Here is a 144179-nt window from a genome sequence, read left to right on the forward strand (position 1 = left end):
TCTCCCCCACCCTGAGCCTTTTTTCTAAACTAAGCTCCCAGACTCTCTTTTTAATTTTTTAAATTATTTTAATGAAACATAAACATGAACAACTTAACATACATCACACACTCTTCATACTTCATATCTGCAACAAGATCCTCCTCCAATATACAATAAAGGTAAGGTAAAGGTCCCCTGTGCAAGCACCAGGTCATTCCTGACCCATGGGGTGACATCACATCCTGACATTTACTAGGCAGATTTTGTTTATGGGATGGTTTGCCAGTGCCTTCCCCAGTCATCTTCCCTTTGCCCCCAGCAAGCTGGGCACTCATTTTACCGACCTGGGAAGGATGGAAGGCTGAGTCAACCTTGAGCCGGCTACCTGAAACTGACTCCCGTCGGGATCAAACTCAGGTTGTGAGCAGAGCTTGGACTGCAGTACTGCAGCATTACCACTCTGCGCCACGGGGCTCTCCAATATACAATAGAGCAGTTTTAATATATTTTATATCATCTAATATTATTCTTTCAGTCTACACAACCACTTGCTTCTGTAATTAAATGGATATATAAGCAATTATTCTCCAGACTTTATTTTCTCTAAATTGTTTATCTGAATTACAATTATGATAACCTTAAAATATTGATACTACAATTTACAATTTTATGCTATCACTCACCCTTAAAAACTCCTAGACTCTTTAGCCTGTCCTCAAACAAAAGGTGGCTTGACCGTCTTAGGTTGCAATCTTCTGTATTTTTTTCTTGATCTGCAGTATCTTTTTGAAGATAACAGTGGCCTGAACTGTACACAGCATTACAAAGGTGGGCTTACAATTGCTCTATAAAGGACACTACGATATTGGCTTCTTTACTCTCAGTTCCTTTCCTAATAACCCCCAGTATGGAGTTTGCCTTTTTCACCACTGTGGGAAAGAAACAGCAACAGCACAAATTATCAATGCAGTTATATATATTGGGTGCAAAAAATATATACAGTGACTACATAAATAACAAACAATACATAAAAGACAAAAATTCACTTAATAAAGGTAAGTACTAAACGTTATAACTACAGTATCACTGATATGTCAATTTTCTTTTACAGAATTCAAGCTTCCAAGTAAGTGCAAATGTCCCAAAGTATATTGCAGACAAGTAAACAGCTGGAAAGAAGATGTCTAGATCATTGTCCACGTTTCGCCAAGGCTTCATCAGCTGATCACTCTCTATGTACAATAAAAATTATCATAATATAAAAAATACATATGTTGCTTTTTTATTAATAACAATATCACAAATATATTTCTTATATATGTTAAATACAGTATCAAACCTGGAGAACAAGAAGTTATGCCATCACTAGTGCCATATATATATATATGCTATAAGTGAGGCTTACCTCAATAAGAATTCTTGTACATATACATGACCATAATAGGTACAAATCCAACTGCCAAAGGGCTTCGTGATGAATCAATGTGAGAATGTATGAGCCTGTGTAATTAGTATGGAGAATATATTACGAAAACCAGGTGGAAATAATGTTCAAGCTCAAGCAAGAAGGCAGGTGGAGTAAGGGATCAGGTAAAAATAACTATCTATGAAAGACATGAAAAATCTGCCAAATCGGCCCTTTTCTCCAGGGGAACTGATCTCTATCGTCTGGAGATCAGTTCTAATAGCAGAAGATCTCCAACTGGGCCGTGGCTCAGTGGGAGAGCATCTGCTTGGCATGCAGAAGGTCCCAGGCTCAATCCCCGGCATCTCCAGTTAAACTGGGACTAGGCAAGCAGGTGATGTGAAAGACTTCTGCCTGAGACCCTGAAGAGCCGCTGCCGGTCTGAGTAGACAGTACTGACTTTGATGGACCAAGGGTCTGATTCAGTATAAGGCAGCTTCATGTGTTCATGTGTAGTACCTGGAGGTTGTCCTAGATTAAACCAGGTAGCTGAAAGGGAATCCTGTGAGGTTGGTGGGTGTGCTGTACACTGTAGTCAACCACTCTTATGGAATTGTGGTTGATGGCCAATGTAGTTGGAGATGCTTGGCCAATGAGTCTTGCCCATGGTACAGTCAGCACAAACTATAGTGCTTTGTCAGAGTTAACACTATGGGTAGGGTTGCCAGGTCCCTCTTTGCCACTGGCAGGAGGTTTTTGGGGTGGAGCCTGAGGAGAGTGGGGTTTGGGGAGGGGAGGGGCTTCAATGCCATGGAGTCCAATGGCCAAAGCGGCCCTTTTCTCCAGGGGAACTGATCTCTATCGGCTGGAGATCAGTTCTAATAGCAGGAGATCTCTAACTGGGCCGTGGCTCAGTGGTAGAGCATCTGCTTGGCATGCAGAAAGTCCCAGGTTCAATCCCCGGCATCTCCAGATAAAGGGACTAGGCAAGCAGGTGATGTGAAAGACCCCTGCCTGAGACCCTGGAGAGCCGCTGCTGGTCTGCGTAGACAGTACTGACTTTGATGGACCCAGGGTCTGATTCAGTATAAGGCAGCTTCATATGTTCATGTGTAGTACCTGGAGGTTGGCAACCCCATAGGCTGAGAAAGTGTTACTTGCCCAAGATTTCCCAGTGAATTTCATGACGAGTGGGGACTGAAACTGGGTCTCTCAGGTCTTCTTTCAGTTCATTGCATGAGAAAGACTATAAGCTTGTAACTGATCCTTATTTGGAATGAATGAAGGACAACATGACCATCTCAGATAAGGCCTCCATGAATCCCAAACTTAATTGGCCTAACCGGCCCACTGCTGCCATCTGGTGGTTCGACACTGGAACTGCACATAATAGTGTGTGAGCTTTTGAGTACTCCAGAATCCTTCCTCAGACTAGAATTTACCCAAACAACAAACAAACAAACAAACAAAGAAGAGTTTTTTCCCCCGTTTTGCTGGGGCAGGGAGAATGCTCCTCAGCCATCATGGTGTAGTGGTTAAGAGCGGTGATTTGGAGCGGTGAACTCTAAGCTGGTTAACCACGTTGGTTTCCCCACTCCTCCACACAAAGCCAGCTGGGAGACCTTGGGCTAGTTACAGCTCTTTAGAGCTCTCTCAGCCCCATCTACCTCACAGGGTGTCTGTTGTAGGTTAAACGGGGTTAAGCAATCCCTAGTTTCTAGCGATCTTTTCAGTGCTAAACCGCTACTTTTTTTTTTATTTCGCAACATTACCAGAACGCCGACATGCGTGTAATTACTCGACTAGCTCGCTACTAACTTCCTTTCGTTTAGGGACACGCCCCTTACCGGTCTCCCCCGTCCCGCCCCCTTTCCTGCGAGAGCAATTGCCGCTTTCCCCACCATTTCCCGTCATTCCCCATTCCGTCACTGTATTGGTCGTGTGAGGGCTTGTGTGGGGATTTATTTGACTATTTTTTGACAAATAACATGTCTCCATCGGGACGTTCACAAGGGGCCTGTGGGATGTCGTGGCGAGAGAAAGAGACCTTGGATCTCATCGCTATAAGGGGAGACTGTGAAGGGAGACTCCAGTGAGGTGTCAACTAGCCGCTCAACTCACACTGATCAATTCTCCCGCCTTTTTTTAATTGACGGGTTGAGACGATGGTATACCGGAACGCTGGTGTCCCAAGAAAAAAAAGGGGGAGAATCACTCTTTGATTGGTTAGCCCCTCAGCCAATCCTTGGGCGATGTCACTCCCCTGCTATCCCACACTGCAAACTATCCCACATTATATGGTTGGTTCAAACGCACAGTGAGCCTCCAGCAGCTACTTGTTTCAGACTTATAGTGGGATGGGCTAGCGTCATGCGTTTGATTATCCAGTCTTAAATATTGTGGGATTAAAATATTGTGAGACGACAGAGGAGCGAACCAGGAACATTCTGCCCATGTGTTAATCCCCCATATCTGGAAGTGAAAAGTGTACAAAACTCCACAGCCTTGAGAAGAAGACAAGAACACTGGCCGATATTTTGTGTTCTGCTGACAGTGGAACTGTCTACCAGCGTAGAGTGGTGGCAGAAAGCTTCCGTCAGCAAAAAGGAGTCATAGGATACAGCCCCCCCTTCCAGGTTCTCTATCCCAGTGGAGAGTGGCATTTTAACACAGAGCACTAACTCCAGATTGCAAAAAGCATGCACATTCAGCTACTACAAAGAAAGCCAAACATATAACAGACACCATGGGCACTTACGGAGCTTTTATGCCCCTTACAGGGTATCTTCCAAAGCATCGCCACTATATCTAACAGTCTGGCACACGTGGTGATTACAAAAGGAGCCAAATCAGGCCATGCGCAAAACAAACAATTAGCACTATGCTCAGTACAAATACTTGGGTCCTCCTCTAATTTCTTCCCACATATGTGAAAACTACCATAGAAACCCTTCTCGCAACTGCTAGAATGGTAACCCATCTCCAGTCTATGAGAGATCTACTCTTATCTTCTTTCCCTACAATTAAGACATTTATAACCTTGGAGAACTAGGGGAGAACTGAGACCTGAGGTGTCAGAGTCAGTCTCTTCCGGAAAGGTCATACTCCTGCGGAAGGAGGGCCCCCACTTGGGGGCACTGATAGACTGGGGACAGCGAATGGAGACATGTAGCTTTTCCTGCCCTGTGCAGTATCTTTAAACAGCTTCAGCTGATCCACCAGCCACAACCCTTCTTGGAGAGGCAGGATGTGGCCAAGGTTACCACTGGAACTGTCACATCCAGATTAGATTATTGTAGGGTTGCCAGCCTCCAGGTACTAGCTGGAGAACTCCTGCTATTACAACTGATCTCCACCTGATAGAGATCAGTTCACCTGGAGATAATGGCCGCTTTGGCAATTGGGCTCTATGGCATTGAAGTCCTTCCCCTCCCCAAACCCTGCCCTCCTCAGGTTCCACCTTAAAAACCTCCCGCTGGTGGTGAACAGGGACCTGGCAACCCTAGATTACTGCAATGTCCTCTCCATGGCTATGAAGATTGCTTGGAAGGTACAGTTGGTACAGAATGCCACAGCAAGATCGAGACATCGATACAAGAAGAGGAAGATTGAACACCACATTGGATGTTTTCCTTTTGCATCTGATCTTCTTGTATTGATTCTCAGTAGTATAATCAACCTTCTGATCTGGTACAGACACCAATGTCTCTCTGGATAGATAGATAGATAGATAGATAGATAGATAGATAGATAGATAGATAGATAGATAGATAGATAGATAGATAGATAGATAGATAGATAGATAGTTTATTTGCGGCCCTTGGCCAGATAAAGTCTCTCTGTATAGTTCTTTGTACAAGGGATGAATCATATCGGTATTCTGGGCTCTCCTAACTTTTACAGTGCCATCCGAAGCAGAGTTACACCCTTCTAGTCTATGGAAGGCAATGGGTTTTAATGAATGTAACTCTGCTGAGGATTGCATTGTTAGTTCAAAGGCAGCATGGTAACCAAAATACTGTTTACTGAGTGGTTTGTGAGAGCATAGGATTGTGAGAACTGCCAGATTTTGAGTGGTGCACAGCCAAACACAAGTGGCAGCGTTTTGAAGGTTGCCCTGGAATGGAAATATGAATTATCCAAAGGCATCCATTACTCATAAGGTTGCCAGCTCCAGGTTGTGAAATACCTGGAGATTTTGTGGGTGGAGCCTGAGGAGGGCAGGGTTCGGAGAGGGGAGGGACTTCAATGCCATAGAGTCCAATTGCCAAAGCAGCCATTTTCTCCAGGTGAACTGATCTCTATCGGCTGGAGATCAGTTGTAATAGCAGGAGATCTCCAGCTAGTACCTGGAGGTTAATATATATACACAAAGTGCAAATTTTATGAGCTACTTAGATGAAACAAGGACCATGTACATAACACATACAAAGCACAAATATATACAATATATACAATGCGCATAAAGCAGAAATGATTCCAAAGGTCTCAACAGAGTACCAGGTAAGTATTAGTATTGTAATCTTTGTGTATAAAGTCCATATAAAGCCACAATCATCAATGGATATGGCCGTTTCAGATCCACAGCAGTGGAAATCTTTCTTCAGTCCTTCAAGAAAGTGCTGTTATACATTCATAATTCCTTCCCATGCAGGGTAAGTACAATTTGTTTCAATCAGACGTCAGCAAAGTACATCACATAGTGCAACAAAGGTCTGTTGAGACCTTTGGAATCATTTCTGCTTTATGCGGATTGTATATATTGTATATATTTGTGCTTTGTATGTGTTATGTACATGGTCCTTGTTTCATCTCAGTAGCTCATAAAATTTGCACTTTGTGTATATATATATTATTCTGTACTGTTTTCCTAACCTCGTGGTATTAGTACAGAGGTGCCTTTTTTCTCCCCAGTACCTGGAGGTTGGCAACCCTATTAGAGTGGAATGAAACACAGTGATATCAATCACAGGGGCTCTTATTCCACTCTGGAGGCTGTCACTCCAGCAGCCATTTTCTCAGGTGAACTGATCTGGTTCGGTTGGAGATCATTTGTAATAGCAGGAGATCTCCAGCCACCGCCTGGAGGTTGGCAACCCTAATTACTCAGAAAACCTGGGAGGGTGGAGTAGGGGCAGGGTATTGTCCCACTCTGTGACACCCTTCAGAACTCTACCGCTCCCATCCGGTTGGGCAAGATGGCGGAGTGACCGCACCTTCAGGAGCGGGAGAGAAAATTACCTGTTCTGTGGCTAAAAACTCAACACTTTAGCCCTGAGTTGGAAGATTTCTTCTGGAACTCAACTCTCAATGAGAGGAGGAACGTCGCTACCCCAAAAAGAGGGGTTTTGGACGCACCAGCAGGCAAAATTCAGGCAAGTCCTTTAAAGCTCCGACCTCCCAACCGACTTCCCCCCCCCCAGCCTTCCCCCTTCCTCCCCTTCGCTTCCCGATAATATTACCCCCCTGGCCTTTTTGTAAATAAGAAAACTGCAGTTAAACTAATATAAATAAGATATTAAAAGGATAAGAACTTCACTAACTTTCTTTTTGTTTTTCCCTCGGTGGAGTGAGAGCGGCGGTAGAAGTCCCTGGGAAGGGCGAAGGCTCCGGACTTTGGCGGCGAACCAGCGGCGGCGGCAGCGGCGGGGCGGCGGCGCGGACTGGCAGGGGAAGATTGGTGGCTGAAGACGGCGGGAACAGAGTTGCGAGGAGGAGACAAGAGCCCCGGCGTCTGGTGTGTGGAAGCGGTGGAGTCGTTGCATAAAGAGGAGGCAACCCCCCCCACGAGATTGGTGGTGTAAGAAAGGAGCCCCCGAAGGCTAATTGCGTGAGCGGGGCGGTGTTGACTCGTGAGGAGCGGGCACGGGACTTCAAAGTGTAAGAGGCACTGGGGCTGACTCTTGAGGAGGCGGCACCTAGCGGTGACGGACAGGATTAGCCTCGAATAGTGCCGGTGACATCAATCTGCCCAAAACTACAACTCCCAGGATCCTGTGTGACTAACCCCAATAAACCTAACTTGGAGGGAAAGAAGAACCTTAACTATTACTAATTGGGGATACTTTTGGGAGATATTATATAGATTACTGTCATAGAGGAGATGTTACAAATAACTAAATGCTTCTAGAATAACAAAGGATATTTACCTAATTTATTTAAATAAGCCAAAAATTATTTATTTACTTATTTATTTATTCTTTGTGTAAAAACTAACTTTATGAGTGCTATACTTAATATGAGTGATCTGATTTAAATACTTAAATAAGACTCTACGGAATTGATTGCTATATCTAATATATGTTCAATAATTGTGCATGTCTGGCACCTATACAGAATTACAAACAAGAAGGAAAATATACAGGTATAATTTAATGAAAAAAAATAGAAAAACAGATAAAGCTAGCAACCTAACTGCAGGGAAAAACCTGGAAGAAGAGGAGAAGGAGGAAGAGATAGACAGCGCAGAAGAAACTGCAAGCCATCAATTTCAACAAAAGAGATCTAGTAAAGTACAGGCCAATATGGAGAAGGCACTGGATAAATTGGCTGCCCAATTGACTGCATTAACAACTCAATTAACAGGAACAGAACAAAGATTAGAGGCAAAAGTAGACCAAATAAACAATAAGATGGATAAGGTAAACAAAGAACTAGAAAGGCTGACCAAAGAATGCAATTCAGTCAGAACAGATGTACTTACGGTACAGATGGAAATGAAAACAGTCAAACAGGAATTGGTGACAGGACTCCAGGACATTAAACAAAAAATAGAGGAGAACGCCAAGGATATATTGGACAACAGAGAAGATATTAAGAAACTCAAAATAAGACAAACAAAGATAGAGAGAACACAATTTGAACATAAAGACTGGACAGAAGAAACGGAAAACAGACTTGCCACAACGGAAATGCAAGTAAGAGAAAATAACCTACGTTTCCAAAAAGTGTCAGAAGATATGCCTCAAGATAGCCTAGAAGAAAACATGACACAGCTGCTCGCTACCTACCTCGAGATTGATGAAGAAGCGGTTGATATTAGGGAAATTTACAGAGTTAATTCCAAATACTCGACTTTAAAAAAACTGCCAAGAGAAATTTTAATAAAATTTGCAGATAAACGAATAAAAGAGGACATACTGAGCAAACAAAGAGATGACCCATTAATATATAAAGGAAAAGAAATACAGATCTTTCCGGACCTGCCCTTCTCAGTAAGGAAAAAAAGGCGTGAATTTGACTCTCTACGTAAGTTATTACGTGAACAAGAGATAAGATATAGGTGGGTGGGACCGTATTTCTTAAGTGTTCAACTCTCCTCCGGCAGAATCCTAATACGAACGAAAGAAGAAGCGTATGATCTGGAAGAAGAACTAAAAATGACAACTAAAGAAAAAGCTAAAACGGATAGATCAGGCTCACCACGGAACAAAAATAAGAACTCGACTACAGAGCAAGAAGGTCTAATGGATGAGGCGGCAGCATTCAAATAAAAAACAACATGACAGATGGCCTAGAAATATTATCCATCAATATAAATGGCTTGAACACACCACAAAAAAGAAATAAAATATTTCACGCACTGTCCAAATACAAAGCAAATATAATATGCTTGCAAGAAACGCATATAAAAAGAAAATACAATTATTTACTAAATAATAAACGACTTGGCACAGTATATACATCTTCAGCGTTGGAAAAAAAAAGGGGCATAGCAATCTATATTAGAGATCCTGCTATTAAAGTCCTGGAAATTATAAAAGATGCCAAAGGCAGGCAGTTAACACTCAAATTACAACTTGCAACAGGAGAAATAAAAATATTAACTTCTATCTATGCACCACTGACATCAAAGGAAAAATTCTTCACAGAACTCTTTACAACACTGGAAGAACAATTGGAACACGAGATTATTGTCATCGGGGACATGAATGGAGTCCTGGATGCCAAATTGGATAGATCCAAAAATCAAAAAAGCGGTAAACTTCCAAAAAATGTAAAAGTAGATATGCAGCGTCTTAACCTGTTAGACATCTGGAGAATGAAAAATCCTAACTCCAAAGACTATACATTTTACTCAGGTAGACATAGGACATTTTCAAGAATTGATATGTGTTGGATCTCTACTACCTTGGTGAAAAATCTAGAACACATTAAAATACTACCTCGGATTTTATCAGATCACAATCCAATTGTTATAAAATGGCAAAATCAGAAGAAGAAAATATTCAGATGGAGACTAAATGATGCCTTACTCAACAAAGAGAAAGACCTCAATACAGGTCGTGAAGAACTTAAGGAGTTCTTGCAGAGAAATGAAACACAAGGAATGAGTCAAGCAACAATCTGGGACTGTTCGAAGGCATACATGAGAGGTATCTTTATTTCACTAAACTCAAAAAATAAAAAAGATCGGGAAAAACGCTTGATAGATCTTCAAACCAACCTTGCACAGTTAGAAAAAATTCATCAACGAACAAATAGTAAAAAAGCTTTGAAAGACCTCAAAAAGATCAGACACGAAATCGATTTACTTTATGCAGATGAGATGGCAAAAAAATTAAAATTCATAAAACAGAGACACTTTGCATATGCAAATAAGCCAGGTAAATATCTGGCATCTATGATAAAAACAGAAAAACAAAAAAGAACAATACTCGCAGCAAAAATAAAAGGGCAGATAACACATAAAGAAGATGAAATAACACAGTGTTTCCTAGAATATTTTGATGATCTGTATAAAAAGAAAAATCAAGATGAACAAACGGAGGAGATAAAAACTTACATTCAACAGAATCATCTGAATTGCCTTTCCAAGGAAGATATTATCTTTTTAAACCAAGAAATCACTATTGAGGAAGTAAAACAGGCAATCAAGAAATTAAAGAGCGGGAAGACCCCAGGGCCAGATGGTTTTACAGCCATATATTATAAAATATTTAAAGAAGAAGTGGCCCCAACGTTAACGAAAGTGATGAATGAAATATATAAGAAAAAGAAGGTGCCAGACTCCTGGAAAGAAGCATATATAACGCTTATACCCAAAGAAAGAACGGATTTAACATCAGCTTCTTCGTACAGGCCAATATCATTGCTTAATACAGATTATAAAATATTCACAACAATAATCGCCCAAAGATTGTTAGCTCACGTAGAAACACTGATTAATCCAGATCAGACTGGCTTTATACCTAAACGTCACATGGCAGACAATATTAGGTTTCTGATCAATGCACGAGAGCTTGTAAAACACAGGAAAGAAAAAATGGCCTTTATTTTCGTGGATGCAGAGAAAGCTTTTGATAATATCTCATGGAATTTTATAAGACAGGTGGTCTATAGTATAAGTAAGGACGGCAATTTCTTTGACTGGATATCTAGTATATACACGAATCAACAAGCGAAACTTATAATAAACGGTACCTTGACCAAAGACATTAACATCGAAAAAGGAACTAGGCAAGGATGTCCTTTATCACCTTTGTTATTCAACTTAACACTAGAAGTATTGGCAAATAAAATCAGAACAAACCACAGAATAACTGGCCTAAGTGTACAAGGAGAAGAATTTAAAATCAGAGCATATGCCGATGATGTTTTGTTAACAATTTCACAACCAGAAACTAGTATTAAAGAACTCATGAATGACATTCAGGCCTATGGGCGGTTGGCGGGCTATAAACTCAATAAAACCAAAACAAAAATTTTTTTAGAACATCTAACAAACGACGAGGAGTCAGAAATAACAAATATCTCAGGATTCACAACATCAACTAAAACAATAAAATATTTGGGAATAACTTTTCCAAAAAAAACCCAAGATCTATACAATTATAACTATCAAATGGTCTGGAATAAGATTGAATGTGACCTCCAAATTTGGACTAAGTTGAAGATTTCCTGGTTGGGCAGAATATCGTTAATTAAAATGAACATTCTTCCAAGACTGAATTTTTTATTTCAATCAATCCCCATTAAAATTCCAGATAAGGTCTTAAAATCTTGGCAACAGAAAATTAACAGATTTGTTTGGGACAAAAAACGCCCGCGAATAAAATTTAAAATTATGACGGATGAGAAGAAAAGAGGGGGCCTATCTCTTCCAAATCTAAAAATATATCACCAAGCTGCTACCTTAGTATGGATTAAAGATTGGATCATGCAAACTAACGAAAGGGCTATCAAACTAGAGCTGGCAAGTTTGCAAGGTGGAGTACACCATCTATTATGGGGAAAGAACTGGAAGAAGAGTGTAGAAGAAATCGGAGACCATCCAACTGTAGAAAATATGGTGGCAGTGTGGCGAAAATTGAAACCCAGATTGAGCTTTGAAAGATCACTATTGATGGCGCCCTTTAATGCCTATGGTTCAGTAACTGATAGGAAATTATATGGGACAATGCAATATCAGGACCTGGTAAAAACAGATGGTTCTCTCAAGACGTTAATAGAGTTACAAATCAATTATCCGCAGATGTCTTGGCTGACATATCATCAATTGATCTCAAGATTTAAAGAGGACTGCTGTACTCGGGGAGTTTTACAAGGTAAAACAGATTTTGAACAGCTGATAAGCAAGCCAACAGAGCATCTTTTAGGTAAAATCTATCGGTTACTCTTGACATACGATACAGAAGATGAACAAATAAAATCATGTCAAATTAAATGGATGGAAAACCTTAACGAGATCATAACAACGGACGAATGGGAGCAGCTATTTCGTGGAAACCTTAAATTTACGCTCTGTCAAGGGATTCAAGAAAACTGGCTGAAAATGTTGCACAGGTGGTACATTACGCCGAGTGACATCCAGAACATGAACACCTCGACATCTGGCTTATGTTGGAAGTGCCGTAAAACTAGAGGTACTTTCTATCACTGTTGGTGGACGTGTATGTCAGTCCAAAAATTTTGGAAGAAAATTCATAAAAACATAGAAATTATAATTGGTCAGCCTATCACATATGACCCTAAACTCTTCCTCTTGAGTAAAACACCAGATGAATGCAGTAAAGATCAACAAATCATACTAAAGTATCTGATAACAGCGGCAAGAATAGTCCTAGCCTCTTTGTGGAAAACAGAAAAAATACCAAAAATTGAACTGTGGATCGATAAAGCATATGAATTTATAACAATGGCACACTTAACAGAACTATTACAAATAGGCACTCAAAAAGCAAATAAAGACAAATGGCACATCTTCTATGAATATATTAAAACCAAAAAACAATAAAAAATTTTACAAACGTTATAAAAGTGAAGTTGACAATTAAATATATTATGTTAATAATGACGACAATTCGAACCTTGTTAAGGGGGTAAAAATATGTATTTTCTTGTTAAGGTTTTCCCCTACCCTTTTTTTTTTCCTTTCCTGTATGCCTACTCAATATTAGAAACTAATAAAAATATTTATAAAAGAACTCTACCGCTCCTGTTTGGAAATGTCCCCCTGAGTATAATACTCATATTAAAAGCAAACCAATTTTCCGATCTCATTAAGCAACTAATTTGGGCCTGACAGAAATATCTCTCGTAGCAGAAAGAGCCAGTCTGGTGTAGTGGATAAAAGTATTGGACTAGGATCTGGGAGACCCAGGTTTAAATCCCTACTCTGTCACAGAAGCTTGCTGGGTGACCTGGGGCCAGTCACACATTCTCGGCCTGACCTGCCTCATAAGGTTGTTGTGAGGATAAAATGAAGGAAGGCAGAATTTTGTGAGCCTCTTCAGGTCCTCATTGAGGAGGAAAGTGAGATATAAATAAAGTAGATAAGCAAGCACGCAAGTAAATAAATAAATTTCAGTCTCTTTCTGACGGCTTTTGAACTAACCTGCTGAGCCCACACATGAAAGCATTGTGAGCACAACAGGATCTGTTTGATGTGGCAGTTTCCTTTCGACGAGGGGGCATGAAGAGGTGTCGAAAACCACAGAGCGCTCCCTCCAGATTCTGCCGTGCTTCACAGCCATGCCTCAGCAGCCAAGGGTGTAAGACTCATTTCCTACATGAGCTACATCACCCTTGCGGCTGCTGATACAGCTCCCCCAGGATACTGACGGTGCTCTGGGTGCCCCTTTTCCTCTCTGCTCAAGTTCAGAGGGTTTCCTGGGCCCAGAAGAAGGTAAGGGGCAAATTTCTCTCAAGCGAGTTATGACGATTCTCCACTCCCTACAGATGTATGAAACGTATATAGTTGTGTTCTGGCCCAGCCTAGGAAGCTGAGGAAATGGAAAGAAAAAAAAAACCTCTTCATTAGTATATTTTTAATATGGCACACGAGAGGCAGATAGGAATTCTCAACACATAAGCTGTTTTATTTTTCTCTTATGGGGAAATGGTCACGTCAGGCTGTAAGGGAGGTTTCAAGTTTAAACTGGACAGGTGAAAAGGCAACAGGAATCAGGGAAACTGTATACAATAGATAGTTTGTCACAAGAATGTAGCTGCTTTGTTCTACAGACAGGTGTTTGTAACTGCTGAGAGAGATCACTTGGCTGTCTTTGCTTAGATAAATGGGCATAAGCTTATTTGGCAAAAATTTCTAAAGTTAGTGGAGGCAGAAACATACAAACAGCTTCAAATTTTCCTTCTTTAACACTTGAAGGAGACCACCCCCTTTCCCTTGCTATTTCCCTCAGGGAAGGACTACTGGTTTCACTTCCCTATCTCAGGATTCTCCTCAATCCTACACTACTCTCCTTCTTTCACTCTTGAGGCCAACCTCTAACCGCCACTCTCAATTGCCACTCTCCCAAGTCAAAAGCAGAATCCTTTTTGTTTTGTTTTGAGCCCCCTCTCAGTCAGGGTTCTCAGACCGGTAAAAGGCATCGGCAGTTAGCTGTCTATCACACAAGTAATGGCATCCTTTGCTTGTCACCAAGTGTATGAGGCCCCAAACTCTCAGCAGATGCTCCTTACTCACCATACAAATCAGGAGTAGTGGAGTCACGCGTGAATGGGTAGCCACACAGGATCAGTTTGGGAAGTTTCTAGAGTGGTAGCTTGTTAAGAATGTGCTGTTGAGTTGCGACCAACTCATGGTGACCCCATCAGGAAGGGGAAAAAGGAATCTCATGGCACCTAAAAGACTGACACATTTGTTGTGGCATAAGCTTCTGGATCTGTGAAATTATTAGGGTTGCCAAGTCCCTCTTTGCCACCGGCGGGAGGTTTTGAGGCAGAGCCTGAGGAGGGTGGGGTTTGTGGCAGGAAGGGACATCAATGCCATAGAGTCCAATTGCCAACGCAGCCATTTTCTCCAGGGGAACTGATCTCTATTGGCTGGAGATCAGTTGTAATAGCAGGAGACCTCCAGCCAGTACCTGGAAATTGGCAACCCTATAATTTGACCATAGAGTTTCTGTCAGTATCAGGCGCTGTCCCTAGCATCCCATAAGCAAACTCATCCAGGCAGGTAGCTCTGAAGCAGTAATACTTTATTAGGAGCAAAAAGACAGATTAAAGGACTGACTGCCTACAGGCAGGTGAGGCTAGTAATGGTGAACACAGGCAGGTTACATGCTTAAGACACTATGGACTGAAAAGGTAAACATTGCTAGGCCACCAGGAAGACAGACTAAACATTACCACAGCTGCAGAAAAACAGGATGAGCAAAACTGTACACAGACGTTCATAGGCATGAGAACCAAGGACTTGACGTGTGGCCAGAACCTGGCCTGACTCATGTCAAGTGCCTTTGCTCTGGCAAAAAAAGGCAAAGGCCTGACATTTGGCTCCCCCTAAGGCCCCCCTCCCTCCCAACAAATGGGCAAGGTTTTGGGGGGTAAGCATTGTGAAACTGGTGAACTAGACGGGGGGCAATCACATGGTGCTCAGCTACCCATTCATCATAACCAGGCCCTAAGTGTCTCCAGCGCACCAGGTAGTAGAGCACCTTATTGCGGACCCGGGAGTCTAGGATCTAGGAAATGTCCCCCCCCACACCAACACCGGGGGCTCGGGAGCAGGATCAGGATGCCATTTTGGCGTGTGCTCGTATCTTTTTAGCAAACTGATATGAAACACCGGATAGATGCCCCTCAGGGACTGTGAGTAAGTCTGCTGATATGTTTCTTTCCATCAGGCTGTCAGCAGCTTTGAAGCTGCAGTGTATCCATGCTTACTAGATGCTCTCAATAAACGTTTACCTGCTTCTGACATGCCTCTCTGAGCGAGTGACTTTTTGAGACGACCTAGGTTGGCTGGAGGACCTGACATTAAGCTGCCAATACAGAGCTGGGCTACAAGGCCTAACTTAAAGCATGGTTACATGATTACATCACAGGTGCAAGATCAAACGGCCTGGGAAACAGCGAGATAGCAGAGCACAGGGGAAAGGAGGGAAGAAGGAGTGAAGCAGGAATCAAAACACGGCCTGGCCGTTAGCTACTCAAGGTCGGGACTCGTGAGGGGCGAGGAACAGGAAGTGGGAATCACAGAGCAACTGAACAGCAAACACAGGCCTAAAACATGTCAAGAGCCTGAACCAGGACCTGGCCGCTTGTACGGGCCAGACCTGACAGCCTGATGGAAAGAAACATATCAGCAGACTTCCTCACAGGGATATTGGAAGACTGAGTTCTACTATGAGCCGTGAGACTGGAAAGGGTCCCACATACTTCTCACTGAGTTTTTTACACAGGCGTAGGGAGCAAAGGTTTTTTGTGGACAGATATACTTGGTCCCCCACTTTGATGTCCCACCCCGGAGAACGGTGTTTGTCCGCTTGTGCTTTGTACTTGCGCTTGGCCCGTTCCAAATTTTTCTGTAACCAGGGCCAAGTATTTTGCACCACATTCACCCAATCAGCCACTTCGGCGGCATCACCCGCCCCTGAACGATTCACACTCCCAAACGGCCTGAAGTCTTCCATACACTACCTGAAACTGGCTAAAACCAGTGGACTGATGGGAGGCATTATTATAAGCATACTCAGCAAAAGGCAAGAGATCCATCCAATCATCTTGATGGTAGTTTACATAGCAACACAAATAACATTCTAGTACAGAGTTGACACGTTCAGGCTGACCATCAGTCTGGGGATGATAGGCACTGGACAACCCTTGTTCCACCCCCACCAACTCAAGAAAAGCTTTCCAAAACTTTGCCATGAATTGTGGGCCCCGATCCGAGATCACCTTGCGCGGAAAACTGTGATATTTGAAGACATGTGATACAAACATTTGAGTGAGTTTTTGAGCCCTGGGAAGTCCCATGCAAGGAACTAAATGAATCTGTTTAGAAAAAAAGTCTGTGACCACCCATAGTATGGTCTTCCCCCAGCTGGGAGGAAGATCCGTGACAAAGTCCATGGCAATAACTTCCCAAGGAGCCGAAGGTGTTTCCAAAGGTTTCAAAAGTCTGGGTGGCTTCCCCACCACCCTTTTGGCTGTAGAGAAAGTGGGGCAACTGCGAATAAAAGAATCCAACTCTGTTCCCATCCCTGGCCACCAGAACTGTCTGCGTAAAAGATGCAGGGTTTTAACAAAACCAAAATGCCCCGCCACCTTGGAACCATGGCCCCGATCCATCACCTCCCGCCGAAGAGAAACAGGAACATACAGTTTATTTTCTTTAAACCAGAACTCTCCCCACTGTCTCATTTTGTCAGGCAGACTATTTGCGGCTCCCTCTGCCTGGCAGGCTTGAGTCAAGGCAGTTTTGAATGAGTCCGGCAGCCCTTCCAAGGGAGGGGACTCTCGTGCTTGGGAGCGAGTAAGAATGGCCAGGCTAGGCAAAGTTCCCCACTGCTTGGAAGTAAATAGCGAGTCTGTGGGACGATTCACCTTGTTCTGATACTGGGGGAGTCGAGAAAGTGCATCTGCCAATTGATTCTGCTTGCCGGGCACATGTTTAACACAAAACAGAACTTAGAGAAGAATGCGGCCCACCGCACCTGCTTTGCCGTAAGTTTGCACGTTCCTTTTAAAGCCTCTAAATTTTTATGATCCGTCCACACTTATGATCCGATCCCTCTAGGAAAAGTCTCCACACCGTGAGAGCACATTTGACGGCGGCTGCCTCTTTTTCCCAAATGGGCCAGTTCAATTCAGACTGCGAAAACCTTTTAGAAAAGTATGCACAGGGTTGAAGCTGCCCCGCTTCCCCCACTTGCAGTAATTCTCCACCCATCGGAAACATCCACTTGAACAATAAAAGGTTTTTCAAAGTCAGGGTTTTTGAGTATAGGTTCTGAAGTGAACAGTTTTTTCAGAGTGTCAAAAGCCCGCTGACATTCTGGCGTCCAACTTAACCGGGAGGAAGGCAGAGTGGCCGAACCCCCTTTCCCCTTCATTTTTAACAAATTCGTTATGGGTAACGCCACCTGCACAAAATTGTTGAGAAACCCTCTGTAAAAATTAGCGAACCCAAGGAACTGCTGCAATTGTTTGCCTGTAGCAAGCGGATCCCACTCCAACACCGCCCTTACTTTCTCAGGATCCATGGCCAGACCCTTGTGTGAAATCACATTCCCCAAAAAGGTCAGTTTATCCTGATGAAACTCACATTTGGACAACTTTGCACACAACTGATTGTCCCGGAGGAGTCTCAGTACCTCTTTGACTAACTTCACATGCTCCTCGTAAGTTTTTGAATAAATCAAAATGTCATCCAGATACACAATCACCCCTTTGAAAAGTAAGTCATGTAACACCTCGTTAATCCTTTGCATGAAGACACAAGGAGCCCCACTATGACCGAAGGGCATGACCGGGTATTTAAACAATCCAAAGCAACTTGAGAAAGCTGTTTTCCACTCGTCCCCATTCCGTATTCTAATGCGATAATATGCCTCGACCAGGTCCAATTTGGTAAAGATGTGACCTTCCTTCAGTTGGCTGAGCAGATCTGGGATCAATGGAAGGGGGTAGGCATTAGTCTGGGTGACTGCATTGAGTTTGTGAAAATCAATACATAAGAGAAGATCCCCCGTTTTCTTACGCACAAAAAAGGAGGGAGCAGAGAAAGGTGCTGATGAGGGTCGAATGAACCCACAGGGTATATTTTTATCCAAAATTTTCCCCCAACACTGATTTCTCCTTTGGACTCATGGGATAAACCTTCCCCTTCAGTAGTTTGCCCTCTCCCACCAGCTCAATGGCACAGTCTGTCTTGCGGTGGGGAGGTAGAACATCTGGCGATTGCTAAAGCTACTCTTTTTACTTCCAGGTAGCTCTAGGAATCATCAGGGAGAATAAGGTCAGAACTTTCGGTAAGTAGATCTCCAGAGATCTCCAGCAGTACCTAGAGGTTGGCAACCCTAGAAATTATGCTGAAGATTCTCTTTGTGTGTGTCTCTTGCTCCCTCCTTTGGGGGAACTAACTCTTTCCTGAACCTTCCCAGCATCCTTTGAAGCTTGAAATAAGGGTTGGAGCCAGCTCAGTGACATTAGCACCCAACTAAGATCGCTGTTTTATGATGTGTGTGTGACGAACCTTACACTTTCTGGTGGCGGCAGTTTATGACATCCACATCTTCCCCTTTTAACCTATCCATTTCCTTTCCCCTTGGCCTCTTGGGGCTTGTTTTTCGCATTCATGGAACCCACCCCCACCCTCTTTCTCCATCTAGTAAAATTCATCCCTGTTCATTCCCCGCCTCTTTTCTCTTGCTTCTATTGTTATTGCTGCAAAAAAAAGAAATCTATCCCTCTGTCCAATCCTTCGGCTTCTTCTGCTCACCAAACCCTGCCTCTCCTACCCTGACCTTGGTGCCAACCCTGTCATTTGGAGCTCTCCCTTTCCCCCATACTCCACACCCTGAAGACTGGGAAGGTAATGTTGTCTTTCTTCTTTTTCTGAAGAAGTCTCAGATGCTGCCCACTTTCTGTCCACACACACACTGCCTGGAGCTCTGTTTTGATACTGTCTTCACCCAGATTTCATCTGTCTGCTATGGACAGGGTTGTCAGGCAGTGTCTAGCAACCATCAGGAGGATTTGGGGTGGGGATAATGTCCTGGGTGAAAAATAAGGTGATCATAGCATTCCTGGTAATATGACCATAGAATTTCTGGCGATTGCTAGAGCTACTAATATTACTTCCAGGGAGCTCTAGGAATCATCAGGAAGAATAAAGTCAGAACTTCTGGTTAGTAGATGAGGACTTCCTTTTCTTTTAATTTTTTTAAACATTTTTATTATTTTCCATAATATTATATTCAGACATTTCAACAATTGATAACAATCATCAGCAAAAAGAAAAAAAGAAAATATAATATTGTTGAAAATACACTTTATCTTAAAATAAAAATTGAAACTTCCCCTTCACCCCCTCCATCTTATTATAAATTTATGTACTATTTTGTATAAAAATTCTAATCCTAATAGTATTTTATGTAATTAAGTATAGTTTCTTGTTTACTATCGATTAAATTGTAATTAGGTACGATTTCAAAACATAGATTTCATTCTTTCAGATTAACCATAATATAGTAATTGTAACTATTAATTATTAGGCATTATTTATAATAGTAAAAAATTGATTAGATCAATGAATAACCTTTGAGCGTCCCCATTTGAAATTCATTTTCACAGTAAACCCTCCACGCCTCCCATTCACCCATAAATTGTACATTGTCTTTTTGGTTTATCAGTGCAGTACGTTTTGCCATTTCCATCAATTCTAGCATCTTTTGTATCCAGTCTTTTTTGTCTGGAATTTCCATCATCTTCCATCAGCTGGTCTTTAACTGTGTCTTCTTGGGAGTGTATTGCATCTAGTTGTCTGTCATAACTTTCCACCTTCTTCTTTACCTCCTTCTGTTCTTCAATCACCTTTTTGACTGATGAATCCATTGTCTTCATATCAGCTTTCATTGTTGTAACTTGAGTTTTCATGTCTTTAATCTCATCTGTCACTGTGTCTAGTTTTTGGTTAATAGATTGGGTTAAAGTGTTCAGCATAGTAGTCAATTGTTCCATTTGCTTTGATAACTGATCTTGTTGCTTGGACATCTGGTCATATTGTTTTGTAAACACATCATTTTGTTTGGCTAACATTTCTTGCATTTTCTTATCCATAGTAGCTTCTTGTGAGGGCTCTTTTAGTTTTGATAATGATGGGGAAGCACTGTGTAAAGATCCTGATCTTTGGTGGGATCCAGACATTTTCACTGAAGAAAATATGTGTAAACAACTTGGCAGGTTCCCAAAGGACTGATCTTGTAGTATGGGTAGTTTAATCCAGTCTATTTTACATGTTCGCCAAAGTAAGAATGTTCAATTTCATCTAATTAGTATAGAAACAGGCTTTTTAGTTTTAAAATACCATCGAGTGTTTAGGACGCTCTAGCTCGGCAATGAGGCAGGAAGCAGGAAATGCACTACTGATCTTGTAGTATGGGTAGTTTAATCCAGTCTATTTTACATGTTCGCCAAAGTAAGAATGTTCAATTTCGTCTAATTAGTATAGAAACAGGCTTTTTAGTTTTAAAATACCATCGAGTGTTTAGGACGTTCTAGCTCGGCAATGAGGCAGGAAGCAGGAAATGCACCGGAAATTGCAAAGTCACAGACCTTCCGTCATCTCCTCTCAATGGTCCAGGAATGTAGGAGTTATTTAGCAGCTGCACAAGGGAGACGCACTTCTGGTCCTACGATGTGCCTATCCACTCCGTTCTCGATGGTACTATTGCTTCGTGATTGGTTACCTTAAAGAGTGATGAGTTATTTTTCCTGCTGTCTTCCGGTTCTCCAAGACAGGTCGCTTCCAGTGAAAATGTGGCTGGCGGACCTACTTAAGCCGGAAGAGCATCACAGCCGGGGATTTCATTCCCTCCCTCCCCTTCCAGCGTCACTGTATCCGATTGGTAGTTACAGTGTCTTTCAAAAGTCCCGTTTGTTTTGTCTACCCACTGATCAAATTGATAGAGTTCCTGCCGGTTTATCTGATGGTTTTTCTGTTAAGAAAGTTACTTGTACGATGGGTGGAGAGACGCAGATTTCATAGATAGTTTTATCGATCCTTGAAAGCTTCTAAATCAAGGTAAGACCAAAAGAGTTCTTGTAACTTACTCAGATTTTGGAGGATGAGGTTTCCTTCCCTTTATTATGGTTCTTTATTTGGTAATAGATAGAGGAGATCAGCGCCTGATGCCAAAGAAGCGTTGGTGGCAATGTAATGTCCCCTCGATACCCGCGGGACAGCATCCACATCTCCGAGGGACTTAAAAAAGCTCCCTCGGAGGATATGGGAGTCAACACAGCTCTTCAGGGTTGCAGGGGTTTTCCTGCTTCCCAGTCCACTAGTTAGGAACTGGGGTGGAGTGCTTTAGTGCACCCCAAATTGCAACGTTTCTTGGATTCCCTCGGGAGTTCCTGAGGAACGTGGCACTGAGCTCAGCTCTCTACCAGAAGGCCTTCTTTTAATTTTTTTTTAACCAGGAGGATTGTGCCTCCCCCCCCACATTGGCCTCAGTTTCTGCCTGTCAATCAACTGAGCATGAGCAGGCAAGGGCTGCAATTGGCTGGAGGTCTCCCACCAGAAGCGGGCAAATGGGAACCCTAGCTATGGAATAACCAACTGTCTAACCAGTGGTGGCCAACATATTCTATCAGCTTTACAGATGTTTTGGGCAAAAATCGCAGCCCAACTTTTATATGGGGTCCCTATATGGATCCAAGCTTTTGATTCCAACATGGAAGACATTCAATCATCTTTCCTCCATGCATTGTTTGGCACTCCCAGATGTGTGGCTTCTTCAGTCATATGCCTTGAAGCTGGCATGAAACAGCTTGCCACCTCTGCTTGGTTATCTGCCTTAAAGGTCAGACTGTTCTGACACTTTTCTCAGCCCTCTCCCTTTTGCTTTGGGCAGGTTCTAATCCCTTTGCCAGTCCACGGTGCCAATTACTGGATTCTAAAATAACAGGATTAGGGTTTTCCCTCTCTGGCTTGAGCTAGGCTTTGATAGAGCTTGTACTCTGATTTCAAAACATCTGAAACTATTGGACTGGAGTCATCTTCTCTCAAATGCCAAATGAATTTGCTCTTGATTGTATTTGGGTTTTACTCCTTTGAGACCATAGGTTGGCAATAAATATCTATATTCTCTCACGGTTCCCTCCTATCGCCGTCTCTTCTCCCTGGCTTGTTTCAACGCATTTCCTATTGCTGATCTTTTTGGGAGATTCTCTAGCATACCACGTGGCCAAAGGATTTGCTCCTGTGGTCTTGTGGTTCCTGAAACCCTGTCACATTTTTTCTTCTCATGCAAATTCTATGGTAGTTTAAGAGCTTCTCTGATAACCCCCCTTCTGGCAACTTCTTTCGGCTGTTCAAACAATTATCACCTGCTGAATCTTCTGTCTGGAAACAAATGTCACATTTCTCTGGCAGTTGCCAAGAATATCTTGGGTCCAAGCTACTGCCATTAACTCAGTGTCTAGTTAAATATTCTGTGATTCTGTGGCTATTTTAACTGCAGTTACTGCACTTTGGGATTCTCCCAGGAAGAGGTAGACTGTCAAACTACTTCTTCTCCTTCATTCTTTGGACTCAAAGACGCCAGTTTATGCTGGCGCATTTAAATCTCCTACCGTAGTTTGGCAGTAACAAGAGGCAGATTCACCAATACCCCTTATGAGAAGAGACTGCTCCTGTTCCCAAAAAACAACCTGAATTGGTAATCCACATCCTTCTGCATTGTGAATTACATTCTTTAGCAAGAGAGAAATATATAAAACCCCTCCTAAAAGACAGTCGAGCTCAAACTGATGTGAGGCTTGTACGTTACTTACTGAATGACTGTAATAATCATGTGACTTGTATTATTTTGTCTAAAAGCCTATGTGCTATATCGACTTCCTTGAATAAGTGAATGATAACCAACTGTCTGACCATCAATGGCCTTCCTTCTGTACTCTACACAGACTACTTTCCCTATGTTTTTGCTCAGGTTTCCTTCCATGACCTGCAGTCGGTTGATCCAGTGGCTTGCTTGAAAGATAGTCACTTTTTAGACTGTAATTTCTGCATCCAATTTATCACTAATTCTTGCTGTATTTGTGTCGTGTTGCAGGAAAGGAGTGAGGGCTGGAGGTTGGAAGTGTAGTCTGGGAAGTAGTCCAAGGTCATTCAAAGTTCAGAGTCCAAGATATCAACACCGGCAAGGCAGTCCAAGGTGGTGGTCAGGGTCAGTCCAAGAAGTCAAGATACCAGGAATCCAAAGTATAGCAGGGAGACAAGACTGATATACAAGGGGGTTGGTGACAAGTTGTTTGCGCAACAGCCAAGTCTACTTGATGACCTAAGTAGGCCTGGGGGAGGGATCCAGCTGTTGCTTGTTATCCCATTTCAATACATCCTGCCTGGTCAAGCTCATTAATTTTATCACTGTCAGCAGGGAGTGCTCACTGGGCCTGCAATCTAGCACTCCTTCTTCTCTCATGTAGCTGTGGCCTGAGTCTTCGTTCTGCACCTCTGTTCCAGTGGCTTTGGGGGGTTCTCTGGTGGCACTGCCTGTGGCTGAACCTCTAACACAGATGAGTCTTCTGTGCTGGGTAGCTGCAGACCTGGGGGGGCCTCATCTGCCTGAGGCTGCTCTGCCTGCTGCTGCTCCTCTCTTTCATAGCCTTCAGTTTCAAGGTCTTCCTCATCTGAGGAAGCTTCAGCAGGCTGACCCATGACAATTTGCCTCCTCCTGTACCACTTGCCATTCTAGCCCCCAGCCCTGGATCACTTCCTCTGTTGGTTGAGATAATTCATGACTTTGTGCAGCTCAATGCCTCTGAAGGAGAACAAAACGGTTGGCTGATTTTGTCCATTATAAATTTATCTTTGCCTTCTCATCTGAGATATGTCTGGCTAAGCACACCTGCTTCACAACCTTTCTAGGTGTGGAAGGATCGGGGCTCCTCCCGGTTACACCCCCGGTCCTCCCTTCTCGCACCCCTCGCAGGAAAGGGGCTTCCTCGGCCTCAGACCACTCCGTCGGGGACTCTGAGCTGTCTTCCCCTCCGGAATCCGCCAGCGTTCTGAGCTTTCCTCAGCCCAGCCGCGGCTTCCTCATTGGCCTCCGCCCGCCTCCTATTTAGGGGCCTGTCTCCCGGCCGAACCCCGCCCCCGAGCCCATAAGGGTGAGTCATCCGGGCCCGCCTCCCGGCCGAACACCGTTCCTTGGCCGCCGGGCCGGCCCCGCCCTCTCCCGGCTCGTGCCCGGCCGCCGCTCAGCTGTCTTTTGGGCGAGCCCGGCCCTGTCGGCTCCCCGGCTTGCCCGCCGCAGTCTCCGCGGTCACCCAGCTCTGCCCGATCACCTCCGCCGGCCTCTCCCCTGGTCTGTCTTCCTGAGGGGACAGGAGGGGAATCAGGTAAGCCCGCGTTGCTTCCCTCGAGCCGCCTCCCTTCCCTGGCCCCGATAACCCCCTTTCCGTTGCCCCTCGCGCCGCTTGGGTCGGTGCCGCCGCCTAAAGAGGGGGGCCAGGCGGCCGCATCAAGTCTTGCGACTCCAGCCTGGGGCCCCGTCGCGGGACACAAGGAATCCAGGATAGTCCTGGGTGAAAACTCTTAAATGAGCAGGCAGTCATATAATTAAAATGGGTTTTATTATAGAATAAAAATAGTAAAACAAGAAATATATTTTAAGCAATGAACATATGCACACAAAACATACAAGAGCTGACTAAGAGAAAAGGGAGGTAGTTGGGTAGGGTTTCAGGGATGGGTAATAGTTACCAGTCTTGAAGGGACGTTCAGGGAAAGCAGCGTTGAAGAGGAAAACAACCAGTTTTTTCAGGAGCAAAAGGAAAAGTCCACACGCAAGTGGGGTGCTTACACGGATCCATAACACACACACACTATAAATGGCCAAAGGACCATTTATACCTCAAAATGGGTCATGAAGCAGTATGAGGTAAGCTGGCAGGAAAGCCAGAGGCAAAGAATTGATTGCTTTTCCAGGGTTCCAACTAAAATATAGGAGACGCTTGATGAGTCGTCAGGACCCAAAAAATGCCTAGACTATTCTCCTTAATACTGATTGATTGCTGGGATGGGTGCAGATAAGGTAAGTAATGGCCTGCTCAGAGCACTGATTAAATCACCTTAGGGTGACACAATGGAGACTGTCCAGCCAGGCACACCTTAGGGCCAGGGGAACAGTTCAGTGGCCAACTGCCTTCCTGCCCAGCCTTGACACACAAGATGGATCCCAAAACTCTCTGAGAGGCAACTATTTTGTGGCGAGCGATGTCTTGCTTTGATGCCAGTCTTTGGCCCCTGTGCCTTCATGGCACCTCTTAGCAGGAGGAGGGATCCAATTGCTTACAACCCTTCCTCTCTGCCCTCCCTCAATACATATTCGTGGTTCACACTTTATCTTTCATGACTGCAACTTCCTCCTCTGCAGCATAAACTCATTGTCTGTGCTTCAAAGCCTTCCAGGGCTCTGCTCTAGGGTTTCCAGCTCTGGGTTGGGAAATACCTGGGGATTTTGGGGGTGGAGCCTGAGGAGGGTGGGTTTTGGGGAGAGGAGGGACTTCAATGGGGTATAGTGTCATACAGTGCACTTTCCAAAACAGCCATTCCCTCCAGGGGAACTGATCTTGGTCATCTGGAGATCAATTGAAATTGTGGGAGATCTTCAGGGGCCACCCAGAGGTTGGCAACCCTACTCTGTTCTCATATCCCAATATGTCCCTCCCTGCCTTTTCTCCTCCAGCTCTACTCAACTTTCCAGCACTTTCTACTGCTCCTTTTCACACCTCAGCTGCCACTTTCCTTGTCTTATTCTGATAAGTTAGCCTTATTTAGTTCTTAACAGATGATCCTTTCTCCACCAGATCTTACAAGCAAGGTCTACTAACCTGCATGCTGTGTGACTCTGATATTTGGGTAAGGTACTTTTCTGAGTGGGGATGTGGGATGGTACGGTATAGCCCAATCTTGTCAGATCTTGGAAACTAAGAAGGACCAGTACTTGGAAGGGAGACCACCAAGGCAGACTCTGCAGAGGAAAGCAATGGCCAACCACCTCTGTTTCTCACTTGCCTTGAAAGCTCCTTGCTGGGGTCACCATGAGTCAGTTGTGATTGGACAGAACATACATACATACATACATACATACATACATACATACATACGTGTGTGTGTGTGTGTAAAGTGCCATCAAGTCGCAGCTGACTTATGGCGACCCCTTTTGGGGTTTTCATGGCAAGAGACTAACAGAGGTGGTTGCCAGTGCCTTCCTCTGTATAATAACCCTGGACTTCCCTGGTGGTCTCCAATCCAAATACTAAACAGGGCCGACCCTGCTTAGCTTCTGAGATCTGATGAGATCAGGCTAGCTTGGGCCATCCAGGTCAGGGCACATACATACATACATACATACATACATACATACATACATACATACATACATACTTCTCTGAGTTGTCTAACAAGTCAAAACTAGGACAGAACTATTTAATCTAGGCCAATAGTTTAACCATCTCATATTCCTGGCAGTCAGCATTACAGTGAAGAATGCACCTTGGCCTTGGCCTTTCTGGGGTAGGCTAGCAAGAGGGTCTTTATTTCCCATTTGAGCTTAATGCTGTTAAACCACAAAGACCCATCCAGTCAGATACAGATGATTCTGCAGAGCTGCATCAGCAGATGAAGCATTCTGCAACTGAAGCCAAGTTCTCCTGACTGTGAGGCCCCCCCGCTTATCAAGAAACCACGTTTGGTTTTCCATCCCCTCAGCTAAAGCTGAGCACGACAGGGTTTTGTTGTTTTTCAAAAAAAGTTGTGGTCACAAACGGGTCCATCTCTGCTTCTCTTTCAAGAGAAATACATTTCCTAGAAACAAAGAGCAGGCAGCTTGCACATGGGGGACACTTGCTGCCCGTTTGTGGGCCAAGGCTGTCATGCTCACTGGGCTGACTTGTCCATCCTTTCCCATTTATCAAACCAAATCAAAGAAAGCCAGCATGGTGTAGAGAACCAGCGTGGTGTAGTGGTTAAGAGCGGTGGTTTGGAGCGGTGGACTCTGATCTGGAGAACCGGGTTTGATTCCCCACTCCTCCACATGAACGGCGGTGGCTAATCTGGAGAACCAGGTTGGTTTCCCAACTCCTCCACATGAAGCCAACTGGGTGACCTTGGGCTAGTCACAGTTCTCTCAGCCCCACCTGCCTCACAGGGTGTCTGTTGTGGGAAGGGGAGGGGAAGGTGATTGTAAGCCATTTTGAGTCTCCCTTAAGTGGTAGAGAAAGTTGGCATATATAAACCAAAGCTTTTTCTTCTTCTTCATTATCAAGTGTGAGGAGTTAAGAGGTGCGTCAGTCTCACTCGAGGGAAAACAGAAGATTTTCATGGCTGGTCTGTTTATTGTTGTGGAGGAAATTGCCATCAAGCTGCAGCTGATTTATGGTGACCCCATAGGGTATGCAAGAGCCCCGTGGTGCAGAGCGGTAAGCTGCAGTACTGCAGTCAAAAGCTCTGCTCATGACCTGAGTTCGATCCTGATGGAAGTCGGTTTCAGGTAGCTGGCTCAAGCTTGACTCAGCCTTCCATCCTCCCGAGGTTGGTCAAATGAGTACCCAGCTTGCTGAGGGTAAAGTGTAGATGACCGGGGAAGGCAACGGCAAACCACCCCGTAAACATAGCCTGCCTAGTAAACATCAGGATGTGACATCACTCCATGGGTCAGTAATGACCCGGTGCTTGCACAGGGGACTACCTTTACCATAGGGGTTTCAAGGAAAGCAATCAACCGAGGTGGTTTTTGCCATTGCCTGACTCTGTGTAGCAACCATGGACTTCGTTGGTGGTCTCCCATCCAACGTTTGCCATTGCCTGCCTCTGCATAGCAACCCTGGACTTGCTCGGTGGTCTCCTGTCCAAGTACTAACCAGGGCCGATCCTGCTTAACTTCTGACATCTGATGAGACTGGGCTAGCCTGGACCATCCAGGTCAGGGCTTCCCATCTTATGGTGATGTAAAGTGCTGTCAAGTTGCAGTTGATTTGCGGCAACCATGTACGGTTTTTAAGGCAACAGACAAACAGAGGTGGCCTGACCCTGGACTTCCTTGCTGGTCTCTATGGTTGCCAACCTCCAGGTACTAGCTGGAGATCTCCTGCTATTACAACATCTCCAGCCGATAGAGATCAGTTCGCCTGGAGAAAATGGCTGCTTTGGCAATTGGACTTTATGGCATTGAAGTCCCTCCCCAAACCCCGTCCTCCTCAGGCTCCGCCCCAAAACCCTTCCGCCGGTGGCAAAGAGGGACCTGGCAACCCTAGTGGTCTCCCTTCCAAGTACCAATCAGGGCCAACCCTGCTTAACTTCTGAGATTGGGCTAGCTTGGCCCTCTCTATTCTAGCCAGCCAATTTTACCTAACTCAATCTTCATTGGGTCCAGATCTACCCCCTGTTCACCCAATGTGCCTGACAGGAACAAATCTCAATTTACAAAAGAGTTGCTTTGTTTTCTCGCTCATCTCAATCCTGCAGTGATGGAGAGGTGGGGGAAGTTTGTCTCTTTACAGGGCAGTGATTCCCAACCCATTTTTCTGGACTCACTAATTATTTCCGGGGCATCACGACATTCTCAAAATATTCTCAAAACAAATGAATTTTAATTCACTTTAATTTTAAAAAAGAATAAATTGCCAGTCGGATTTTTCTGGGCACCTTTTAAATGCCTGGCCTCAAACTTCTCTGCCTATGTCTCTTCCCCCTTAAAAAAAAAAAAAGTACCATTGTGTATCGGCTCAACACCTCAACAGCTGCTTTTAGCGCCTCTCATACTGTATGCACAGTGCATAAAGTGGAACTCCCCTTGGAGATATGCAGACAGAACACCACCACAGGTGTAGGCATGATGGTATGTTGGTTTAATCCCACATACGGGGCTGGGGGAAAGCACAATCACCTTTCGAGGGGCGACTAGCTGCAACCATTGCTATTGCTGGCAAAACTTTCATGACACCTTTTGGTTTGGCAGATCACGACCCCTCCATGGAGCAGCAGCAGCGGAAAGTCCAGACAGAGTCGCAGCACACTCCCTACAAGGTCTAGCACTGGCCCAGTGACCCTGCTACTGGAAGAACCCCCCCACCGTACCATTCTCAGAGCTGTCACTCACACGCTGTCTGTTGCTACCGCTGAACGTTGCTCCTTATTCTCCGTGGCTCCCTATTTTCCTTTTGGTCATCCCTTCAACAGGGTAGACCCCATTCACAGGAGGAGGAGGAGGAGGAGGAAGAAGCAGCAGCAGCGTTGGTTTTAATGTGTTGATTTTCTCTACCTTTTAAGGAGAATCAAACCGGTTTACAATCTCCTTCCCTTTCTCTCCCCACAACAGACACCTTGTGAGGTAGGCAAGGCTGAGAGAGCTCAAAGAGAACTGTGACTAGCCCAAGGCCACCCAGCGAGCTTCATGTGGAGGAGTGGGGAAACCAACCTGGTTCACCAGATTAGAGTCCGCCACTCATGTGGAGGAGTGGGGAATCAAACCCGGTTCTCCAGATCAGTGCCCACTTGAAGCCTGCTGATTCTCCTTAAAAAGGTAGAGAAAGTTGGCCTATAAAAACCAAGTCTTCTTCTGCTTCCTGCTCCTCTCTTGACTCCACACTAGCCCTTGCCCCTGAGGGTCCCACTTGCCTCAAAGTCTATTACATACATGAGAGGGAGAACTTTCCAGCCAAGTGGACAGTTCTTCATTAACCCCTTTAAAACTTCCCTCTCATCTGTGGGGGGGAGTTACTAGAATTAGATGGTCTCCGCTTTGGTTGGGGGAATTTGCACGGAGACTGAGCTTTGTGAGAGATTGGGTAACCATGATCTTTGCAGCCTTTGTATACAGGGATAAGCCCTTATGGAAAACTCCCAATAAAGAAGCAGATTTGTTCCAAATGAAATGGAGTTTTATTACAAATGATTTCAAGCGCACAAAAATAGCACAAACGCACACAATTCATACAAGAGCTCAGAAGTAAAAGGGTGGAGGGGTTGGATTCTAGAGTTAAGGTTCAGGTGATAATCACTGATCTTGAAGAGCGACGTCCAATGAAAGCAGCCGCGCAAAACAAACCAGCATTTGTGGGAGCAAAAGAGAGTAACCCTACACCAAATCAGGGGGTGAGTGTTACATCCAAGACACACACACACACTATGAATGCCACAAGGGCTAAACTTTATACCCAGAAATGGGTCCTGGGGCAATAAGAGGTAACTGGTAGTGAAAAGCTTTTCCAGGGACAAACAACTTGATTGCTCCTCTGGTAGCCCTGACAATAGGATGTGATTGGGTATGAGGTCATGTCAGGAAACTACAGAATACCTGTGATAACTTGAAAGTCAGCATGGTGTAGTGGTTAAGAGTGGTGGTTGGAGCAGTGGTTGGAGCAGGGTTGGTTTCCCCACTCCGACACATGAAGCCAGCTGGGTGACCTTGAGCTAGTCACAGCTCTCTTAGAGCTCTCTCAGCCCTACCTACCTCACAGGGTGTCTGTTGTGAGGAGAGGAAGGGAAGGTGATTGTAAGCTGGTTTGATTCTCCCTTAAGTGGTAGAGAAACTCAGCCTATAAAAACCAACTCTTCTTCTTGACCGGTCATTGCTAGGTTATAAATATTGGAGAGGAGGGGAGGAGAGGAACACATCATAGGACTACAAGAATTTGGCTATGAAGAGCCATGAATGGTAGGGAAGCACAGGTTGCTGGACTGGTTCAAGAAGCAAAGCTGAAGGGAGAGCAATTTAAAAACCCCTCCCCCACCACTTTATTTATTTAGACATTTCTTTCCCTCAACTCTTAGGCGTCCAGAAAGCAGCTTACAATAAACACCATTAAAAACAAAAAACATAATAATCTCAGTTATTTTTTTTAATCTGATTTCAACTAACCCAATAATAAAAGTTAAAACAGTTAGGCTGTCATAAATAGAATGAAGTCAGCAGTATAAATTATGAGTAAAATCAGGAACTGGGGAGGACAGGACAGGACTCAACTAAAAACCTGGGGAACGGGTTCTTTTCACCCAGGGCCTCCATCCCCAAACTCTCCAGGTATTTCCCAACCTGGAGCTGGCAACCCTACTCCCTGTGCATGGCGAATCATTCATCATGCGAGGTTGTTTGGCCAGTTTCACCCTGCGAAGGCAAATCTCAGATCCGCTTTGACGGTTTCTGTATCAGATGTTCCGGTGGTCCCTGCTGGACTTCCTGCAGAAGTAGCCATTGCCAGTCTAGCTTATCCTACATTCATGACTCTCAGCACTTCCACATTGCCCGCGTGACGACGGCTAATTTCTAAAGCATATATAAGCCAAAGAAAGTTTTTGATTCCTCGTAATTCACCAGGCTGGGGTGAGAGACATTCACATACAGGCTGTCCTGCCTGGAAAGGTTGAACAAGGCGCCCAGGTAGCTGCCGCTGCTCCACATGAGCGTGGTCCGGCAATAGTTCATTTTCCTGTCCCACATCAGCACCTGGGAACCAGAGTAAACCGGGTTTCGTTTGAAGACCATGTGGTCAAGGGGCTGGTTGGTGCAGAGCTGACCTCGGAAGAACACTCTCGCGTACACGAAGTAGAGGCCGGCTTCTTCAATCACCAGCCCCCTGTTTTCGTATCGGACCCCAGAGACAAAAGCGTGTCCGTAGGTATTGTCCCATTCGAGCAGCAGAGATTTCTGGATGGCTTTACCTGGGAAGAGTAAATGCCACTGTGAAAATAATCTGACCAAACCGAGCTTCGATTCATGAAAGATAATACATGAAAGATAATTAGGGGAGGGGCTGTGGCTCAGTGGTAGAGCATCTGCTTGGCATGCAGAAGGTCCCAGGTTCAATCCCCGGCATCTCCAGTTAAAGGGACCATGCAAGTAGGTGATGTGAAAGACCTCCGCCTGAGACCCTGGAGAGCTGCTGCTAGTCTCAGTAGACAGTACTGACTTTGATGGACCAAGGGTCTGATTCAGTAGAAGGCAGCTTCATGTACACCATGCCTACTACCCCCTGCCTATCACACCTAATCCAATCATGCCTGCTAATGTCATTTACTTGTTTTTTTACACACATTGCCATTGTGTGTCTAATTCACACGTCTCTACTTAAGAATAGATGGAATGACATTCTAGCTGTATCTGAAGAAGTGAGCTGTGGCTCAGGAAAGCTCATACCCTGCCATAAATTTTGTTAGTCTTTAAGGTACTACTGGACTCCTGCTCTTTTTTACTGCTAGTGACCGACTGACACAGCTACCCATCGTGATCTATCTCCATGGAAACTTTGTTGGCCTTTAAGATGTTACTGGATTCGAATTGTGTTCTGCTACTCCAGACTAACACAACTATCCACCGGAACCTGTGAAAATAAACTTCAGAAAGGAGTTTGTTCAAACCCTACTGTATTTCAAGAGGTCTGAATATTTCCAGGGCAACAGATTTTTTTAAAAAAATCTAATCTGTGAAATACCAAAGGTTGCCAATATCATTTGCTGGTTCCCTCTTGGCAGTGAGCCCACCCAGATGGTTGCAGCTGAACTGAGGAACATAAGAACCATCCTGAAGGACCAGATCCATGGTCCATCTAGTCCAGCATCCTTTTTCACACATTGGCCAATGAGTAGCTCTGGAGAACAAACAGGCTACAGAGGCCGAGGCATCCCCCTGATGTTGCCTCCAAGAACTGGTATTCAGAGGCTGACCGGCTGTTGAGATGCAGGGACCCTTTGCTCACCATGGCTATTAGCCATTATTGGACCTCTCCTCTCCACAAATATGTCTAAACCCCTCTTAAAGCCATCTATGCCATTCTCTCCAGGGAAACTAACCTCGGTTACCTGGAGATCAATTGTAATCTCCTGCCACCACCTGGAGGTTGTTGTACAAAGCCAGTATAGGAAGAATGTGTCACTTATTAACAAAATGACACATTCTTCCTATACTGACTTTGTACAGCATTATTAGGTACAGAGGTGTGATTTTTGCTTCAATATTATTTACCACCTGGAGGTTGGCAACTCTATTTTAGATAGCTAGCTAGAATGCTCATTCCTTCTTTCCTATCATAGTATCGTGTTCTTTGACAAGGGTTGCAAATGAGTTGGGAAATTCCGGAGGCACCCTCCTAGGGTATGGCTCCACAGCTGCTGAGGCATGTGTCCATGGAAGTGGCTACAAAAGGCCTTAGATCCAGATTTGACAAAGGACCTTACTTGGTTTTGCTCCCAACCAGCGCAATTTCGAGGCTTCAACCACAGCTTGAAACCTCTCTAGGAATCCACATGGCTTCATTTTAATGCTTGACTTGAAATCAAAGCACTGTCCTGCGGCAACAGAGCCTCTGCTCCTGTTGTGACATCCTGACAGCCCTACACTACCCTGGTACACCAGGCACGGGGTTCATGACTGGAGCAAGTGTGCATGGATGAAACACTGTTGTATAGCCAGAGACAAAATGGCTCTCCTGGCATCCATCTTGCGTGCCAAGCTATAGAGCCGACTGGGCAGATGTCCTCCAGGCTTGTTTACCTGTTTCCCCTTGGGAGGACATCTGGTGTAACTTGGAAACAAAAGGACAAAAGACAGACTTCTTCAGCATTTGTTTAGCTCTCTCCTGCTACAAATAAGGCACACCTCCATAATCTCATCAGAGATGGAACTCCATTCAGAGAAATGGGATGGACACAAATAAACCCATCAAGTTGCTAGCCAAACCCTCTGACTCCCCTAGCAGATAGTTTCCCAGACCTCGCCATCTAAAAATCTATTGCCAGGGCTCAGGGGTACTTAGCCCAAAGTACCTAGGCATTGTTTCTGATCTACCTCCCCTCCTGTTCTTTTCTCCCTCTTACTCCTAAACTCATCAAGAGCAATCAGACCTTTTGTCCGCTGGCAATGACAGGCTATTACCAGACATTGCCAGGTGCAGTGAAACCACACCTCCAACTCCTTTTTGGGATATAAATATGTCCCTGTTTGCCATGGCAAATTGCTAGCATTCTCCCTTGGATCCCAAAACGTGACCCCTGTACATGTATGTACAGTTTTCCTTTGTTTTCCTTACGAGAAAGGCTGGTCATTACTTGCTCCATGCAACTGCATCTATCTGGACCTTGCTCATGGGATCGGTAAATATACTTCCCCCTGGGAACCTCTAATCCTTGGGTCCACCCCCTCCTACCTTTATTTCCTTAGTTCTGTATGTATCGGGATTTGTGTGTTTTTCTGTGAATGTGCATCGAATTTGATAATTTTCAATACAACCCTTAAAATTTGTCAGAGCTTCTTCATTGGGAACATTTTCCACTGATGTCCTCATCCACGTAAAATTTGGTTCAAAGATTCCCCCTTGCCAACATCTTGCAAAGCTCTACCAGTCTCCTAGCTAACTTCCCCCAATAAAAGGAGACCCCTCCATTTGGCGTAACACGACGTTTTCCTGTTAAGCAAAGTGTAAAAGTGAGAGATTCTGGATTTCTAGACAGGCTTTTTGTTCTAAGAATGACTACATTCTCTTCCTTCGGTGTGTGTGTTTGCCTTTCATCGAATCTTTTTCCAGAGGCCCAAGGTGACTCCCCAAAAGCCCTGTACGGACCCAGCTGGAAGTGATGGGCAGAAGACAGCTGCAGAGGAACAGCAGAGCGAGGATGGGGGTGGGGTGAGAGCTGCTCCCTCCCTTTCTGCCACATGTTCAGAGGAAACAGCAAAGCATTGGCCTTTTCTACATACCCACATCAAGCCAGTCCTAGGGTTGCCAACCTCTAGGTATTGGAAAAAAGTAACGTGGCAGGCAGCCAACTGCGTAGTAGGCACACAAAAAAATACACTACCTCCAGGAAATAGCTGGAGATCTCCTGCTATTACAACTGATCTCCAGCTGATAGAGATCAGTTCACCTGGAGAAAATGGCCACTTTGACAATTGGACTCTATGGCACTGAAGTCCCTAGAATCATAAAGTTGGAAGGGACCACCAGGGGCATCTTGTCCAACCCCCTGCACAATGCAGGAAATTCACAACTACCTCCCCCCCACACCCCCAGTGACCCCTACTCCATGCCCAGAAGATGGCCAAGTTGCCCTCCCTCTCATGATCTGCCTAAGGTCATAGAAGTAGTCCACTGTGAACTAAGGTCATAGAATCAGCTTTGCTGATAGATGGCCATCTAGCCTCTTCTTTAAAAACCTCCAGGGAAGGAGAGCTCACCACCTCCCGAGGAAGCCTGTTCTCCTGAGGAACCGCTCTGTTAGAAAATTCTCCCTAATGTCTAGACTGAAACTCTTTTGATTTAATTCTGACCCCGCCCTCCTCAGGCTCTGCTCCCAAAACCTCCCACCAATGGTGAAGAGTGACCTGGCAACCCTAGCCAGTCCCCGCAATATTTCCCCCCATCTCCATCCTCTTTCTTATGCCATCTCTGATCCCAGGATGATTTGGCATCTCTTCTGCTACACACCTGTTAAGTGTGCGCTCCTCTTGACCATCTTTTCTGTTGTTCTGTACAGGAGACCTGTTGTTCTGTTCGGGAGACCTACATTGTAGTAAAGAAGGGGTGGTGGCATTAGAGATAATTCAGTTACACATTCCAAGCTGACTCTGTCAGTAGGGTTACCAGGTCCCTCTTCGCTATCGGCAGGAGATTTTGGGGGTGGATCCTAAGGAGGGCGGGGTTTGGGAGGGGAGGGACTTAAATGTCATAGAGTCCAATTGCCAAAGCGGCCATTTTCTCCAGGTGAACTGATCTCTATCAGCTGGAGATCAGTTGTAATAGCAGGAGGTCTTCTGCTATTACCTGGAGGTTGGCAACCTTATCTGCCAGGGATTGGACTATAGAACTGGCTGCAGTCCATCTTAGAAGAAAGGTTTGAAATAGTGGTGGAAATAAACTGAAAGCATAAGGGTGGGACATGAACGAGCCCACTTTGGGTGGATCCTAGATATTACTGACAGATGCCTGTGACATCTGTTAATTGAAGTTTTTTACTTGGTCATAATATGTCAGATTGCATATCCTTGTGAAAAAGCGGCTGTGACTTGGATGGACCAGGCTAGCTCAATCTCAGATCTTAGAAGCAAGGAACTCCAGGTTGCAACATAGAGACAGGCAATGGGAAACCATCTCTGTTTGTCTCTTGACTTGAAAAGCCTACAGGGTCGAAATTAAGTACCTAGAAGGTCAAGCAAATAAACAACAACTAACAAGGCCAAAAATATAATTAAAAGCTAAACCATTAAAAAGTTGTCTAAGTACACCTAAGTTGAATGCAAGTTAAAACCAAATAATGCTAATGACTCCTAAATGGCCTTCCAAGAAACCTTCCAAACACATATATTAAAATAACACCATTGGCATGATATACAATTAGACATACCATCATACGCAAACCGTAGACATACAATCACAAAGTCCATATGTGTTTTAGACCATATGGTCTAAAAGAAACTAGCACAACAGACTGCAAATTATGTATCAAATTTCTACAAATCTTTGGGGCTTTGGGGCCTAATACTAGCAAGGTCTCAATAAATATAGAACTGCAAAGCTTGTCTGTTAAAGGCATCCTTACAAATGAAACTTACACCCTATCTTTAACAAAATGCCCAAATCCCACAGGCACAACGTGATATGAAAGTCTAGAGTGATTATTATGTCGATATAACATCTGCCAGAGAGGAAAAGAAATTATAATCTAGCTAATTATCGTGGGCAAAGATTTTTTTTTAAATTGGTGCTGATACCAAGAGATTAAATCTTTTCTCAGCCCCTTGCATTTCTGCAAAAAATTGCACAAGATTAGGGCTTCAATTAAGAGGAGACAGAAAGAGAAAAGTAGAAGTTTAAAGTATTATCATTGTTGTTGATTAAGCTGGACAATGAAGAAAGCTGACAGGAAGACAATAGACTCCTTTGAAGTGTGGTGTTGGAGGAGAGTGTTACGGATACCCTGGACCGCCAAAAAACACTCAACACAAATCAGTGGGTTCTAGATCAAATCAAGCCTGAACTGACCCTAGAAGCTAAAATGACTAAACTGAGGCTGTCGTATTTTGGTCACATTATGAGAAGGCAAGAGTCACTAGAAAAGACAGTCATGCTAGGAAAAGTTGAGGGCAGCAGGAAAAGAGGAAGACCCAACAAGAGATGGATTGACTCCATAAAGGAAGCCACAGCCCTCAGTTTGCAAGGCCTGAGCAAGGCTGTCAAAGATAGGACATTTTGGAGGACATTGATTCATAGGGTCGCCATGAGTCGGAAGCTACTTGACAGCACTTAACACACACACACACAAGCATTGCCTAACAGTTAGGGTTGCCAGCTCCCTCTTTGCCACCAGCAGGAGGTTTTGGGGGTGGAGTCTGAGGAGGGCGGGGTTTGGGGAGGGGACGGACTTCAATGCCATAGAGTCCAATTGCCAAAGCGGCCATTTTCTCCAGGGGAACTGATCTCTATCGGCTGGAGATCAGTTGAAACAGCAGGAGATCTCCTGCTACTACCTGGAGGTTGGCAACCCTACTAACAGTTAGATCTGGCTGTTCATTTGGGATTTCACTCAACAGATGGTCCATGATCTTGGTTCTGTTAGTCAGAGGTCAGGAGGACCAGAAGTCTGGGAAACCTACTATTTCGAGGGGCGGGGGGATGAAGCAGCACATTTGCATTCGGTAGAATTCCAGCATGCCCCCTTCCCCAGACAAGAACTTCTCACCTTTGAGCATCTCTGGAGGTTGAGGCATGTGTCCATTCCGGGAAAGCTGTTGAGGTAAGAGGCATACATTCACGTGTGGGAAAACACAGCATCACCCCCATGCCATTTTTAATGAAAGCCCTTGTCTTCAAGAGATGCAAATTCAGGAAGGCTTCAGGGGCTCTGGATACTCTGACCCCCCCCCCTCCCCCAGACGAGGATGCATCCAAAGGACCTCCTGCTGGACTTTCCAGCGCCTGTATTAAGGGAACAGTTACCTCCAACTCCTTCTGCAGACGGAAGATCTGAAACATTGCTAGGCCAACCCCCGCGAGGGCCAACAAGACCAGCAGAAAAACCACCAGGAAACAGAGGCATGTGCCATCCTTAGAATGCAGTCTCTGCCTGTTCCTCTCTGGCCCAAGCCAAGGGGGGCAAGTCTCTCGACGGGGCCCAGCCCCAGAGGGGTACAATCCCAGTGGGGCACAGTTGGGGCTCAAAACTGCACTGTTGTTTGTCCAGAAGACCTGGGAGTAAGGAGGCGGAGGATTTTGCTGCATGGCAGGAAAACACCAACCGGTCCCGGGAGTCTCTCGACACTCTGCTGCTGGGCTCGGCCGAGACGCTGCGTTCGAGCAGCGTTCGCTCCTTGTGCTGCGTCCCCCACACTGCACCTGCACCCACCGCTATAAAGTGTTTCTGGTTGACAGCAGAAAACCTCAGAGAACTTCCACCCACTGCTCTGATGCAAGATAACTTAGCCCAGCCTGCACAGAGCAGCCCGAACGAGGCTCATGAGAAGTCTTACAAGTGGAATGGAAAAATTATCCAAGCAAGCCTAGGCGGAGAGAGCCAAGTGTTGCCAACTGAGCAAAGACGCTGAATGGCGTATGGACTGAAGGGGCTTCTCTTTCTCTCACCAGAGTCAAGCTTTGTTTTCTGGTTTCCCACCTTGAAGCTGGAAAGTCTGTTCTAAACCCTGTTAGCCTAGTACTTCTATCTGGCTGCTGCTCCAAAATATTGTTCGAGACTCGTTTAAATGGCTCTTCTAGCCCTTTCCCACTCTCATGTTTTTAACAATTGCTTCTCTTCCAGAAGCCTCCTGTCCAATTCCTTGCTTCACCCCTCTGTTCTCTCCTCCACTGTGTGGGTGTGGAAGGATGTGGATTATTATAGGAGTGGCACCCCTAAACCTACTAAGAACCCTCTAAATACATCTTTTGCTTTTTTCTCTTGCTTCTTAGTATATACTAAAATATGACGTTGTCTTCTACTGAATGCGACCCTTAATCTATCGAAGTCAGTACAGTGGCCCTCCAGGGTCTTTGACCTGTTATCTTATCCTTTTAACTCAGGGGTGGGGAACCTTTTTTCCGCCAAGGGCCAGGATATTTATAACATCATTCGCAGGCCATACAACATTGTCAACTTAAAAATTAGCCAACCAAGCCCCAAGCAGGCAGTTGCCCCAATGACCCCCCCCCCCCCCGGGCGTGGGTACGCAGGCAGGCATCCAACCGGTGGCACACTCACCCACCTGGTGGCACAGGATGGTCCGTTGCACCAGCCGGACACCCCCCCACGCATTCTCCCCCCTCCCCGCACATTCTGGCCCTGCCCTCTTTAACCCCTCCATTGTCACCACTTCCACACCCAGACCTCTTGTAGTACAGAAGGAATACATTTCTCCACGGCCCGGGTGGGAAAGGATTAGCACAGTTTCTTGGGCGGTCCTAGCAACTCCATAGCTAACAACTCTTCTGCAAGGGGAAAAAGGGTTCCTTTTCTCAGCAAAACACACTCACATCCGGGAGGGGGCGGATCGCCAGTCTTAGATCCTTTTGAGCTAGAGATCTGCCAGGACCCACAAAGGGACAGACAAAATGATTTTGCAGGCCTTAAACGGCCCCTGGGCCTGACGTTCCCCACCCGTTTTAACTGGAGATGCCAAAAACTAAACCTGAGATTTTCTGTATGCAAAACAGAAGTTCTACCACTATGGCAGGGTTGCTTTCTAAAGTAGCAGCATCCTATGATATGCGTATGGCATTATTTTCATATTCACTTTTATTATGTTGTTTTATAATAATTCATATTATTTTGTTTTCTTCCCTCTACTGTCTTGACTCTCTGGATGCTTTTTATTTTAAACTTGGGGGGGTTAGTTTAACATTTTATATTCTATAGAATAGAGGTGTCAAACATAAGGCCTGTAGGCCGGATGCGGGTCTTATCTGGCCCGCGAGCCAGCCGAGGCAGCCACCCCCCCTCCCACTCTTGATCTGGGCTCGCGAAGTATGGCCCGGCTCGACCAAGTGACATTTGTGTCATATCCACCCCACGTAACAATTGAGTTTGATGCCCCTGCTATAGAAAAAGAGCACTTTCCCCGTTTTTCACGAAGGCTGAAGGGAGACCATAACTTTTGAGAGGTTTGAAAGTGGTTTGGAAAAGTGGTCATTTCTCTTGGAACACGTAAACACTTTTTCATTCTGAAGGTCACTGTTGGCCAAAGAACTTTTGCAGAATTTTCAAAAGATTACAGAACCTTGTACACATGATGCTGTCTTATACTGAATCAGAGCCTTGGTCCATCAAGGTCAGTGTTGTCTACTCAGACTCGCAGTGACGCCCCCAGGTCTCAGGTGGAGGTCTTTCACATTACTCGATCCTTTTCACTGGAGATGCTGGGGCTTGAACTTGGGACCTTTGGCATGCCAAGCAGATGCTTTGTCACTGAGCTACCATGCCTCCCCAATTTGTTTTAGCAGGAGGGGAAAAGAGGATGGAGCAGCAATTCTTTTGTTCAAACTTCCTCCAACTCTCTGAAAAAGCTCTCTCAAGCCAAACATGGCAGGGGGACACCTTCACTACAGAGGGATTTACCCCCCCCCCACACACACACACACAATAAGAACATAAGAAAAGCCATGGTGGATCAGACCAAGGCCCATCAAGTCCAGCAGTCTGTTCATACAGTGGCCAACCAGGGGCCTCTAGGAAGCCCACAAGCAGGGCAACTGCAGCAGCATTCTCCTGCCTGGGTTCCACAGCACCCTAATATAATAGGCATGCTCCTCTGATACTGTAGAGAATAGGGATGCATCAATGATGATGCCAACCCTCTCAAGCCAAGCAAGAAGGCTTCCTATCTGGAAACACTGATTCACCTGCCCACAGCAGCTTGTGGTCTCGCTTGTTTGCTTCAAGGGTTCCATAAGCTCTGGAACAATTTGACCATTGACATTTATTCAGTTGTTCCATACCGCTCTGCTTTGCATCTTCTCTTTACCACCAGGACTTCATGGTACTGTGTAATTGAAACCAACACACACATGGAGATGTTCCATTTCACAGCAAAAGATGATGGTTTTCAGACCCCGCTTTTCTCTACCTTTTAAGGAGTCTCAAAGTGGCTTACAATCGCCTTCCCTTCCCCTCCCCACAACAGACACCTTGTGAGGCAGGTGAGGCTGAGAGAGTTCTGACAGAACTGTGACCGGCCCAGGGTCACCCAGCAGGTTACACGTGGAGGAGTGGGGGAAATGAACCCGGTTCACCAGACTAAACTCTGCAACTCTTAACCACTATGCCACACTGGTTCCCTTTATTATTTATTACTTCTGAAGTTTTTAAAACTGACTACAAATCAGAGATGAAAAGAGACTGAAAAAATGCATAATAAAAGTGAATAAATAGTCACAGTTCTGGATGAAGTGACCTGTCCAGATGTATGGCAGGACAGAGACCATCTATATATCAGTACTGTCAGATAAGATGTTTACTATAATGCTTTAACGGAAAACAATTTGAAATTGAGCATGACTAGAGGATTATTAAACAAAATGCATGAGATAATTATGGGACTTTGACATCAGCCCTTTGGAAAAAGATGGAAGGGTATTTGGTATTTCAGAACTGACATTTTGACTTCATCATGGCAATGCATCCCACAAGGAACTTAGGAGGAAGTTTCTATATGATTCAGCAAAACAAAAATACAGACTCTTGGCCATACCAATTACTGAAGATCAGAAGGACTTTCTTACCATACATTGTTAACCTCTGAACAGATAGGAGGGCATTTATTAGCTCTTGGGTGACCCATCCCACCCAGTTAAGAGGCAGTACCAACACTAAATTGCCTTCTCAGAGGAGAGGTGGGTCCACTTCTACTCCCCAACTGAACTAGAACAAGCTGGGAACCTTAAACACAGAAATGATATAAAAGGAAATTCTCAACCTACGTAAAACTGAAACTTTGGGTCACCAAAAGGTTAAAAAACCGTCTGTGCGACCAGAGAACTGAATCCAGGTTGAGACTTTTGATGTTAGACTATTCCAGAAAGAAGAGACTGACATAGCCACTGCTCATAGTTAAATTGTGGAACTCCCTGCCCCAGGACGTGGTGATGGCTGCCAACTTGAAAGGCTTTAAGAGGGGAGTGGACATGTTCATGGAAGATCAGGTTATCCATGGCTACTAGTCAAAATTAATACTGGTCATGATGCATTCCTAGTCTCTCCAGTATCAGAGGAGCGTGCCTATTATATTAGGTGCTGTGGAACGCAGACAGCAGTCGTCTAGTTTGTGGGCTTCCTAGAGAGGCATCTGGTTGGCCACTGTGTGAACAGACTGCTGGACTTGATGGGCCTTGGTCTGATCTAGCATGGCCTTCCTTATCACATCTTCGGAGTCCTTTTCTTCTCCTGCTTGTACCTAGCATCCAGAAAGATAGTGCCACACTCACCTGAGAAGAGCAACAGGGCAAGAGCCATCTTTCCTACCAGGAGAACAAAAATTTATTGTATAGAAAATCCCCTATTTTCTTCTGAGTATAAAGGAGGTAATTCATTAACCTCTGGAATAAAAAAGCAGCGTCTAATGGTTACCAGACCTCCTCGGGTTGGTTTGCTTTGTCATCAAGTCACAGCTGACTTATGGTTACCCTTTAGGGTTTCAAGGCAAGAGACATTCAGAGGTGGTTTGCCATTGCCTGCCTCCGCATCTCAACCCTGGTACTCCTTGGAGGTCTCCCACCCAAATACTAGCAAGGGTCGCCCAGGCTTATCTTCTGCGATCTCACGAGACCAGGCTAGCCTGGGCCACCCAGTGTTGCTTATGTGTTTTAATTGAATTATTTCATAATTTTGACCATCTTTTTAATTGCTGAAATGCTGTTATGTTCTCTGCCTTGTGAACCCTGATTGGGTGGAAAGGCAACATAAAAATGTTGTACTAATAATAATTTGGGGGGGAAGAACTCCAGTGAGGGAAGTCTGTCCAAATGCAGCAAGCCCCCTCCCCCTGGAAGACATGCTTCTGAAAGGCACCATTTCTTGAAACACGAGAATCTACTCTATAGTGAGAGGTTGCAAGGAATTGTGTTGGTCCAAAGCAAACTCTGAACACAAAAGTCATGCAATAATCAATCACCAAAAACACCAAACAATGCACAATCTTTCAGTTTCTTCAGGACTCTTCACTGTGCTAGACTTTTTCTTTTCTTTTTTAAGAGGGAGAGTGAACATGTTCCAGGCCTTCATCTTAAGGGTGTTTTTTGCGTGTGGGGGGTGTAAGAATGCTGTGTAAAATGCCAAGCAGGTTTTCTCAGAGTGGGTGTCAGGTCCGACCTTTACTCTAGGAAGAAGCTACAAAAACTGCACTGACAACGGTAGCTAAATTGGGTAATATTACATAGTGGTTGGATTATGAACTGGTCTCAAATAGGAAGACGTTCTCTCTGGTGGTCTCATGGGAAGGTATGCCTCCTGTCATGAGCGTGCCCAGGCGAGTTTATAATTCCGTGATCACTTGACAGGTTCTTTGAATATGGCATATTGGAGCCAGGATCTGCCCTACCCTTACCTGCTTGATACTTGGTGGGAGTCAGCAATCTTCACATTAACACACAAGAAGCTAACATATTGAAACCAGTCCATCAAGGTCGATATTGTCTTCTCAGACAGGCAGCAACTCTCCAGGGCTCTCAAGCAGAGGTCTTTCGCATCACCTACTGCCAGGTTCTCAAACAGGAGCCTCCTTACAAGTTTCTCCAAGTGTATGACAGAGCCATGCCAAGGCAGACAATCCTATGGTGGTCTGAATGTCATTGAAGGCCTAACTTTGCATCTTGGAGCAAGTCACGATGTTAAGTAAAGGGTACAGAAATGCTCTCTAAGGTGGGCTACCGAGGAAACCAGGAACTCGGTAAAGAGCTTGTGCTGTGGTGAGATCAAAAGGGATTGCGCTGCACTGGAAACATCTGTCAGGGTAGGCAAACCACAGGTATTTCCTGCGTGCTACCCTCATAGGAACATAAAGATAAGTCTCGCATAGATCAGCAGGCAACATAAAATCCTTCCTGGAGCCGAAACAATTGTTCAGTCAGCGTCCATCTTGACCGGTTTCTTTAATGTGGTATCTTTTCAGTCTCTTCAAATCCAGGATTGCACTCATACCCCTATTTTTCTTGGGGGCCGGGAGAAAAGAGAGAATAATCCTACTTTGGGAGTTCAGGAGGGTTTTGATCATAATCAGATGAAGATTTGCTTTTCCTGCTATCTTTGTGAAGTCCTTTGGAGCCGGAGATTTCTGTTCTACCCAGTTGGGGCTCCCTGTTGCAGGACAACACCTGCCCCAAGTCTGCCCCAAAGAAACTTTGCTCAGTCTCCTGTGGGCTCTTGATTGGTTTTTCAGCTGGACTATCTATAGGGTTGGGAAATACCTGGAGATTTTGGGGGTGAAGACTGAGGAGGGAGGGGTTTGGAGAGGGGAGGGACTTCAATGCCATAGAGTCCAATGGCCAAAGTGGCCATTTTCTCCAGCGGAACTGTTCTGTTGCTTGGAGATCTATTGTAATAGCAGGAGACCTCCAGCCACCACCTGGTGGTTAATTAAATGATACGTATGCTGATTTAACACAGTTGAAAGAACCCACAGCACCAGCTCAATATTTATACAAAAATTAATAAATGGTCAAAGTCAATTTCAAGTCTCGTATTATTTCATATATAAAGGTAAATCACCGAATACATGTAAATGACAACACCACAATTTGAATGGTAAACAAACAAAACAAAACTGGTTGCTTCACCACTGAACAATCAATCAAGGGTCGTGAAATGCACTGGGTGGTAAGATATTCACCAGGTTCAAAACTGAAAGTCCAAACACAACTGTTGAAATTAACAAAAATTTCTATTCAAGGTATAAAGTTCATTCTTATATTCCAAGAAAAATCATATTCAAAGGGAAAAAGTCCAATTGCAAGTACAACAACAAAACGTTACTTCCGGATCAGTAAGCGTTTCGCAATAGTGATTGCTTCATCAGTTGTAAATGTCGTTTCCTTTCCCAAACGTGGGCTGAGAAGCGTTGATCCGGGTACAAAGACCTCTACGCGGGTACAACGACCTCTGCAACAATATGGACCAAAATAGTGCGCTAAGAACTGTACCATTCTTATACATAAAATAACATGTCAAAATGTAGTAAATTCAGTTTTAACAATTCTCAGATTTAAAAATGCCCATATGTCTTACCCAAACGGACCAGTAGACCCTCACGGTTCCTCAAGCATTTGCTATTACTGGTCCCGAATGCTAACCCTAATCGTCCTATATTCGTGTAAATGATGTCAGCTGTGTTCACAAGTTAATTAAATCAAAGATGGAAAAGCCCTTAGAGAAAACAACTTAAGTCGAATTCATTGTTGAGACCCAATGGGGTCATCGTTTTGAAGAGATGGATGAATTTCATTTCATTTCTATGAAGAATTTTTGAAACATCCTCAGAGCAGTAAGGGCGTGGTTTGTACTGCCACAGCACAAAAAATAATAAATCTTTGTCGGAATGCCCCTTCTCCAAATAGTGCCCCGTGAGCGGAGCCTCCAAAGTCTTCATCCGGATCCTCGTTCTATGCTCCCCAATACGGATCTTTAGGGATCTCAATGTTGAACAGATGTACATCTGAAAACATGGACATAAAATTCCTCCACATTGGAGGAAGCGCAGTTTGTGAATTTATTAAGCTTGAATTTAAAATTTGATCCGGAGGAACCTACTTCCTTGATCGGAAGACTAAATGCGCACATTGCGCATGTGCCACATTTAAAGTGGCCGTGTGGTTTTATCCCAGGTCTCCCCTGCAGGAGATCCGTTCTCACTAGAAAATTGCGCAAAGACTTGGTCTTTCGCAAACCGAAAAGAGGAGGTTCTTTACAGCCTGGAACATTATATAGCACATGCCAGTGTCTTCGGACAATTTTTTGAATCTCATGCGTAAGATGATTATATTCAAGAGATGCGAATACTCTAGACTTGCCAGGCTTGCTCCTGATGGAAGGTTCCAACAGGGTCATCCTGTCCCGGCCTCTGACCTTGTTAAAGGCCGTTTGTACAACCTCTGGATCAAATCCCCTGTGTGATAATCTGTCCCGTAAGGTTGCAGCTGCTGTCAAAAAATCAGATTCAAACGTAGAATTGCGTTTCAGCCTTAGTAATTGGCTAAACGGCAGGTTCCGCCGCAAGTGTAAGGGATGGTGGGCAGCATAATGCAGACCCGCCCCCACATCGGTGGGTTTGCTATACGGCTTAACAGCTACCTTATTCTCCAGGGTCCTAAAGACCAAGATGTCAAGAAAAGCGATAGAAGAAGTATCCATGGAGCCAGTAAATTGTAGTTGGGGATTCAGCGTATTGATCCATTGTAAAAATTCATGGTAAGTGTTTGCAGAGTCCAATATACAAAAAAGATCATCAATATATCTAACATAGAACAAAGTATGCTCCTGAAAAAAAGAATTGTTGCAAAATGATTCCATTTCAAATGTGATCATGTACATATTAGCCACTGATGGGGCGCACGCAGCCCCCATCGCCACTCCTTGAATCTGCAAATAAAATTGGTCGGGGTTTGGGGGAAGGGAGGGACTTCAGTTCCATAGTTCCATAGAGGCCAATTGCCAAAGAGGTCATTTTCTCCAGGGTCATTTCCACAGAGCTTCCTTACCCTTCTTGGGATCGGCATCTGAATGTTACCCGTGGCGGGACATATATTATAACCTACAATCTGGAAATGAAAACTTGGTAGAAAATTTTGCAAAATGCCTTCTGAAGGTCTGAAGAATTGTTAAATTGCCAATAATTTGAAACGGCCGGATCCTCCATTACTATTGGCATCCGTTGTACTACATGAGACTAGCTTGTGGAAGAAGAATGTGTACCCCGTTTTGGACATTTAAAAATATGAATATTTATGAATGACTTCTTGTAGGTCTTTTTGTGTATATAATGTCTCATATTGTATGTAATTGCACGTAGCTGTTTATAAATCCATTTGCACTTTGTTTATGTAGTGTTTCGCTCCTGTACTAACCTCCTGGAGGCTGGCAACCCTAACTATCTAGGATCTCCTGAAGCATTCCGCTTCCCGAAACTGCCTCTGCTGCTTTTTATCAAAGGAATGGATTTCTCACGAGACCCTAAATTCCAGAAGGTGGCTGCTGTCCCATTGGAAGATGGGCACTACTCCATCCAACAGGCTCTCCCCAGATGTTTTGCAAGTTTTTTAAAATAAAATACAAGTCATTTCCCATCTCGATCCTTTATGTTTTCTTAACCTGTTATATCCTTTCCTTCATATAAAGATCACCCAGTAACACTTATACCCCTGTCATGGAACCAAAAGATTAATCCAAAATCTCAAAATCCCCATGCAACAGAGAACAAGGTAGAAACTGAAAGAGTTGAAACAGTTAAGATAAATGCAAGGAGTTGTAAATGAAACCAAAACAGCTTCACACATCCTATTTACACACATATGCCATCACCACTAGCTTAGACAGAACCAGGAAACCACACTGACATTAAAATCAAGGTAAAACAAAGTCTGGTTTTAAGAGAATAAATTTAACACCGTTCCTAAAACTCAAAAGGGTTTGGGGTGAATAAGCATCCTGGGGAAGGAAGCCCACAATCTTGTACCAGCAGCGAGAAAACAATCACAAGTTCCCACTCACCAAAAGTTCATACTGCAGCAGAACCAAAACAAAGCCTTTCCAGTTGACTTCAGTGCCCAAAGAGGTTCACACTGAGAATGGAGGGAGCTAAGTCACACTAGGAGGGGCGGAGGGCTAAGTCATTTGTAACTTTAAAGATGAAAACATTGAACAGAAAGAGGTGGGAAGCCCCTGGACTTGGATGAAGATTGGCCCAATGTTTTTCAAAAGGTTCATCCTACCTATCTTGTTTTCAAGTACTTCAAGAGCAACTCAAATACAGAGAAGATGACCATAGTCCAGTCTGGAAGTCATCAAGGCATGTACAGCTATGCCCCTCCTCAAATCCTGCCCTCCTCAGGCTCCACCCCAAAACCTCCAGGTATTTCCCAACACAGAGCTGGCAACCCTAGGTAGGACCAATCAAGGTGGATAAAAATCAATGCTTTTTTAAAATTAAAAAATCAGATTTTGAAAATTTTAATCGGATTTTTTAAAATAAAATGCTTTTTGGTGAAAAATCTCTCTAAAAATAGTTTTCTAAGATAAATTACAGTCCAAAGGCTATCTATCAGGAAATAAGGATTTGTTTTTAGTTATGTAGCATGCTGTATATTCATGCAGTTTACATTTTTGGTAAATGAATTCTATTAATTCATTCACAATGCCATGCTCTTCTAGAGGGTTCTGTAAGATTATTTTGGGCAATTTTTCTGTCTACAGAGATGCTCTGTGAATTTGTGTCTGCAGAGATAATGTGCCTCTTCTTCATGCTAAAGATGTTATAAAATAAGCATATAGAGTTGAGACAAAGACCTTAATCCCATCATTCCCTTGCAAATCTATGTACACAGAATCAACCCTTTACCTCTTAAGTGCTAAGTTTCAAGAAGTTCAATGAATAGACGGTTGATTGGAGTGGAATAGATCTGCACAAGGAGCTAAGTGTGAGGAGGGAGGGGCAAGCAGTAAAAATGATAGTGAAACCTTTTGAGCAGAATCCTCAACAAGTCTTGGGATCTTGTGTGTATAGCCCCGTGTTGGCGAACCTATGGCACGCGTGCCGCAGCGGCACACCGAGCCCTCTCTGTGGGCATGCGTGGACCCGTTGTGGCTGCCTAGAGCTGTGCCGTGTTGCCGTGGTGAGGGCGCTGAGGGCGGTGCTCCTTCTCCTCAAGCCCATGCTCCCCAAGCCTGGGCTGGCGCCCTCCCTCTCTCTCAGCTGAGCTGTGGCTGCAGCTCAGCTGTTTGTTGGGGCCCCGCCCCTCTTCAGTTTGGACGGGGGAGGCTGTGGCCAGCACCTTGCCACACACCCCCTCTCAGCTGAGCTGCGGGGTAGCTCAGCTGTTTGTCAGGGCTCCGCCCTCTTCAGTTTGGACAGGGGAGGCTGTGGCCAGCACCTTGCCACGCCCCCCCCTCTCAGCTGAGCTGCGGGGGCCCCACCCGTCTTCAGTTTGTCTGTGGCCCGCCCCTCTAAAAAAGCATTTAGAAAATTCTACAACATTTGCAGACAATCCTACAAGCCATCAGGAAATCTACAAGGAATTTTCTAGCATCGTAGCAGCTGCAAAGGTGAATTTCAGTAAGATTTTTACAGTTCTGTAAGATGGAGACAACCCTGTGTTTTCTTACTTCTCCAGATAAAGCCAAATTTGAAGAACTTGATCTTTCCTGCCTACACTGGTTAGATTTAGAAAATCTGGAAATGGAGCTAATAGAATTTCAAGAAAGCTCTTATCTGGAAAAATAAATTCTATGACCTGCGTGAAACACTTGAGGAGATAGAAGGGATGACAAAGGACAGCACAGTTCTGAAAATGAAATCCTTAAAGTGTGGAATTCTCTGCCAAATAATTTTAAGTCAATGAAAGCACTTGGGATTGCTTTCCTTACTTTGTTTGGATCATCTTATGCTTGTGAGCAGCTGTTTTCAGCTTTGAATTATATCAAATCTGACACCAGAAACAGACTAACAGATGACCTGAGTGCTGCATGTGTTGCTCTCAAACTTACAAAGTATGAGCCAAGGGTAGACAAATTATCAGCATGCACACATGTTCAAAAAATTGTTCAAAAAATTTGACGATGTCCTCAAAGATGTCACAAAAATGGTGAATTACATCATGGCTCGTGCTCTGAATTGTTGACAGTTTCAAGCACTTTTTGAGGAGGTTCAGGCACAGTATAATTGTTTACTTATGTACAATAATGTCCGGTGGCTGAGAAGGACGAGTCCTGGAGAGATGCATGCCAAATGCAAACTTTTACCTTTCAATAAAAAGTTGTTTGTATCATTGAAAGCTCTTCATGAGTAGGAGTGGAGAAAGTCCAGTTCACCAGATTAGCCTCTGCCGCTCATGTGGAAGAGTGGAGAATCAAACCCAGTTCTCCAGATCAGAGTCCACCGCTCCAAACCACCGCTCTTAACCACTACATCACACTGGCTCTATAACAGTGTTATGTACATCTTTGGCAGGCTGCTATAGATATACATCCTACCAAACAAAACTGAGATGATGCTTTGAAAATCAGATGGTTAGAAGGCACAGTTACCCCCAAGGTAAAGGTCCCCTGTGCAAGCACCGGGTCATTCCTGACCTATGGGGTGATGTCACATCCCGATGTTTACTAGGCAGACTTTGTTTATGGGGTGGTTTGCCATTGCCTTCCCCAGTCATCTTCCCTTTACCCCCAGCAAACTGGGTACTCATTTTACCGACCTTGGAAGGATGGAGGGCTGAGTCAATCTTGAGCTGGCTACCTGACACCGACTTCCATCGGGATCGAACTCAGGTCGTGAGCAGAGCTTGGACTGCAGTACTGCAGCTTACCACTCTGTGCCATGGGGATCCAAGACAGGGGGCTAAATGGGACAGTGGGAAGGGATGGCATTGCTCTGAGAGTGAGACAACACTGTGCAGGCAAGCAAATGGGCCAACATTGCCCCAGGCAAGTGAGGCAGGAAAGCTAGCTACAGTAGTGGTATTACATGTGTTACAGAAGGAAGGGGGAAATGGTGCCTTCCCTTGCTGGGAATCTCCCTTAGACCATGGGTTCCCTTGGAAAGTAGCCTGGTAACCCACTGCCACCACTCAGGACCTCCTTGGAACCTCTAGACGGTCCCGCTGAGAAGGCCCTCTTCCAGCACAGGACAAGAACAAAGACAAAACAACTTATCACCAACCTGGTAGCACCCGTGCAATCTAGCACAGTTCTAGAGAACTACCACAGAGAAATGGATTCTACTAAGTGAAGCACACAAAAAAGTCTTGTAAAAAAAGGTTTATTGTAAAAAAAGAGAAAACTAAAGGAAAAGGGTGGCTGGATTCAAAAGGGGGTGGGAAAAGGCAAAACAAAAATACAAGGAAAAGCACACAGCAACAACAACACAGAGACTGAAAACTGAAGACAAGAGAAAATCCCAAATGTACAGGTGTTTATGTTAAATGGAGTTGGACCTAAACCAGCCTCTCTTCTAGGACTGACAAGCGGATTTCTCCAATTCCACGCCAATGCCCATCTCTGATGTCAGAGGCTCCTTTTACCAATCAGAGCCATACCCCACCTCCATCCAGCACCTAGTAATGGCTCTGAACTTCCATGACAAGTACCTAGTCTGGTCTGAAACAGCTTGTCCTGGATTAAGTCTGCCAGGATGGTCCAATGTGGGATAAACTTAAATACCTTTATTGTAATGTAGTCTAGGGTCCCAGACCCTCTAGATGGCACACCTGAGCCTTAGCAAGTTTTAGGATTTCGGTCACAACAAAGATGAAAGAGAGGATGTTATTCAAGTGTATGTCAGAAAGATAACAAGCTCAGATGAGGGCCTGGATGGATATGGCTACACAACGCAACAACGTGATTAGACCTCGGTGATCACCCCCCACCCTGTTGAAACTGCTGACCAACTCCAAAACCTACCCACTAAAGAAGTGTACCAAGTGATCTGTGAAAGAAAAACACATTTTAAAGACAAGTGTTCAGATTTATTTGGAAATTCACAGTTTCTACTGGCACTACAAATCTGTAGTCACGTATTACAAGTTCCTTGTGTCACAATTTTCTATGCGTCCACTCAAATAGTTGACACCTTCCGATTTCCGTTCTAGTTTGGACCCCACCCCGGTCAATCCATTCTTTAAAAAAACTATATTAGGTCCATATGCTTTGACTGGCTAGCTCTGCAGGCTCTAAAGTACATCACTGTAAAATGTGCTCAGAAACTAACATGAAAAGCAGCAAAACAAAATCTTTAAATAAATCACATTACGTATAATACCCAGGAAAAGGCATTAGCTGTTTTTAAAAAAAGAAAAACATGAAGTGTGACTAAAAGTGCTCAATAAGTTATATCTTATACAACATGAACCTTGAACCTCAAACAAGAACCTGTTGTCACGTTCATTCAGATATATTCATACAACCCAACTTTGTAACGAAAACCACACATGAAGAAAGTACAAAAACACATACACACAAGCACACTGCACATGTGTTAGCAAACTAAAAAAACAGCAAACATTATGGACATACCTTTGGAACAGAACAACTTGGAGCTCGACAGACTGCGCAATTCTGTTTACGGCCCACATTACAACCAGAATAGATATAAACAGTTCTTCCTCACAATTTCTTAGTACAGGAAGAGGGCCAGAGATAACAATGCTGATTAAGCAAGAGTTAATCTAGTCAGCCGAGGCAACAAAGGCATATTTGTTAACATCACATCCTGCAGCGGTATTGTACCATCAGAACGCTAGCTGCTACATCAGATGTACGCGGTATTGGCCCCAACCACCTTTGCAAAACAAAGATCGAATGAGAAAGTCTACCCTGGCAACATATTTTTACAGTATCCAAATTGCGCCACTGACTCCCACCGGAGGACTGCATATTCTCCTAAAACATGGTAGTGTTGCATTTTAAGAAGACCTAAACTTACAAAATGAAATGCCTTCCCCCTCTTCCAGTGGCATTATAAATAGACAAAAGGCACATAAATATGGGAAGGTGCTCGAAACGGGAACACCGCAAAATGGGAAAGGGTTACGCTTTAAACTCTGGGTTTCAAGATCTTAGCATCAGCATTTGTGAAAAAAACACTGTATAAAACAATTTTGTGTCTCCCCTACCCACCCTGGGCAGTCTTCCCTCCCTCCCGCTATCTGTATCATTTCTGAGAAAGTTGAAGCTTATTTAGCCAAGGTTGGTTGTTGACACGATCCTTATAGGGGGAAAGTCACCATATAACTTCCGGACGCTTTGCACTTAACCAACCTTTTCCCCTCCCTGTCACCCAAATACTACAAGATTTGTCATACAAAAAAAGGCTTCCCCGCTACGAAGAGTTCAATTCGTTTTTAAAGATGCCCAGAAACGGCTGTGACACCAAGTGTTCCCACGGTCAGATCCTTGTTTCCTTTGATGATATCATGCAGGCTCGGCAAGGACCCCGTCTTAGTCTGTATCAATGTTTTTATGAGCTTGCCCTGCTCTGGGGCTTTAGCCCGCCTTCGCTTCAGAGCCCGCTTCTCCGTTTTTGTCTTTTGGAGTTGTCCGTTGCACAGACTCGTGCAGGCGGAGATGCCGCAAAAGTAGGACTCTTCAGACTGCGAGGAGGTCTCGGAGCTCCCTTCGGACGGGGGACCCTTGTACGAAGAGTGGTACACGTCGCCGATGTTGGAGAAGTCCCTCTGATTTGTAAAGGGCTTCCTGCTTTTTATTTCCCCGTTAGCTACTGGATGCACAGGCTCCACTGCTGGTTTGACAGTTTCAATTTTTTCAGTTTTGTATTTGCAGCGTTTCTTCTGAAAAAAAGAGGAATTAGAGTCATATAAGCAAGCTTTGTTTGGAGGGTGGATTCTTTCACCACTTTCTGCAAATTCTATGCCAGCAGAGATCATAAAGAAGGAGCAGCAACACTCCTCTCCAGTCAATTAGAACAAGCCACTTTTTTTAAGCCAATGAACGAGCTAAAGAACCAGCACAAATCGACTGGCAAACATATTCGTGTTCCTGACGGAAATTTCGTTTAGAACAAAGTACCTTTTTCTCTGGCGAAAACTTCAACGGTTCTACAATGTACAGATCCTCCGGGTCCACTACAAGGAAAGATAAGAAGTTAGACTGAAGGGCGAATCAAACAGTGTGTGTGTGTCCTATCTTTGACAGCCTTGCTCAGGTCTTGCAAATTGAGGGCTGTGGCTACCTTTATTGAGTCCATCCATCTCTTGTTGGGTCTTCCTCTTTTCCTGCTGCCCTCAACTTTTCCTAGCATGACTGTCTTTTCCAGTGACTCTTGTCGCCTCATGATGTGACCAAAATACAGTTTGTACACAAACTAGCAGTAAGTACACAACTCAATTCCAAACACGTCCATAGATTAGATCTTGCTTCATCAGATGAGCTAGGCACACTTCATCTTATCTTAGAGATCCGTAGTTAAGAGGAAGCTACGTGGTAGCCTTCTCTTGTAATACCTGCACTCTAGGGACAGAATCAAGCCTGAACTCTCCCCAGAAGCTAAAGGGACTAAACAGGCTATTGTACTTTGGCCACATTCTGAGAAGACGAGATAGATCACGATGGGTAGCCACATTAGCCTGTCTGTAGCAGAAGAAAAAAGCAAGAGTCCAGTGGCACCTTAAGGACTAACAAAATTTCTGTCAGGGTATGACCTTTCTTGAGTCACAGATCACTTCTTCAGCTCACTTGCCTTTTGATCTAGCAGGATCCCCAAGGCGGCTTATGCAAAACAAAATGCAATTGAGGGGGGGTGCTTCCACCCAGTTCTGCGGTTCCGCTACAACCACCAGTTTTTGCTTCCTTGTGGTGGTTGCTGTTCTTTATCCCCTTTCACACCATCTCCCTCCTGCTCTCTGGCAGTAACTAGAGGGGGTCAGATGCCAGGCTGTGCTCTGCCAGGACAGCAGGACTTCTTAATAACAGTAAAGCTGCCGTGAGAAAGAACTGAGGATACTAAGGGGCTGTGAATGTGAAGACCACAGTTTGAACCTTGGAGGCCTTTAATCCAACTCAACAAAGAACACTTTCCTTCCCACGATGTTGCAGCCTCTGTCTCTCAAGCATGATCAAATAATATCCACTAGCCTGAGTAAGAGCCCCGTGGCACAGAATGGTAAGCTGCAGTACTGCAGTCAAAAGCTCTGCTCACGACCTGAGTTTGATCCCGACCGAAGTCGGTTTCAGGTAGCCGGCTCGAGGTTGACTCAGCCTTCTATCCCGAGGTCGGTCAAATGAGCACCCAGCTTGCTGGGGGTGACGTGTAGATGATTGGGGAAGGCAACAGCAAACCACCCCATAAACAAAGTCTGCCTCATAAACGTCAGGATGTGATGCCACCCCATGGGTCAGGAATGACCCAGTGCTTGCACAGGGGACTACTTTTAGCCTAGCTGAGTAGAAATATCAACATAATGTTCCCACAATGGCCAGTCTGCTTTCTCTCCAGTTTTAGAATATTTATTTAATGTATACTCCACTTTCCTTCCCCCACGGGAAACCATAGTGGCTTATAACAATCTTTCCCCATTTTATTGTAACAACCCTGCGACGTAGGTTGGGTCGAGAGTATGTGACTGACCCGAGGTCACCCAGCAAGCTTCTATGGCAGAGTAGGGCTCCCCAGAGCCTAGTCCAACAGTCTAACCACTATACCACGCAGGCTTCCCAACATGCTGAGCAGGCCAGCCTTCCTCTGAAAGCATATGGCTCTGGCTTCAACGTAAAATCCTTTGGGAGGAATCAGCCTGAGATGAGATGGTCCACTTCGGCAAGAGGCCCTTGGCTGAGCTAAGGTCCCTCCATTACAGTCACCTGTCCATCTTATGCCGCCTAGCTTAAGTTTGTTCTGAACCCAACCAAACAGAAGGAGGAGAGTTGGTTTTTATATGCTGACTTTCTCTACCACTTAATGGAGACTCAAACTGGCTTACAATCACCTTCCCTTCCCCTCCCCACAACAGACACCCTGTGAAGTAGATGAGGCTGAGAGAGCTCTAAGAGACCTGTGACTAGCCCAAGGTCACCCAGCTGACTTCGTGTGTAGGAGTGGGGAAACAAATCCAGTTCACCAGGTTAGCGTCCCCCGCTCATGTGGAGGAGTGGGGAATCAAACCTAGTTCACCAGTTCAGAGTCCACCACTCTAAACCACTGCTCTTAACCACTACACCACGCTGGGGTACTGAATTCTTAAGCTACTATGAAATGAAGACTGCTGCACAGTAGAATAAAGTACAGATTTTACAACATCATTCCCTGGATGGGGAGAGGAGGAGAGTTGGTTTTTATACCCCACTTTTCTCTATCGTAAGGAGTCTCAAAGCAGCCTACAATCACAATCGCCTTCCCTTCCCCACAACAGACACCTTGTGAGGTGGGTGGGGCTGAGACAGTTCTGAGTGAACTGTGACTGGCCCAAGGTCACCCAGCAGGCTTCATGTGTAGGAAGTGGGGAATTGAACCCAACTCTCTAGATTAGAGTCTGCCACTCTTAACCACTACGCCATGCTGGCTCTCGACAGTCGAACTGCTGACATTCCTACCTTCCTTGCTGTTCAGCTGAAAGGACTGAGACCTGGTGAGGGGAAAGGAGGTTCTTCTTTTCAAGTTCATGTCATCGTAGGAAGAAAAACACCTGCGGGTGACAACACACAAAATCTGTCTCCTCCTTGGCAATAAAAATCCCTAAGAAGCAACAGTAACATTTCCCTACCCCAACCTGGAACCAAAAACTTTCCCCGTAATGAGGATCAGCAGCATGACTCAGCATTTGTCGCTTAATCTCTTGCAGAGGCTTCTCTTAGGAAGTGGGAACAACTCCAAATTCTAAACCATCTCAAAGCTGTTGGAAATAAATATAATAAATGCTACGCTTTCTGCATTTCTGCTACACACTGAGGCTTTCAGTATCCTGGCTGTACAGACAAAAGGAATGTTTTGCAGCAAGTGCCGAAAGAAGGAATAAATGGATGAGAATACAAACAGTAGTAGGAGGGAGAAATCAAACTTGAGAAAAAAAAATTAAAGACAAATCGTTTAGCAAATTGTAGTCTTGCGTTACCTTTTCGGGCTGGGATAGTGATTACTTTTGAGAAGCCTGGAGCCGTAGTTGTCGTTCAACTCCGACCTGTTTTTGCAGCGCTGGACACAAAGCATGAAGCCCAGGATGGCACTGAGCACCAAGCAAATGACAAGGTAGCTCTGGCGGTCAGAAACCTACAAAAAGCATTTGGTGCATTTTAAGTCCAATACGTTCACGCGAGCGAGCGGCAACACCACAGCATCAAGCCTCTTTAACAGAGGTGACTCGGGAAGCTACAGGTCACCCAAACTTACCTCCTGCAACTAATTCTCACAAGCACCATTCGGTATTTAGAGCCAACATAAAGACTTTCACAGCAGTGAGAAAGTTTTCACGCGGTTGAGGATTCAGTCAACTGGGTACCCAAGGTTGGGTAGAGAAGGTAAAACGATATAATAGAAAAGTATTTTAAGGAGCTTGTAACAGATTCAAAACATTAAAAGCTGAAATTAAATCAAAAGAGTTTCCGTCTGGACATGAGGAAGAATTTCCTAACAGTTACAGCGGTTCCTCGGTGGAACAGGCTTTCTCGGGAGGTGGTGAGCGCTCCTTCTCTGGAGGTTTTCCAAAAAAAGGCTAGATGGCCATCTGTCAGCAATGCTGAATTTATGATCTTAAGCAGATCATGAGAGGGCATCTTGGCCATCTTCTGGGCATGGAATAGGGGTCACTGGGTGTGTATGTGGGGGGGAGATTGTTGTGAATCTCCTGCATTGTGCAGGGGGTGGGACTAGATGACCCTGGAGGTCACTTCCAACTCTTTCATTCTGTGGTTCTGCGAAAATGAAAGAACAAGGCAACACTGACAACTCGTAAGGTTGATAGACGTAAACCAAACTGACCATACGCGTTTCGGCCTACAGGCCTTCATCAATGGTCAAATAAAAACACATATAATGCACACACAAGTAATATACTGCTTTACCAGGTTGATACTTGCATATATACTTTGTATGAGAGACCAATACAACCCCGTGAAAACCTCTTACAGGTGCTCTACCTAGAGGGAGTTCTAATCTGAATTTTTTTATACATCCCATATACATGCCTGGGTTTGTATAGTTATCTATTTATATATGATCATACATTTGTATATTACTTGTGTGTGCATTATATGGGTTTTATTTGACCACTGATGAAGGCCTGTAGGCCAAAACAAGTATGGTGTAAGTGTATCAACCTTATGAATTGCCGATGTGCCTTGTTTTGTCGTTTTTAACCCGATATAAGCACCTTAAAATAAAAATATTTTCCATTATTTTACCTTCTCCACCCAACCTTGGGTACCCAGTTGGGTTTCTTCCCCCTTGTTTTGTTCAGTGAGGATTCAGTCAAGCCAAGATTCTGGAATCCACCTATGCTACAGGTTTGCCATTACTACGTACTGCTGGATCCAACATTGCTTCTCGGAATTCAGATAACTGAGAGAAGTAGTAACTTAACACCAGCTTAGGGGCAAATATCAGTTGCAGTCCTCTCCAAGGAAGGGCAGCCCTGGCCACAGTCACACATATCTTTGTAGCCTCCAGACTAGACTATTATAACATACTCTACATAGAGCTATCCTTGAGTTCTCCAAAACCACAACTAGGCTAGAATATAGCTGCTCAACTGTAAACAGCTGTTCCATACCCCACTACCACCTGAAGTATGGGCAGATAATCGTATGCAAAAAGGCGTTTTTGTTGATGGCACCAAAGCTCTGGAAACCCCTTTTCCCAGGAAACCTAATTGGTCCCCTTCCCTTTTAACTTTAAGGTAGGAGGACTCTTCTTTGGGAGGCTTTTGAGCTCACAATGATTGTGACGGAAATAATTGCTTGCCATTCAGTTTTGGCTTCTTTCAGTGTTGGATTTTGGGTTGGCTATCGCTGTTTTGGTTACCTTTGATCTTACCTACTGGGGGAGAGAGTCACCCCCCCACCCAAAACGCACAGTAGGAATGTTTAACCATATACAAATATAACCCTTTCCTGATTCCCCCTTATAGGTCACCACAGCGTCAAGCTCAAAGTACATGTTGTTCTGCGTGGCTACAGCGCAATATACTTTGCAGCTTCCATTCTACCCAACAGACCCATTTCACAGGGGCAAAAAAGTTGCGGGCCAACAGGAAGCGACAAATTCTGAGGCCAAAAGCTAGGACAGAAAGGTGCGATCTGCCTTAAGTGCTTACAGTCTTGTTTTATAAAGACAAGCAATGGCTTGCCATTGCTCAGGCAGTTATAAGTACCGGAATCCTAGTTCGAGTACCCAATCAACAGCGGAACAATGGACACATTTTACTTAAGCTATTCATGCTTCTCTAGTGACAAACAATCCATGCAAGGGATGATATTTCTGCTGCAGACTGCCCAGCTGCACATGAGAGCATGCTGTGAGGGAAGAGGCTCTGCTGAATCCAGCAGCCTGGGTTGCATCAATTTTATCCAGAGACCAGTGCATCAGCAGCAGGCTGTGCAGACACCACTGCTCCTACTTAGGGGGATAGTTTAATGTTAGGGGTGCCCCATAGTGTCAAATATACATGGATAAAAGGGTCAGCCCAATTTCTCTCCGTATTCTTCTAGATGCTTGGATAGTGGAGCAGTATGCATTTGGGTACATACATGCTGTGAGCTCAATGACTCCCAGCCAGAGATAAGTTTCAAAAAGCTTTATTTTATCCTATGTCTATACAGGGTAAACGAGGGGGTACTTCTTGGTGTTTTGCTCGTGCTGTTAAGAAAGGCCATATAATAGCCTCTTAAATTAGGTAGTTCAACCCCTCCTTTTCGCTTGGTGGCTGTAATTTTACGTAGGCATTTCTGGGTATAATCCCACCAAATTAAGGTTAAAAAAAATAAGAGTCAATCTTGAGAAATAATTCTGTGGGGTGTATACATAGGTAGGCATCTAATTATACAGATTAGCTTGGGGATAAAATTCATTTTAAGGATGCTAATTTTACCCAAATGTATTCAAGTTAAAGGTGTCCATCTATTTAGATCCTCCACAATACTCCGCTAGGTTTGTGGATACTGGATTTGGGGATCTTTGCTGTTGGAAAGTGCAATTTCCAGGACTTATCTTTTCACACCATTCATATTTAGTGCTTGCATTACGTGAACAGACTGTCTCAACAGAAAGGTATTCACTGGTACTTTATACTGTCCAAACGAGAGAGCAAATTGGGGGGGGGGGATTCTCTATTTTAACTAAGTACATCTACACTAGTCACTTTAATGAGGTTGAAAACAGCCAACTCCTTGGTTTTAAACAAGAAGCTGTTCTGCAAAAATGCTATGACGTATTTGTTACTAGCGCCCTAGCCTTCAAAGGTGTCCAGCTTCTGAGATCCGTGACACTCCCAAGTTTGAGTAAGCGGCAGCCGAGGGTAGCATATTCTGCGCAAAGCTGGTTGGTACAAAGTCAGGCCCCAAAGGGACTGACTGTGATGATGAAGCATTCTTAGCACAGAAAAAATTCAAAGGCATAATATAAGGACTGTACATTGCTTTGGAGAACAAGCAAATGTATTAGTATATTCAAGCCTATTCCTATTGGATTCCCAACCAGTTTGTGTCCGGGAGCCATGCGGCTCAATCTGAGTGAAGTCTGTATATGGTTCCTGCCCCTTTCTCACCAGATTTAAGAACTGTACAATAAACACATGAGAATTTGGACTGCAAAAAAACAAAAAAGGCAGGAATTTTTGTTTAGTGTCTCATAAAAGTAAAATACTTTTCTCTTCCTCTTGATAAGTATGTTTACCTCTCTTTTTAGTTCGGCCACAGTTGATGACAGATTGGAAACTAGCTGTGTCATATTGGTCAGCTGTGCCTGCAGAAGTTGAATGGCCTCTGTCTGCTTCAAATCCTAGGTGAAGAAAATAAAAATAAATATCCTCCCCTCTCCGATCTAACTTGCAGGATGCTTTCGGTGTCGAGTAAGAACGTTGGCCTTATAGCCAAGGGTGGACCACGAACGTGAGCCTCCAGGCTTATGCCAAGATGAGGGCAGAATCAAAGTATAACTAGGAACAAGCGAATGAAAAGAAGTAGACCAGGGGTCCCCCAATGTGGTGGCTGTGGATGTCTAAGTACATGCCCAGGGTTGTTTTTTTTAAGAATGTGGATGGGGCTTTTGCCCAGCAGGGCTTCTGACTGACAGCTGGAGATCCAATTGGCTGAGCAGATTAAAAAATATAGTTTCAGAAGCAGTTGCCTCCACAGCACAGGGATCTTCGCTGTGTGACTGAAGGCGATGCAAGAAGATATTTTAAAACAATGTGTTTATTTTTAAAGGCACCCCCTTAAGAAGAAGAGTTGGTTTTTATACGCCGGCTTTCTCTGCAACTTTAAGGAAGAATCAAACCAGCTTACAATCACCTTCCCTTCCCCACAATAGACACCTTGTGAGTTAGGTGGGGCTGAGACGGTTCTGAGTGAACTGTGACTAGCCCAAGGTCACCCAGCAGGCTTCATGTGTAGGGGTGGGGAAACCAACCTGGGTTCACCAGATTAGCCTCAGCCGCTCATGTGGAGGAGTGGGGAATCAAACCCGGCTCTCCAAATCAGAGTCCACCACTCCAAACCACTGCTCTTAACCACTACACCACGCTGGTTAAGCAGAGCTTCTGCCTGAAAGGTGGAAGAGTTACTGTCAGAGTAACGCATTAACCTCCCTCCATGACATTTTGGGGTTGGTTCCACCTCCCTTGGCAGCCGTTTTGTGGTCACCCCACCACCCTGCGTCAGAATTCTAACGGTGCCCACAGTCTGGAAAAGGTAGGGGCATCCTGAAGTGCACGCTATTCTTCATGTGGCTTTCTACAGCAACCGACTAAAAGGTCTTGCTTGCTGCAGGGCTCCCACGAAAAAGAACTGAACTGCCCCTTAAGATAATTCACAGTGGGTAGCCATGTTAGTCTGTTTGCAGTAGTAGAAAAGGGAAAGAGTCCAGTAGCACCTTAAAGACTAACAGTAGGGTATGAACTTTCGTGAGCCACAGCTCACTTCTTCAGATACAGCTAGAATGTGAATCCATCTGTCTTTAAGTAGAGGAGAGTGAATTCAGACAAGCATTAGTATGTAAATGTTAACAGTATGTAAATGTGAATAACAGGCTTGATGGGATCAGGTGTGGTATGCAGAAGAGTCTGCTTCTCACCCATGATGATAAACTACTTAACAGGAACATGGACTCTGGCACCAAGGCCTGCAACAAACCAAGGTGCCAACTTTGCCCTCATATAGATTCTAGGGACATCATCTCTGGACCCATCAATGTCAGCCATATTATCTCAGGTTCATACTCCTGCTCATCTTCTAATGTGATTTATGCCATCACATGCCAGCAATGCCCTTCCACAATCTACACTGGACAAACAGGTCAGTCTCTTAGACAAAGATTAAATGGACATAAGGCTGACATCAGAAACCACAATATTCAAAAACCAGTGGGAGAACATTTCAATCTTTCAGGACATTGTGTTGCAGATTTAAGAGTAGAAGTTCTCTTACAAAGGAATTTCAAAGGGAGATTAGAAAGAGAAACTTATGAATTACAGTTGATATTCAAACTAAAGTCAATGCATTTACCTGGGCTGAATAAAGACCTTGCATTCATGGCTCATTACCAACGCTGATTTCTCCACACCCATCTCTCCCCTGGACATCACAGACCCTTCTGCATACCACACCTAATCCCATCACGCCTGCTATTCACATTTACATACTGTTAACATTTACATACTAATGCTTGTCTGAATTCACTCTCCTCTACTTAAAGACAGATGGATTCACATTCTAGCTGTATCTGAAGAAGTGAGCTGTGGCTCACGAAAGCTCATACCCTCCCAGAAAATATTTTTGTTAGTCTTTAAGGTGCCACTGGACTCTTGCCCTTTTCTACTACTGCCCCTTAAGGTTTTGCTTAAAGGGGCGACGCTTATAATTCCACACTTGGGGAAAAAAGTATGCAAAACCTCAGTTCTAACTGCCTCCCCACCCCACCACCAAAGTTTTTAACTCAGGTATCTATGCTAAAAGGTACGGCCTAGTTTGGAAACTTTAGGTTGTATAGGAAAGGCTTCCACAAGTCAAGCAGAGAACACTTAAACCACTCTTTTCACAATAGCTAACAAAGGGAAGTTGTATTTGTATAGTTTATTCAGGGTCCAGAAAAGATTTTGTCTTTAAAGTTCTCACTAGGCTGCCGAGCTGAGGACTGTGCTCAAAATCTATAGGATGCTGCAACAGAGGCAGTCCACAAGGCACTTGATTCAGAGGAGACAAGTCCTTTCTTTTTCCAACTTGAAAAAAATATATCAAAGGGACTGTAGCACATCTGTCGTACTGAAAAAAGCTTCAAAGCACTGAGTCCTCCTAAATTTTGCTCCAGGACAAGCTGACACTGTGTGAACCAAACCGTAGTCTCGGTTTGGATTGAAGAAAGGACCACTAAGCAGTAAGAGAAAAGCATCTGCAACTAGCAGAGACAGCAGAAGTGTTCTTCAGCAGCAAAACAATACAAAAAAGAAAAAATCGCTCGCATTTAACACTTAGAATTATAGAAGCAACGAGCACAGTCCAGATAAAGCATGCATTGCTTAGAAACCTGCGTGAACTCAAGCAGCAATTAAGCAGAACTTTTAGCCCGCAGGTTCTACTTAATTGTGCGGCCATGCGCCTCCCTTCCTTCTTGTGTTCACTGGCCTTGACAACCAGGGAGACGGAGTTGTGCACAGTAAACGTACCTGCTGTTCTGCCAGGCGCGAAGTATTCTGCAGTTTTATTATTGTTTTATTAAAAGCCTTCTGCATTTCGTCCATTTGCTTGCGGTATCTACAAAGCGAGTCACACACAAATCTCAGACAAGCACCGTCATCTCTTACCAAACTAATTTCTCCCTCATCGCTCATAGAATCAGAGTTGGAAGGGACCACCAGGTTCATCCAGTCCAACCCCCTGCACAATGCAGGAAATTCCCAACTACCTCCCCCCACACACCCCCAGTGACCCTTACTCCATGCCCAGAAGATGGCCAAGATGCCCTCCCACTCATTATCTGCTTAAGGTCAAAGAATCAGGATTGCTGACATATGGCCATCTAACCTCTTCTTAAAAACCTCCAGGGAAGGAGCACTTACCACCTCCCGAGGAAGCCTGTTCCACTGAGGAACTGCTCTAACTGTTAGAAAATTCTTCCTAATGTCTAGACAGAAACTCTTTTGATTTAATTTTAACCCGTTGTTTCTGGTCCAACCTTCTGGGGCAACAGAAAACAACTTGGCACCCTCCTCTATATGACAGCCCTTCAAGTACTTGAAGATGGTCATCATATCACCTCTTAGTCTTCTCCTCTTCAGGCTAAACATACCCAGCTCCTTCAACCTTTCCTCACAGGACTTGGTCTCCAGACCTCTCACCATCTTTGTTGCCCTCCTCTGGACACGTTCCAGCTTGTCTACATCTTTCTGGAAGTGGATGGGCAAGAACAGGGTCTCTTGACACAGATGACCCTTCGATCAACTTCCCTGAGTGTCTCCCTCCCCGTTCCCGCCCCCCCTTCACTGACAGGGAACAACTTTAAAGTGAAAAATTGAACCACCCCGTAAACACAGTCTGCCTAGTAATTGTCGGGATGTAACGTCCTGCCATGGGTCAGTAATGATGTGGTGCTTGCACAGGGGACTACATTTACCTTTTTAAAGGGAAGACCCTTTCCCCAAGTAAATCCAGTATAAATTATTTCTTTTAACACAGAGACACTGCATGCTGTGAAGCAAAATTCAGCAGCTTGGGGCACGTGCAGAAGAAATTCTGACTGGTAACAGCTGAGCTTCTGAGCCTTAAAACCTGCATAAGCGCATCTGGCTTATCTTACTCTTAGTTACAGATGTATGCCACACTGAACATACCAAATCATCTCAAGCCTTCTCCTAGAGGCCACACATATTCTACTTAGAAGAGCCACAGGTATTCAAATGCACCTTATGTGAATGTTCATTTTATGCACAGTAGAGTCAGGAGACCCATTTCCTCCTAGAGGTTTTGCAGAACTCACATTCAGAGGGAACAGCATGCTTAAATTAGTTGCACAGCGGTTATTTTCTCAATCAACCGTTTAAAATGGACTAGAATCGAGAACAGAGATTCTGCTATGATGCATACCTTTGGCTAAGTTCTTCCAAATAGCGGCTGCTGAGAGACATGTTTACTTCCAGGGCTTTAATGCGATTGTTGAGTCTCATAAAGACAGACTCTTTTTGGTTTGATCCATGAACAAGGTTCCCATTGGCATAATTCAAGTCTGTAGAATTCTGCAGTTCAGCATAAAAGTCTGTAGCAGTTCGGGGTAATCCGCCAGAAACGGGAAGAGAGAGAAATGGTTCCTCGACCACCGTGTCATCGTCTTTTATTTCCAACGATGATGACTCTACAGCAGGCGCCGCCGCTTGTTTTTCTGTTTCCTGGAGACCTGCCTTTGTTTCCCCGTCGCTGCTTTCGATGGCTCCGGTACATTCCGACTGTGTAACAGTCTCTGTTGGCTTTGAGACTGTTTCAGTAGAGATCCTCTCTTCTCCAGTCTCTTTGACTTCAGTTCCCACACTGGTGCCAGGCAGTTTTTCTGTGACGGACCCGACGACTTCATCTTTTTCAGCAGGAATTTCCTCCTGGGGAGGAGCCTCGGGAGCTTCAGACATAGCTTCATGTTTTGTGGGCTCAGAGGACACATTCGTTGTAGACTGTGACTTGGCTCCTGTGGTGACATCCAAGAGGACGGACTGAGAGACCGTCTGCGGACGACTGGGTTCCAGTTCAAAGGTTCCCTCTGTCTGATTAATCACAGGCTCGGTCCACACATTGCTTAAGATGCCTGTAACAGTTTCAGGTGGCTCTGGAATAAGGGTGTCCAATTTATCGTGATGAGGCTCATGTACCGATACGGGCAAAGATTTGGTCGGAACTAGCTGGGGCTGGAAAATGGCAGAATAGGATTTGTCCCAACTACTATCTTTTTTGCTGCGGTACCGATGGAGCGCTGCGATCCCCGAACAACGCTTGTACAGATATTCCGAAAAGGTGGAAATGCAACAGACGGTCATCAGTTCGTAACAATAGGTCTGCGTTTCTGATTCGAACCACGACATTTCTTCTTCTTGTTCGTCACTGGGTAGCAGGGTCACGGTGGATCGACTCGCTTCCTCTTCGTATTCCTGGACTAGCTGAACAATTGGGTTGTCTTTCGTCACATCTACGACCACCTGCTCCTGCTCCGTTTGTGGTATCTCGGAGGCAACAAGCCTACAAATGGTTTGAAAACAAAAGCCAGGAGTCAATATCCTTGGAACTTGCCCAAAACTGGGGTCACTATGGGTCCTGAGTTACTCCAGAGGAAGGGGGGATAGGCATATTTTAAATAAATACAAACAAACAAACCCATGATTCCCATTCTTGTGCAAGCAGAAATTTGTCTTGCAAGCTTATGGATTACTGGGAATTTAAAGCCAGGTCTTGAATCTGAATGGACGGCTGAGAGTCACTCACTTACACTGTGTTTTAAATTTGGCTGGAACTGTTATGTTTGGGCAACCCGAGGGATGGGGAATGAAAGTCTTTTGGGTGAAGGGCAAACGAATCACAATAACATGGAGTGGGGGGAACCTTAAACCAATCTAGTAGAGAGGCCCCCAACGTTTTAAAGCCTGGAGCACATTTGGAATTCTGACAGAGCATGGTGGGCGCAGCAACAAAATGGCAGCCACAGGAGGCGGAGCCAGACACAAAATTTGCCTCAGCTTAACTTCAGTCACACAGAGCAGATCCTTTTGCTGTGGTGGCAGCTGCTGCCAAAGCAACATTTTAAAAAAATCTGGACTGCCAATCAAATCTCCAATAGTCAATCAGAAGTCGAGGAGGAGGAGGAGAGTTGGTTTTTATATGCTGACTTTCTCCACCACTTAAGGAAGAATCAAACTAGCTTACAATCACCCCTTCCCCTCCCCACAACAGGCACGATGTGAGATAGGTGAGGCTGAGAGAGATCTAAGAGAGCTGTGACTAGCCCAAGGTCACCCAGCAAGCTTCACATATAGGAGTGGGGAAACCAATCTGGTTCATCAGATTAGAGTCCTCCGCTCATGTGGAGGAGCGGGGAATCAAACCCAGTTCTCCAGATTAGAGTCCTCTGCTCCAAACCACCGCTCTTAACCACTACAACACGCTGGTAAAAACCCTACCTGCCCCCACCCGCTTCCTAAAAACATTTTGCCGGCACCAGAAAAGGTGCTGGTGGGCGCCATGGCACCCACGGCCACTATGTTGGGGACTCCTGCTCTAGTTCTTTACGGTTGGGCTATTGAGGGAACGGAAAATGGACTCTATTAAAGCGTTCCATTTTTTTGTTTAGGGACCAGAGAAACTGAGCTCGGTTAGAAAAAAGATGGAGACAGAAAAAAGGTGAAGGGAAATGACATGTGAGGCAAAACTTTTTTTTTTGCACAGCTTCCGTTGTACTGAAATGCACCATAATCCCATTCAGCCTCTGAGACAGGGCGGGCTAAAAATCCCAAATGCATGATTACACATACAAAGAGTTACTTACTCTAAAGAAGGAGTGGTAGTTGGCTCCAACAGATGTGGTGCCACACTGGAAGAGGTAGTTGCGTTTTCAGGGACACTTTCAGGGATGCTTTCATTTCCTATTTTAAAAAGAGAATGGGCTAACCGTTATTAAAAAAAAGCTCACATATAATGAAGGAACAAAGGAACTGTAAAAAGACTAGTATAAAAACCTGTAAAAGGGTTCTTAAGTATATTTGTTACGTTATGGAATCTCAGGGACAACTCTTAAGTTGACACATCTGTTAAACAGCATTCTAGCCTCATAGAAATTATTCTTCACTATAGTATCTAGGCAATTCTGAAATATGGCACAGAATATAGTGTTAAGGGGTACAGACTGACCACATTTTTGAGAAACTGATTATACAACAGCCACATTATCGATTTTCTCCAAGGTTCTGAATTTTTTATGCTTTTTTTTTGCACATGGAAAACATACCTTTAACGTAACTGGCTTAAATGGCCGACAATTTTAACCTGTTTAAGATGATGCATCCTTGATGGTTTAGTGAAAGTTCTGTTGCATATAAAAAGGGGTTTTTAGTGGCCAAGTTCCCACTGTAATTTCACACTAAACCAAGAGGCAAGGGAAGAGACCATGTGCCATACACAAAAACAGGTGCTGCCGAAAACCAAGAGGGAAACCATTGAAGTGCCCTTTTCGCCCCTATTCGTTTGTTTTCCTAAATTCTTTTCTGAAGAGATGTTGCAGAGTAGAAGGTGATAGGCTGGATTCAAAACCGTGTTGGGCAAGCAGTGGGTGGGTGGGTGATTTAAAAAATATATATATATTTTATTGTTTTATAAGAAAGGGTACAGAACAGGGATAAGGGCAAAAATAGGAATGTCAGACATACAAATATGAGCCCTGTGGCGCAGAGCGGTAAGCTGCAGTACTGCAGTCAAAAGCTGTGCTCACGACCTGAGTTCGATCCCGATGGGAGTCAGTTTCAGGTAGCCGGCTCAAGGTTGACTCAGCCTTCCCTCCTTCCGAAGTCGGTAAAATGAGGACCCAGCTTGCTGGGGGTAAAGAGACGATGACTGGGGAAGGCACTGGCAAACCACCCCATAAACAAAAGTCTGCCTAGGAAACGTCGGGATGTGACGCCACCCCATGGGTCAGGAATGACCCGGTGCTTGCACAGGGGACCTTTACCTTTTTTACCAGACATACAAATATAGGTTGGTCAGACTACATTGCCCTGCTTTTCTACATTATGATCAAATATTTATTCTAATTATAAAGTAATGGAAAATATTTGAGCTAGTATGTAATCTAAAAATGATCAACTTATAAAATTAGACATATCAAATCTCTATTATATCTCTATCATCAAAGCTATTTCTCTACATTTGTATCTCTACATTCAAATTTGTTATCTAGGCACGGAAATTAGGTTCAATTTCATCACCATCAATTACTCTACTTTCTTATTCTACTTTTTGTTGGTATTAAACCTCAACATATTTGCAAAATCGTTTCCACTTTTCATAAAACTGCTCACAGTTTCTTGTTGCCTGTATTTATCATATTGGTCATTTTGGTGCGTGGGTGATTAAAAGAGCAGTTAGTCAGTACTTGAATTACTAAAAATGGGAGATTCCTAAGTTACACCTGCCTGTGCATCACTTCTTCCAAGGGAGAAAAGTGTCCTGCAGCACTGGGAAGTGGGCAGTTACTGTAAAGTGAGGGAAAAGCAGCACTCTGCCCATGTGTCGCGTGTTTGTAATCTTGGCATCCAGAGAACTGATGAGTTTTGGCACAGATTTATTCTGAGTCCTCCTAAAGGCCATAGTTTTTCTACAGCAAGAAGGGACTTAACACTGTTTGGATATTATGCACCTGGTAGTAAAGTACATTTTCTGTTGTGAAGGGTTTTTGGGAGTTCAACGTGCCTGTGCATTACTGGCCAATACACTGGATAAGTATTGTCCACTGACTGCAGCCAAGTATTTCATGAGGTTAAAAATACCACTCTGTAAATGGCAGTTTGCTCCCCGCTCCTCACGCCCCCATTTTGGGGGCATGTGTTAGCAAACCTGCTTTTTGCTCTTTTTAAAGTTAAATTAATTTTACTATGTCATAATTTATTTTGTAATTAGCACAAGTATCAAATACCATTCTGGCTGATGAATAAAACACATTTCGATTGTTATTCTTTTAAGAATACTTGACACGGTCTTTTGCTTGATCAAATGGAAAATGAAGAAGCAAAGAGATATCTTCAACAGTATGAGCAAAAGTAACCATCACCCTGAACTCTCCCTAGAAGTTAAAAGGACTAAACCGAGGCTGTTGTACTTTGCTCGCATTATGAGTAGACAAAAGTCACTGGGAAAGAAAATAATGCTAGGAAAAGTTGAAGGCAACAGGAAAAGAGAAAGACCCAACAGGAGATGGACTGAGTGTCTAAAAAAAACCACGGCTCTCAGTTTGCAGAGCCCAATCAAGGCTATTAATGACAGGACACTTTGTGGATTCATAGGGTTGCCGTGAGTCAGAAGCGACTTGACAGAACACACACACACACACAACCATCACCATCTTTAAAACACTGGTACATCCAACATGTAGCACTGAGTTACCTTGATCAGTAGACTGCTCTTCGGTTTTTGCTCCAAGGATATTAGCAGCAATATTCACCATATTTAAAATGGCATCTAATAAAAAGGGGAAAAAATAGCCATCCAGGAAGTTTTCACATGGTTATTCTGATTGGATGGGAGAGGATTAGGTGGATAGGCATTCTGCCTCTGACAAGAATGCACCAGCAGGAGTTGATGTTATAACATACTGCCTACTTTCTAATCAATAAACCATTTGCCAGTTTTTCCTTGCAGTTAAGGCTTTATAAAAGAACTATAAACTGTGGCCTGCCCAAAGTGGGACAGAGCTCCCCCCCTCACTTATAAGAAAAATTGGCTTAAGGATGGCAGTTTAGTAATAATTATTTAAAATTATATTATATGGATATTACATGGTATTTTAATATAACTATGCTATTTGAATAGGCTACAGTGAAGAAGTTGGTTTTTATATGCTGACTTTCTCTACCACTTAAGGGAGACACAAACCGGCTTACAATCACCGTCCTCTCCCCTCCCCACAACAGACACCCTGTGAGGCAGGTGGGGCTGAGAGAACTGACTAGCCCAAGGTCACCCAGCTGATTCATATGTGCAGGAGTGGGGAAACAAATCCAGTTCACCAGATTACCCTCCGCCGCTCAAGTGGAGGAGTGGGGAATCAAACCCGGTTCTCTAGATCAGACTCCACCGCTCCAAACCACTGCTTTTAACCACCACACCATGCTGGCTCTCACATATCATTAAATTTGGAAAATGTACAGTGTAACTATGCATTGATTGATAGGCTTACTACACATAAACGGAATTATATAACAATAAGAACTGTAATTCATGTATCCTGCAAGAAGGTATGTCAATATAATTAGATTCTCCCCATTTCTCTTTTAAAGTGTGTCTATATTTTATATTTTAGATACACAAATAATTTTTCTAGAATAGAATGTATAAATCGTTAGAGAATCGCTCCAAAGTATAGCTGATAAATGTCTTGTCACAGCTATGTAAAATATATGTACGTTGTGTGTTTTGTTTTATGTTGTGTTGAAAGTAAAAATGTTTACTAAAAAAAGAAAAATTGGCTTAAGTGGTTCAGTAATCACATATACAGAGCACTGTGACAAGTATGTTGTGCTTGTTCCAATTCAGAGATAGGGAGATACTACTCCAATGATGCCTTTGGAAATATATGGAGAAAAGTAAGAATAGAAATGTAAAGGCTCGGGAAGGGGAGGGGAGAACAGGACACCCCCCAAAGTTTTTTCAGTGGGGAAAAAAGTAGAAAAAAGCTTTAAGGAAGTATTCCCTTAAAATCGTGAGAAGCGCTTTCTAAGGCATGGTGCTAATTATGTACTCACTTGTGGCAGAACCAATTAGATTCTTTGAAGGTTTGTCTTCACCCACATTGTAGTCCAAATGATAGTCTGTTTAAAGAAGAAAGACACGATCTTAATAGCAAGCAGCAAGTCTCTTTGGGGAGTTCTAAAATGGTCTGATCAAGGTGTACTTGCTGAGAATCAGTTAACTGGAGCAAGGCTGTGCAATGTTTTGACAGTCGGCAAGATCCCTTTCCCTTAACAAGCCCACACAGTTAAAGACAAATGTCGGAGCTGTTGGATAAAGCTACAGGCACTGGCCTAAGAACAGACAGGATGTCTTCCCCCTTCCTTCCTGTCTTCACCAGCAGGCCTGCCTCCAAGCAATGCTGCCCTTGGAGGTGGAAGGAGGGAAACTTTGGGCCATCGCTAAAACCCACCAAGGCAGATTATGCATTGCTATGGGAGCCCATCTGGCACAGCCTAACTGTGGAGCTTCTCTCCCAGGGGCTTCTCTTGAAAGGGGATATGGCCGGGGATTTCAACTGGGTTATTTTCTCCCGGCTTCAATACCTCTTGGGCCTCCCTGTGCCCAATGTTCAGATCTTGATCTAGGTCCAGAACTACAAATAGAAGCTTGTATCCAAAGGTCCACAGGACAGGAAATGTAAAATGAACTTAGCACAGTTTCATGTGCCCAAGAATTTTGGCAATACTTAGCACTTTCCTGCCTATGTATTGTAGTGCCTGAAAACTGGCTGCACAAGAGCTTGCACAAGCAGAAATGCACCTGGGGATACATTAAGTCTTACTGTGCAAATGGCTACTGCAGTCGTAGAATCATAGAGTTGGAAGGGGCCATACAGGCCATCTAGTCCACCCCCGGCTCAATGCAGGATCAGCCTAAAGCAACCCTGACAAGTGCTTGTCCAGCCTTTGCTTAAAGACTGCCAGAGAGTGGGAACTCACCACCTCCCTAGGCAGCCCATTCCACTGTCAAACAACTCTTACTGTAAAAAATTTCCCCCCTAATATCCAGCCGGTACCTTTCTGCCCACAATTTACACCCGTTATTGCGAGTCCTGTCCTCTGCTACCAACAGGAACAGCTCCTTGCCCTCCTCAGAAAGTCCTTCAAATACTTAAGTCTTTTTCTTGCGTTTCCGCTTGCGCAAGAGTACTAAGCCCTTGCAGAAATTTTGCATTGGAGCCTACCAACAAAGTGCTGACTACACACCCTAGACCACAGTCCTGTGGTTTCAAACCCACCCCACTGCCATACACTTCCATCTTTTGTCTTCCATCTTTTGTCCCCACTGTGTGACTGCTCTGCCATGCTTCTGTTGGCCACCTCGGCATTCTGCTTATTCCATTACTTTAAATTAAAAACCTGCCCCAAAGAATCTGCAGCTCTTCTTGACAAGAATTAGCAATTCCTTTTATTTCCCTAGATTTAAAAGCCATTGGCTATTCATCTACCATTTCACAAGGGGGAAATGAAATTTAATTTTTCCTTGACACTATAAAGAGAAAAGTTGCCATATCTCTCATGCAATTGACCAATGTACTTGACTGCAGATAATGCAGTATCCACTTCTCAGTGTCTCAGAGTTAGCAATTAACTAACTTGAGTTGGGAGCCACTGGTTTACATACCATAATCTTCATCATAAAGCTCTGGTCTTTCAGACTGGTACTGAGAGTCAGCTATTTCTTCATATTCTTCAACCATACTAGTGCCAAACACCCTGGGGGAGGGGGGGGGAATAAAAAACCAACAATTTTAATTAGTTTGTATAAGGATGTTACAAATTATAGCTTTGCAAACAATATTCACTGAAGAAGTGTGGCTGATCTGCAAGCTAACGTCTCTGGTCAAAATCCACGCCCCCCCCCCCCCCCACACACACATGCATTTCTCAATAATTCTAGGTTTAATTGCCTACAAAAGTTTGTCTGGTTTCCAGACTTCCACATTAAGCTTTATGTCCAAAACTTTCTACAGAAAGCTAATATATTCCCAAGTCTTTTGCTACCAAAATAAATCAAGGATAAATACTGTCAGTTTCAAGGGTTCAATTATCCGATTTTGGATCAGCACTAGAGGACTATGTATTGAGGAGCTCAACCTTCGCTTCAGCACTTCACAGAAGATTACCTTATAAGGCTTAAAGGGCAGAAGTGTTCCGATCCAAAATGCGACACCAACTCTACCTAAAGTCCAAAAAAAAATAAAATTAAAAATACCTCAGGTGGCACCAGAACAGTTCCTGCTCAAATTTTTTTAAAACAATCAACTCTGAGAACAAAATTAACATAACTCCTGTGATCAGAACAAATGATTCTTGTGAGGCCGAATTCTTGAGCCATGCACTAGTGTGCTCAGCCACAGAATGTACCCAAGCCAGTCAACGTTATTAAGAGGTTGCTAACCTTTATGTACTTGATGAACATCTGAAGCAAGAGAGGAAAAAAAGAAAAAAAGGGTCAGTAGACTGTACGCATGCCACAAGCAACTGTATTAGCTACTGGCACAATTAAGGACGGTAAATTCGGCCATTCCCCTCTGGCTCCCCAGTATCCCCTCCCAAGTCAAATCCCACCCCACCCCCAGCTACAGAGGATAAAGTTGGAAACAGAGAACGATACATATCAAGGCCTGCAGCAACATGCAAAGCTAAATCGCTCAGGCTTCTCACGACAGGATTAAGAACCGGCATGCTTTGTGATGATACGCTAAAAGGGATTATTGAAAAAAACGCATATCCCCAAAACAGCGGCATTTAATTCAGATGTCTGAGGAATTTGTTTCTACCATCTAATCATCTAACCGTGACACTTTCCTAAGCCCGCAGATTTCAAGCAGAGTTACGCCATCCGTATCTGTTAAGAGTTTGCACCACCACTCCAGAAAGCTGAAGGAATAAGCAAACACAACTGGAAGCCTTTTGGATGAGAGAAGAGACAACAAGCCTCTTGAAGTTATTTACTTCATTTATATCCTGCCTTTCTCCCCAATGGGGACTCTCTATCCCTTGCTCCATTTGATCCTCACAACAACCCTGTAAGGTAGGTTAGGCCAAGGGAGCGTGACTGGGCCAAGGTCATCTAAGAAGCTTTCATGGCTGAGTAGGGATTCGACCCTGGGTCTCCCAGATCCTGTTTTGGCCACTATACCACACTGGCTCTCACTATTACTATTTATTCATTTACATTTCTACCCCGCTCTCCCCAACCCAAAGGTTGGGCTCAGAGCAGCTTACACTATCCAATAGAGTAAGTTGGTTGGTCCCTGAGCAGATGACAAACAGCAGAACCAAAGTGCGCACAGAGATGTTAGTGGTCTCTTCATAATTAAGGGACTTTTGAAGGAATTCTGAAAACACATGATTTTATAAATTCACCCACAGGAAAAACAGACTGAAACTGAAGATACTGGGAGATGAGGTGGGATTTCCAAATTGTTGTGCATGCACTTTTTTTAGGGGGGGAGGGGCTGTGGCTCACTGGTAGAGCATCTGCTTGGCATGCAGAAGGTCCCAGGTTCAAAGGGACTAGGCAGGTAGATGATGTGAAAGACCCCTGCCAGAGACCCTGGAGAGCCGCTGCCGGTCTGAGTAGACGATACTGACTTTGATGGACCAAGGGTCTGATTCAGTAGAAGGCAGCTTCACGAGTTCATTCCCCACCCACAAGCAAGATTCTTTACAGCCCACCCACCCCCGGTCCTTGCTAATGTGTAGTAGGGCCATGAAAAAGGATAATCCACTAATGATGGGACTTCCATGGTATGCTGAACTATTCAGCCCAGTTGCCTTCTCTCTGCTAGCACATCTCATCCAGCCCACTCTGATTTATAAACTAAGCTGCCAACTGGAATGCCATATTCATTAAAAGTATCAGATGACTCAGATACTGCACATGGTTAGGGGAACACATCGTCTGAGGATTAATCACTACGGTTCACATGTTCCTTAAGCCCTTGCACTAAAAAAAGCAGTCTTAGCAGCATGACTCCACTACACATGCAACATGCGCGAGAGCATACCAAACAGTTTGACCTCTGAGGAGGAAATATTTTCTGAACCGGACTCATGCAAACTCCATCTGAATCATACATTATGGGGGGAGTTTGGTAGGTGCGATTAGGCCCTGCTATGGTAAACAGGAGTCCACTTATGCTGGAAGAAGTGTTTCAGGATTGTTGTTTTTTGTCTTGAAGGTATTACTGGACAACTCCTGCATAACTTTGCGATAGGGTAATCCACCAGAAATTATGAATCCATTCTGTCCATCCAAGCATTAATGTTGCGATCACTGCAAACAGAAATTACCTTTACATATTTTGCATACATCTGTTCATCCAGAGGAAAACTCTGGACATTCCTCTCGTCTCGAGCATGAAAAGTGCCCAGCTTGACCCATTTATTTGTTGGGTATCTAGAAAATAAAACACACTTGTGTGTTAAAAAAAAAGAGAGAGAACAGTGACTTTTCAGCTAGTTTAGAGGAGGTGGACAGGGAGCTGTTCCTGTTGGCAGCAGAGGATAGGACTCGCAAGAATGCGCTTAAATTGCAGGCAGCATGGGTTTAAATTGCCAGCTGTATATCAGGAAAACATTTTTTACTGTAAGAGTTTTTCAACAATGGAATCAGCTACCTAGGGAAGTGGTAAGCTCCCCCTCACTGGCAGACTTTAAGCAGAGGCCGGACAAGCACTTGTCAGGGATGCTCTAGTTGATCCTGCATTAAGCAGGGGGTTGGACTAGATGGCCTGTCTGGCCCCTTCCAACTCTATGACTATGCTTAATTGTACAACCTGAAGTACCTATGACTCATCCAACCCGTACAATGGATCCAACCCCCCTGCTTTGAAATCAGCAAATTTGGTGGTATGAATTTGAAGGCCAAATACTACCTACCCATTTATATTTCCTTCCAACTAGGAACTGTTTCTTGGACTGGTATGTTAAATAAGACATTTCTTGACATGACACAATATATTCTATGACACTAAAGAAGGCTATGGGATATGCTCGTACAGGGCACGGAAGCTATGAAGTCACTTCAACATTTGGGATTTTCTGGTCCTTGTGATGACCAACCAAATTCAGATCGGGACTGTACCTGTCACTGATAGACACCAAAAAGTCCTTGGGAGTGGATGAGAATAATTCATGGTTGGCAATGTCCAGCTGCTTCACCTGAATCGGCTCACACAGCTCCACAACGAACCTTCAAGACAGAGGTAAAATGAGCGTGAAGGCAGGGAGCCTTTTCTAACAACTAACTGACACATCTTCAGCATTACATCCTCACCCCAGAAATGTACTTCGAAACATGAACGGTCAATCACTTTCAGTAACTGTTATCCACCTGAAGTCAGATGATGTACATTATACCAGAACCAACGGGTTGAAATTAAATCAAAAGAGTTTCTGTTTAGACATTAGGAAGAACTTTCTAACAGAGCAGTTCCTCGGTAGAACAGGCTTCCTTGGGAGGAGGCGAGCTCTCCTTCCCTGGAGGTTTTTAAGCAGAGGCTAGATGACCATTTGTCAGCAATGCTGATTCTATGACCTTAGGCAGTTCATGAGAGGGAGGGCATCTTGGCCATCTTGTGGGCATGGAGTAGGGGTTACTGCGAGTGTGTGTGTGTGGGGGGGAGGTAGCTGTGAATTTATTGCATTGTGCAGGGGGTTGGACTGTATGACCATGATGGTACCTTCCAACTCTGATTTATAGGACACCCTCAGTCCAGAAGTCTGAAAACTTACCAGATTTTAGTACTGCATGGATTCAGCATGTAGAGGTCCATATTCTCCATTAGTATAGCTGATGTACTCTATGTAAAGAGTGAAAAGCACATTCTATATCATTAAGAATTTGCGGCAGACAGAATCTTCCTTTTCTAATACGTTCGTGCTGTATCACTGCTCCCTTTGGTAATCTCACCACAGAGAATATCTCAAACAGAGTATTTGTACACCAGCTTTCAGAGAAGGCTGTTTAAAAAGTGTAGAAACACTGCAAACAGTAACTAATAGAACATTTGTGCTCCCAAAAGTTCAAAGCAGCGACAAGTTAATTCAAGAAGTCAAAAGCTTATTAGAATAATCTGACAGTGTTCCGGAGGGGATATGAAATAGCATGATTACCTTTGCTTCTGGATTAGCTGCCAATATTTTGGCACCACACTCCACTGAGGCATAGTTATTTCTGTTTTTCTGGACCTTTTTTGTAGGATGTTGACCTCCATTGGAGGATGGATGCATTGCCTGACCTGCATAAAAGAGAAAACACAATGGAAATGGTTAGAAAGTATTTACCAAGCCAGGACGCACCCTACTTTCTAACTGAAAGCAATTTGGGTAAAGGAAGCTGTGTGCTTCAACAGAAACAAGACAAGCCACATTGACAATGAATAAAGAGAATCCATGCTAGCAGATCATCTGTCCAGTATGTGTCTTCAGACAGTGTACGCTAGCATGAATTTTACGCAATTATGTATCCAGTGGTTCCTGCGCTCTACACTGAGCGTGTTTGAGTCCTTCTTTGAAGCGAATGATTGGGCAACTAAAGAAATTTGTCTTTGAAATGGGATTTTTACCGGATTCCCCTCTTGCCATTCGCTGAACTATTTGCTTTGGATGTTTCCATGATGTCTTATTGATGATTTTGAGATGATTTGTCAATGTGCATTTATAAATTGATTTGGATGTTCTTATGCATATTGCAATAAAAATACCCGTTGACTATTTATAGAATTTTACAAAGATTCTTTAATATACATATTGTAATTCATAGTTTGAATGTGTTGGGATACAATTGCTTGATGATATTACTGAACATATGCAGTTTTGATTGCTGTATCCATTTAGTCATAAGTGCCACTATTTTTTCTACTATCCTGTTACTTGGCATGAGTCCCCCCTTTTTTTTACATATCACAGAAATTGGCAGAAGCATCTGCTTGTAGCCTCAGGCTCTAAATTTCCCCAAAGAATCCTGTGTGTCTGCCTTAGACCTAACCTTGTCTCAAATGCCTATTTGGAATGGAAACAAACCGTGTGGCATGAACAGACCTTCCACAAACTCAATGATTCAGTTCTTAGAAGTATGGATCCAACCCAACACCTTCTTTTAAAGGAAACTTATGGACCCTTACTTAAGCCAGGACACACAGAAAATATTAAATGCTTAAATAAAAAAAAGAAAAGATCGGTTCAAAGTCTGACTGAAAAATTAAGTGAGCTCACTCTTTTCTTTTTCCACTTCCATAACCTGCTTCTTCCATTCATCAAATGTGGGAATATCTCCTGGGTCCTTTGGAGTTATCACAGAAGTTGGGTCAATTTCTCCCACTTTTCTCTGCAGAAGAAGGCAAAATGGAAAGGATCAGGACTTTAGGTATTAACAGAAGACAGACATGGGATGTAAGCAATATCACATGCACCAAATGGTGTAGTGTTCTGTTCCTGAGACTGAAGAGCTCATGTTGCATAGCAAATGTAGGGTTAATGGTAAGTTACCAATTCTGTTGGGACTGTTGTGTTTAATAAGCTACAATGCAAACATATCTGAGTTTAACCAAATTTCTATTGACTAAACACTCAACACAAAAAATCAAACCGCCTGCCTTGGAATAGACCTTTCTATATATCTAATTCCCAAGTGTGCCCCCTGCCTGCGGATACTTAAATCTGCAGATGGGGGGACACTCACCCCCAACAGGTTTTTCTGCAGACTTAGGGGCCCCTGCCAGAAAAGTCTGAAGCTTAAAAAAAAAGGTGTGTGTGTTTCAATCTTCCCAAAACTAAAGAAAGAGTTCTCTGCACATGCACAGAGAACGTACCTATCGTTGGTGGCTGCTAGCATCCCCTCCTGGCCCAGAGGCAGTTGCTCCAGACTGGTGGGGACGCTGACAGCTGCCTAGAGATCGGGATAGGGGGAGGTCTCGGTGGGCTCAGCAGAGGGGGAAGGGATCCCCCCATGGTTTTTGTGGGCTTCCACTTGTGTTTTCTTAACGGTCTACCGTGAGGGTGATCATACAACAATTAACAATGTCACAGATTCGAAAACAGGTCAGATCAGTATCAAACGATTTACTCCATTTGCAACGCCATTGATTTTTTTCTGCATGAAGTTTCATTTTTGTTCTTCTAAACTTCAAGGGAAAACCAAGTTTCCAAGCCAGCATGAGGGTATCTTGCTTTTGAAAAACTAGCCTCATCTGCTGTTGGTTTGGTTTTGTTTTTTTGAAAAATGGAATGCAGCAATTGAAAGGGAGCTATGCCAGATGCAACACATTTAAGCATCTCTCTACTGAATGGGACTGCAGGCGGCTATGCTGGTGCAAAGAACCACCCAAAACTAAACCTCTTTTATTAGGCAGTTCTGAAGTGAACGATGGGTTCGATCCAGCAGAGATCAGCGGAGGGAACACGGCATTTTACCACATTCCCTGTCTCCCCCACAACTCCTTCCAAGCCCAGGCAAGTTGACTTCTGCATTCACAGGACCTATTTAAACTAAGAGCAATGTGGGTCAGGGGCTCCAGTGAGGAGGAGGAAAAGGAGCAAGTTTGCCCTCTCTGTTCTGGAAGTGCAACTCCCCTGACCCAAGAGAAAGGAGAGGGCGATTTTGCTCCTATCTTACTGCAACCTCTTGACATGCAGGGCTGTAAGCACACGCGGGCCCAGCAACTCCAGGAGTCAGCTCTCTGGGGGTTGGAAAGAGCTGCTAGGGGAAAAGTGACCTGGCAAAACTCCTGCATCCGCCCAGTGCTTTCCACTGATGGATCGGGGGATCCAACCCAGTGAGGTTCCCCATTTACTTCATTTTTGGGGGGTTATTATTCTTTTTATTCTGCTTAGTAAGAAGAATAAGTACGCAGTAATAAAATGGTGTTTTAGCATGGGATTTACTGGTCATCTACCAATCCCAGTGTCCAATTATTGTGTCTGTGTGTGAAGTACCATCAAGTCGCTTCCGACTCATGGTGATCCTATGAATCAAAGTCCTCCAAAATGTGCTATCTTTAATAGCCTTGCTCAGGTCTTGCAAATTGAGGGCCGTGGCTTCCTTTATAGAGTCAGTCCATCTCTTGATGGGTCTTCCTCTTTTGCTGCTGCCCTCAACTTTTCCTAACATGATTGTCTTTTCCGGTGACTCTTGTCTTCTCATAATGTGAGCAAAATACGATAGCCTCAGTTTAGTCATTTTAGCTTCTAGGGTCAGTTCAGGCTTGATTTGATCGATAACCCCGATTTGGTTTTGGCAGTCCAGGGTATCCATAACACTCTCCTCCAACATCACATTTCAAAGGAATCTACTTTCTTCCTATTAGCTTTCTTCAGCTTTCACACCCATTATTACAGGGCACCCAAAGGGAGAAAACTTGCTTGCCTTGGGCAGGACCATAAATCCTTTTCTGTAATGGGTTATTCAGGGCAGAGATTTGACACCTCCCTATGCAAAGCTAAGAACAGGGTGAGTTCATGTGCAGGCCAGCACAGTTTGAAAGGTCAGGTATCCATCAGAGCACATCTAAGGCCACCAACACAGGCACCTTAATTTTGACTATTAGAATTCATGCTTTGAATTTTGCATTAAATCCTCTGTGCCCCTCTGAGGCAAGAGTGCCACATTTTTTTTTTATTTCAAATATTTGGTACTTTTGTAGATCTAGGGCTGAGTTGTTGATGCCATAATAGCCAGGTTTCTCATTTACTTTAGACAGATGCTTACATTAAATGTAAAACTGCTATCATTCATTGCAAAGAAAGAAAAGCTACAGTCACCTAAATGGCAGAAAGAGTCCAATGGGACTGTCAATATCTGGTAAAAATTCCAGCGCAAACAGGACGTTTTGGATTATAGCACTTACGTCCCCTCTTATGTTGCCCGAAGCATTCAGTGCTGACTTTGGATCTGTCTTCTGCTCAGCGGCAGCAAGCTCCGGCTCAAATCCCGGTTTAGTCATTTCCCCTTTAGTACGCGAGGAGATGTTTTCTATATGTTGACCTACAAGGCTGGAAAACACGCCAACGTTAAAAGCTCTCCTCAACACAGCTTGAACTACCCCAAGACGATAAATGAAGGCAGGGACACACAAACCGAGGAGCACAATATCCCGACACAATAAATAAAGACCGGGACACACAAACGGAGGAACACAACACTGACTGTCACAAGGTTAGGAAAAAACAGAAACACAAAAACAAAGAGCTTCCACTTAGGTATTTCAATACTCACCTCTCTGGTGAAGCAACGAGAGAGGAAGGCTCATTCGGAGCGTTGTCGGCTTCAAGTGCCCCTCCAATCTCACAGTTAGGTTCTGCCTGTTCAGCTTCAGCAGAGGCGACGACAGGGTTATCAGCACTGGAATTTTCTATTGCACTGAAGGGAAACGAACAACATGTCTTTGCCCCTCTGGAACTGCTAGTCAAGAGATGCCACACCCACCCTCGAACTCTGCCAGTGGGGGCTTTGAAGCGATTTGTTTTGTAAAAGGCACGTGTATGATATCAATGCTTTCAGAAAGATGCCCCTTGATAGAGAAAACCTGCAAGGGTGGTCCACCCTGGGCTGGGACAGTTTTTCCTGAAAATGGGGAAATCTCCAAAATGGCGGCAGCAGGGGGGGGGGGTAATCAAGCTTTAAAAACCCCACACAACTACGGGGGTAAAAAAACCCCCAAAAGCAGTGTCTGCACACCATGAAAACAAACTTTTTCCATATGATGACAACCAAGATCTCATGAGACTACCTTGTGGGGTTTCAGGCATCATTCCGGGTTGCTAGAGACCCCCACACAACATCAACAGTAGAAGAAGAAGAGTTGGTTTTTATATGCCGACTTTCTCTACCACTTAAGGGAGACTCAAGCCGGCTTACAATCTCCTTCCCTTCCCCTCCCCACAACAGACATCCTGTGAGGTAGGTGGGGCTGAGAGAGTGTGACTAGCCCAAGGTCACCCAGCTGGCTTCGTGTGTAGGAGTGGTCAAACAAATCCAGTTCACCAGATTAGCCTCTGCCACTCATGTGGAGGAGCGGGAAATCAAACCTGGTTCTCCAGATCAGACTCCACCGCTTCAAACCACCGCTCTTAACCATTACACCATGCTGGCTCTCTAGTATTCCCTACCTTACCATTTTCTGTGGAATTTGCAGAAAGGCTTCAGCACTTTTTCAGAGCATCGGGGGAAGCCAACTTCCTTTTACCCTCAATGTCAAAGCAAGGCCAGCACACTACTGCCTCCCTATGGTGCTTTGCTTCCAACCAGTTCTTTCAGCCGGCTTCAAACCCCAGCCGAAGGCAATGAAGCACAGTAAAGTAGTACGCTTAGGAGGTGGCAGCACTTAGCTCCCTTGAGCCTGCTGCTTCATTTTTGGTTAAAACAAAAATATAATACACCACCTTCAGATGTGAACAGGTAAAAAATATACACTGGTATCGCCATCACATCTAGGTTAGGGGAAAAGGGGGGGGGGAGAAACAGCCTGGAGACCAGACTCTAAAATAGAAAGACCAGAAGAATACTAAGAGGGAAATGTGTCCAGATTCAGCTGCTTAAAAGATAACGGATCCTGACACATTTGCCTTGATGAGGACTTTTCTAGCCTGTAAGTGAAAAAGCCACTGTTGCTATTTAAGTATTTCTTGCCAAAGAGATCGCATCCAACCGACCACAAGTGTAATGCGCTGGCTGACATCGTCTTTCCCTTCCCTGTATCTGGGCCCCTGCTTGAACCTGGACCTAACTCATCGCCGAGAGCTTCCACAGAACAAGAACCATCCAGGCTTGGAGAAAGCTGGCTTGCTCTTGAGCCAGTGAGGTGCTGACTAAGGCTCAGAGCTGGAAGCAGTGGCCCAACCCCTCTGAGCCATGGGGGCAGGACGGGTGGAAGAGGACCACAAAGGCAGCCTCTATTGCTCCAACCTCTCATGGGATTCATGAAGTGCAACGGCACAGGCCAAGGAGGAGCAAAACAGGCCTTCCTTCCTGGCTGCATCAGGGAGTCCATAGAGAAGACAAAGAACAAGGTGAGGACAACCCTCTCCCCTCGCTGTTCTAAGGCCTAAGCGAAATTGACTATTGCCTGTGGAAAACGCTCATCTCTGCTGGCACCCACCCCAAGAGCAACAGTGCTGTATACCAGTGGCACTCTTAATTCAGCGATCTTCAAATAAATGCAGTTTACCAGCTTACATACAGTATCAATTGGTCTATTATGAATAAGATAAATGAAATATGAGAGAGAAAACAGTACCAATTATCTCCAAGTGGATTTTGTACACAGGGTGCACAAAGAACCCGAGACACTTTGCGCAGTCCGCACTGATTCAAGTGTGCATTTAGAACAGATGCAACAAAAGACATTGCATTCTGAATCGCAGAATAACTGAACTGAAATACTCACCTAGGCTGAGAGACTGGCAAGATCTCTGAGGTAGGTGTACTAGACGTCTTCTCGGTTGTAGCAATTATGCTAGAAGAAGCTTCATCTAAATCCACTGAAGGCTGAGTCTCATCTTCAGGCGTTCTTAATTCTCCCATTTCCATGGTCTAATTTTGTAAAACAGTGTTACATTTTAGAGCCAATTCTGGTGTTTGGGAAGTCTGAAAATCTTCTTAGGTTGGAAATGAAGCACTGCCGCTGCGGAGCCCTCTTCTGCTGTGGGGGCACATTCCTCCAGCGGCCAGGAGCTTCTGCTCATGCAAGACCAACAGCTTGGATCCAATGGAGCATTTCCACGGGCAGAAAGAATTCCTCCCCTGCTTTCATGCCTCCCCCCTCCTGCTGTAGGCCAAAATGTCCCCCAAAATGCAGCTCTAGAGTCACATGCCATGGGCACAGTTTCTTCCACCCAAGGAAATGCTTGGTTGGATCCAAGACAGCATCTTTCAGTGAGCCAAAAAGCGCCACATGAAACCACCATGCAGCAGAGGACCATCTCTACCATGGAAGCAAGTCACATGAACACAAGACGCTGCCTTACACTAAACCAGACCCATCGTCCATCAAAGTCAGTATTGTCTACTCTGACCGGCAGCGGCTCTCCAGGGTCTCAGGCAGAGGTCTTTCACATCACCTACTTACCTAGTCCCTTTAACTGGAGATGCCGAGGATTGAACCTGGGACCTTCTGCATGCAAAGCAGATATTCTACCACTGAGCCACAACCCTCCGCCAAGCCCTTGTGCTTAGTGACAGAATGGAAATGAATAATTGAACCTAGACGATTTCATGCCACACGTAATTTTGAGAGGTACAAGAGGACTGAAAACTTAACTAAGAACTGAATTAAGAACAAAAGTTCTGAATTATAGTCACATGGCTCATCTTCTCTCATACAAATATATTCTCAGAGAGCATTTAGAATTTATTGTATCTTCTACACAAACTTAACTAAAGAAAATGTGGAATGTTTTGAAATTTGAGAGAACACTAAAAAACTCGAATGAAATATTTTCTTTGGGAGTTAACTGTTTTTTTAAGACAAAGTTTACCCTCAGAATGCGTAAATGGTCTTACATAAAAATCTTTGTATTACCATTTTAACCAATGCTAATTCCGGTGTACACTGTAGACATAAAATAACATATTTCAAGGATGTTTATTGTTTTTTAAAAGGACTAATTTCATTCCTAATCTATATATTACACTAAGTTGTTGAATAATTTGTTTTCAACTTTATAAACTTTAACTGTAAATCCAAATACGCTGCTAGTCCTATTGCCACAATGAGAGACTGGTTCTGCCTAAATACTCTTTTGCTCACTATATAATTTGTGCTTCCCAATTCTTATTTTTCCTACCTCTCAGATAGCAAAAATTAACATTCATGTGGTTAAGGTAGCACAGGGTGCAGTAGTTTGCAGCTGTCACGCTCTGGTACTGGGTATATTCACAGTTTTGTTTGATAAAAATTCAGGTGGTATACTTTTAAATTTCATAAATATGCAAAATATTATTTGTTGCTAAAGCAGCAAAAGGACTTTAAGGTGATGAGAGTCTTGCACATATTTCAGTTTCTCAACTTCAATTTTTTTGTCCAAAAAATTCCCATGGCTTCTAAGTTGTTAGAAATATTATGTTGTTAAAAATTTCCCAGAAAATGCTGAATTTTTGACCTAAGGTACATTTTAAATTAGTGCCTAACCACACATTAACAAGAACACTTGTGAAAGATGCCCGGGGGCGGGGGGCAGAGCGCTACAACATTTGCTGAGTTCCCTTTCCCACTGCAACTCCAGCATCTTGCTGCCCTCTGTTCTGTTGCATCTACAGCAGGCGGAGGTAAGACGTCTAGTCTGCTAGCAGAGCTCTGCTTACAAACCTCAGGACCAATGAACTTTAAGCAAGAGGAGTAACCTTAATGAGATTCTGGGCTCTCCATCTAGAAGACAGCACCATGGGCTGCATTTTCAAACAGCTGCACTAAGTTCTCTCTGCAGTTCATGACGTTCCTGCGAAATGCACCGTGAACAAAAAGCTGAGTGAAAAGGCTTGCCTGTTTTTGCTTTGTGCAGTCAACCAAACATTCTTCTTCCGGATCACCTCTCATAATGGATTCGTCGTGTTCTAAAGGCAGCACTCCAATGTATCCATCCATCTCCTCCTAATCAAAAAGATTTAAAAATGCTACCTTCAAAGAAATGAATTGGCAAACTGACCTTTTTACTCTGACATCACTAGCTCTGAGCGATTATTTTTAATTCTAAAACTATTATTGAATTATGTAATCTAATCTTTACATTATTTATTTATTTTTACAAACAAAACTGCAAAAAACCTTCACAAATAATCTCTGAAGTACAGCTGGTGCCAGTGTAAGACAGCACTGGGATATTCTTTTCCAGAACTGCACGGTTATGAAACGCTTTCTGTTCCAATAATCCAAACGGTGTTCTCGATTAGGCTCCTTTGGAAAACAGTTTGAAAATTTGCAAATCAGTCCAAATTATGCCTGCACTGAAAGAACTGCAGTTGCCAATTTGTTCCCTGCCAACATTCAAGGTACAGGGCCTGACCATTAATGCTTTATAAGGCTTGAGATAATGGAACATTAATGAACTCCTCCTTCCTTATGAACCACCATGGGCACAGAGATCTGCCAGCGGGGACTTGTTCCAGCAACTTTCTCTAGCTGAAACGAATGCCCCAGGAGCAAGGCCTTTCAGGGGCTGCATTCCAGTGCCGGAATGCTTTCCCATAACAAGCAGTGGGAAAACAGCTCCTTCCTTGGTTTTTTAAAAAACAAAAAAGGTAAAGATCTCTGTGCTCTGCCAGGTCTTCTGAATGCACTTTGTAGGGATATTTCAGCTCTATAATGTAGGAATTTTATTGCGGTTGGTCTCATGGATCTAGGAGATGAAGAGCCAGGCCACAAATAAACCAAGCCACTAAGTGCTCGCAAAGCTCTTTATCAACATGGAAATCCTCAGATTTACGGAGTCTGCTCCAAAAGCAGAATCAGCCAGAACGGAATTAAGCCTGAGGAAATGAGAACAAGAGGCAACACTTTAACCTTTCTGCTTGAGAATGCTATAGAAGGAAAGTCCCCCTCCTTTTAAAGAGGGTGAAGTAGGGATGTTTGGTAGTTATTTGCTGATATGGAACATGGAAGAGAAGTGAAAATAACACCACTACTTCTTAATTCTTTGCTTCATTTATAACTTGCCTTTCAACGCAATGGGGATTCTAAGCAGCTTACATAGTTGCCCCCTCCTTCAATTTATCCTTACAACCACAGCCTTGGTAGGGTTGGTTAGGCTGACAGTGTATGACAGGCTCAAAGTTACTCTGAAAGCTTCCGTGGCAGAATGGGACATGGACTCCCAGATCCTACTCCAACCCTTTAATCACTACACCAAACTATCTCTTGTGGAAATGCTTACATCTAACACCCTCTACTCAGTTTTAGCTGTCTATTTCATATGTACATGTTCCAGGCTGATAACTTTCAGGATGAAGAAGAAGAGTTGGTTTTTTTATGCCGACTTTCTCTATCACTTAAGGGAGAATCAAACCGGCTTACAATCACCTTCCCTTCCCCTCCCCACAACATACGCCCTGTGAGGTAGGTGGGGCTGACGGAGCTGTGACTAGCCCAAGGTCACCCAGCTGGCTTCCTGCGTAGGAGTGGGGAAACAAATCCAGTTCACCAGATTAGCCTCCGCCGCTCACGTGGAGGAGTGGGGAATCAAACCCAGTTCTCTAGATCAGACTCTACCGCTCCAAACCACCACTCTTAACCACTATACCATGCTGACTCTCAGCCACAGTGTGAATCTGAACTGCCGTTCCCATCATCTGATCCATATGTATCAGACTTTTTTCTTCTAATTATTACAGGAGTATTACCAGGGGATCAAGAACAGCTAGATTCGAATCCAGCAGCACCTTAGAGACCAACAAGATTTTCAGGGCATAAGCTTTCAAGAGCCAAGGTTCCCTTTGTCATATAGAAAGTTTTGACCCTCGAAAGCTTATACCTTGAAAATCTTGATGGTCTTTAAAGCACTACTGGACTCGAATTTAGCTGTTCAACTGCAAACCCGTGGCGCAGAGTGGTAAGCTGCAGTACTGCAGTCAAAAGCTCTGCTCATGACCTGAGTTCGATCCCAACGGTAGTTGGTTTCAGGTAGCCGGCTCAAGGTTGACTCAGCCTTCCAAGGTTGGTAAAATGAGTACCCATCTTGCTGGGGGTAAAGGGAAGATGACTGGGGAAAGCACTGGCAAGCCACCCCGTAAATAAAGTATGCCTAGGAAACGTCGGGATGTAAAGTCACCCCATGGGTCAGGAATGACCCGGCGCTTGCACAGGGGACCTTTACCTTTACACTGCAGACTAATACGGCTAACCTCTGAAACTATCTCCTAGGGGAGCAAGAGATAAACTTTTCCCTTCTCTAATTATCAGTGATTTCCTCTATAAATCATTTGTTCTTTTGCAATCTTACAGCATTACAGTGGAGATTAAATGCAACAATACATTTCATTAATTTTCTCTTAAATTAACTGCTATGGATATGGAATCCAGTTTCTATAAAGTTTCATTTCAGGATAGTTCCACAGTAGTTAAAGTAACATGTTCAAGCTTCATAACATAATATTTTCTAGTTTTTATAGTTTAGCTGATATTTGAACTCCAGTGTGTTTTAAGTATATTTGCGTAAACTAAATTAATCTTTCCTACCAAAATAATAAAGCAACATATTGCAGATAATTTAAATACCTTCTTGTGATCAAAAACAAGTGATAATAAGGTAGCAATTTTGTAATGGCAAGAATTTAGCTATACCTTCTGCAATTATTCCTCTAAAGAAACAAATCCAAGCAAATGCACCAAAGTACATGAATAGCTAACATTTCATGGATGTCAACATTAACGTAATTTTTGTAGGAACTGTAGACAAAAGTATTCTGGCAAGTGACTTGGAGCTAACAAAGTGTGAACATCAATAAATACACTCAATCCAGCCAGCTTTTTCAATCAATCTCATCCATTTCTTTTCCTTATCACAGCCCCCAACCCACATGGCTTTTGTATGTGCAAGTCCCAGGATCCCCAGCATACCCTTTTTGGGTGGTCAATGGGGACTCCCCCCCCCCCCGCTCCTCCTCACCAGCAGGAAAACTGGTTGGATCCGAACAAATGCACGTACAGTTCACCATCAAGTTCTTGTGGACGCTTGTAACGTTCACAGAAACCCACACATTGCTCTGCCAACACCTACTGAGTTGTTTCTTTCCAACCCAAGATTTGTCATCATGGGCAGGGAAGACAAGTGGCTGGGCATCTCCCTAGATTTCACAGTGATGAGTATCAGATTGTGTCATCTTACCTGCCTAAGCTTTCATTCCATTTCCGTTTCAACCGAAACAGAGCTCAAAGTACTGCTCGCTCACCTTCATTCCTTTCCTCACTCTTTTAAGCTCTTCCTCCTCACTTTCTCTCTGCCACACTCACACCCACTATAGGAAAGCGATGTCCACTCTTGATTTTTTTTAAAAAATGTGAACACAAGTCCATTTGCATTTTGGGTACAACCTTTTTTGGGGGGCACTGGAAGTTGTTCCTTGAAGCTGGTACAGACAGCATTCAGCGCCTCAAGCATTCAGCGCTTAGGAACTCTGGATGAGTCTGCCTGCTCAGCCTAGTTGCAAGAACTGCAAACATATAGACTCTTTAAGGAGGTCCTCTCATCCTCTACTTTGCTTAAGGGTTTCTCTAGACTGCACACATTAACTGTTCCCTAATACAGCAACTTGGTTATTTTTGTCGAAGGCTTTCACAGTCAGAGTTCATTGGTTCTTGTAGGTTATCCAGGCTGTGTAACCGTGGTCTTGGTATTTTCTTTCCTGACGTTTCGCCCGCAGCTGTGGCAGGCATCTTCAGAGGAGTAACACTGAAGGACAGTATCTCTCAGTGTCAAGGGTGTAGGAAGAGTAATATATAGTCAGAAGGGGGTTGGGTTTGAGCTGAGTCATTGTCCTGCAAAGTGTTAAAGGTAATGTGCAAATCATTGTCCTGTAAGTATCAAGATAATGTGCTAATGAGGCTGTGGTATGTTAATGTGGAACCATTGTATCCTGAAGTGATCTGTTAACATGTGGAATCCAAGGTTAATCTGCATGGCTATTGTGGACTGTAGTCTTTGTTAGTCTGGAGGTTTTCATTCATTCAGGTTGGCCAAGTCTGCAGTATCTTTCATGTACTTTTATCCTTGTTTGTATGCTGCGTTGTGTGGTCCCAATGTAAACTTGTCCACAACGCAGCATACAAACAAGTTTACATTGGGACCACACAACACAGCATACAAACAAGGATAAAAGAACATGAAAGATACTACAGACTTGGCCAACCTGAGAAATCAGCAGTGGCTGAACATGGACTGACCCAAACAGGACACAGGGTCTTATTCCAAGACACTGAAATACTGGACAATTCTACCAACTATTTTGTCAGATTGCACAGCGAAGCCATTGAAATTCATAAACATCAGCACAACTTTAACAGAAGAGAGTTTAAGAATGAATAAGGCTTGGCTTCCTGTCCTGAAAACCTCCAGACTAACAAAGACTACAGTCCACAATAGCCATGCGGATTAACCTTGGATTCCACATGTTAACAGATCACTTCAGGATACAATGGTTCCACATTAACATACCACAGCCTCATTAGCACATTATCTTGATACTTACAGGACAATGATTTGCACATTACCTTTAATACTTTGCAGGACAATGACTAAGCTCAAACCCAAACCCCTTCTGACTATATATTACTCTTCCTACACACTTGACACTGAGAGACACTGTCCTTCAGTGTTACTCCTCTGAAGATGCCTGCCACAGCTGCGGGCGAAACGTCAGGAAAGAAAATACCAAGACCACGGTTACACAGCCCGGATAACCTACAAGAACCATTGGTTATTTTTCATTATGTTCACGTTTCCTCCTCTCTTGTTTAACCTATACCTGAATGATATGGCAACCAATTTCTCAGAGTTTTGCCACCCCCCAAAGCTCTTAAGTCATCCCACCCCGATTCTACTCTATGCTAACGATGCAGTTCTCCTGTCCCGCACAAGAATTGGTTTGAAAAGATCTTTGCAAACTTTTTCTGAGTACTGCTCTAGGGAAGGTCTTAAAATAAACCATCATAAATCTAAGATTATGATCTTCACTAAGAGGAGAAAATTGCCTCTTTTTCGCTGGGTATTAGACGGCTTTGAGGTTGACCAAATCAAGGAGTTTGTTTACCTTGGCATTCTTTTTCCCCATAACCTAAATTGGAATGCCCATCAAAAAGCAGTGTCCAACAAAATTAAACCTGGGGTTGGTGCTATTGTCAATTTTTTTCACACCAAAGGTGGCAAATATATTCCAGGGGCTATTCAGGTTTTTAACCTGAAAATTACCCCAATTATCCTCTTTGGTGTTGCCATCTGGATTACAGTCATCAATGAATCTATAGATCATCCACTGCTTCAGTTCTTACGAAAACTCCTAAATGCCCCTCGATGTGTTGCTGGTGTTACTCTTCGTTCCGAGTTTGGCCAAACGTCACTTGAAACTAGGGCGTGGTTGGCCGCCTTTAAACTACACCTTAAACTGTGCTTTAGCACTGAGGGGTTCCTAGCTTCTCTGAAGCATGACCCTTTTAAATCCTCATGGCAAAAAATCTTAGATGAGAAACTGGCATTGTTGGGCTTCTCGCAGGATATGTTATCAGATCTTGGGAAAACAAGCTTTTGCCAAAATTAAAAAGCGCATTAAAGAGCTCGATTATAACAGCACTACTTTTCGTGCTCGTCGTGTCTGTTCATCCCAGTTCTTCGGAATACCCCCTCCACGTGGTCTGCCTGCCTATACATATTATCTAACAACTCCTCGTCTCTGTAGAGCTTTTTGCTTGGCTAGATTGAATGCTAACCCTTCTATGGTAATGCAGGGCAGAATTCTGAATATACCATACTCAGACAGGATCTGCCCTTGCTCTTCTGGCTCTATTGACTCATTAGCCCATGCCCTTTTGGAATGCCGCTTTTAGGAGGAACTTCGATCGCATTATATTCCCCCCTTTTAATATACAAATCCAATGCCTCTGTGACTGACATAATGCCTTTTTTACTAAGTGATAAGGACCCCAAGGCTACATTGTCAGTGGCAAGATTTGTTTCAGTCCTTATATCCCTCCAACACTAGATATATGCTGCTCAAGATCAATTGATCAAGGAGCTTCTAAGGGATAAAAGGAAAGGAAAGGAAAATTTATGTTCATGTTTTGCCAAAAACAAAGCTTTGAACTGATATTTGCCTTTTCTAGAAGAAGAGTTGGTTTTTATGTGCCGACTTTCTCTTCCACTTAAGGGAGAATCAAACTGGCTTACAACCACCTTCCCTTCCCTACAACAGACAGACACCCTGTGAGGTAGGTGGGCTGAGAGAGCTCTAACAGAGCCGAGAGTAGCCCAAGGTCATCCAGCTGGCTTCATGTGGAGGAGTTGGGAATCAAATACGGTTCTCCAGATTAAAGTCCACCGCTCCAAACCACTGCCCTTATCCACTATACCACACTGGCTCCCAATGTTTTCTATCAAAACATTTCACTAAAAGCAGGTTTTCCCCCCTTTATGGTTAAGATGTCTTCTATTTAATTTGTTTAGCCCTTTTAATTTGGGTTTTAATAGGAACTGTGTAGAAATAATTTGGACAGTTAACATTTGTTCCTGTTTTATAGATTACACACTGTTTTACTCCCTCAAAACAAGCAGTATGAAAAATTTATGCAAGAATCTAGACTTGCATAATGTTAACTGTTATGCATGCTGCAGACATAAACAGCATGTTTTCAAGGATATGTTTACTGCCTAAATGTAAATAATTTTGGCAAAAATACGCCACGTGATTGATGCAACATTAAAGAGTTTAGTGTTTTTTAATGTTAAAGTTTAACTCAATATCCAAATATCCTAGAAGTCCCATCTCAAGTCTGTTTCTAAACAATACACACTTGTTTACTCCTAAATTTTCTAATTTCAGATTTTATTTTTCCTGCTCACTAGTTGGCAAAAGCTATGCAAGCAAAGGATGCACATGGGGCAGTAGTTCATAGCTCTCTCTAGTCCAGGGTATATATGCTATTTCGCTTAGCTGTTTTTTTCCTGAAAGACCAAGTAAAAGTGTTTTTCATGGCTTCCGAATTTCCAGAATTTTTAATCTGCATAGGATTTTCCTGCCTATTCTCCAAATGAGACTTCATTCCTTTGTGCAAAGGCTGCTTAGATTGGCAGAAGAGATAGGACATATGCTGAAGGATGTACAAATGAATGAGCTCTTGATGGTATAGCTGATGTCACTGGGCACTGTGATGGTATCTACTGAAATTATATTTTGTGCTTATAATGAAGTGAGCTCTGGCTCACAAAAAAAACCTTATGCCACAATAAACTCATTCCTTTAAAAGGTGCAACAAGAACGTTATTTCTGTCTACACAGAGATCCAAAAATCTCTCATTCGGCAGATCCTATAAAAAGAAAAAAACCTGAAAACATTCAAGTCAAAGGCATCACAACCCTGTTACAGGAAGCGAAGCTCAAAGCAGACAAGAGGAAAACAAGTCTTCATATCTGCCAAAAGAGCTCCTAAAGAACCCCTCAGTGGCCTTGATGGTACAACCAGAATTAAAGGGAGGGAAGCAGAGGCTCCCAATCATGATGTAAGTCTGCCTCACACTCCTGAGAAGCTTATAGAATTGTTCTAGAAAATGATTACGGCACCCACTAATAAATTTGCTTCCATGACTAACGAAGTATAGAAAAAGAGAGCCACTGGGGAAGAATATTTCTTTTTAAATTCTTACTTTACCTCGATCCTTGTACAGAATTTTACAAGATAGACTTAATAAATTAATATTGTATGTTGATGGTATTACAACTGCATGCAGTTCTCCATGGAAGTCAGCTCGTTTACTCGAATTGCAATGGTGCATATACCCTCATTACCTTTTCCTGGATGTTTTCTTCCATGCTTGCCAAGGGATAGTTCTCGTTTGGTGAATACATAGATGCAGAGGAAGGGCTCTCTTTACAAAAAACATGCCAGCAGGGAAGCCTATTAAGAAAGAATGCAAGAGCCACACTGAAACATTGCAAACCGACAAATGCATTCCCATACAGTGCTGCAGGGGGAAGAGGAGCACCCAAGGGGGGAGAATTATCACCCTTCCCCAACTACCCCCACTGCTCTCTGGAGTAAACACAAATTACTCAATCATTTGCAAATATCATCAGAGATAGACCACCACTAAGGCAGAAAGAGATGCACCAGCTGAATATATACATGAACATAATGACAACAGGAAATTTTATAAACGTGACATAAATTGTCCAACGTTACACATATAGGAATGTAGAAAATAAAGAGAGTGGACAAGTCAGAAATGATACACAGGTTGAGGAAACCACAGGCACAAATTTTGGAAACCATGCGGGTTAATTGCTGTTAATTAACAGGATGACAGCTACAAATTCTAACCCTCATTAAAAACCTCTTGTTTGTTCTACAGAATATATTAGCAGATTTTCCAAACAAACCCAGTCAGACAACTTTTTCACTCAATCTGGCCCAACCCCTCCTTTCTACAGCACCCATTCCATGTGACTTTTCTCCCCGGCGGTCCCACAACTCCCAGCATAGCCTTTTTTGAATGGTTAAAGGCAATCTCCCCTTCCTTTTTCACCCACAGAAAAGCTTGCTGGAGCCAAGCCACTGCATTTGTAACCACAGCAATATTCTTTGGATGAAACCAACTCTGTTCATAAAGTCTGCCATACCAGCAAGGGACACAGATGAGCTGCAATATTAGGCTGTGAAATTCCAAATGAAGCATGGGATGATGAGGAAAGGGTATTGTGATAGCAAAGATCTTAAGTATGAAAAGTATGATATGCACATATTTTTCCACCCACCTTTAAATAAGACGCCTGCTAAAACATGATAAGAAGTGGTAGTCAGAAATGTACTTACATCTTGCATTTTGGATCCCCTAGTATGTATATTATGCATCTTAATGAATTACAGGACCAAGAGTTCTATCATTCGTTAAGAGTACAGTGTGTCTCATTCTGATTTTATCTGCTATACAAATCTTAAAGTATTAATACACACTGAAAGCAAAGATTTATTCAACTTCTGTTTAAAGAATGGGAAGTTCCACTTGGAAAGAACTGTACTAGATTTTCATATCAACCCTGATCAACAGGTCAACCCAAAAGGTCAGCACTCCCACTTGGACGATTTACTAGACTTCAATACAGAAAGCACTCAAAGCCCTTTGACCAAGCACTGAAAAAATGAACCAAACACCGAACACACAATTTTTCTCAAACGGCACCACAGTCGAGGTCTCTAAGCATCTTAAGATGTCACCATCAAGAACTTGGCAGGATAAACAACAGTTTTCACCTCCCACCTAAATGAGGCAAGTGAACTCAACTGACAAACTTCTAGAGAGGCAATTCCACAGCAATACAGCAGCAATGTAGAGAAGACCTTTGCCCTGCTGGACACCAATCTTGCAAGCACCTTTCATAATATTTTGAGCAGGGCCTCACTGGCAAATTGTGAGCCATGACATCCCACAAGCTAGTCAATGCCCAAACTATCAACATAAATGTCAAAACTAGTTAACATGAATTTATCCCAGAAATATACTAGTAAGCAATGAAATTGTGGGAGTGCAGGAGCAATGTGCTCCCTTCTGTGTGTAAGTGACAAAAGCAAGATGGCAGACATTGAAACAACTGACTTTTTGGACCATCTTCAAAGACACTCCTGTGTACAGCACACTGCAATGAACAGTCCAATCTGAAAATCAACAAGTAAATTAAAGCAGTCTGCTCCTACACCAAGCAGAGCTGGTAAATCAGCCAAGGCTAATATAAGGCTCCTCTAGTAAAAAAAAAAGTTGTCTGGGATTCCAGAAGCATCGCCGGATCCAGGGACGACCCTGATCGTTGAACTTGATCCTTCAGGGAGAATGCAATCCCACCCATGACAGGCATCCCCCAGTCAACTGTTTCACCAAGTCAACGTCAGGACTATCACTGCATCATTTAGAACCAAAACTAAGAAGAGGAAAGAGTTGGATGTTTCATGTAGGTATTGAACATGGAGACAAACACTAAGGACCACATTACATTTGCCACATGGCTGCCACAGGGACTTGCTGCAGAACACCAGCTGCAAGGCCCTATAGGAGCTACTTAGAAGTGCTGCAGGGGATGGATTCTGGTTGGAACTGCCAGGCAGAAGGAAAAGGGGGCTCCTATCCCCCTCCATGCTGTCCCTCCCCCACTCAAAATGATGTTGCTCTGGGTCAGGAAAACAGCATGGGGAGGACAGGATCCCATCCTTTCCTAACCAAAATCAGGACCCTGCTACACTTCTAAATAGGAGTTCCCATTGGGAACTGGCAGCTTGCATCCTGCTGCAAGTCCCTGTGGTGACCGTGCAGCCAACGTAACATGTACTTTGGCCCTGAGTCACTTCACTGGAGAAGTCTCAAAGATAGAATCAACACTCTTCCAGCACCACCTACAGGTTCAGGAAAACGAACACTCCTTGTCAATTTGGCTGGTAATTCCACAAGGGTTAGTACACTAGCCATAGACTTGCATTTAAAGGATGGCTGAGCCATAGTGATCATTGTTAATGCAAAGTACTGCCTTTTAGACATTTCCACTGCTTCAAAATGCAGGAAATGGGGTTCAGCTGACCCTCGCAGACTAGGGATCACATTTGACCCAGCATTATTGCTGGAGAATGAGGCCTTGAATGTTTTCTTGCACCTGGTAGAACATGAAAACCTATCAACAAGCAGCCAGACTTCCTAAAACTGGCTAATCTGCAGATATAAATACATAAAGCCGCCTGGAGATCCAGCAATCAGGAAATCTCCCTCCCTCTGCTACAGATGCGTTGAGAACATGAAGACAGTCGAATTTCTCATAGTAGGTAAGAAAATTGTGCTGAACTGACATAAACATGCAACCCATTCTTAACACTACCTTGTCTTGGTAGGTTGAAGTCACAGCTACCAAAAAAGACACTTTCAGCGTCAGTATCTTTAATGGTGCTTCACAAAGGGATATGAACGAAAGTAATCTGTGCAGTCTCCATGATGGGAATTGGTGCACAACAGGTGGGATTTGCAATGATGCATTCTGTAGGAAGCCTTGCACATATGGAAGCCTGGACAGGACTACGCCGTCCACAGACAGCAGACCTGTCAATAACACAGCAACTTTTGCAAACTAGCTCGATGTACTCCCTGCTGAAGAGCAGCTTGTAGGAGGGAACAGCTTGCTGTAAGGAGGCACCCATGACAGCCACCTGTTTTCTTCTGCACCCTCTCTGAAAAGTTTTCCAAATGGTATCAAATTCTGGATTTCACCATCTGGGTCACCCTCAGTTAGGAGGGATGGTCTCTCAATTGCCACTTGGTTAAACTGGGCCATCTTAGGTATGAATGGTAAAGGAAACCCTACCCGGGTCACAGAAAGACCCTGTAGTAAGTGTTCTACTGGGTTAGAGAATCAACTGATCTCTTTGGCCACTGAGGTGTCTCACACACTTGGTCAACCTTTTTCCATCTCAACTTTGCCATTACCTCCAGCCGACTTATACAGTGACTGCTCTCCTCCTAGCTCTAGATACCCTGAATTTGGAGAACAGAGCCATAAGCACCCAGGCTACAGAGGCTGGCTTCTGTCACGATTAGCATGACTTCTCATGGGATGAAAGGTTATTCAAGATCCATGTTCTGACACACGACGGCTGAGATGGTTATCCACAGATGTAGAGGAGCCCAAGATGGTGTTCAGGGATTTTGTCCTTCCTGGCCAATAGACCGAACCTAAGCAAGGTTGAGTTCACTTGAGTTGAGCAAGGATAATCAGGTCTCATGTTTTACTACGCATTTTGCTGTTGCTCTCCTTCCAATCCCAGGGCAGGGGGAATAAAACTTCCCACAGATCGGACAGATTGTAACCCCAAGGTGATGAATGCAGCAGGTTGGAATTAGCAGACCCTCTTCCAGAACAGGAATCATAGCTACAAAGTATTGCGTTGTCGGTGAAATATCCTTGATTGTCTTGTCCCTGGATGGTGACCATCAGCAAAGGTAGTGTAAATGAGAGTGCATATGCATGCCTTGAATCCTCAGGCTTGCCATTACTGCCACCATCTCATCCTTGGCATGGAAGCCAGGACAAAAAGGTAGAGCCTTGAACTGGAAATGCCTTTCTCTGGTATGCAAATCTAATGCAATGGGAAAGATCAGAACATGCAGGCGGTCTTCTAATCAAATCTTCCGACAACATGAAGCCTCTGGAATGCAGGGAGTCCGGTATAGCTTTTAAGACTCCTTCCCTTGATTTCTGCTATCTCACACGTGCTGATGGATCTGAGGTGTAATATTGATTTTTAGTCCATGTCGTTTTGTGGGACTGTAAAAAATACCTCATCAGAGAACCTTTCCTGCAATGGCTCTATCTGAAGGTGAGAAGATGATGAATTGTCTCTGCTAGATACCACCTTTTGTCTGGAGGAGCTGTGTGGAATCTGTTGAAAGGGAAAAAAACATAAATGGAATTGATTACTCGCTGGTCACCACTTTGCATGCCCAACAGTCTGAACACATGGTTAAGGCAGCCTTGCTGAAACCTTTACAACCCCCCACCCAGCACCCTAGCCACACAATTATATTAATTTTACTCCACCCCCGCCTCAGGGCTCCTACCAGAAAATTACCATTCGATCTGGGATCAGATACTTGTTTAGAAGCAGGTTTAGGTCTGGGCCATGTGGTTTTTCTAAAGTCATTTCTAAACGTCCAAATTACTCTTTGGATTAAAAGGACTAAGTCTATGCAGAGCTCATTGTCTGGGAAGAATTCTCACTTGAGAAAAAGGCTCAAAAACCCTTTGTGGCCCTTAGATGAATTCTTGGGGTGGGGAACAAGAAGGTAAGCCTGCAGCCCTCTTCCTTTCTCTGAAGGGGTGGAGTTGGCAAGCACAAACTGCTGTACCCATTTCCTTGAGGAACTGCAAGGGATGCTTCAATGTCTGAGCAGAAGAGTAGGGAGGTCATGATGTAGAGGGACTTACCAGTTATCATGTGCTGCCTGTTTGTTGCCTGCTGCCAATTTGGGTTTACTGGCCCCTCCAGAGCTGTTCAGCTGCATCATCATTTTGGCACCGTAACTGTCACTCGATGTGTCTCTCCTCTGCCTCAGAATCATGACTGCAGCTTTGCTCTAAAAGACTGTGCTTTGTCAACTGCTTGGTAAGTAGGGCAGGGTGCTCCTGAGCTTCACCCTTGGTTAAGATGTGGTAGAGCTGCTCTCCAGAAAAATGGCCAGCCACAAAGTCCTCTTCAGAGGAATGGTGCTCTGAAATCACTTTGCCCAAGGCAGCAAGCTTAAGCATCACTCAAGAAACTTAAAAAACACACACACCACACAAGGCGAAAAGGAATGATCATGGGAAAAGAGCGAGAAAGGGAGGATAAAACAGGAAAGGGAGTCAGAGATCCTAGCCTAACAGCGCTGCAGAAACACCCTGAGGCAGTTCTTTTCCACAGCCCAGTGCCTACATCCCAAGTCTGCACTCAGCTGTTCTCTAAATGCAATCTCTCTCTCAAACAAGCTGAGAGCATGACAGATCCACAAACAAAATTAAGTAGGCTAGTAGCAACATGCTAAGCAGTTGTTTATTTTTGAAATGATCTGGAAGATTATCGTATCTACATGAACACACAATATACAGAATTAGATATGTACAATTTGGGGCAGGCTATCGCTTTAGTGGAAGAGCACGGGAAGGTTTTTCCTGCAGATTGTCCCACTGCTTCGAAACAGTTGCACTCACAAAAGTTCTTCTGCATGCACTTTTCGCTGCAGATGGACCATAGAACACATTCCACCACAGGCATCTCTCAAAAACAGATTAGTAACTAGAGTAGTTTCTTAACTGTGACTGAGAAGCATTTAAAAGCAATTTCAATACACTGTAAAAATACGAGATAGCAATACTACAGTGTACACTACACCTACTCAAAAATAGTTTCTGTAGTCTATAAGGACATGAGTGTTAAAAGGCACTGTACCACAAAGCAGGTACTAGGGATTTAAGAAAGATGCAATCATGTATACCCCACCCCCAAAGCTTCCCAGAAGCATGGCCATGCAGCCAACACTGAGAATTTTACTTCATCATAACTCCCAGATCACCATAAGAAGCTATTAAGAATATCATCACCTCTATTACAAAGCAAATATTGTGGCCATCTAGACTGCTAATCCCTAAGAAATAGGGCTTTGTCCTCCGTCCCATTTGATTCATGTCTAATCTCAATCTGTTTTTGTTTTATTTAAAAAAAAAACAGCAGTGGGGGAGAACAGCACTGACACAGTACAGAAAAGAAATATTATAATACAGACATCAAGAGGACAAGGAAGATGTTTCTTAGACAACTAGAAGGCTGAACAGGAGATTTCCCCCTTTTTTACCTGTATAGCTATTGGTTGGGAGGAAAGGGGGGGTACACTGCATATTCAATTGAGGTGCACATACACATTAGTATTTAAAATTAAACCAGGACACATAAGAGGCAGGCAAAAAAAAAAAAAAATGCTTCAGCCCACATCTAGGGTAGTACTGACCTATAACATCCATTAATCTCTCAAAAACCGGAAGCCTCCTGAAGCGCAAGTCTGCTCCAAACACACTTTTTGTCTAATAGGAGGAACTGTCCCTTCCATTATTTGGCGAGCACAGAAGTTGCTGATAGGGAAGGCAAGCTTAAAGACAGGTACTGTCTCTTTCCACAGTGTGTTACCTGCCCGCCTTTTCCAGCGCCAGCTAGGTGCAGACAGCACACCGAAAAGGGCGCTGGGGCTGAAACGAAAGCCTCTGGGCCACAGCATGACAGATGCGCCTTATGGCTTGTGTGAAGATGGATAATCCTTTATGTCCATCATCACTTTACTATATTGTTTTTTACATCGCAAGCAAGTTTCAGCAGGCCTCTGGATAGCTGTAAGTTAAACAGCCAGGAAAGGGCACTACAAGCACTGTGGGTGGCCAGATGCATGGCTTCTTCTGTCAGAGAAGAATTCCTTCACACCTAATCCCATCAAGCCTGCTATTCACATTTACATACTGTTCCTCTACTTAAAGACCGATGGATTCACATTCTAGCTGTATCTGAAGAAGTGAGCTGTGGCTCACGAAAGCTCATACCCTACCAGAAAATATTTTTGTTAGTCTTTAAGGTGCTACTGGACTCTTGCCCTTTTTGACTACTGCAAACAGAGTAACACGGCTACCCACTGTGAATTATCTTCTCTCTTTAGGCGGCCTGCCCATCAAAACTTTAATAAGAACGGCAATGCTGGATCAGACCAAGGTCCATCAAGTCCAGCAGTCTGTTCACACAGTGGCCAACCAGGTGCCTCTAGGAAGCCCACAAACAAGACGACTGCAGCAGCATTGTCCCGCCTGTGTTCCACAGCACCTAATATAATAGCAAGGCTCCTCTGATCCTGGAGAGGATCCGGTTCACCTGCCCACTGAAAGCAGCTGAGGCAGCTACACAGGATCAGTCCCTGAGCAACCAAGGGGGACCCAGAGCTCCCTGCCTTTGGAAGGAGATCTGCAAACTGAATTCACAAGAATAAGCAGGTAGGGCCTTGAAAATCTCCCCACATCCCCAGTCACAACCTGGATAGCAGGAAGAGGCAGCACAAGGGAGAGTTGTGTTCCTATTTAAACCATGAACACATAAAGCCGCCTCATACTGAATCAGGCCCTTGGGCCCATCAAAGTCAGTCTAATCTCTTTAAGCTAGAGACCCCGGGGATTGAACCTGGGACCTTCTGCATGACAAGCAGATGAGCTACGCACACACCCCCCCCCAACCAGCAGCAGCTCTCCAGGGTCTCAGGCAGGGGTCTTTCATATCACCGACTTTCCGAGCCCTGTTAACTGGAGATACCAGGCACTGAACCAGGGACCTTCTCTATGCCAAGCAGATGCTCTACAAACCGAGTCACAGCCCCTCCCCAACCATGGTGACTGTGTGTAGATTTTCACGTGTTAAAGCGAAAGTAGAAAGAGGCCATGGCTCATGGGCAGAGTATCTACTTGGTGTGTGGAAGGTCCCAAGGTTCAATCCCTGGCACCTCAGCCAATAGGTAAGTGACAGTAAGTTAACGTACAAGCTTTTTTTTCAAGTTGGCAGCAAAGGATGGGACTTGCAATAATGGGCGGAAAGATACCGGCTGAATATTAGCATTTTTTTTTTACAGTAAGAGTTGTTGGGCAGCTACCTAGGGAGGTGGTGAGCTCTTCCTCACTGGCGGTCTTTAAGCAGAGGCTGGACAAGCACTTGTCAGGGATGCTCTGGGCTGCTCCTGCATTGAGCAGGGGGGTTGGACTAGACGGCCCCTTCCAACTCTATGGTTCTATAAGCTGTATCCCTTCTTTACACCCCGTAGTAAACAGCCACACGGTCCCAACCCCTGGCCACTCACTGGAGGCGCGCCGCCCCCTTCCCGCCGGCCAAGGCTCGCCGGCCAGCCGCCCTTCCTCAACTCACCCGAGCAGGCAGCCGAGCAGCAAGCAGGAGGCCCAAAACAGAAGCCGTCGGGGCGGCTCCTTCATCGTCTCCCCCGTCTACCTCTTCGGGCCAGGGGGCGGCGGCGCATCCTCCCGGCGACGGTTGCGGCCGTTGAGGCTAGGGGGGCGGGGCGGAGCCGGGCCGCCTTCGGGTCGCTGGGGCGATGGTCGTCGCCAGCGGCGGCCTCTTCAGCAGGCCGGCCGGCCCCTTCCTCCCTTCCGGCTTCCCTCTCCCGCTTCCTTCCTTCCTTCCTTCCTTCCTCCGCCGCCGCTCCGAGCTCAAGTCCCGACGCGCTGAGGTGGAATGTGACGCGTCAGCCGCCCGGGAAGCGTAAAAAACGGACGGCGCCTGCGCATCGGGGCGCTACCTGAGGACCTCCCCAGCAGCCCGTTGGGCCAACAGTTGTGTCCCCCGAGCCAATAGCGACGCCGACCCGCCAGAGGCGGTTGTTGATTGGGTGGAATCGTTCCTTCCCTCCCCGTGAGGCGCCGCGTGCGCCGTCTTGGTCTCGCCTCTTCGGTGATGTCATGAAAAGGTAAGAGAAAGATGGTGTCGACCGCATTTGTTGTTTTCGTTGGAAAGGAGTTAAAAAAATAAAAAGTGGAGTGGGGAATTGTTATACCGACGACGGTAGTGTATATTCATATAACGATACAGGCTTCGTTTTGGGCAATCTTTCAGCATCTTTGAGGCCCCAGAAGCGATGCAAAGAGCAGAGATGCGGAAATGAACGCCAGGGAACGAAGCTCCTTGGTTTCAGGGCATTCTGGGAAATGTAGTTTTCTAAAGCAGAAACTCACCTGTGCGTTGCATGTTGAGCAAGCTGGCTGGAGCGGCGTTCGTGCCCGGATGGGTTTTGAAAGCGCGGCTTCCGAGGAAGTAAATTGTCATGTTCGACGGGACTTTGATCTCTAGCTGCATCTGATCCAGTGAGCCACAAGAGCTTCTACCTAAAAACGTGTTAGCCTTTGTAGTACCACTAGATTTCTATTCCCGCCCCCAATCAAGCGTTCATAACTGTAGCCCAAATTATCTTGGTCTATCAGTTTTGCAGGTTCCGTATATCTTCCCCACACTGCTGATAGACAAACCCTGTATTTCCTGAAAATTCAACATTGTCTAGTTTTAAATACATGTCATGGTTTGAAAGAATGAAACCTCAAGTAAACCTGTAACATCTCAAATAAATATTTGCAGGTTTACTGGGGATTAAATGAAATAGAATAAGACGTGACAGTCTTTTTTTCTGTTAATATTTTTTATTTTCAAATTTCATAATCATACGTACAACACAAATAAAACTGAAGACAGGAATGGTATAGATTGCACAGATCAGACACAGGCGAGAGCATATCTAGTGCTGATCTGAAACATATATCCCAAAAATTGTTGTGAATGACCCATCCCACCAATCAGAGGAGAAGACTTCCTGAGCAGCTAGCGAACTACTAGTGATGGTCACATTTTTGTTTGAATCCCCCCCCCCCCGTGAAGTTCTTGCTGACAGATATAGCTTTGGGATGGTGAGGATGGAAAGAGAAACCAGTATTTGCAACATCTGATTAATCCTAATTTTTAAGTTCGAGGTAACCGCCTTCAGAATTTCTTGCACATCTAGATTCCTAAATTAAGAAACCGGTTTGCTTGCTCAGAAGGTAATTCACAGTGCAATCTAGTCTAAGATCACTGATTTAACTGGGTTTAGTCAGGATCAGCTGTGCATATGACAGCAGAGTCAGTACAGCTTTGCTTATTAAACCACACATTAGTGCAGGTCTTGACTGATTGTCTTTGGCTCTAGGAGCCATCTTAAACGTTTAGGAGCCAGACTAGTTTTTTTCAGCCCTCAGGTTTCATATTTTAATTACCAAATTATCTAATTACTGCTACCACAAAACAGAATTCTAACCTCTTCATAATTTTTCAGTTAGATTGAGGCCATGACAAAAGTACTATTCAAATAAAAATAGTGGTAGCGCTGCTTGTCATCATCACAACAAAAGGAAAACAGGATGTATTTATTTATGTTATCCTGCTGTTACTGCATTATTTTCTACTGATGTAATACCATTTTGCTGCATTGAATTGGCATTCTGTATCATGCCTAATATTCTATGCCTGTTTCAGATTTCTCTATTACATTGCTTATTAGACATCTCACCTTACTGATTGCATCAGTTTACACCATATAATCTGTCTTTTGTCTCAATGACAGAGGGGGACTATAAATAGGGTTGCCAACCTCCAGGTACTAGCTGGAGATCTCCTTCTACAACTGATCAGGGGATAAAAATAGTAATTTTTAAAAAAAACTTCTAACCCTTGGCTAAATTATTCCCCCATTTTCATAATCTCATTATTGCTTTTAAACTGTTTAATTAGTTATTGGAGCCAGTATCTGAAGCAATTAATTAAACAATGATTTCATCCGCCACCACAGAATGGTGTAAAGTTGACATATAAACAAGCAATGACAAGAGCTTCATGCACAGTTACTTTTATGTTCTGATGTGAAATGCTTTGGGATGGATCTGGCCAGCTTTTTTACCTACTCCCAGCCAATTCCCTTCCTTATTACAGATCCAGTTCTACATGGCTTTTGTCCATGCAGGTCCTGTGATCCCAAACATAGCCTTGTTACTAGTCAAAGTAACTTGCTCCCTTTTTCACCAGTGGGAAAATCTGGTTAGATTCACCTCTTTGTATTTCCGCCAAGAATTGCTGAGACATCTGCAATAAAATTATTTGAAAATCCTAGGGACAAGAATTACATTTCTGGGGATTGGTCAAGCCCTCCATAAGTGTACTGCATTTCACTGTCTCTAGCCCTCACTGTTTCCCTTCCCCTCCTGTGACCATGAACTGTATTCAATGAAAGTGGACTGTAGCTCACAAAACATCTGTTGACCACAGGCCTTCTTTTCTTCCTAATATGGGTGCCCTTTCAGAATTAACATCCATGCAGATGTGTGTAGGATGAAGAAGAAGAGTTGGTTTTTATATGCCGACTTTCTCTACCACTTAAGGGAGACTCAAACTGGCTTACAATCACCTTCCCTTCCCCTCCCCACAACAGACACCCTGTGAGGGAGGTGGGGCTGAGAGAGCTCTAAGAGAGCTGTGACTTGCCCAAGGTCACCCAGGTGGCTTCATGTGTAGGAGTGGGGAAACAAATCTAGTTCACCAGATTAGCCTCCGCCACTCGTGGAGGAATCAAACCCAGTTCTCCAGATCAGAGTCCACTGCTCCAAACCACCGCTCTTAATCACTACACCATGCTCAGGATCAGACTTCATGTTATCGGACACTAGATACTGTAAATACCAGCCACTGGCTTTTGGTTATAGCACATTAATTGCCTCTAGGTTAGCTAGAAAATAAGATTCCATCTGCCGAACACTGTAGGAGGAATCCACGCAAAAGGCAATAAATTCGAAGATCTTCATTTCAAAAAGAACAGGGTAATATAAACAATGTCTACGAATGTTCACTAAAGTACAGGCATTGTATGTGTGTGTAAAGTGCTGTCAAGGCACAGCCAACGTATGGCAATCCCCATAGGGTTTTCAAGGGAAGAGGTGTTCAGAAGTGGTTTGCCATTGCCTGCCTCTGCATGGGCTGAGAGAGTTCTGAGAGAACTGTGACTGGCCCAAGGTCACCCATTAGGCTTCATGTGGAGGAGTGGGGAATCGAACCCGGTTCTTCAGATTAGAGTCCACTTCTCTTAACCAAAGACACCACACTGGCTGTCGAGTACAGGCATTACTGACTCAAAAGCTCCCATTGTAGAACTGATGTTTGATAGTGAAACATCATGGGCATTCGCTTGGAGGAGAATTTGCCACATTTGATACCCCTCGATTAGTGGACGCTTAGAGAAATAGACCTTTCACTAATGTGGGAGCACTTAGTTCCATTGTAGCTACAGATGGCAAGATGTCCTGCCAAGGCAGCACAATGTCCCATGAAGTTTGCACAAAGCAGTGATTAAGCTGAGGCTGTGTTACTTACTAAGTTCATGAGCTCAGAGGCCAAGTGTGTTGTGATAACCTGACCCAGTAAGTTTGCCTGCCGAAGCAAATGGACTTTGACATCTCTGTCATCAGATGGCCTGTGTACCTGTGAGCTGTTGATCAGTATGACAGCTTTTAGGTATGTATGTTGTCCCTCTTTAGAAAGGATGTCACATGAACTATTGAAACATAGCGCCAGCTGCCACTGATTCCCAGGGGTTTCTCGGTGCCAATTTTGTAAGCTAAATAAGTTCAAAACAACCTGATTCACACACGCACACAAACTCGCTAAACAAAGCATGCATTGTTGAATGGAGATGTTGTCAGACCATTGAGAGGAGAAGGGGTGTCATGAAGGGATCTCTCCAAGGAGTCCAGCAGTGCAATGAGAGATTTTAGCCTTCCCGTTCAAAGATTTCCCAGGTATGATCCTGGTTGTGTGAAGAGAGTTGTTTTTTATATGCCAACTTTCTCTACCTTTTAAGGAGAATCAAACCAGCATACAATCTTCCCTTCCTTTCCCTATAATAGACATCTTGTGAGGTAGGTGGGGCTGAGAAAGTTCTGAGAGAACTGTGACTAGCCCAAGGTCACCCAGCAGGCTTCATGTGTAGGAGTGGGGAAACCAGCCCAGTTCTCCAGATTAGAGTCCACCGCTCTTAACCACTACACCACGTCGGCCTTCCCAAATGCATAGGCAAAAAAAGAAAAACAAAGGTTAATCATTTGGTATGAAATATTAAAATCACTGGATTGCAGATTTTCATGAGCTGCTCTTCCCCTCCTGACAGAACTATTATACACTGTTGCCTGAAATAAACAGGATTTTGTGGAAACCGAAAGACAGCTTTTATGCTTGCATAGCTTTCACAAACTAGAGACTGTTTTGTCAGATGTATGGTTTGCTAGGAAAAGTTGAAGGCAGCAGGAAAAGATGAAGACCCAACAAGAGATGGATTGACTGTATAAAGGAAGCTACAGCCCTCAATATGCAAGACCTGAGCAAGACTGTTAAGGATAGGACGTTTGAGAGGACATTGATTCATAGGGTCGGAGGCAACTTGACGGCACTTAACATATACATAAAGTGGTTCCACACCTGACATACCTACATATAGCAGGTTATGTTGGACACCCCTGTAAACAGAAGGGGACCAAATCTGGTTTCTCAGAGTTCAATAGGACTCACTTCATAATAGATATGCTTTACTAGCAACAGTCCCGCTGGTGACCATGAAATGAGCTACTGGGCAATCTGGTTTCGAATGACTCACAGTAATCCGGTTGCCTCTCTTCCTTCTCTCTTTAGCATTTTTTGAAGCTAGAAGCAACAAATCCATTCCATTCTAAAGAGAAAGCCAGGGTTGATATCAATGCTAGGAAATTTGGGCAGTGCCATCCTAAACGCTGTCACTGGAGAGGTGCTAGTGTTGCTAGTCAGTATCGTGTGTGTGTGTGTAAAGTGCCGTCAAGTCGCAGCTGACCTATGGCAACCCCTTATGGGGTTTTCAAGGCAAGAGACTAACAGAGGAGGTTTGCCAGTGCCTTCCTCTGTATAGCAACACTGGACTTCCTTGGTGGTCTCCCATCTAAATACTAACCAGGGCTGACCCTGCTTAGCTTCTGAGATCTGACGAGATCAGGCTAGCCTGGGCCATCCAGGTCAGGGCAGTCAGTATCTTATGTTCTCTCAAAGCAGAGGACAGGAGCTGGGAACATAGTGATTGCACTGAAGAGCCAACGTGGTGTAGTGGTTAAGAGCGGTTGGTTTCCCCACTCCTCCACATGACGCCAACTGGGTGACCTTGGGCTAGTCACAGTTCTCTCTGAACTCCCTCAGCCCCACCTACCTCACAGGGTGTCTGTTGTGGGGAGGGGAAGGGAAGGTGATTGTAAGCTGGTTTGATTCTTCCTTACATGGTAGAGAAAGTCAGAAAGAGCTCAGAGGTAGCAGGAAGCACTTGAACCCCCGCCTCTTTACACACTGCTTCGTGATTGGCTGTGAGAGAAGCCAATCGTCTGTGTTTCCACCCCCTGTTTAGTCATCTGCACGCTGCTTTGTGCCGGGCTGAGCTCAGGGGAGAGGGAAAAGTCGGATTAACAGAGGAACGGGAAGACCCGGGTTGGTTTTGCATCGAAACAGCATCAAGCTTCCAAGGAATGGGATATCGTGCATACTGAAAAGTTAGATCCTGGCTGAAACAGGGAATAAAGGAGGTTACAGCGACTGTGCATAAATGACCTTTAGCAAACATGTCGTTTTTGATAGGTTGACAAGCTAAGATGGCAGCCCAGACAGCCTAACCAAATCACCCAGACACTTCTACTGATCACTCAGCAGAGAAAGACTCCATGGAAAGGCCATGCTATCTCCCATACAAGGGTTCAGGTGCCAGAGAGGAAGACTGCCCACAGAGCAGCTCTTTGGAAGAGGGACATTGTGACCCAAGTTTTTTTTTTGGGGGGGGGGTATGTCTGCCTAGCAAGAGGGCGATTCCCCAACTTCTCAGGGATTCACCTTGGTCTCAGCTGGTGGCCATGCAGGAGATGAAAATGGCCATAAGTAGGGTTGCCGGGTCCGTCTTCACCACCGGCGGGAGGTTTTGGGGGGTAGAGCCTGAGGAGGGCAGGGTTTGGGGAGTGGAGGGACTTCAATGCCATATAGTCCAATTGCCAAAGCGGCTAAAAAGTCAATGTACCTTTTGAGAGAAGATGCAGCCTCTTTGGCGCCCAGAAAGATAGTAAGCTTACATTCCTATTCTCAAGGCTGAAGAAGCAAATTAATTGCGAAAAACGTTGTAATTCCGGAAAACGTTTTCCACCTCGTTATTCCTGCTGAATTGGGGGACGTTCATCTTCCCTGCTTATAACCTAAAATTACCATAATTTTATATACATGTGGACACTGGGGGGTTGACTTTTTTCCCCTCCCGCGTGCAACTTAGTGGAAGTCTTTTCAGACATCGTACAAAGTTCGTTGGAACTTATTTTTTGGATTCTTTGTTATTTTGACTTATTGTCATTCTACTCTCTGCCGTATGTAGTCATTACACTTGCTTGTTGTTTCTTCCCTTCTCTTGTTATATATTGATTACACTACTAGAATATTTTTTGCATTGAGCTGTGTGCTGGTCTTTATTTTACAGTACCTGGAGGTTGGCAGCCCTACCCATAAGCCATGCCTGCAGCCTCCTCCCACACTCCTCCCCCGGCTGTGCTTCCAGTTCCTTGGTTGCTTGGGCAGAGATCAGGCGCCGGGTGCCAAGCAAAATGGTCTGGGGTATCGCTGTCGGCATGTATGCTGCCTACCCCTGCGCTAGGAGGCCTCTGGTTTCTATATTCAGGGCCCCCTCAAGATTTTACAGAGACTTCTGGGCACCCCATATCCACCAGGCAGCCTGGCAGAAGCATTCTTCCTGCTCATGAGGGGAGGGGCTGTGGCTCAGTGGTAGAGCATCTGCTCGGCATGCAGAAGGTCCCAGGTTCAATCCCCGGCATCTCCAGTTAAAAGGGACTAGGCAAGTAGGTGATGTGAAAGACCTCAGCCTGAGACCCTGGACAACCACTGCCAGTCTGAGTAGGCAATACTGACTTTGATGGACTAAGAGTCTGATTCAGTAGAAGGCAGCTTCATGTGTTCATGTGCCCTGGGAACTTGTTGTAGCACTCCTAGGGCTGATATGCGTTACCATTCTGGTTTTTATGTTTTGCCGGATGGCTTCCGTTCGTTGCTCCCTCGTCCCAGAGTGCTTCCTGATAGCAGCCACACCGTACCCAATGAAGCTCGCCACGCGTCCACCCGAGATGCAGACAAAGGGGGCTGTAAGATCATGACCTTGCAGATCTTTTTTCCCCTTCCACGATCCACTTTTGTTCTAACATTCGCCCGACGAGTTCTAGAGAACTCAAAAGCTTGCCCATTGTGTTATTTTGTCTTAATAAAAAAAAAGGGAGTGCACGTGGCGTTTGTTTTTTGATTATGCTGTTTACTAATGTCGCCACCTGCGACATTTTGCCGGCACTCAAACGGCAGCGTGTTTGGGTTGCTAGGGAAAAGAGATTCTCTCCCCAGTGAGCAAAGACAATACCATTCAGAGTGGTATGTGGAACGTGGCAGCCTGAGTGATCCTGGCGCCTTTTCAACTATGCCTGTTAACGTTGTTCATTGTGAACAACAATGTCATCCTCCCTGATGCTCCAGTAATCGGTAACCTGACTTCTTAAAACAATCCGGCAGGTACCCCACATGCTAAAACAAGAGTCCTTGAGAACTTCAACAGGTGTCCCAGCTCCACAGGAGAGTTTCCTCCACATTGGCTAGGGGTTGCCAGGTCCCTCTTTGCCACCTGCGGGATTTTTTTCGGGGCCGGAGCCTGAGGAGGGCGGGGTTTGGGGAGGGGAGGGATTTCAATGCCGTAGGGTCCAATTGCCAAAGCAGCCTTTTTCTCCAGGGGAACCGATCTCTGTAAATTAGCAACCATCTTTTTGGAGTCTTTTAATTGATCAGCCTAATTTTTTGAGTGTTTTTGAGTGTACACTTTATAATAAACAATGTCCGTATTTTGTATAAATTTGCAGCTCAGCTTTTAGGTTCTCTGTGTTACAAACGTTAGACAACAGCACAAATAACAGCAAAACTGTCTAAGGCAGGGGTGTCAAACATAAGGCCCGCGATGACCAGGACAGGGTTATTTGCCAATATAGTTTTGCTGCTGCAAGAATTGTGAGAGCTAAAGTTTGGAAACAAGTGAATAAACCTTCAATTATAGACTGGAGAGAGAAATTATGGATGTATGTGAGGATGGCCAAATTAACGGAATTCTTACATGGAAAAGATATTGAAGATTTTAAAAAAACATGGTGTAAGGCCGCCTCATATTGGGACAATTTGGCAAAAATGGAGTTTACAGTATTAATTAACGAGTTATAGAAATTAGCATTAATAATTTTATAAGTTTTTAGTTATTAAGTGTTATAGGAACTGTTTAGACACTTCTTCGGAAGTCGGGTGAAGGGTCACTTTTTTAGGTGGGTGGAGGGGAAAGGGGTATCTTTAACTTTGTAATATTATGATTATGAATGTAATAACGAAGGTATATAGATACCCTTCTGTATTTCTCTTTTTTCTTTGTGTATTTTTTATGATTTGTTCTTTTACTTTAATGTATTAGTTTGTTTATTTTTCTTTTTTTATGTTTGTTAAAAACTTTAATAAAAATTTATTTATATATATATAGATATATATATAAAAAACATAAGGCCCGCAGGCCTGATTCAGCCCCTTGAGAGCTCTTAGCGAGCCAGCTAAGGCAACCACCCCCTCCCACTCTCAATATGGGCTGGCGAGGCATGGCCCGGCCCGACCAAGTGCCATTTATGTCATATCCGGCCCTTGTTAACAGTTAGGGTTACCAACCTCCAGGTACCAGCTGGAGATCTGCTATTACAATTGATCTCCAACCGATAGAGATCAGTTAACCTGCAGAAAATGGCCGCTTTGGCAATTGGACTCTATGACACTGAAGTCCCTCCCCCAAACCCCGCCCTCAGGCTCCGCCCCAAAAACCTCCAGCTAGTGGCAAAGAGGGACCTGGCAACCCTATTAACAATTGAGTTCGACATCCCTGGTCTAAGGCATGACATGCCGCCTTGCAGGAAGTGGGTTGCAAGGTAGAAGACGATGCAGTAAAAGGTTTGGTCAGTTTCTGTTTTGGGAGGCACACCCCACAGAGGGCCATTTCTTAGCACAAGTAGCACATGGGTCTACTTGGGGTTCCAGGATTATGGGGGAGAAACTTTGACCCGTGTCCCTTGGCTTACTTGGCTGTCTTGTGCCTTCCCCATTAGGCTTTTAGCCTCCTGTGCCCTGCTGTAGTAATAATAATAATAATAAGAAGAAGAAGAGATGGTGTTTATATGCTGGTTTTCTCTACCTTTTAAGGAGAATCAAACTGGCTTACAATCTCCTTCTCTTCCTCTCCCCACAACAGACACCTTGTGAGGTAGGTGAGGCTGAGAGAGTTCAGAGAGAACTGTGAGTAGCCCAAGTTCACCCAGCAGGCTTCATGTGTAGGAGTGGAGAAACCAACCCAGTTCTCCTGATTAGAATCCACTGCTCTTAACCACTACACCATGCTGGCTCGCAGCGTGGGGTCTCTCAGAAGGGGTCTCTGTTGGGACAGTAGCAGTGACATCAGCTGAAGACATCTCCTAATTATGGCCTTTTATGCGTGGTCGTTCCCCTCTCTGTCACCCATCTGACAACTTTGGGTCCTTGTTTTGATCGTGCATGCCGTTTCCGACTGTCAGAGGTCGCCTCGCTCTCCCACTGCGTTTCCATGCATTTTCAGGGGCCTCTTTTATCTTGAATTTGAAAACGCAGGGGGAGAGCGAGGCGACCTCTGACGGTCGGAAATGGCATGCACGATCAAAACAAAGACCCGAAGTCATCAGAGAGGTGACGGCGAGGGAAACAGCCATGTATAAAAGGTCTATATACCAGAATGGTGTAGTGGTTAAGAGTGGTGGTTTGGAGCGGAGGACTCTGATCTAGAGAACCGGGTTTGATTCCCCCACTCCTCCACATGAGCGGCGAACGCTAATCTGGTGAACTGGGTTTGTTTCCCCTCTCCGACACACGAAGCCAGCTGGGTGACATTGGGCTAATCACACTCTCTCAGCCCCACCTACTTCACAGGGTGTCTGTTGTGGGGAGGGGAAGGGAAGGTGATTGTAAGCCGGTTTGATTCTTCCTTAAGTGGTAGAGAAAGTTGGCATGTAAAAACTAACTCTTCTATAAGAGGGAACCTCTGAGCAAGCTAGCGATATTTTGACAGGAAAAGCCTTCATCCTTTGCATGCTAGATGCTTATCTCCTTTTGTTTCCATCCCAGCAGTTGGGGTTGAGCAGCAAGGGATCTGAGACACCTTCCTTTGGATTACAGCCAGCCCAGCCGGGGGTTGCTGATGGAAAGGGGGGGGGTCAAGAGATTAGGAGACAGTAACAGGAGCCCAGGCAACAGGCATGGGTATGTGCAGGCATCCAGGCAAAAGCAATGCCCTTCCCTGCAGCTGTGATTGTACGCAGGCTTACTTTGGTACAGACTAAGCAAGGGTGGAGGGAGACCCTGTGAGCATTGGTGTTAAAAGGCATTATAGCATGACACATTCTAGGCAAAACCTCAAAAGCACTGTGGCTATTCACAACAGCAAGTTTGTTTAAGCCCTCGCCAATCCAATTCGAGCTACTCTGAAACCCTAATTCAGCAAATTATTTATTCAGCAGTTATCCATGGTACAATAAATGCGCTATTTTCCTCTTGTGCTGCCACATCAGTAGATCAATGTAAAAAACGTGGCCAAATTGATCTATGCTAGAGATAAGAGCTACACTCATTTTCATGCCCGGAGGACATGTTCACATGCCCTGGGCCTGTTATCTGAGGGTAATCTTCCTTCCTATCCGGATTCTCTGATTAGTCCAAAGTTATGTAGAATCTTTATGCATTCAAGATTTAATTGCCCTTTTTCAGTGGTTTTGCTGGGCTCCCTTTTTCAGACCTGCTGCATCCCTGCCCTCTTCACCCAGTGGACTCCTTGGTACATAATCCTTTTGCCTTGTCCTTACGTGTACCAACTTAGGTTAAAACGGATTATACCATGTTTTAACAAAAGGTCAGCGTTTTCTCGAGCAACTTCGGAGCAGAAGGTTCAGTTCCTCTTACTTATTACTTATTTTGGTGCTCGTTTTTTGGAGGCTGCAGAGAAGAGGCGAAGGGAGGTGTTTTTAGAGATGGGTCTTATTTAAGTTTTATGGTTTTACTGTTCAAGACCTTGGTCTAAGAACGGGGAAACAAAGAAAGAAATGTGCTGCCACAACACTCCTTTTCGTTCATCAGAAAAGGGAGGAGAGCAGCTTTAACACCCAAATACATTCTGCCATGACATCATAGTCCCTCTTAGTGAATTGGTTGGCGTAATGGCCTGCACCTACAGTAGCTATCCCTGCAGAGCGACGACATCAAGTTCTCCCCACTTTCCTCACAATGTCTGCAAACCTTTCTGACCCCCCCAGAAAGAGGGGCTGTGGCTCAGTGGAAGAGTCTCTGCTTTGCATGCAAAAGGTCCCTGGTTCAATCCCCGGCATCCCCCGGCTATTTGCTATGCTTGTGATAGAGGGAAGAAAAGCAATTTCTTTCTCTCACACACACACACCCGTCCCTCCTCACTCCAACCCCCCCAACCAGTTTTGCCACAATCCAAAGAGGAATGATCTTTCCAGAGATCAGTAGGGGCTGCAGGAAAGGAGAGGGGTGCAAGAAAATTCCCTGTGCCTTCTATGCACATGACAGGGCAATATAATTAACATTAAAGCAATTTAATATAAATTATGTCCCAGGAAAACGAAGGTAATTTTTTGAGAACCTTCCATCCTTCCGAGGTCGGTGAAATGAGTACCCAGCTTGCTGGGGGTAAAGGGAAGATGACTGGGGAAGGCACTGGCAAACCACCCCGCAAACAAAGTCTGCCTTGGAAACGTCGGGATGTGACGTCACCCCATGGGTCAGGAATGACCCGGTGCTTGCACAGGGGACCTTTACCTTTATTGTGTTACAGAGAGCCAGCATGGTGTAGTGGTTAAGGTGTCAGACTAGGTTCAAATCCCCACTTGTGCCATGGGAGCTTTCTGGGTGACTTTAGGCCAGTCACATGCTCTCAGCCCTGACCCTGGCTAGGATTTGGATGGGCAACCTCCAAGGATTACCAGGGTTGTGACGCAGAAGCAAGCAATGGCAAACCACCTGCCAATGTCTCTTGCCTTGAAAACCCTGCGAGGACACCATAAGTTATCTGTGACTCAACGGCCCCCCAAAAAATAGTGTTTAGAGACTGCTGAGAGCCTCACTGGTCCAAAGTAGGGTTGCCAGCTCCAGGTTGGGAAATACCTAGAGATTTTGGGGGTGGAGGGCTGAGAAGGGCGGGGTTTAGAGAGGGGAGGGACTTCAGTGCCATAGGCCAATTGCCAAAGTACCCATTTTCTCGAGGGGAACTGATCTCTGTCGCCTGGAGATCAGTTGTAATAGCGGGAGATCTCCAGCTACCACCTGGAGGTTGGCAACCCTAGTCCAAAGCAACACCCCCGCCCCAAAAAAAACCACACCCACCCACCTATTATTAGTAACAACCACAATGATACAAAAAGTAGACAAGCTTCCGAGTTTTGCAGACCTCTTCATCGGTCTAGCTGTTGTTTTTTTTTAAGGAGAAAATTTGATGTATTCGGTTATGATCTTAAGACCTGCCGCTGTGTCTTAGGAATAGGGTTGCCAGCTGGGAAATACCTGGGGATTTTTGATGTGTGGAGCCTGAGGAGGATGGGGTTTAGAGAGGGGAGGGACTTCAGTGCCATAGAGTCCAATTGCCAAAGGGGACATTTTCTCCAGGGGAACTGATCTCTATCGGCTGGAGATCAGTTGTAATAGTGGGAGATCTCCAGCCACCACCTGAAGGTTAGTAATCAAAGTTGTGGCTAGTGCTGACAAAAATTGATGTACTACAAAGAGCAGCACTAATAACTAAACATATGATTATATAATAGTCAGTATTGAATTCTTATATGATTTTTATAGTTGTATTGTACGGCTTTTATGACGTTGCTATTATAATATTCACTAATAAATATGCGCTAATAAATTACAATAAATACAAAGCTTTTTCTATTACAAACAATGCACCAATAATTCATGGGATACCCCAATAACAGCACCAAAGTCCAGATGTAAAGGGCTGTTAAGGCAAAATCTGCCTATGCCAAATGCTCAAATAGTCAATAAAGTGCCCCGAAGATTCCAGTGGCACTTTTCCCACTGTGGTGCTGTTATCGGGGTATCCCATGAAATATTGGCAAATTGTTTGTAATAGAAAAAGCTCTGTATTTATTGTAATTTATTAGTGAATATTATAATAGCAACTTTTTCCAATACAACTATAAAAATCATATAAGGATTCAGTATTGACAATTATATAATCATATGTTTAGTTATTAGTGCTGCTCTTTGTAGTACCACCTGGAGGTTGGCAACCCTCGGAACTAAAGACGGGAGAGTGACAAAACTGTCCCCTGATGCGGGGAGAGGCTGTGGCTCAGTGGCAGAGCATCTGCTTGGCATGCAGAAGGCCCCAGGTTCAATCCCCGTTATCTCCGGTTAAAGGGACTAGGTGAGTAGGTGATGTGAAAGACCTCTGCCTGAGACCCTGGACGGCCGCTTTTTTGGGGGGGAGGGGCTGTGGTTCAGTGGGAGAGCACCTGCTTGGCATGCAGAAGGTCCCAGGTTCAATGCCCAGCATCTCCAATTAAAGGGACTAGGCAGGTAGGTGATGTGAAAGACCTCTGCCTGAGACCCCGGAGAGTGGCTTTTTTGGGGGGAGGGGCTGTGGTTCAGTGGGAGAGCACCTGCTTGGCATGCAGAAGGTCCCAGGTTCAATCCCCAGCACCCCCAGTTAAAGGGACTAGGCAAGTAGGTGATGTGAAAGAACCCCTGCCTGATACCCTGGAGAGCCGCTGCCTGTCTGAGTAGACAATATTGACTTTGATGGACCAAGGGTCTGATTCAGTAGAAGGCAGCATCATTTGTTCATGCTTCTATCTCCCCTAGTGTTGCCAGCTCTGGGTTGGGAAATACCTGGAGATTTTGGGGGTGGAGCCTTAGGAGGGCAGGCTTTGGGGAGGGACTTCAATGCCATAGAGTCTAATGGCCAAAGTGGCCATTTTCTCCAGGTGAACTCATCTCTGTTGCCTGGAGATCAGTTGTAATAGCAGAAGATCTCCAGCCACCACCTGGAGGTTGTAGGAAATAGGCACCTCTATGCTTATACCTCAAGGTTTGGAAATCAGCATAGATGCTAAAAACATTAACAAACTGCAAAAATTTATATGAATAGCTACACACTGAACAAAAACTAGTCATTCAGACAAACATCCTAATACATATACACAGTAAAAAAAAACATGGACAGTCAAGTGCAAACATCAATAGTCGAATTTCTTATGTGAATCTCTTCTTCAGTCCCCCAATATCTGGTCACTTTCAAAAGCTCATTCCTTTTTGAATTTGACTGCCGTTAATGTCGCTATTCTTTAATTAAGGATAGTCAGCATGTTCTACATAGGGACTGCTACACCTTTGTATTCCTATGTGGAACATGCTGACTATCCTTAATTAAAGAATAGTGTCATTAACAGGCAGTCGAATTCAAGAAGGAATGAGCTTTTGAAAGGGACCAGATATTGGGGGACTGAAGAAGAGATTCACATAAGAAATCGAAAGGGCCCTATCCCCACCTTTCTGCGGCTTCACTTCCTGGGCACCTTCGTGGAACCACTGTCTCCCATGAAAATGGGATTATTGGACTATTGATGTTTGCACTTGACTGTCCATGTTTTTTTTTTTACTGTGTATATGTATTAGGATGTTTGTCTGAATGGCTAGTTTTTGTTCAGTGTGTATTTGGGTGAAAACGCATAGTCGCTTTATCCTCCTTTAATCCCTGTCTTAACCAGGATCGAACGCACATTAAACGGAACGCATGTATTCGATCCTGGCTGCATCCTGGCTGAAACAGGGATTAAAGGAGGATAAAGTGCCCGTGCGTTGTCACCCTTTGTGCAGCTGACCATCTGGAGGTTGGCAACCCTAATCTCCCGGCACAGAGCGGCAGGTCTACTCAGAGGCAAACCCCGTCTTATTCAGCGGGGCTGGCTCCCAGGAAAGCGCCCTTAGGAGTTGCACGGGAAACCTCACCCGCCCGGACCGCAAAGCAGCTCCCCTTGGGGCAGCCGCCGGCGCATCTCCCCGACCCGAAGAACCGGCGGGGGGCCGAGGCTCCCAGGCCCGGATCATAGTTCGGCAAAGGGGCGGAGGAGGGTCGGCGGCCGCGGGTGGCAAGCGCACAGGTAAAGCCGTTGGCGTGGCTGCTTGCTGGGGGCGCTCTCGCCCTGCCCGCGGAGCCTTGTCCTTTGGAGAGCCGGTGGCAGCATCCCGGCACCGGCAGGGGCTGCTCGGGAGGCTCAGGCAGGGAGGCGACAGCAGGCTGGGGTGGGCGAAGTGCCGGCAGGTCGCTTCCCACTCATGGCGACCCCGTGAATGAAAGTCCCCCAAAACAGCCTCTCTGTGGGCGAGAACGCACAGTCGCTTGAGCCTCCTTTCTTCCCTGTTCCAGCCAGGATTCAGCCAGGATCGAACGCATGTTCCGTGCGTTCGATCCTGGCTGAATCCTGGCTGGAACAGGGAAGAAACGAGGCTCAAGCGACCGTGCGTTCTCGGCCTTTGACAACTTTGCCCAGGTCTTGCAAACTGAGGGCCATGGCTTCCATTATTGAGTCCATCCATCTCTTGTTGGGCCTTCCTCTTTTCCTGCTGCCCTCCACTTTTCCTAGCGTGACGCTCTTCTCCAGTGACCCTTGCCTTCTCGTGATGTGACCAAAATACGATAGCCTCATTGGTTCTTGTAGGTTATCCGGGCTGTGTGACCGTGGTCTTGGTATTTTCCTTCCTGACGTTTCGCCCGCAGCTGTGGCAGGCATCTTCAGAGGAGTAACACTGAAGGACAGTCTCTCTCAGTGTCAAGTGTGTAGGAAGAGTAATATATAGTCAGAAAGGGGTTGGGTTTGAGCTGAATCACTGCAATGATGCAGGACAATGATTCAGCTCAAACCCAACCCCTTTCTGACTATATATTACTCTTCCTACACACTTGACACTGAGAGACACTGCTGGCGAAACGTCAGGAAAGAAAATACCAAGACCACAGTCACACAGCCCGGATAACCTACAAGAACCAATGAACTCTGACCGTGAGAGCCTTCGACAATACGATAGCCTCAGTTTAGTCATTTTAGCTTCTAGGGTCAGTTCAGGCTTGATTTGATCTAGAACCCACTGGTTTTTGTTTTTTGGCAGTCCACGGTATCTTTAACACTCTCCTCCAACACCACATTTCAAAGGAGTCTATTTTCTTCCTATCAGCTTTCTTCAATGTCCAGCTTTCTTCAATGTCCAGCTTTCACACCCATACATAGTAACAGGGAATACAATGGCAGGAATTAACTTGATCTTGGTGGCCAGTGACCCATCCTTACACTTCAGAATCTTTTCTAGCTCCTTCATGGCTGCCCTTTCCAGTCTCAGTCTCCTTCTGATTTCTTGGCTGCAGCATCCCTTTTGGTTGATGATGGAGCCAAGGTGCAGGCTTGACCTCCTTTATTTTGGCATCCCCCCCAAAACAAACAAACCAACCCCGGAGTCTTGCAGCTTTTGCTGCTGTTCCCCAGTGCTTTGGAGATCTTGTTTGCAGTCTGCCGGCAAATGGAGTCGTTCACACGAGCAGTAGTAACCAGCGTGGTGTAGTGGTTAAGAGCGGTGGTTTGGAGCAGTGGACTCTGATCTGGAGAACCGGGTTTGATTCCCCACTCCTCCATGTGAGCAGCAGAAGCTAATCTGGTGAACTAAATTTGTTTCCCCACTCCTCTGCATGAAGCCAGCTGGGTGACCTTGGGCTAGTCACTCTTAGCCTCACCTACGCCACAGGGTGTCTGTTGTGGGGAGGGGAAGGTAGGTGATTGTAAGCCAGTTTGATTCTCCCTTAAGTGGTAACGAAAGTCGGCATATAAAAACCAACTCTTCTTCTTCTTCGCCTTGCTTCTGTTGGGGGTATATTTAGTTTTCTCTATAGTGGTGGGGTCACATAGGGTTGCCAGGTCCCCCCTAGCCATAGGGTTGCCAACCTCCAGGTACTAGCTGGAGATCTCCCGCTATTACAACTGATCTCCAGCCGATAGAGATCAGTTCACCTGGGAAAATGGCTGCTGTGGCAATTGGACACTACGACATTGAAATCTCTCCCCTCCCCAAACCCCAACCTCCTCAGGCTCCCTCCCAAAACCTTTCACCGGTGGCGAAGAGGGACCTGGCAACCCTAGGAACAATGCCATAGAGCAGGGGTGTCAAACACAAGGCCAGAGTGCCGGATTCGCCCCCTTGAGAGCACTTATCTAGCCCGATAGGAATCCACATCCACACACCCCCACTCTCGATCTGGACTGGAGAGGCATGTCTCAGCCCGACCAAGTGACATTTATGTCATATCCGGCTCTCGTAACAAATGAGTTTGACACCCTCGCCATAGAGTCCACCCTCCAAAGCAGCTGTTTCCTCCCGGGGGACCTGATCTGGAGATGAGCTGCAATTCCGGGAGATCCCCAGGCCCCACCTGGAGGCTGGCATCCCTAGTGGGGTGTGCATGTGACTATCTGCAAAAGCTCTTGGTGTGAAATACTTAGCTGCACACATTTCTTTTTTTGTTTTAGCTGCAAAGACAAGAGTTTTAGCTGCAAAGACAAAGAAGGCAAAATTAAACGGGAGTCTGGTGGCACCTTGTGCCGAACTGGTTCATCCTCTCTGTGGTAGCTGCTAGGGCTGGAAGCATGCCCTCTGTGCAGCTGGATCGGAACCCAAGGCAGCACTGGCAGAAGGTGCTGTTCAAGAAGCAGCCATTTCCCGACAACTTCGTGGACCAGAGCTTCCTGGAGAACCTCCGCAAGAACATCCACGCACGCAAGTACCAGTACTGGGCCGTGGTGTTTGCGTCCGGCGTGATGATCCAGCAGCTTTGCAGCGTCTGCGTCTTCGTCGTCATCTGGTGGTACATGGATGTAGGACTGCTGGCTCCCCAGTGCTTATTTGGAGCCGGCCTGGCCGCCTCCCTCATGGGCTACGTCTTCTTCGATGCCGTCGACTCGGGAGCGGGGAGGAATGAGAGCGGGCGGACCCGGTGGGCGGACCTGAAGAACTCCGTGGTCTTTGTGGCCTTCACCTACGGCTTCTCCCCGGTGCTGAAGACCCTGACCGAGTCCATCAGCACCGACACCATTTACGCGATGTCGGCCTTCATGCTCCTCGGGCACCTGATCTTTTTCGACTACGGGGCCAACGCCGCCATTGTGTCCAGCACCCTCTCTCTCAACATGGCCATCTTTGCCTCCGTCTGCTTGGCCTCCCGCCTGCCCCGCTCCCTGCACGCCTTCGTCATGGTGACCTTTGCTATCCAGATCTTTGCCCTCTGGCCCATGCTGCAGAAGAAGCTCAAAGCCCAGACCCCCCGTTGCTATGTGGGCATCACTTTGCTCTTTGTCGCCTTTGCTCTGGGGGGCCTGCTGACCATCTCCAGCGTCGGCACGGTTCTCTTTGCCCTCCTGCTGGTATCCATCTCGTGCCTGTGCCCTTATTGCCTCATCAGGCTGCAACTCTTCAAAAACAATATCCACGGCCCTTGGGATGAAGCGGAAATCAAAGAAGACCTCTCCAGGTTCCTCATGTAGACCCATGTAAGAGGCATGTTGCCATTGCTGGTGCCAGGTTGATAAAAGAACAAGGCCCTTCTTCGAAAAGCGGAGAAGCTGCTTCAAGATAATGTGCTTTCCTAAATTCCTTGGATAATGTGTTTATCTTGATGATGTGTTTTCCTAAATACCATGGCTGCTGTTTGGGGTAGTGCCAGTTAAGGCCGCTGCCCTGGTGGGAATGGGTATTTCCTTATATATTTTTATGGCATTTCTACCCCGCTCTCCCCAACCCGAAGGCCGGGCTCAAAGCAGCTTACACAGTCTAAAACGTAATAACACATTAAAAATATAATTTAAAATATAATTTAAAATAGCCCAATAATGCCCCTCAATGGCGCTGAAACCCCAAATATAGCAATCTGCAGGCGGCAGATGAATCTAAGGTGGTATAGCAAGGGTGGTGGGGAAGGGGGGGGGAAGGACTAGGGAGGCCAGAAATTATAACGAGAACCGTCGCTGACCTCAACCATAAGCCCGGCGGAATAGCTCCATCTTGCAGGCCCTGCGGAATTCCTGAAGGTCCCGCAGGGCCCTGATCTCTCTAGGGAGGCTATTCCACCAGGCAGGGCCCAGGGCCAAAAAAGCCCTGGTCGAGGCGAGCCGGATATTCCTTGGTAGCGATTGCGATGTTGTTAAAAACCAATACTGGGGCATGGAAAATGCTTAATGGGGACATTTGTATGGTGGAACGTGCTCTTGTTGAAAAGCGCTGTTAAACAACTCTTTAACGTACTTTATGGGAGAATCCAAGGGGTCATTGTGGATTTGGGCCACTACAGTTTCAGCTTTTGCATTGTTTGGAACTGAAAGCTAACGAGGCAGGAAACGTAGAAAATACAATGCGGCTCGTATTCCAGTCTCTACATTGGGCTGTGACGGCAAACAATAAATATTGCAAAGCGTTTAACAGGGCAAGAGCTTATTTCGTCATGGAAGCTTTCGGAACGACGTCCAGAGCCGTCAAGGGGAAACAAGGCAAACATTTCAGCCGCTGAGCTGCCAAATCACACCAGAGCTCCTTTCAGGAAGTCGCCTGGTCAATAAGTTAATTGAGATAAATAACTGGAAACGATTTCAAGGGTGGTGCTCCAGATCAGTATATTAGAATATACAAAAAAGGGGTGTTGGACCAGATGAGAAGCTCTCATGCCAGGGCGGAGGCCCATTCAGAGTCCACACAGCGGGAAAGGGGAGGGGCTGTGGCTCAGTGGTAGAGCATCTGCTTGGCACGCAGAAGGTCCCGGGTTCAATTACCAGCATCTCCAGTTAAAGGGACCTGGCAAGTAGGTGATGTGAAAGACCTGTACCTGAGAACCCGGAGAGCCTTCTGGTCAGAGTAGACAGTACTGATTTTGATGGACCAAGGGTCTGATTCAGTATAAGGCAGCTGCATATATATGTAAAGAGCTTCTGGTCTGATTTAGGATCAGCACCAACCCTATTCTAGCCCTAGCTGGTTTCTTAAGGCCATGTCTGATCGGATATCATTAAAATGACAACAACAGAGAATCTGGACTACCCTCGAGAGCATGGAATTTCTCAGAAAGCAAAATAATTCATCTTTTAGTATGTGTTAGATAGGTCATTACCCTGACCTGGATGGCCCAGGCTAGCCTGATCTCTTCAGATCTCAGAAGCTAAGCAGGGTCAGCCCTGGTTAGTATTTGGATGGGAGACCACCAAGGAAGACCAGGGTTGCTGTGCAGAGGAAGGCACTGGCAAACCACCTCTGAGAGTCTCTTGCCTTGAAAACCCCAAAAAGGGGTCACCATAAGTTGGCTGCGACTTGAAGGCACTTTACATACACAGATAGGTCATTGGGAGGGAAGGCAGCATGGTATAGCCCAGTCTTGTCAGGACTCAGAAGCTAAGCAGATGGGAGACTACTAAGGAAGACTCCCAGAGGAAGGTCATGGCGAACCTTTCTTGATTCTCAGTTGCCTTGAAAGCCCCTTGCTGGCTTGTGACTTGACAGCTCTCACATATGTACATAATATAGATCACTGCAAAGATCAAGGAGGAAAATACCAAAGCCAGCTTGTCTCTTTTGAAAATGGCTTCCTCCCCCCTGCTCTTCAAAAATGTGTGTGTGTGCTCATCAAGTCACAGCGGACTTATGGCGACCCGGTAAGGTTTTCAAGGCAAGAGATGTTCAGAGGTAGTTTGCCATTGCCTGCCTCTGTGTGGGCTGAGAGAGCTCTAAGAGAACTGTGACTGGCCCAAGGTCTCCCAGCAGGCTTCATGTGGAGGAGTGGGTGGGGAATTGAACCCGGTTCTCCTGATTAGAGTCCGCTGCTCTTAACCACTACACCACTCGGTCTCTTCTTCAAAAATAGCAGGCATTTATTCTCCTGGAATCAATGAACTACTTAGCAAATGCCCATTTCCGGGATAATTTTTAAGGAGATAAAGAATCCAGTATAAGCCAGAGTGGTATAGTGGTTAAGAGCAGTGGTTTGCAACAGTGGAGTCTGATCTGGAGAACTGGTTTTGATTCCCCATTCCTCCACATGAGCGGCGGAGGCTAATCTGGTGAATTGGATTTGTTTCCGCACTCCTACACTTGAAGCCAGCTGGGTGACCTTGGGCTAGTCACAGCTGTCTTAGAGCTCTCTCAGCCCCACCTACCTCAAAGGGTGTATGTTGTGGGGAGGGGAAGGGAAGGTGATTGTAAGCCAGTTTGATTCTTAAGTGGTAGAGAAAGTCGGCATATTAAAACCAACTCTTCTTCTTCTAAATCAGACACGACAGAATCAGTGGCTGACTTCAAGAGCTGCTTATTTGTTTCGTATCCTTCCTTTCCAATTCATACATTCAGAGCAGCAAAGTAAAACCAAAATTGTATCAATACAAAATAGAAATGTTCGGCTGCCGGCAGCTGGCACTGTCAAATGGCTGGAGTTAGAATAGCCAAAGAGGATGGATTTTCTTGGCTTTCCCTCTGCTGTGATCGTTGGTATCCTCTCTGCCACTAGCAGGGGTGCCAAGTGTTTATTTAACTGCTGGGTTTTTTTTGAAGGGGGGGGAACCTATTTACTTTAAAAAAAAACTTACTAAGCTGTTTTTCTTCTAAGAAACTTCCAAAGTAAAGTAACAAGATTATTCAGAAGAGAACAATAAAACAGTACTTGCTAGACTTGTCCTCTTGATATCGTTCAAGTTTGACCGGTTTTGTTCATGTCTGTGGACGGCTATGAAATCCTAGAGTCGCTTCAAGCGGAGAAACGTTTTTGGTAGGGCAACAAATGGCTGGTAGTTTTGTCCCAGAATCAATTGCACAGTGTTTAAAGAGTCTGCCTCAGCAACATTTCCTGGCACTTTCTGAAATAACTATTTATTTATTACTTTTATGTAGTTATTTAGATATTTATGCGCTGCTTTTCTCACAACTGGGGATCCCAAACAGCACACATTGTTCTCCCTTCCTCTATTTTACCATCTTGACAACAACCGTGAGAGATAGGTAGGTGAGGCTGAGAATGTTTGACTGGCCCCAGTTCACCCAGTGAGCTTCTATGGCTGAGTGGGGTTTTGAACCTGGCTCTCCCGGATCCTAATCTGATACTCTAACCCCTCCACCATGGAACATGAGGCAGTGTAAAATAGGGTTTTAAGGAGGGCTTAAGCATGAGGAGCCCTGTGGAGCAGAGTGGTAAGCTGCAGTATTGCAGTCCAAGCTCTGCTCACGACCTGAGTTCGATCCCTACAGAAGTCTGTTTCAGGTAGCCGGCTCAAGGTTGACTCAGCCTTCCATCTTTCCGAGGTCAGTAAAATGAGGACCCAGCTTGCTGGGGGTAAAGGGAAGATGACTGGGGAAGGCACTGGCAAACCACCCCGTAAACATAGTCTGCCTAGTAAACGTCGGGATGTGACATCACCCCATGGTCAGGAATGACTCGGTGCTTGCACAGGGGACCTTTACCTTTTAAGCCTGAAAAGACTGAGACCTGCCAGGTTGCTCTTGTCATGCACTTTACAGTCATACCCAGCGTGGTGTAGTGGTTAAGAGCAGTGGTTTGGAGCGATGGACTCTGATCTGGAGAACCAGGTTTGATTCCCCACTCCTCCACATGAGCAGTAGAAGCTAATCTGGTGAACTGGATTTGTTTCCCCACTCGTATGCATGAAGCCAGCTGGATAACCTTGGGCTAGTCACACTCTCTTAGTCCCACCTACCTTACAGGCTGTCTGTTGTGGGGAAGGGAAGGTGATTGTAAGCCGGTTTGATTCTTCCTTAAATGGTAGAGAAAGTCAGCATATAAAAACCAGCTCTTCTTCTTGTAGCCTACGTCTAGAAATTGTGTTTATAACAAACAAACTTTATAGGATTGTTTTTCGGATAATGTGGTTACTAATGAACATGTGGGACCATCTAATTGAGGAGGAACGGGGGAGACGGACAGATTCCTGTGAGCGCCAGCAGGGGGTGCTCCAATCTGCTCCAAAGTCTACTGGGTGTAAAAAATGGAGGGGGGAAATGTCAGTGAACAATCTAGGCTTCTGTGCTCATTGAGCTCTCTTAAGATGATGTCTTGAAGCCTCTGTCCCTTCCACCTATGCTTAGCAGGTGCATCTTTTCCAACACAACGTGGCTTTCCACAACTTATGATCTCCACTTTGTGGAAAAGGAAGGATCTTCAGCCCTAGATTTGTTTGTTTGCACTTACTGTGATATGCATTTAGGGTGGATGAGCTGGTAACTAGGGGAAGGTCTGGGCACTGAACATCACCAGATGACCACGAGTCTCCTTCCTTGTAGCCCCAGCTTTCATTTTGTTTTAAAGGAAACGTCTAGCCTTTCGCTTAGGGAACTATAACAGAAAATGTGGAAGCAGGATATCCCCCGTGAGAGCCAGCATAGTGGTTAAGAGCAGTGGACTCTGATCTGGAGAACCGGGTTTGATTCCCCCACTCCCTCACGTGAGCAGCGGAGGCTAATTTGGTGAACTGGATTTGTTTCCTCTCTCCTACACATGAAGCCAGCTGGGTGACCTTGGGCTAATCGCAGCTATCTCAGTCTCACCTACCTCACAGGGTGTCTGTTGTGGGGAGGGGAAGGGAAGGTGATTGTAAGCCGGTTTTATTCTTCCTTAAGTGGTAGAGAAAGTTGGCATATAAAAACCAACTCTTCTTCATTTTTATTACCAGGGGTGGGGAAGGAAGGTTGCAAGACAGCTCTGGACCTGACCCTTAGCCCAAGTCAGTTAACCTCTTAACGACCAACTAGGATTGCCAGGTGCCCCCTGGCCACCAGAGAGAGATGTGGGGGGGGGGGTAGAGTTGCTAGATCCAGGTTGGGAAACTCTCGGAGATTTGGGGATGGAGACTGGGGAGGACAGGGACCTCAGTGGGGTACAATGCCATAGAGTCCACCCTCCAAAGCATCCATTTTCTCCAGGGGAAGTGATCTCTGTAGTCTGGAGATGAGCTGTAATTCCTGGGGATCCCCAAATCCCACCTGGAAGCTTGCATCCGTATGACCTGCCCTATTGTTACAACCTCTCCTTTCCATCTCTGTTTTTATTTTCTTCAGGCGATTCTCCCGAGTAATCTCTCTCCAGCGCAGCACACCTCATTTAAACAATGCAGCAACTGACCTATTTCTAGTGGGCTCAACTCCAGCTTCCTCTGCTTCAGCAAGGAATGCACTGTTAAGCCCCCATATCCTTAAGTTTGCCCAGGGTTCAGTGGTAGAGCATCTGCTTGGCATGCAGAAGGTCCCAGGTTCAATCCCCGGCATTTCCAGTTAAAGGGACTAGGTGGGTAGGTGATGTGAAAGACCCCTGCCTGAGACCCTGGAGAGCCACTGCCAGTCTGAGTAGACAATACTGACTTTGAGGGACCCAGGGTCTGATTCAGTATAAGGCAGCTTCCTGTGTTCATGTGTTCAAATCATGCCCACAGGGACCACTCTTCACAACTTGGGGGCCTTGCTTTGGAAGCATCTAAGACTCAGCAAGGATGTCTGCTGAGACCATGGCCACACACTCAACTCTTTGCAAGACTTTGGCCTCATAAGAACATAAGGAAGGCCATGCTGGATCAGACCATGCTGGATCAGACCAAGGTCCATCAAGTCCAGCAGTCTGTTCACACAGTGGCCAACCAGGTGCCTCTAGGAAGCCCACAAACAAGATGACTGCAGCAGCATTATCCTGCTTGTGCTCCACAGCACCTAATATAATAGGCGTTCTGCTGCTCCTCTGATCCTGGAGAGAATAGGTATGCATCATGACTAGTATCCATTTTACGTAACTGGTAGCCATGAATATCCCTCTCCTCCATGAACATGTCCACTCCCCTCTTAAAGCCTCCTCATTTGGCCGCCTCATTTCCTTCTCTAGCTCTTTCTGACTCAGGTAACAATATCACTGTATTACCGTTTGAAGGTTTGGTATAGGGTTGCCAGGTGCCTCTTCAATACTGGCAGGAAGTTTTGGGGGAGGAGCCTGAGGAGGGCGAGGTTTGGGGAGGGACTTCAATGCCATAGAGTCCAATTGCCAAAGTGGCCCACCCTCCTCAGGCTCCACCTCCAACATCTCCAGGTATTTCCCAACCCAGAACTGGCAACCCTAGTGCTAGCTGTGATGACCACTCCACTGAAGTCTTCTGCTTAGCCCTTTTCCAAACAGAGTCCCTGGATTCTCTCCCAGGCTTTCAGGATTCCTTGGTTTACCCAGCAGCTGTCAACATCCCACCTCTCTGCTTCCGGGGAAAACCAGATGACTGTTAATCACTGTTCCCTTTAATCGAAATCTTTAATTGGTTTACGGCAATCAACCTTTACTACCAATAACTACTCACTGGTCAATTCCCTTGTAATTATCTTCACCAAAGCAGCTGAGTTTAACACCCTTTTGCAGTACCTTGGCACTCTTAATTTAGTTAACTACCGGCGTGGTGTGATGGTTAAGAGCGGCAGACTCCAATCTGGAAAACCAATTTCAATTCCCCGCTCCTCCACATGAAGCCTGCTGGGTGAGCTTGGTCCAGTCACAGTTCTCTCAGAACTCTCTCAGGCTACGCAGAGGCAGGCAAACCACCTCTGAGTGTCTCTTGCCTTGAAAACCCTATGGGGTCACCATAAGTCAGCTGTGACTTGATAGCTCATGCGCACATACACACATAACAGGACACTGGAGAAGGTTAACCATAAAGTATCTGCGTGGGAGAACTCCTGAAGAAGTCTCTGGGGCAATAAGCACCTGGCTCGAGGGGGGGGGGAATCCATGTCCTTGAAGCTAAGGTTGTTGACTGAGAGAAGTTGGAAGATCTCTCCAAACGAGGTGAATAGGAAGTAAAATGACACATGAGGTCCAGTGCAATTTAGAGTGAAGTGATGCACGCTGGGACAAGAAATCCTGAAGAACATAAGAGCAGCCCTGCTGGAACAAACCAGTGGTCCACCCAGTGCAGCATCTTGTCTCACACAGTGGCCAACTAGTTGCTATGGAAGGCCAACAAAAGGACATAGAGGCTAAGGCCTTTCCCTGGTGTTGCCTCCTAGCACTGGTGGTAGTACAGTTGCATGAATATGGAGGTCATCATGGCTAGTAGCCACGGATAGGCCTAACCTCCATGAAGTCATATCCAGTCTCCTTATAAAGCCATCTACACTTGTGACTATCACTACATTCTCTGGCAATGAATTGCACATTTTAATTACTCACGAAGAAGTATTTCCTTTTGCCTGTCCTGAATCTATTGCACATCAACTTTACAGGGTGCCTCCAAGTCCTAGTATTTTGGGAGAGGGAGAAAAAATTCTATCCACTATCTCTGCCCTATGCATAACTTTCTCTCTCTCTCCTCCCATCCATCCATCCGTCCTTCTGTCTGTCCATCCCTCCCTCCATCCATCCATCAATGGGGTATGAACTGGAAGTGACTAACCAGGAATGAATTCATAGATTTGCGGTGGGTGGCAGCGGTAAAATAGGGAGATTTCACATTAGAGGTTATCGGGAATGGAATTGACAATAAAAACACTAGTAACGTAATGCCCTTTTAAAAATCTACCGTGTGGCTGAATCTGAAATTGTCTGTGCAGTTCTAACTCCCCCATCTCAAAATTAGTTGAAAAAACTACAGAAAGAAGCAACCTAAATTTTCAAGAGGTGGGAGCCATCTTGGAACTTTTCAGATTACTAAAAAGACAAAATAATGGTGGGGGATCAGATAGAGTTTATATATGCCTGGGGAGGAGGGCATGGATTCAGAGAACTTATTTTCCAACTTTTGTCATAGTAGAACCTGGGTTCACTAAGTATTGTGGATGGGGAATAGATTCAGACCAGTCAGAAAAAAGTCTACATGCAACACATAACTAATACAGGATTCACTGCCACAGCATTTAGAAATAGCCACCAATTTCGATGGCTTTAAAAGCACATTAGATCAATGGAGAATAGCTAAAATAAGTTTGTATGTTTAGAAGCAGTGCACACCAGTTCTGAACACCAGTTGCTTGGGTGACCATAGCAAGGGAAATCTGTTTTCTGGGGGCATTATTAGATATTTACATACAGATTTTCTTCCCAGTGCAGACTTGGGCCTTTTGTGCACCGTCTGTTTCTGCTGGATCTGTTGTTCTCTAACTGGACAGTTTCTGCAGTGGAATTCTCAAAACACTATGCACAGGGGCTTTTTGCCCCAAAGAAATTATGCATCCCCAGCAAAAATGTGGACCTTCTGAACCATGTGTGAGTCCCTCCCCCCTGAAAACACTGCTTTGTAATTGGCTCTGGTGTGTATTTTTTTTAAATACGCCACCAGCCCTGCAGTGGGATTCTTTAATTTGATCTGAACCAAGTGGCCATTTTATAGCCAAAGCAGAGAAGGGCCCAGACAACCCCCCGCCATGCACCAATTTGTTGCTGCATAACTCAATGTGTGGGTTAAAAGAACATAAAAACACTTGTACGGTCATTTGTGGCATTCATCATTTCATCGGTAGTTTTACAAGTGCAAAAAAAAAGGCTTTCATGCCTACAGGAGGACACGTATAAGGGGAAGGCGGCAAATCAACCCGGCTCTGTTCCATCCTGCCAAGAACTGAAACTGACCCACACTTACTGTGAAACTGACCAAAAAAGCAGCCTCGTGTTATTCCAGCATTATTCAGTTGGAAGAGCACTCACAAATGGCTTCAATGGGAAGGGGCTAGATGAAGGGGAGGGAGAAGCGAGAATGGAAGTAGGGAGAAAATCCCAAAGTGACAAGTATGCACAGGACTGGCTGTCGCTTTGGGATCAAGGCAGACTTTAAACTCGGGGTAAAACAGCATCCTGAAAACACGAAGAAAATGTAAGGGGAGAGTGAGGTGACTTCTGAAGGTCGGAAAATACATGCATAATTAAAACCAAGCCCCAAAGTAGTCAGAAGGGTGACCGTGACAGGAACAACCTGTGCATAAAAGGCCTTAAAGTAGCTTAGCAGCATTGTTCTCCCCTCTGCCATTTTAGCCTCCAGTGAGATAAGATAAGGAGCCCCGTGGCGCAGAGTGGTAAACTGCAGTATTGCAGTCCAAAGCTTTGCTCATGACCTGAGTTCGATCCCAACAGAAGTCGGTTTCAGGTAGCCGGCTCAAGGTTGACTCAGCCTTCCATCCTTCCGAGGTCAGTAAAATGAGAACCCAGCTTGCTGGAGGTAAAGGGAAGATGACCGGGGAAGGCACTGGCAAACCACCCCATAAACAAAGTCTGCCTAGAAAATGTCGAGATGTGACGTCACCCCATGGGTCAAGAATGATCCGGTGCTTGCACAGGGGGGGAGATAAGATAGGCTGACAATGTGACTGACCCAAGGTCACCAGGCAGGAGTGGGGATTTGAACCTGAGTTTCCCAGACCCTTGTTCGACACTCTGACCACAGCTCCATGATAGCTCAGGTTGACTACTGTGGAAAACAGGATGCTGGACCAGATGGGCTTTTGGATCTGCTCCAGCAGGGCTTTTCTTCTATTTTTATGTTCTAAAATATGATTATATCAGAACTTTTCTCCTTCAAGTAGCAAGAGACCACAGGGTGAGTGATTGCTGAAAGTACATGGCAGAAAGGAAATACTCAGCCACAATTTTCAGATGTCCAATACTTGCTAAAATATTCTCCCCCCCCCCCCGTTAACTAAAAGAGAAACACCCAGAACAAAAACCACACCACCTGGGAAATGTACCACGCCGCTCAGACAGCACTGCAGAAGCAAATGTTTAAAGAAATGAGGAAAAAAATCAGTTTCAGAATGAGTGGGAGATAAGATGACCAAGTTCCAATTTCAACCGACTAAAGGAAAGTTTATATAAAAACAACCATTTGGTTAGTGACTCACGGGGAAAGAATGTCTCCCTTTTCTTCAGGGAAGCCCTTGGAAACAACATGAGTAAGAAGAGAGAACTGAAGTTGTCTAACTGGCCACATAATAAACCTGGCAACAGTGACATCTTAAAATGTCATCCTCACAAGGTCTTGTAACAGACAACATGTGTGATAAAAGCCCAGGCACCAATGCATAAATCAGACATTAACTGCGCATTACATTCAAACATGCGTGAGAGATCCCTGATGCCATTTTTTTTAAAGAAAAGAAAACTGCCTTGTGAAGGGGAGTTTAGAAATTCAAGGAGACTGCAGACCCCACCTGATGGCTTCTCTGCTCCAAACCATATGCACAAACCCCAGCATGTTTGGAACGCCACAGAAGGAAGGGGAGGGGATTTGGAACAGAGGACTAGTGGATGGGGAAAGGATTAAGCATACTCCCCTCTAAATTTCCCCTGTCACAAAGCTGCTTTTCTTATAACAGAGGTGGGGTTGGGTCTCTCTTTTACACTGATACGTGTGTAATTAATAGAGACCATCAATCTTTGTGCACTTTTGTGTATAGTTTGTATAGCCCCAAATAATGTGCCTTTTGGAAAGCTCTGCTTGCTGTTAGGAGCTTACAAATTTCACAGAAAGCAATAATCAGGAAAGGGCGAAGGATGACAACCAATATAAGTTCATTTGGCCTGTTGTGTTTAATTTTTTTTGTTTTTGTTTTTTTGCTGTCAAGTCACATTTGACTTAGGATGACCCCTGGTGGGGTTTTCAAGGCAAGAGACGTTCAGAGGCTGTTTGCCATAGCCTACCTCTGTGTCAGGACCCCGATATTCCCTGAAGGTCTCCCTTCCAAATATTTGCCAGGGTCGACACTTCTGAGATCTGATGAGATCAGGCTAGCCTGGGACATCCAGATCAGGGCATGTTTAATATTGCTTCCCTTTAAAGTTGTAATTAACTTTGGAGAGTACAGCTTTTGGTGTGCAAATAGTGTGTAAGGGCAATAGTGTGTTTCCCCTGCCAAACCACATACCCAGATTCTGGACCACAACCAGTCTTCTTTGCAAGGTGGGATGGGTTACCATCTTTCCACATGGAGCCTGAAATAAAAGGAAGGAACATCAGGGATCCCCCCAAAACCAACAAAAAGTTCCAGGAACCTGCTGTCAAGCCAAAATGTATTGTATTTATATTTTAGTGTCTATCAGCCGTTAGCGTCAGAAATCCATATGGTGTAATACCTTTTTATTAGGACCAACCAAAATATCACAAAGTAGGTGGGATCCCATTTCGCAAAGCATTCCTGCTTTGTTCCTTACCACTGAAAGGGATGGGCTCAGTGAATGCCACACAGGCAACCCAGGTTGGGGGAATGGCTAAGAGAAGCTGGCACAATGAACGCAATTGGAACACAAGAACATAGGGAGAGGGATGGTCCTTCAGAAAATGTAGTTATGGTGGCCTTTAAAGGTGCTTGTTGGAAGTGAAGGACTGTGCAATGTCTCTTTACGTCAAGCACACCCGTATTCCAGAGGAGGCAGTAGAGCTAGTAAGGTGGGCAGGTCAAATTCCTCTGTATCCTTCCTCTTGCCTGTTCTGCTGTTATCTCTTTGTTTACCCAGATTGTTATTCTCAAGGAACTTCATTCCAGCTGCTTCATTCTCTTCTAGTTTTTGTACTCTCACTCTCTGACCTCCATGGGAGCAACATACATTCCCTGAATCGCTCTTCATCCTAACTTAGATTGATAGTTAGAATGCCTACAATGCCTTTCCTATCACAGTTTGGATTTCTTTAGCAATAAAGAACATCCATTTCTTTTCTAAAGCAACAAGCCTTGTGTAGGCTTTAGTCTAAAAGCAGTTGCCCTCTTTCCACTAGCGCACAGCCAGCTTCTGCTAAGAGGTTATGGGCCCAGAATGCTGTACCACACTTCTAACAGTAACAACCAGCAGCTTTAACTCATCTTGGAAGCAAACTGGTAACCACTGTAGCTGTCTTAAGATAGCCAGATATATTCCCATGGCCTAATAACCAGGCTGCTGTTATGGCTCAACTAGTAAAAGCAGAAAGTAAAAGCTCAACTAGTAAAAGCAGAAGCATCTGACTAGACCATCATGCACAGAGAGAGGATCCCCCAGGTTTGTTCATGCAGTGACAAACCAGTTTGCTATTACATTTGAACCAAGTTATTGCTTCCCTTCTGCAACAGATACCACCAGTGGAACTTCATGCTTTTAGAAATGATTGCCACTCAAACCCAAGTGTTCTGCCAAAGCATTTCCTGCTTTGATTCAATCAACTACTGTGTGTTGCATACAGGCAGGGACCAGGCTTAGGTGCTTGGCCTCTGACTCCACTCCCAGCAATGGAGAGTACTGGGGGGAGCAGAGCCTGTCGCAGTTTACTCTTACCGGTAGTGTGGGTGGACTGAGTGCGTAACCAAGGCAGCACTCTAAACAAGGAACAGGTTCACTCACCAGTATGAGTTCCTTTGCATCAAGGTCTAGGCTTGGTCCTCCCAGGTTCTGCAGGGACACCAGAAGGGCAGGAGCTGGTAGCTGGCACCTAAGCAAGATAATACTGTGCGCAGAGATCTCAGCACGAGCAGCAGAGCTTGTAGTAATTAGCAAAGTTGTTCCCACACTGACTGACTGGCCAGCCTAAGATTTATGGCTGTTCCTCCTCACTCCCTTCCTGGGCCAGCTGTTCTGCATCACTCGCTGGTGTCGGCTCCTGCAAACACCTACGACCAATTGCCTGCAATCTCGCGCTGCGACGCCTCTCCTGCAAACTGAGCCAAACCTTTGATCTTTGACGGCTAACTGGGCTGGGCGGGTCTGAAGGTGATAACCTTCTCTGTTCCTCTGCTCCTTCCCAATATGTACCACCTTCTTCTGCATCTGTCATCTTTGCTGGTTCAGACCTATGGTACAGTCGCCCTGATAAGACTTCCACCGGTGCATCACCCTGCTCTGCCACTCCTTCCTCCTCTTCTTCCGAGGAGAGTTCAGGCTGACTCATGACACGTGTGTTGATTGAACCATTGCTTGTGTATTATGCTTCAGAAACCAGATGCTCCAGAGGGATAATTGTCCTTTTGCTTCATCCTGGGTTTTTTTCCGGGGGGGTGGGGATCATTGTCCTTGTAGAATGTCCACTCATATTCAGTATAAGTCATACTAGAAAGATACAATGGGGGTGGAATATGATGCTGTTCTAAAGATCCCTCTTAAAATGTATTAACTCCAGTATGATGAAACGTCATACCATAGAATTTTTCAACTGTATATCAAAACTAGTACTAACGGATGGTTTTAAAACCCAGCACTGAAGCCTTCAGGAAGATTTGCCAACATTGTAGGCACTGCTGATTTAGATCAGGCTCCTGGCTTTGAAGGTGCATTAAATGGGATGGTAGAGGGTGGGATCAACATTTGTCTTGGCTCTTGCACGCTTTATAAGTTCCAGCTGGACAGCAGAAGAACGGTGTGGGCAGAAGAGGGGGAGAACTGAAGCATGCCTTGAAAGTTTTGTGAGACTTCATGAAGCAACACATGCACAAAAGGACTTTTACAAATGCAGAGCCTGATAGAGTCATGTGGTGCATTTGTGCCAGGAACCATTGGGCTTCAGATGCTTCTGGGAACCCAAATGCTTTTGCCCTTCACAAGGAGCACTGTTATAGCAGCTCCTCTCTTTCCAGCTGCCACGAAGGAGAAGTTTAAAACTCTCAGGGGACCCAACCGGTGCCCAGCCTCTCCTTAAGCTCCAAAACATTTTCGTGTACCTTTGATTTTTTTTTTTACACTTTATTTTGGGAGGGTTTTGAGCCTGCTACTGACATGCAACAACAACAAGGTGTGTTATACGGTCCACAGGCTGTTCAGTAATACAGTCATGAAAACAAAATATAGCAATTGCATATGTTTGATTAACAGCATTCTTTCAACATCCTGGATTTTATCTCAATGGCTTCATTGAGAAAGAGAGCCACTTTTTCAGTGGTAGGTATTACATTCTCCCTAGAAGGTAAAAATAAGTAGCTCTTCAGCTGAATGCCCTGGCACCATACCCAAGAGGGGAGCAATTACATCATCTCTGACTTCCTGAGAAGGAAAGGCTCTCAAGACACGCGAGAAGGGGAACAGTTCTGGATGGAATCTCTCAATACGCTTTGCAAAAAAAAAAAAACAGCTTTTCACAGTGTGTGAGTGAAGTCGGGACCCAGGAAAGTGGCATTACCCCACCTTATTATCAAGGACAAATGTAGCAGGTCACAGACAATTTCTACACTCACACAAATGCTCATGGCCCATAACAGTGGCTCCCCAGGCAATCCCTGGGGAACCAGCATGGTGTAGTGGTTAAGAGCGGTGGTTCGGAGCGGTGGACTCTGATCTGGAGAACCGGGTTTGATTCCCTGCTCCTCCACATGAGCGGTGGAGGCTAATCTGGTGAACTGGATTCCCCCCCCTACTCTTACACATGAAGCTAGCTGGGTGACCTTGGGCTAGTCATAGCTCTCACAGCCCCACCTACTTCAGAGGGTGTCTGTTGTGAAGAGAGGAAGGCGATTGTAAACCAGTTTGATTCTTCCTTAAGTGGTAAAGAAAGTCAGCATATAAAAACCAACACTACTACTACTACTACTGCTACTACATCTTCTTCTTCTTCCCCTTTGCACTTCTGTCCTTCATCTGTTCACTTTTAAAATCCTGCCGATCACTGTGGAACTATTGTGGTCTGTTGATCAGCAAAAAAATCTAGGGCTAAAGCAGAATTCAAGATCACGTTCATTTGGAATCATGGGCTGCCTAAGGATCAGAGGCCTTTAATGACATGTCGTGTCTACCAGTGAACAGTTTCTACAAGCACCCATGGGGAGGGGCTGTGGCTCAGTGGTAGAGCATCTGCTTGGCATGCAGAAGGTCCCAGGTTCATCTCCAGTGAAAGGGACTAGGCAAGGAGGTGATGTGAAAGACCTCTGCCTGAGACCTGGAGAGCTGCTGCAGGTCTGAGTAGACAATACTAACTTTGATGGACCAAAGGTCTGATTCAGTAGAAGGCGGCTTTATGTGTTCAGTCCAGTGTTTCTCAACCTTTTTACCCTTGCGGAACCCTTGGCATAATATTCATGTCTCAGGGAACCCCTACATATGGAACCTGGGACCTTCTGCATGCCAAGCAGATGCTCTACCGCTGAGCCACGGCCACTCCCCTATTACACAGATATGCAGAAATTCATTTTTATTGAAAGTCATTATTAAATACAACATGCATCGGTTGCCCTATGCAGGGGTGGACTGGCAAGTTAAAACGGTCCAGGAAGAAGCCCGCTGGGTGGTTCCTGCAGTGCTGGCAGAGGTACAACATGGGGCTTGTCTCTGCTTGCTCCTGGCTGCCAGAAACCCTTCAGGGAAACAGCCCACCGGGATCTTTCCCTGTAAATTAAAAGACCGCTCTGCCCCCTGGCCCTGTGCCTTTACTGGGATCACGTTTAATTTATCAAGTGTAACTAACACAGGGGTGGTATCCTGGAGCGACACTCGCTAGGAAGGAAACGGTTGCGCTGCACCGGCTGAAGAACAGTCATGCAGCTCTAGTGATTCTCTTTTGCTAGCAGGAAGATCCTACAAGTGTAACCTGTTTGCAGACAAAACCCTGTGACTCCGGGGGGGGGGCTGTTCAGAATTTTAGGTGTGGTAGGAGTGGCAGGTAGTCGCAATTCACAAGTGAGTTGCTCGCTTGGGAGTCAGTCCTTGTGATGGTGTAGTGTTTAGGGCTGCCAACTTCCAGGTGGATGGTGGAAAATGACAAAATGAAGGGGTCCTATGAAAGAACACACTGTCCAATACTTTTTTTTCAATTTCTGCAAAAACTTATATTCTTAAATTCATCAAATAAACATAGTACACTATATTAATTACTATATTGTCATGCAAACATTCACAAGTAACATAATAATCCAATGCAATAAACTTAACCAAAACCAAACCAGCTATTCCCTAAAATTACAACGAAAAGAAGATGCACTCCCAGGTGGAGGCTGGAGATCTCCCGCTATTACAACTGATCTCCAGGTGACAGAGATCAGTTCCCCTGGAGAAAAACAGCTGCTTTGGCAATTGGACTCTGTGGCATTGAAGTCCCTCCCCTCTCCAAACCCCGCCCTCCTCAGGCCCCACCGCCAAAATCTCCAGGTATTTCCCAACCTGGAGCTGACAACCTTGGTAGGGTTACACCTTGTCAAAGTCAGTATTGTCTACTAAGACCGGCAGCGGCTCTCCAGGGTCTCAGGTAGAGGGTCTTTCACCTCACCTACTTTCCTAGTCCCTTTAACTGGAGATGCCGGGGATTGAACCTGGGACCCTCTGTATGCCAAGCAGAGGCTCTACCACTGAGCCACGGCCCCCCTCCATGGCTCTCCAGGGTCTCAGGCAGAGGTCTTTCACTACACCTACTTGCCTAGTCCCTTTAACTGGAGATTTAACTCCTTTACTCCTGTAGGCCAGAGCAGAGGTTTCATTACTTGACATAGGTAGGTGTATAAAAAAGTTCAAAGAAGTTTGGGGGAAATTGCTAGTTTGATTTTACAACTTCCTAGAGCCACTTTCCAGCTAGACACCCATTCATTGGCCATTCATTGACCAACAAGCCATTTACAACTCAGACAAAAACCCCATTTCCCAAGTCCTTTACACCAGGGGTGGGGAACCTTTTTTCCGCCAAGGGCCATATAGATATTTATAACATCATTCGCGGGCCATACAAAATTATCAACTTAAAAATTAGCCGACCAAGCCCCAAGCAGGCAGCTGCCCCAGATGACACCCCCCTACATGGGCAAGCAGGCAGGCATCCAACCGGTGGCACACTCGCCCACCTGGTGGCACAGGATGGTCTGTTGCACCAGCTGGGCGTAGCCGTCCAGCCGCACACTGGAGTTGCTCCTGCTCCACAAGGTCAGGGCCGGATTCTACAGCCGGCTCCTGCTGCCTCTACCTGCATGGGTGAAATGAGGACACACTGGCTAAGAACCCTCCCCCCACACATATTCTGGCCCTGCCCTCTTTAACCCTTCCACTGTTGCCACTTCCACCCCCAGCCCTCTTGTAGTACAGAGGGAATACGTTTCTCCACGGCCCGGGTGGGAAAGGGTTAACATAGTTTCTTGGGTGGTCCTAGTAGCTCCATAGCTAACGACTGTTCTGCAAGGGGGGGAAAAGGTTCCTTTTCTCGACAAAACAAACTCACATCTGCCTTGAATGAAGGCTATTCCTGTCCGCGGGAGGGGGCGGATCACCAGTCTTAGATCCTTCTGAGCTAGAGATCTGCCAGGACCCACAAAGGGCCAGACCAAATGACTTCGCGGGCCTTAAACGGGCAGAGCCATCATGTGTCAACACAAAAGCACACTAGCTCAGTCATAACCATAAGCGCAATCCTTAGAGTGATGAGTTACATGGACATTGTTATAAAGAAAACAATTTAACACCTCTTGAGTGTGCAATTGAGATGGCTTTTCCTTTAAGGCACTGTAATGTATTTAGTTGGTGCAAGGACTATGCTGAACTCTTGAACTGCCAAACTGTTGAACTCAGCTGTCCTGAACTGTGTTGAGCTTGAGGCTCTGCTCCAGGCTCTGCCGTCTGTTTTTGCTATTGGATGGTGGACTTTGGCCGTCCAACCACCGACTGGGTGGTGGCAGCTCCGGGTGGTAGGGAACTGTATGTAAGTTGGGGTGTTTTGCAGTTAAGTTAGTTCTCTCTTCCCTGTTAATTGAATAAAGCGGTTGCTGTTGGAAGTCTGACTCATGTGTAACCTGTGTGTGTGTAAAGTGCCGTCAAGTCGCAGCCGACTTATGGCGACCCCTTTTGGGGTTTTCATGGCAAGAGACTCATGGAGGTGGTTTGCCAGTGCCTTCCTCTGCACAGCAGCCCTGGTATTCCTTGGTGGTCTCCCATCCAAATACTAACCAGGGCTGACCCTGCTTAGCTTCTGAGATCTGAAGAGATCAGGCTAGCCTGGGCCATCCAGGTCAGGGCCATGTGTAACCTACACATACATAATAGGCACCATTTCCCATTTTGCCTACCGTGCCTTTTGCTGCCACTGGGTGGCTGCAGTGTATATTATTTCCACATGCTTTACACTAGGGACAGATACTGAAAATGGGGGGTGGGATTCAGAAATAACCAGTTTGTTGTGATTTGAATCCAAATCACTTTGACTCTTGACCCAGAGTTTAATAAACCAAACCCATTCCAAGTTGCCCTTGACGCCCAATACCTGGAATATCCTGTTAAAGGATCTGGGACAGAATTAGGGTTGGCAACCTCCAGGTACAAGCTGGAGATCTCCTGCTATTACAGCCGATCTCCAGCCGATAAAGATCAGTTCCCCTGGAGAAAATGGCCATTTTGGCAGTTGGACTCTATGGTGTTAAAGTCCCTCCCCTCCCCACCCCAAACCTCGCCTTCCTCAGGCTCTGCCCCAAAAACCTCCCACCGGTGGCAAAGAGGGACCTGGCAACCCTAGACAGAACATATTTTCTTGGGCATTTACTAGGCCCTAAAACACGACTTACTGGAACTTCCCAGAGCAAAGATCCTTGGGAATTGGGAACTTCCCAGAGCAAAGATCCAAGGGACTGGGGCCTTATTTTATTGGTTGCTTTATAAGTTTATAACCATACAATTTCTGACAGCAAGTTATAACCCCCTGCAACAATAGTCACGTCGAAACATTATTATAAAACCATAAAAACCAATAAACACCCAAAGAGCAAAAAATCATAACTCATAACGTAAAATACAGCAACATAGTTAAAGCAGCAACGGATTGACTGACAAAATCTCAGTCTTTGATCAACCTCAGCCTTCAGCATTTAAAGCCTGGTGAAACAGAGTATCCCTAGGATTAAGCCAGTGATAGGGGAAGATGAATGGGGTTCGAATGCCCATAGTGTCCCAGAAGCTCGCCAGGTGACCCTGCACTGTGTCAGCAACAGGAAAACTGGGCAAGCCTCTCTCTCTGCCCCCCTTCTGAATTTCTGAGGACACTTGTTCTCAACCGAGTTCACAATATCTATGAATCGGTAAAGATCTTTCCATCAGTCCTAAGGAGGCTGTTTTCTCTGATACAGTTTTTCATAGCTAAATTTTGCATTAAGGCAACATTCAGACCCCTTTTCAGGGCAATCTAGTAGGCCTAGATGTCATTTATGCATGGGAGTTTTACCTGAGGTTCGTTGCTCGCTGGACCCACACTTTCCTGTTGGGAATCTCTGCGCTAGCAGTCTCCAAGCCCAAATTAGGTCCCGCCCGTTTAAATGCTGCTTTTTAATTGGCTTACTTGGAGTGCTTACTGTGAGAGAAAATCCCCCCCCCCTCAAACCCAATTGCTGCATAAAAAGCATTTTAAAAACAACAACAACAACAAAACAACAACAACAGAGCAATCTGAAAGGGGGCCGAGAAATCCAAGCCTCTGTTTTAAAAAGCCTTTCTTGTGCTCAGAAAGAGCTCCCAGGAAGCAGGAAGTATTTGAATCCCTGCCTCTAGACATGCTGCTTTGTAATTGGCTGTGAGAGAAAGCAAGCTTGTATGTCCCGCACTTTGCCTTCTGCATGGGGATTTCACCTGGGCTTTGGTCTGGGAAGATGGAAGAGTTGGGTTAACAGAGGAACAGGAAGACCCAGACATTGCGAGGGCTGGGCACATGGTCATCTCTAATGGATGGAAAACTCATGCATAACTAACTCCAAGGAACAACCGATTCAGACCAGGGGCGAACGTGAGTGGAAGTACCCATGCATAAATGACCATAGTCACGTTATTCAAGGTTCAACAGGAGAGGGACAACCCCATGGAATATCACACCTCACCAACCTGGGACTCATTGAACTTCTGGGTGGCCTTGGCAACCAAGTGGCTCCATGACCTGTGGATTCCTTTATTGACCAATGAAATTAACAGGGTGGGCGTAGGTTAGGGTTGCCAACTGCCAGGTACTAGCTGGAGATTTCCTGCTATTACAACGGATCTCCAGCCAATAGAGATTAGTTCACCTGGGGGAAATGGCCGCTTTGGCAATTGGACTCTATGGCATTGAAGTCCCTCCCCTCCCCAAACCCTGCCCTCCTCAGGCTCCACCCCAAAAACCTCCTGCCGGTGGCAAAGAGGGACTTGGCAACCCTAGTGTGGGTGGCCTACAGTTTCCACATAGGGTTGCCTATGTGCAATAGTGGGATATCTCCAGCCTCCACCTGGAGGTTGGCGACCCTACTGAGCAGACTTTGACGGACCAATGGTCTGATTCAGTATATGGCAGCTCCGTGTGTTCATGTGTTCACCTTCTTGGCTTTTAAATCAGCGGAGAATCGGCTGTTGCCAAACAAACCAGTGGAGCTGACAGAGGAGCCTTCGGCAACGTGTGCTGCTGGGACTGGCAGGGAGGCCTTGGGCAGCGATCCCGCGGGCTTTGCAAGCAGATCCCTATTTTCATTGTGAAATCTTAGTGGGTATGTAATTGGACACCCACCTTCTTCCCGCAATTCACTTGCAATGGATCCTACCCCCCCCCCGCGCCCGCCCGCTTTCAAGAAGGGAAGTTTATGCTGTCTCCATGACTGTTTCGTGCCCTGCGCGGTGTGTTAGCTGCGTGCTGTGTTAGCTTTCTAAAAGCTCTCAGACAAAATAATCAATTTTATTGTGACAGAGATGACTGCAAAATGCATTAGGAATTTGATTACTGTGGCAGTGGTCACCGAGAAATATTTTGGAAAGGGTCCCAGATGTATAAAGACCTTTTCCAGATGTACGAGAGAAAACTCTGGTATGAGCAACTCCTTGTTTCAATTTCTTTTTAATTGCAAAACTGTTTGAAGAGTATATTTCATCCAGCCCTTTCCTTCTCAGACTGCCGTTATGACTGACTGGGTCACACAAGGCTTACAGCAGAGAGACACCCCCGTCGGGAGGACGAAAGGCACATGGGGAACCTCAGGTTTGTAATATATTTAGAGGGATGCAAAGAGAAAAGGCACAGGTATCATCTTTCCAACGTGAGGATTTCTATGCAGAAATGTTATTGGGGGTTTTCTACAGAAGGCTACGAAGAAGCCTTGAGTTTGAAAAAGACCAGGGTTTTTTCCTGCCTGAACTGAATGGTAGCGATTAAAGACATAAAGGAATCATGCAGCACCTTGAAGACTAAATAGGTTTATTGAAGCATGCGCTTTCAATAAATCTGTTAGGTTTCGAAAGCTGCCCCAAGATTCCTTGGCGAGTTTGGCTGCAACCGACTAGACTAACACATGCACATCACAAAAAGTTGCTTGTGAATGCTGTTTATTTATGCAAGATCTTTCTTTTTCAACGCCGCCCTACTAACACTCATGTGGTGGCTTAGAAAAGTTCAAACGATGACCAAGCACCAGCAGGATAAGATCGGCAACACAGAACAATAAAAAGCCAAAGCACAAAAACTACAATGGCACTAAATCAGTAAAACCTTAACCACAGAACAGAGAACAAAACAACTAAAAATGCATCAACAAAGCAGAATAAAAACAACGGCAAAAATAGTACAAAGCTAACCATAAACAAAAGT

At 44.9% G+C, this 144179-nt stretch overlaps 3 protein-coding genes across 3 annotated transcripts; 1 reads left to right on the forward strand and 2 right to left on the reverse strand.

Moving 5' to 3' along the window:
• Positions 1-31632: 31632 nt before the first annotated feature.
• Positions 31633-42791, reverse strand: FASLG (Fas ligand). Its single transcript, XM_056844687.1, is given in 8 exon segments — positions 31633-32027; positions 35783-35836; positions 38034-38079; positions 38291-38609; positions 38611-38738; positions 38741-38815; positions 41183-41235; positions 42764-42791. Coding segments are annotated over 8 exon segments (1098 nt in total).
• A 10567-nt stretch (positions 42792-53358) lies between these two features.
• On the reverse strand, positions 53359-102989 carry SUCO (SUN domain containing ossification factor). Its single transcript, XM_056844578.1, has 24 exons — positions 102814-102989; positions 94155-94263; positions 86152-86259; positions 84058-84203; positions 81888-82031; positions 81520-81664; positions 78890-79001; positions 77789-77913; positions 77408-77475; positions 76758-76865; positions 75965-76070; positions 74064-74084; positions 73789-73844; positions 73287-73378; positions 71675-71740; positions 70317-70391; positions 67711-67807; positions 65277-66410; positions 63860-63947; positions 60874-60978; positions 57101-57255; positions 56583-56674; positions 54063-54118; positions 53359-53824 (listed from the first exon to the last, which is right to left on the reverse strand). The coding sequence occupies exons 1-24, from the start codon at positions 102876-102878 to the stop codon at positions 53378-53380; spliced, it is 3720 nt and encodes a 1239-aa protein (XP_056700556.1). The 5' UTR covers positions 102879-102989; the 3' UTR covers positions 53359-53377.
• An 18326-nt stretch (positions 102990-121315) lies between these two features.
• Positions 121316-122230, forward strand: PIGC (phosphatidylinositol glycan anchor biosynthesis class C). The gene has a single exon (XM_056844577.1). It carries the CDS (start codon positions 121329-121331, stop codon positions 122220-122222), a length of 894 nt encoding a protein of 297 aa, XP_056700555.1. The 5' UTR covers positions 121316-121328; the 3' UTR covers positions 122223-122230.
• The last annotated feature ends 21949 nt before the right edge of the window (positions 122231-144179 follow it).

Source organism: Euleptes europaea, chromosome 2 (genome assembly GCF_029931775.1).
Source record: "Euleptes europaea isolate rEulEur1 chromosome 2, rEulEur1.hap1, whole genome shotgun sequence".
In the NCBI taxonomy this organism is placed as follows: domain Eukaryota; kingdom Metazoa; phylum Chordata; class Lepidosauria; order Squamata; family Sphaerodactylidae; genus Euleptes; species Euleptes europaea.

Bases quoted from the DNA above. Each gene is read 5' to 3' on its own strand.
- PIGC (XM_056844577.1), top strand. From the start codon at position 121,329: ATGCCCTCTGTGCAGCTGGATCGGAACCCAAGGCAGCACTGGCAGAAG.
- SUCO (XM_056844578.1), bottom strand. From the start codon at position 102,878: ATGAAGGAGCCGCCCCGACGGCTTCTGTTTTGGGCCTCCTGCTTGCTG. The intron at 73,845-74,063 runs GTTAGCAACCTC...TTTGGACTTTAG, and splicing joins TGTTCATCAAGTACATAAAG to GTAGAGTTGGTGTCGCATTT. The intron at 73,379-73,788 runs GTAATCTTCTGT...CCCCTCCCCCAG, and splicing joins TGCCCTTTAAGCCTTATAAG to GGTGTTTGGCACTAGTATGG.